Below are 144179 nucleotides of genomic sequence, written 5' to 3'. Positions count from 1 at the left end.
TGGTAATATGACAGATCTAGAGTTCAGAATGACGATTCTCAAGGTTCTAGCCGGGCTTGAAAAAGGCATAGAAGATATTAGAGAAACCCTCTCCGGAGAGATAAAAGCCCTTTCTGGAGAAATAAAAGAACTAAAGTCTAACCAAGTTGAAATCAAAAAAGCTATTAATGAGGTGCAATCAAAAATGGAAGCTCTCACTGCTAGGATAAATGAGGCAGAAGAAAGAATTAGTGACATAGAAGACCAAATGACAGAGAATAAAGAAGCTGAGCAAAAGAGAGACAAACAAATACTGGACCACGAGGAGAGAATTCGAGAGATAAGCGACACCATAAGACGACACAACATTAGAATAATTGGGATTCCAGAAGAAGAAGAAAGAGAGAGGGGAGCAGAAGGTATATTGGAGACAATTATTGGAGAGAATTTCCCTAATATGGCAAAGGGAACAAACATCAAAATCCAGGAGATGCTAAGAACTCCCCTCAAAATCAGTAAAAATAGGTCCACACCTCGTCACCTGATAGTAAAATTTACAAGTCTTAGCGACAAAGAGAAAATCCTGAAAGCAGCCCGGGAAAAGAAGTCTGTAACATACAAGGGTAAAAACATTAGATTGGCAGCGGACCTATCCACAGAGACCTGGCAGGCCAGAAGGAACTGGCATGATATATTCAGAACACTAAACGAGAAAAACATGCAGCCAAGAATACTATATCCAGCTAGGCTATCATTGAAAATAGAAGGAGAGATAAAGAGCTTCCAGGACAAACAAAAGCTGAAAGAATTTGCAAACACCAAACCAGCTCTACAGGAAATATTGAAAGGAGTCTCTAAGCAAAGAGAGACCCTAAAAGTAGTAGATCAGAAAGAAACAGAGACAATATACAGTAACAGTCACCTTACCGGCAATACAATGGCACTAAATTCATATCTCTCGATAGTTACCCTGAATGTTAATGGGCTAAATGCCCCAATCAAAAGACACAGGGTATCAGAATGGATAAAAAAACAAAACCCGTCAATATCCTGGCTACAAGAAACTCATTTTAGACCCGAAGACACCTCCAGATTTAAAGTGAGGGGGTGGAAAACAATGTACTATGCCAATGGACATCAGAAGAAAGCTGGGGTGGCAATCCTTATATCAGATCAGTTAGATTTTAAGCCAAAGACTATAATAAGAGATGAGGAAGGACACTATATCATACTCCAAGGGTCTGTCCAACAAGATCTAACAATTTTAAATATCTATGCCCCTAACGTGGGAGCAGCCAATTATATAAACCAATTAATAACAAAATCAAAGAAACACATCAACAATAATACAATAATAGTAGGGGACTTTAACACTCCCCTCACTGAAATGGACAGATCATCTAAGCAAAAGATCAACAAGGAAATAAAGGCCTTAAATGACACACTGGACCAGATGGACATCACAGATATATTCAGAACATTCCATCCCAAAGCAACAGAATATACATTCTTCTCTAGTGCACATGGAACATTCTCCAGAATAGACCACATCCTGGGTCATAAATCAGGTCTCAACCGGTATCAAAAGATTGAGATCATTCCCTGCATATTTTCAGACCACAGTGCTCTGAAGCTAGAACTCAATCACAAGAGGAAATTTGGAAAGAACGCAAATACATGGAGACTAAACATCATCCCTCTAAAAAATAAATGGGTCAACCAGGAAATTAAAGAAGAATTGAAAAAATTCATGGAAACAAATGAAAATACAACGGTTCAAAATACAACGGTTCAAAATCTGTGGGACACAACAAAGGCAGTCCTGAGAGGAAAATATATAGCCGTACAAGCCTTTCTCAAGAAACAAGAAAGGACTCAAATACACAACCTAACCCTACACCTGAAGGAGCTGGAGAAAGAACAACAAAGAAAGCCTAAACCCAGCAGGAGAAGAGAAATCATAAAGATCAGAGCAGAAATTAATGAAATAGAAACTTAAAAAACAATATAACAAATCAATGAAACTAGGAGCTGGTTCTTTGAAAGAATTAATAAGATTGACAAACCCCTGGCCAGACTTATCAAAAAGAAAAGAGAAAGGACCCAAATAAACAAAATCATGAATGAAAGAGGAGAGATCACAACCAACACCAAAGAAATACAAACAATTATAAGAACATACTAGGAGCAACTCCACGCCAACAAATTCAACAATCTGGAAGAAATGGATACATTTCTAGAGACATATAAACTACCACAACTGAACCAGGAAGAAATAGAAAACCTGAACAGACCCATAACCAATAAGGAGATTGAAACAGTCATCAAAAATCTCCAAACAAACAAAAGTCCAGGACCAGACGGCTTCCCAGGGGAATTCTACCAAACATTTAAAGAAGAATTAATTCCTATTCTCCTGAAACTGTTCCAAAAAATAGAAATGGAAGGAAAACTTCCAAACTCATTCTATGAGGCCAGCATCACCTTGATCCCAAAACCAGACAAGGATCCCACCAAAATAGAGAATTACAGACCAATATCCTTGATGAACACAGATGCGAAAATTCTCACCAAAATACTGGCCAATAGGATCCAACAGTACATTAAAAGGATTATTCACCACGGCCAAGTGGGATTTATTCCAGGGCTGCAAGGTTAGTTCAACATCCGCAATCCATCAATGTGATACAATACATTAATAAAAGAAAGAATAAGAACCATATGATACTCTCAATGGATGCTGAAAAAGCATTTGACAAAGTGCAGCATCCCTTCCTGATTAAAACTCTTCAAAGTGTAGGGATAGAGGGCACATACCTCAATATTATCAAAGCCATCTATGAAAAACACACTGCAAATAATCATCTCAATGGAGAAAAACTGAAAGCTTTTCCGCTAAGGTCAGGAACACGGCAAGGATGTCCGTTATCACCACTGCTGTTCAACATAGTACTAGAAGTCCTAGCCTCAGCAATCAGACAACAAAAAGAAATTAAAGGCATCCAAATGGGCAAAGAAGAAGTCAAACTATCACTCTTTGCAGATGATATGATACTATATGTGGAAAACCCAAAAGGCTCCACTCCAAAGCTGCTAGAACTTGTACAGGAATTCTGTAAAGTGTCGGGATATAAAGTCAATGCATAGAAATCAGTTGCATTTCTTTACACTGACAACAAGACATAAGAAAGAGAAATTGAGGAGTCAGTCCCATTTACAATTGCACCCAAAACCATAAGATACCTAGGAATAAAGCTAACCAAAGAGGCAAAGAATCTATACTCAGAAAACTATAAAGTACTCATGAAAGAAATTGAGGAAGACACAAAGAAATGGAAAAATGTTCCATGCTCATGGATTGGAAGAACAAATATTGTGAAAATGTCTATTCTACCTAAAGCAATCTACACATTTAATGCAATCCCTATCAAAATCCCATCCATTTTTTTCAAAGAAAGAGAACAAATAATCCTAAAATTTATATGGAACCAGAAAAGACCTCAAATAGCCAAAGGAATATTGAAAAAGAAAGCCAAAGTCGGTGGCATCACAATTCCAGACTTCAAGCTCTATTACAAAGCTGTCATCATCAAGACAGTATGGTACTGGCACAAAAACAGACATATAGATCAATGGAACAGAATAGAGAGCCCAGAAATAGACCCTCAACTCTATGGTCAACTAATCTTCAACAAAGGAGGAAGGAATGTCCAATGGAAAAAAGACAGCCTCTTCAACAAATGGTGCTGGGAAAATTGGACAGCCACATGCAGAAAAATGAAATTGGACCATTTCCTTACACCACACACGAAAATGGACTCAAAATGGATGAAGGACCTCAATGTGAGAACGGAATCCATCAAAATCCTTGAGGAGAATGCAGGCAGCAACCTCTTTGACCTCAACCGCAGCAACTTCTTCCTAGGAACATCGCCAAAGGCATTGGAAGCAAGGGCAAAAATGAACTATTGGGATTTCATCAAGATCAAAAGCTTTTGCACAGCAAAGGAAACAGTTAACAAAACCAAAAGACAACTGACAGAATGGGAGAAGATATTTGCAAATGACATATCAGATAAAGGGCTAGTATCCAAAATCTATAAAGAACTTATCAAACTCAACACCCAGAGAACAAACAATCCAATCAAGAAATGGGCAGAAGACATGAACAGACATTTCTGCAAAGAAGACATGCAGATGACCAACAGACACATGAAAAAGTGCTTAACATCACTCGGCATCAGGAAAATGCAAATCAAAACCACAATGAGATACCACCTCACACCAGTCAGAATGGCTAAAATTAACAAGTCAAGAAATGACAGATGCTGGCGAGGATGAGGAGAGAGGGGAACCCTCCTACACTGCTGGTGGGAATGCAAGCTGGTGCAACCACTCTGGAAAACAGTGTGGAGGTTCCTCAAAAAACTGAAAATAGAGCTACCCTATGACCCAGCGATTGCACTACTGGGTGTATATCCTAAAGATACAAACATGGTGCTCCGAAGGGGCACATGCACCTGAATGTTTATAGCAGCAATGTCCACAATAGCCAAACTGTGGAAAGAACCTAGATGTCCATCAACAGATGAATGGATAAAGAAGAAGTGGTATATATACACAATGGAATACTATGCAGCCATCAAAAGAAATGAAATCTTGCCATTTGCGACAACATGGATGGAACTGGAGGGTATTATGCGTAGCAAAATAAGTCAATCAGAGAAAGACAACTATCCTATGATCTCTTTGATATGAGGAAGTGGAGATGCAATGTGGGGGTTTGGGGGTAGGTAGGAAAAGAAAAAATGAAAGAAGATGGGATCAGGAGGGAGAAAAACCATAAAAGACTCAATCTCAAAAAAACAGACTGAGTGTTGCTGGGTGGAGGGGGGATGGGAGAGGGTGGTGGGGATATGGACATTGGGGAGAGTATGGGCTATGATGAGTGCTGTGAAAGGTGTAAACCTGGTCATTCACAGACCTGTACCCCTGGGGATAAAAATACATTTTATGTTTATTAAAATAAATAAATAAATTTTAAAAAAAGGGAGAAACAATATAGCAAGAGGCAGTGAGGGGCACCTGGGTGGCTCAGTAAGTTCAGAGTCTGACTCTTGGTTTTGGCTCAGGTCATGATCTCAGGGTCGTGGGATCAAGCCCCGAGTCAGGCTCCATGCCCTGCACAGACTGCTTGTCCCTCTCCTTCTGTTCCTTTCCCTGCTCACTCTCTCCCAAGAAAATAATAAAATAAAATAGAGTCAGGAAACTCAACTCAACCCAGCCCAAACTCCAAATAAATTCTTTCTAATTAAAGACAAATTCCAAAACCATCAGAAATCTATACCATCATTTCTAAATGCCATCCTTTATCTTATGTCAAACCAACTTTTCTAGGCAGTTTCTGTAGACATATTGGCTCTAATCAAATGGCTGAATCCAGAAAACAGAGATGGATGATGACTCCACCCAGACAAGGCACCATGCCTGGCACAGCCAACAGCCAGGGGCCGGGATGCTCTCCACTTTCTGACCAGCCCTTCATGGTAGCCCTGAGCCCTCCACAAGCCCACCCCCACTAACATTCCACAGACCAGCCCCCTGTTCCCTTGCCCCCCCAAGACACACCCACCCCAGGGCTGCTAGTTCCATCTTAAACCTACTAATGTTGACAACAGCTACAATTTACAAACGTCTCGTGGTAGCCAGAGCAGCCATGCAGATAAGTAGGGTCATCCCCATTAGATTGATGATGCATTGTCCACTCAGAAAGGTCAAGCAACTTGTAAGCAGCTTAACTAGGACTCAAACCCCAGACCTGACATCTGAGCCACCCTTCACCACTTTGCTAAACCTCCCACTGGGCCTCCTTGGCCATTCCTGGAAGTACTTCGCCTAAGTCAGCTATAGCCAGGGGAGTGGAGAATGGGCTGGCAGTACCCCGTCATGCAAGAAGAGTGAGAATGACAGTCCTTATCCTGCCCCCCATCTGATAGCAAGCCCCTGTTGTCCCTGGGCTGAAATGAGGAGTGGCACAACAGAGCTGTAAGTCAAGAGCCTGGGCACTGGGCAAGCTGAGGCTCCTGGAACACAGCTCTCAGAAAGGGATGACCTGACACCCCAAATCCAATGCTGGGGATGATGACCCCCAAAACACACCTGTCTCCAGAGCTGACAGCATTATCCCCCTGGGCCTTGGGTAGGGATATTGCCATTTCCTCTACGGTCCCCAGAACCAGTTGAGGTCCTGGAGGCAGACCACTAGGATTCCAACCTGGGAAGCTTGGGAAAATCACTTCCGCTTTCTGAGCCAGAATTTCCCCCATCTGCAAAATGGGAACGACAATAGTAACACTCACCAGGCGGGGCTGTTGCAAGAACACATGGGAAGCTGTGTTGACTGTCACCACCCCTTCTACCCTGGAAAAAGGTCCCTGCATCCGGCAAGAGCAGCACGGACCCTGTGGGCCCTGCTGAGACTTTCTGGATGTGGGTGGGTTCACATCTGCCTGCAGGAGAACAGGGTGAAGCACCAGCCCTCACAGTCAGGAACCTGTGGGAGCCTCACCAGACACGTCTGTAATCACCATCTCTGCCCCACTGATGGGGAAAGAGAGACTCAGGGGCAAAGTGACTTAGCCGAGGCTATACAGCCAGGAAGGGCCACCCTGTGAAGAAGTGAGCCCCTTTCCCGTGCGTGCTCCATTATTTCATACCCTCCTATTGTGCCTTCCTGTCTAAGGTGTGCCAGGAAGTATTTTACCATTTATTTATTGAGACCATATTCTGGGCCAGAAACTGTGCTAGGCTCTTCCCTCAAAGATGGACTTGCCGGTATAAACAGATGATTCCAGTTCCAGGGGAGGGTGCCCAAAGCGCCCGCCAAGTTCTTTCGGGGACACAAAAGAGGTTATCATCAACCCAGCCTGAGAAAGGAGAGCAGACAGCCCAGCCAGGTAGACAGGAAGGACTGGGGAAGGGGATCTGGACCCAGGCACCTGAGAGGTACTGCAAGGGCCTTTGGTGGGGAGTGGGGAGCACCGACACTTGTGTTCCTGTCTGCATGGTGCTTTAGTCCTCTCTCCCAGCATTCCCCCTGATTGATTCCCCAGAAGCTGCCCCAGCTCTTTCCTCAGGCCACTTAATACTTAGCCTACCCCTAGGCATGATATTCCCCAAGTGCTGTCCTCCAGGAGGCCACAGTGGTCTGGGCATGTACTTGGCTCCTGACCCTGGCTGGAGAAGCCAACGAGCCCTAGGCAGCCTCAGCTGTAGGTGCTCAGGGAAACCCTCACCTGTACCTTCCTCCAGGGCTGCTTCTGGGCCACAGCGCCCCATGAGCTGGTGAGGTCGGGCTGAGTCAGAGCCTCTTCCTGCTCCCAGCCCCATGGTCCTCCCCACCCCCTGCTTCACCGAGCCTGCTTATTCAGCTGCTTTGTTATTGTCCGAAACAGCTATTTTCTTAATGCCTACTCTATTTCACGCCAAAGAAATGTTTTTTACTAAAATGAGTATTCTGCCCAGGATCTACAATTCATGGTAACACATGCTACCCCAAGAAAGATACCTGAATCTATCTCTTCCAGAACCTTCCTTGACAGGAACCTTCAGCTCTTTGCTGCTAATATTTTCCTTTGGAGTAATAAAAAGAACCTGAGGTCTTCTACTCTGGAAATGAAAGATATTTTAGCTTTATTTCAGGGACCCAATGTCTCTGTGATAACAAGATCCTCTCTCCCCCTCCAAATGTGGGCCTGTGCAAATGATTAAAAAGAGAGGCCCGCTATTTTCCAGGAATCTGTAAAGACCGCAGCAATATACCCCAAAGCATCCCCAGAGATAGAAGAGTAAGATTAAATAATTTGAAGATAATTTCTTCCATGAAAAGAATAATGTTGCCATCAAAATGAAAACCCTTGTAATAAAACCAAATTATGCTGAAACCTTGGGAGCTCTCTGCCTCTCTCCTACCATTTCGGAACAGCACTCCTGCAAAAACCGGTGCTGGAATCATCAGCCCAGGGCTCATACCAGAGGCAGAGGCCGAGGGCCTGCGGGTGCCTACGCCATCTGGCCATGCCGTCAGTTTTCTCCAAGGAACAATGGAAACCGGGTCTAATCTTAAGTATCAAGCCATTGAGCATTCAACAGGAGAGCAGAGAGAGCACTGCTAGCACCAAGAAGTCTAAAGCAACCTCCATCAGGTCTCAAGGAAATCAGAACAACCAGCATCAGAACAATGAGTCACTGCTTTCATCTCTTGGGTGGGGTACAGTTGGGTGAGCTGAGGCTTCCCCATTTTGTTTTGGGGCTAAGCTGGGCGTGGGCTCAGAGCCAAATCTGTATATGACTGGACCCCAGAGGGCTAGGAGCAGTCGAAGGCGGGAGGTGTGGTTTGCAGGTGGGGGGGAAGAGGCAGCCCATTGGGTGCCTCTGGAATGGAGTTCTGCCAGGCCAGGGATTCAAGCAGACCACGTGCAAGGCCCCTCCAAAGGCCAGGACGAAAGGAACTGGGCAGAGAGCATCGGTAAGTATCTACAGAGAGAAAGGTAATTTTTAGGGGTGTTGTAGCACAGCACCCCTGAAAGACTGAAGGCATTTTTCCTTCTCTTTCAGAGTACATTTGAGGTGGTCTGACCTAAAACACAGGGACACACACGAGCCATTTTGGAAGCACCGAAAAGCGGAACCGTTTCCTCCCAACCAGCTGGGAAATGACGGGCAGTGATTCACATCCGAGGACCAGCCTCTCTCAGGTAAAATATTTAGACGCTACAGGCAGAGAAAACAAAGGCAAGTGTTTGGTGGGCCTCTGAAACCCCCAAAACTGATGCCTGGCCTGCAGAATCGGGTTCGTGAGAGAGCAGCTTCCTCCCAGGCAGTGAGGAACTCCAGGAAGGACTTAGTTCATGAGGTTTAATGATGTCAAGACCTGGTGTCAAGAGGTGTATTGGTCTTCACAACCAGCCCGAAAGCAGAAAGGAAAACTGCAGAGCATGGCCTGAAGCTCTGGGGTGATGATGGAATATTATGCAGCCATCAAAAAAAAATTACCCGAAATCTTGCCATTTGCAACCATGTTAATAGAACTAGAGGGCATTATGCTAAGTGAAATAAGTCAATCAAAGAAAGATGATCATCATATGATCTCACTGATATGAGGCATTTGAGAGGCATCGTGGGGGATTGTGGGGGAAAGGGAGGGAAAAATGAAACAAGATGGGATCGGGAGACACACCATAAGAGACTCAATCTCAGGAAACAAACTGAGGGTTGCTGAGGGTTGTAGGGGGAGGGATAGGGTGGCTGAGTTATGGACATTGGGGAGGTATATGGTGAGTGCTGTGAAATGTATAAGCTGTGAAATGTGTAAGCCTGATGATTCACAGACCTGTACCCCTGGGGCAAATAATACATTATATATAATACATTATATGTTTATATATATATATACACATTATATATAATACATTATATATAATATATTATATGTTAATTTATTATGTTATTATGTAACATAATTATGTTAATTATGTTAATTTAAAAAAGAAAGAAAAACAAATGCCCAACTATAACTTTTTCTTAAATTTGTCTGTAGGCCTAGGAATTGCTACCTTAATATTGTATATATATTCTGTCTTATACATAGCATAAGTGTATAATATTATTTGGTGCATTATTTGTAGCTTTCACACAGACTTTTAAGTTACATAATAAAGTACTTGGTCTTATTTCAAATAAATAAATAAATAAATCGGAAATCTAAGAAACTCTATAGTATAATTAAAAAAAGAAAGAAAGAAAGAAAGAAAACCAACCACCTGAAGCTCTGGGATGACCAGGGCTGAGAGAAGCCAGTTCCAAAGAGAGGGTCTTTCCTCCCCGCCCCCTCTCCACCCTTCCTCCCCTGAAAGCACCTCTCCAGGGCCAGCAGGCCCACAGGTGCACCTGTCCTGCTCCCTACTCTTGACTTCCCAGGGGTACGGTTTAGTTCTCCAAGGATGACCAGAGTCCAGCACAGAGCTTAGCCTATGATGGGTGCTCAGGGGAGGGTTTGGGAAAAGGATTAACAAAGAACTCTGGAGGGCTAAGGCCTAAGGTCTGTGAGGTTAAGAGCAACTTGACTTAGCAGCTCCACCTCCAGTCCTCCCGTACTTCCCCTCCCCTCCTGAGCTTCCTCCTGCCTCCCTCAATCCTGCTCTCCCAATGGGACCTGACAGGACTGCTTCCTTAGGTCTCAGGTGATTTTCTCTGTCCAGGGATTTGTGCATTTTAAGCAGATTCCCTGGGATGAAAGGTGTTCCTATTTGAGGAATGGCCAAGCCTCCCCAGACTAACAGGAGGGAGGGAGGAGAGGAAGAGGAGAGAGAGAGACTGAAAACTGTCTGACTTAGTGCAAGCTGAAGAAGGTAGGGGAAAGCAAGAAAAAGGGCAGAGAGGCCTGTAAGATCCCCCAAAGGAAGAGCTCTCTGACTCCGGAGAGAGAGGCGAGGAAGAGTATTACTTAAGGCTTTGATGCCACACAGACCTGGATTCGAATTCTAACCTGGCCACTTGTTGGCTGTGCAATTTTGGATGATTTCTTGACATCTTGGGGCCATTTCATCATCAGGAGAACAAAGCTGCCAGGACTAGGCTCCCAGGACTGTGTTGAGGAATAAAGGAGCTGAGGCAGACACATCATTTAGGGGAGTGTCCGGCACACAGAAGAAATTCAGGAGCTGATTGCTGGTACACTATTTGTATTTCTAAATCAAAGAGGGGCCTCTGGTGTGCAAATAAGGTATTTTCTGAAGTCCTGTGACAGCACTGGCTTGTCGAATCAACAGACCCTCTTCATTCACAAGGGGAAACGCTTCTAGGTTCCCTGGAAATATGGGCAGAAGACAGTTCTTTAAGAGAAAAATGCTTGAAGAAGAGCACAGACAGCCTGAGGTTAAGTCTCCCACACAGCAACAGCTTATGGTATTTAAAAATTTTTTATGATTTGAAAAACACCCTAAATTTTACACTCTTATAAGTGGGGGGGGGGTGCCATGCCTTGTTTCACTATTTTGTGTAGTCATTTTCCTGCACTTCTGACAATGATAGCATATTTCTAAGATATGTGTTTCTCCTTCCCTTCACGCCCATACCCAGAACATCAGAACAACTTATTAGGGTTACAGTGGGCAAAGGGACATGAGGGCAAGTACTTAAAATTGAGATGACGAATCAGGTTCATTTCTGGTGCCCACTCCATTTGATTGGCAGGGGCTGCCTGTGCCTTGCCTTCCAGAGGTCAGTGAGACAGTGTCATGACTGATTAGTAATGCCCACCCTTGGGCTCCAAATAGGGTACATAGGACTCTCAGGACAGGTTTTTGATATCAACAGATTCTATGCTAATCCTCCAGCTACTGAGGAAGAACAGTGAGAAGCACCAGATGTGGTTCCACAGTAGCTAAATCAGGGAGGGATTGCCTGATGAGAGGCTCCACTGGCAGGCAGGAAATGGTCCCGGGCTTAGTGCCTGATGAAAGTGCACCATTTTGGAGGACATGGAAGAACTGAACTTGGACAAGTGAGACATGAGAGGAATCTGCGATGGTTGATTTTATGTGCCAACTTGACTGGGCTAAGGGATGCCCAGAGAGCTGGGGGAATGTTATTTCTGGCGGTGTCTGGGAGGGTGTCTCTGGAAGTAATTAGCATTTGAATTGGTGAAATGAGGAAAGAAGATTACATTCACAGATGTGGGTAGGTGGCCTCCAAAGAGAACAAAAAAGGAGAATTTGCTCTCTTTGCTTAAACCTAGACATCTGTCCTCTGCACTTGGACTTTGGTGCTCTTGGTTTTCAGGCTTTCAGGTTCAGACTAGGGCTTAAGCCATTGGCCCCCAGGCTCACACCTTCAGATTAAAACTGAAAACCATTACTTTTCCTGGCTCTCCAGCTTGCAGATGGCAAATTGTGGGACCATTTGGCCTCCATAAACACATGAGCCAATTCCTATGAAATTATATATATATATATATATATATATATATATATATAAAATATATATATTATATATTCTTTTGGTTCTGCTTCTCTGGAAAATCCTAATACACCTTTTAACAAATTGTCACTTGACTCCCATAGTAATCCTTAGAACATTTGGGGGTAAAAATGAGCAAACACGGCAACAGGCTGTGCCCAAGAGAATTAAGAATCATTAGCTGACAGATATCCCAAACCTTTGCCATTCTTGTGAAAACAATTAGGACTAGAAAGGGATGAAGAAATTAAAGACAGATTCCTGTCAGCCTCCTCCAAACACGATAAGGACTGCGGTTTAATTTCTACGTATTCGGGGGGTCTCCCCTGATATCCTATTTTTACTGATTTCCAGTTTAATTTTATTGTGTCCAGAAAATGGACTTGGTATGATTTCAATCCTTTTAAATTTACTGAGACTTGTTTTATGGCTGCCATATGGTCTGTCTTGGTGTACATGTACATTGTGACAGGTGGCAAAAATGGCCATAAGATTCTACTCCTACGAACAGAAGGCGGAGTCTATTTCTCCATCCATTGATTCAGCGTTGGCCGTGGGGCTTATTTTGGCCAATGGGACATCAGTAGATGTGCCATAAGTGAAGACTGGAGAACTCTTGCCTCTTATGGCTTGATCGCTTGTGGAGCCTAAAACTTTCAAACTACCCAGTGAACAACCCTGAGCCAGCCTGCTGGAAAATGAGACCCCCTCCGGGAACCTACCAACCACCAGCTGGTGGAGTGAGGCCATTCTAGATCATCCAGCCACTAGATGACCTGTAACCCCAGCAAAGATCAGCCAAACCATATCAGATCACAACTTCTCAGCCAGGCCACAGAATGGTTACAAATAAATGGGATGGTTTCAAGCCAATAAGTGGAGAAGAGTCTTGTTGTGCAGTAAAACACTGATGTATATTTACATGCATGTTAAGTACATACAATATATACACATATACATGCGTATAAGCACACAGGCCCCAATCATCCCTTTCTTCACCTTTTCTCTCCTTTTATAGGCTCTAGTATATATCATGATTGTTCAGTATCTATTAAAGCTTCAGGTTATATGATATAAAGGCAGAATCATCGCCCAACTAGAAGAGGAATAATGTCACCTAGAGACGCAGTGACTGATGAAATTTGCGCCATCCTTTTGAGGGGATAAAGGTAAACACATTTAATTTTTGCAGAGGATAGTGATGTTAGGTTATAAATCTGTGGGGCACCTGGTTGGCTCAGTCTGTAAAGCATGTGACTCTTGATCTCAGGGTTGTGAGTTCAAGCTCTACATTGGGCATGGAGCCTACTTCGAAAAAGAAAAGGAGGGGGGAGCAACTTTGTTGCCACAGTTGTTTAGACATCGGGGAAAAGGACATGTATGGATGTGAAGCAGCCAGATGGAAGGAATGTAGACATTAATAAGGACTGAGAGCAGGAAAGGCATTCCACCTCCCTGGTATGGTGCAGAGGCTAGGAAGCCACAAACTACATTTCCCAGACTGACGTGCGGCTAGGGTTTCTGGATGTGATTTAGGTTCTGCTAATAAGATGCACTGAAGCAAAACAGAGATCGGGCTCTAAGGATGTGAGGAGAGAAGTGGGGCACCCACGTTCCTGGTGTGGACTGGGGTCCAGGCAACATGCATCCAGCCAGGAGCTGTGATGGCTCTTCCTGATTCTGTGGCTTCCCACCTGGGCCAGAGGCAGCACTGCCCGGGCAGCCCTGCTCTGCGGGGTCCCGTGGAGAGGGCCACAGTAGCCTCGAGTCTGTGTCTGTACCTCTTCCAACAATTTCACAAGCCATTAACTATCCTGTGGTATGTTCCTCACTTGCAACTGAACCCTGACCAGACCAGAAGCGATTCTCCTCCACTAGCACAAGGACCTAACCCTTCACGTTCATGGACTCCAGCGGAGGTCAGAGAAAAGGGAAGCAGACACCCGTGAGACGGGGAGAACTACTATAGGGACAGTTCATACTTTTGAATAAGACTAAATTTACCAGATTAGATTAAAATGGAAGGGTTTTCCCCTCCACACTAACCAGCAGGTGGAAGACTTGTGAGGAAAATCGGAGCACTGTGAGAGAAAAGGACAGTGCATTCTCCCTGTTCCTGTGACTCTATTTCCACTTATGTCTGCCATACATATTCTATCTCACTTTATCCCCCCAACCACCCTAGCTGTTGAGGACTATTATTACCCCGATTCAAAAATGAGGTAACAACCTGGAAAGAGTGTGTAATAGTACAGCCAGGAGGTTGAGTGACACAGCAGGTCCCGGGAGCCTCGCTTTTCACCACTATGCTATTCTACCCCCAGTTTTTCCCTCCCAGCCCTCTTGGCCCCCACGCTGGTGCCCAGAGCACTTTGTTTCTCCCCTTGCAAGTTTGCTTAGGCTTTCACGCTCAGACAGAAACAACTGTTGATGCTGTCAGCCTTGACCGACAGGGATGTTATCACTTTAATAGCATTGAGGCCCTCGTTGAGTCCTACAGATGAAACTTCACACAAAAGCAAAGTGACATGTGTGGTCCTCCCTGGGTTCTAGAGAATCATCCCACAGTCAGCAAGTCTGAAAAGTGCCTTTGCAGGTACTGTCTCCCAGCTAAGCAACCCCCACCCACGCACCTCCTTCCAGTCTCCCCCACAGGGAGAAAAATCTACCAAAGGTAACCCAGATGCACCCCATCCCTAGCCAGGATGCATCCAAGAGGCGGCAGCTTGGGGCCTTGGAAATAGCAGGTGTGACAGGGGAGTAGTTGGGATATACATTGAGGATAAAGTCCTTGATCCTCCGTGAGCCACAAAAAGCAGCTTCACGGGAAAGCCTAGGGGAAAACAGCAGCCAAATTGCACCTCCGTCAGCCCTGACTTCAATTTATTGAAATCCATAACTCTCCTCATGTCTTCAAGGAAATGTGTTTAGGTGTGGGAGCCTTTGACAGGAAACTGAAATATTGATGAAAAAAAGTCTACACATTTTTTGATAAATAAGATGCCTTCTGATATTAGATTTTAGTACGAACAAGCAAGAATTTGCAACCCCCTCCGAAAAAAATGGATTAAAAATGAGGAGAATCTGCTCATTCTGTTAATTTTTTCCTGCAACTTAGAGAAAATGACCTTTGCTGAGTTTTAGCAGTGGCGAGGTGTCTGCAGTCATTGGGAAGGGAACTCCTTCAGCTTAATGCACATTTTCATACTCTGTGGTGGGTGCTGAAGATGCACTCAGACACAGTCCCTTTCATTAATTGGCTTTCAAGCCAATTAATTTTTCAGGGGCAACAAATCTGTGACAAATCTGTGAACGACTGAGCACAGAATAGCATAGAAGCATCGTGAAGAGCCTAACTTTTGACCCCAGGTGGACACAAGTTCACCCTCCTGTTCAAATTTCCACTAGCTATGGAGATCCCGTGTAAGTTGTTCAAACTTTCTTTTTTTTTAAATATTTATTTATTTATTTATTTATTTATTTGACAGAGAGAGACAGCAAGAGAGGGAACACAAGCAGGGGGAGTAAGAGAAGGAGAAGCAGGCACCCCACTGAGCAGGGTGCCCGATGCAGGGTCTGATCCCAGGACCGCAGGATCATGACCTAAGCCAAAGGCAGACGCTTAACCAATTGAGCCACCTGGTTACCCCATTCCTTAACCTTTTGGAGCTTCAGTTTGCTCATCCCAGAAGAGAGAGAATAACACCTGCCTCTTAGAGTTGTCATGAAGGTTGTATGCTAAAGGAAAACACAGACTCCACCACTCCCCCCGGAAGCCTTCTGTACTGGATGCTACGGCAGGTAACTCAGACCCAGCGTTCCCTTGGCCTCTCTGTGGGACCTGCTAACTGCTCACAGCTGAGCCCCTCCCCAGACAAGGCTCTCTGCCTGAGGGAGCTGTCTCACTCAAGGTTACATGACCTGGAGGAGGTTGGGGATATGCATCCAAAATGACCATTTTTATGGAGCTCTAATTCACACACCCTAAAAAGTCAGCCTTGTAAAGTACAATTCGGTGGAGTTTAGTACATTCACAAAATTATAAAACCACCGTCAGTATCTGATATCAGAATATTTCATCACATACCCCCCCCAAAATACCTCAGATACCCAGGGCCATGAGCCGTCACTCCCTTTTCCCCCGCCCCTCATGCCTTTGCAACTGTTCATCTACCTTCCATCTCTGCTGATCTTGCCAAGTCTGCATATTTCATGTAAGTGGAACCATACAATAGATGGCCTTAGTCTCTGGCTTCTTGCACTTAACATAATGCCTTCGAGGTTCTCCCTGTCCTGAGCAAGCATCAGTTGATGACTATATAGGTTCTACGTTTTGGTTATTAAGAATAATGCTACAATGAACGTTTACATACAACTTTTTGTGTAGACATAAGTGTGTATCAAGGAGTGGAGTCAGCTAGGTCATACGGTAAACCTGTGTTAAGTCCTTGAGAAACTGCCAGACTGTTTTCCAAAGAGGCTGCACCACTTTACATTTCCCATCCTCTCCCCTTGCCCCCCGCCACCCCGTGAGGCATGAGTTCCAATTTTTCTACATCTTCCACAGTATTTGTTATTGTCTTTTTGATTGTATCCATCCTAGTGAGAATGAAAGGGTATCTCATTGTGGTTTTTGATCTACTTTTCCCTGATGGCTAATGCTGTTAAGCATCTTTTCATGTACTTACTGACCATATGTATATCTTTTGGAAGGACTGTCTATTCAACTCCTTTCCCATTTTTTTTAATTGGGTTATCTTCCTATTCTTGAGTTGTAAGAACTCTTTATATATTCTGTATCCTAAATCCTTATCAGATACAGAGTTTACAAATACTCTCTTCCATCTGTGGATTGTCTTTTTACTTTCTCAGTAGTATCATTTGAAGTGCAGAAGTTTTGAATTTTGATGAAGTCCAATTTACTTATTATTTGGTCAACAACTGATTTTTGCAGAGATACAAAAGTTCATCCCCCTTGGGTCAACTCAGGACAACACTGAGAGGCCATCCCAGCTCCAGAGTTTCCAGAGAGTGGCAGAGGCCTCTGTTACAGTGCGTGATAATCTAACTCGCCCCCACACACACACTTCATTCTGCATCCTGCTCTCCTTCACAGGCGTTCCAGCTAGGAACACTTATTGGGAAGATTCAGCATACTTATCTCAGAGCCCCCTCTTCCTTGGGAACCCAACTTGAGGCCCTTGTGATGTTTTCCCAATGATCTCAAGAAAAAGAATTACCTCCACTCCATGGTTTCAAGTCCTGTGACATGGCTCCCACCCAATACTCCAGCTTTATCCCTCTCTATGCCCCCCCTTGTGCTCTAGGATCCAGCCACACTGAAGGACTGGAGCTTTCTCCAGAAGGCCACGTTTCTAGCCTCTGGGCCTCTGCACTTGCTGTCCCTTCTTCCTCTCTCCCCAACACCTCCAACTATCTTTTCACCAGGCCAACACCCATCATCCATCCAAAGTAAGGTCTTAGCTTACCACCACTTCCACCAGAACACTTTTCCTGACCCTACTATATGTGTCCAAAGACCTCTTTACTTACCATGTGTATGGTGGTTCCTTCTTTACTACTTTGTCTGCACACCTCTACAGGAACCCTCCCAGGACAGGGACCCTCTCATGTGCACCATGTCTGTAGAGCTGGCTTGGAGCCCGACATCCAAGGAGAGCTGGACAAATACATAATGAATGAGTTAATATGTATGAAATACATGCAAAGTACAGAAGCAGTCAGAGAAGGCAGTAGCTAACTAGACTGCCTCAGGAAGGGGTGCACGCAGGCCCCCAGGCCAACAGTGGGGGCTCCAGCGAGGCAGCCCCGGGGTCTGTAGTCAGCACCACGGCAAAGCCCGGCTCTGATACTCCTCCCAGCCATGTCCACCTGGGCCTTCTTGAATACCCCCGGCCCTCCTGCTCTCACGGGATCCTGGAATCTAGCAGCCTCCCAAATCTAGGCAGGAAGTTTGTATTCGAAGCTGCTAAAAATCAAAACACCCTTTCTGGGACATACATAAAATCTCCTCTGGTGCTCAAAGATGATTTTATGGCTTTCCTTATCAGGGCTGTGCAGAAATCGCAGGCGCAGAGACGGACCATTCCTTAGTTAATCATTGAAATAGGAGGCCAGGTTACATTAAAATGATGGATCTGGGGCTGAAAAAATACATTCAGATGCCCTCAGATCCAGGCTGCTGTTTAATGGTGGAGGTGAGGTCTGGATCCAGAGGAAGGCCCTGGAGGAGGCTGTTAGCTCCCCAAAGTGTGGGCTCCCTCAGGGCTGGAGTGTGATGCCTGTGCTGACCTGTCTATCCTCAGAGGCTCTGGAGGAGGGCCTGGTCATGGATGGACAGGGGTTTAAATGCATGCTAAACAGGGTTTTAAATGCTTTGAACTCAGGTTCAAAGCTCTTAACCAGCACATTATGTGGTCAAATGATCCTTTGAGACAAGGTCTCTGGGCTCTCCCTCCACCGTCTCCATGCCACCCAGAGCCTCCTGGCCAGGTGCAGGGAGGGCCCAGGCTCTGCAGCTCAGACAGCACCTCCTCCTCCTCTGCGGTCAGGGCTTGGGCGGCAGCTGTCCCCAGCAGGGACAGACCTAGGACAGCCGCGTGGCAGCCAGACTGGACGCATAATTTTCCTGACCTCCTGCGGCTCCGCTAAGCCCTGGACACCACCCAGGCGGCCACCATTAAAAGTGAGGACATCCTTGAGGACAAGAGGACAAGGGAGCTGGGGAAATTGCCTCTAAGAGACCAACACCGAATCTCACCCAGCCCTGCCTCCCAGTTTGTGGCTCGGAAAGATTTATGGCGCTGCCTGCATGGGTCACTCTTGAGATAAAGGTCATAGATCTTGCAGCTGACAGGCCTCCTCAATCAGCGCTTCAGGGAAACCTCCACAGCTGATAAATGAGCTGTCTCTTAAGCCTCAGTGACAGGCTCCTAAAGGTCTGCATTGCTTAGGACTTCTCACTCATCCTTCAGGAGAGCCATCTGCCCCTGATGCCAATATAGCAAGGGAGACAGCTGAGGAAGTCTCCAAGAGGAGCCTTCCCAGCCCAGCTCTGCCCCGAGACCCCTACTCAAGCCCCTCAGCAGGTGCCCAGAGCAGAGGGAGCACCATTGGCCCTGGAGGATAAGGAGCCCTGCATAAGGTTAGTGCTCAGCCAAGGTAATTTCAGGGGCAGAAGTGGGAGGATGGACAAACTGACTGGTGGAGAGGGAACTGCATGGCATTTGGAGAGAGAGGGCTAATAGCTTTGAAGCCAACGTTGCTCATTGCCTACCCCGTGTCCATGGGCCCCTTCCTTCTCCCAGGTTCAACTCCTGAGTTCGTTTGGAACAGCAATGAGCCCAGTTAAAAGCCTTCACCTCCTCTGACTCCCCTGCAGCTGAGGGCCCTGCAGGAAACCTAAGTGGTATTCTACTAGGGATTTCTAGAAGGGGTTCTCTTTCCCATTACAGGCACTGTCCCTTGTACTGTCCTCTTCCCTCTTTTTCATGCCTTCATACAGATGCGGCAATAGCTAGAGAGCTTCTCTCTTGCAACCCTTAAGGGATGGAAGATCAGAAAGATAGAGGGACCTCGGATCCCAGTGACTGCTGTGCCAATCCTGGATTGCTTACCTGGGGACTCACGGCCCTGTGAGCACCATAACCCATTCTCTGGGTAAGCCACGGGTGTCATTCTGCGGTCTTGTGGAGCCAAACAATCTTGGGTGATGGAGTCCAAGCTCTGATTCTGGGAATCTGGGCAAGTTGTTTAACCTCTGTCTAGCTTGTTTCCCCATCTGTATAATGGGAATGATGAGAGTAAGAACCACTACCGCTAATACCTCACCCACGGAGTGTTCCACATGCACCGGCCCACATTGAGAAAGTGCCCATGGTATACCCCAGGTAGAGGCATACTGCTCAAAGTAACACCTGCCTTGGCTACCTCACTGGGCTTTTTTGAGAAACAAAAAATTCCATGAAATTCCTTAGTAATGTAGTAAAATGGTTATACCTGTTACTAATTCCCCATTCCCGAGACTTAACGGGGTCAAAGCTAGGAAGATTCTGTATTCCTGGAGCAGAAAGTCAACTCAGGAGACGTGCCCCCCATCCCACCCAGAGGGAAGGAGGAAACAAAGAAGCCCATTAATGGCCCCTTCTACATCGCTGCGCCTCACAGCCTCCTTCAGAAATTAAACCCCAGGTGTCCCTGAGCCCAGACGGGACACGAGGACAGAGAGCACGTCTCTCTTCTTGTGTCTTCCTTGCCTCCGCCCACACTCCTGGCTCAGGGAGGCCTGTGTGCAGTCAGGATTCTCCTAGCACTGTCACTGCAGGAGACTGGGGCTCTTATTTAAGAATCTGCTCTGTCCGGCCCAGCCTCCCCAGGGTCGAGAAGGTCTGCCTTCCATATTTTAGGGCCTCCTCAAGGAATCTTCTCCACAAACTCACAAATGTGGTGTTAGCATCCATATTTTACAGGTGGAGACAAGGACGCCAAGGGTTCGAGCGACTCAAGGCCACGGCATCAGCTTACCAGAGGTCAGGTGAGGACCTGCGTCTCTTGATGAATGCTTCTGGTCTGAGCCACTGGGCTGGCCTGTCTTATGTCCCTTTAAGAAGCAATGGCCTCTCTCTCCACCTCCCTCTGGGTCTCTGCATCTGTATTTCTGTAGGAGTGGTCTCTTGTCTGGCTGTGTGTATCTGTATGTGTGCACGTATGTGCATCTTTCTCATTATGTTTGTCTCCCTCTGTTTCTGTCTCATTCCCTGTCTCTGGGTCTCTTGCTTGGTGAAAAACTCACACCCCTTTCCCTAGGTCTCTGGAGTCTGTCCCCCACTCTCTGGATGCACATGTGTCTCTCCCCTCTCAAACCCCAGCCCCCACTAACACCCCAGACTGAACCTGCTGGTTTCCACCACTTGAACCCTCCTCACATGTCTTTCTTCTTCTCCTGTAAATACTCAGCGCCGACAGAGTGCTAGGCACAGGGCATACAGAGTCAAGCAGGCCTTGTCCCCTGGGATCCCAAAATACACTTTTCCAAATGTGGGGAGGGATGTGGCCAAGAGGCTCCCACTTGTCCCTTGGGTCTCTCTAGCCTGGAGAGGATCGTGACCTCTCTGAGCTGTCTGCCTGTCACCCGGAACAGGACAGAACCAATGACATCCTCAAGGATCCTGGGACAGTCCAGTTTGTTCACCAGAGGGGAAACCCTATCCCTGAGCATGTGGATTTGAGAATTGCCGCTGAGCCAAGTCCCAGTAGGAGGCTCACCTGCCATATGGTGAAGCCCAGCTGAACTGGTCATTTGACTCTTGGGATCAGACTCCTGGTGACCACAGTTACTCAAGAGGAGGAGCCAGGAAAGGGGCAAGGCAAAGCAGCCAATAGGAAACATCCAGCCTCCCAAAAAAAAAAAAAAAAAAAAAGTAATGCCACCTCCCACAGAGGTTGTCACAGGGATTAAAGATCAAGTTCTAAAGCACTTAGCAGGGTGTCTGGTACAAAATAAGTACCTACTCAAATGTGCCTCCTGCTGCTATCACCACAGCAACAAATAGGATTGTTTACCACTGTTAAGAAGGTGGGGACAGGGGGCGCCTGGGTGGCTCGGTGGGTTGGGCCGCTGCCTCCAGTCTGATCTCGGGGTCCTGGTGTCGGGCTCTCTGCTCGGCGGGGAGCCTGCTTCCTCCTCTCTCTCTCTCTCTCTCTCTGCCTGCCTCTCTGCCTGCTTGTGATCTCTCTCTGTCAAATAAATAAATAAAATCTTTAAAAAAAAAAAAAAAAGAAGGTGGGGACAGCATTGGTCCAAAGGGTCTGGCAAGTGGGGCTTCAGTATTTTTCCTGAGCCATTCTTGCACTTCCCAGGGACTCCTAGGTGCTTCTTAACACCCCCTCCTCCCCTCATGATCTCCTCAAGGATGCAGCAACAGATACCTAAAGACAGGACTCCAGAGTGCAGCCAATATCCTGGCTCCATCCCTTGGCAGCTCTGCTACCTTACACAAGTGATTTAACCTCTGTGCATTTCATATTTTCATCTATAAAAGATAACAGTAACTCAGAAGCCCATGATGAGCATTAAAGGCATTGACAGAGGTAAAGCACTTCAAAAAGTGCTTGGCACGTGGTACATACTCAGTAAATGTTACCTAGCATTATTTCATATATGTTGCTGTTTTATAAACAGACATTTAAAAGTTGTACATATTTAACAAAATAAAACTAATATTTGTATATGTAATAATAAAAACAACATCTGTAAAACCAATAGGTCTTATAAAAAAACTTCTAAAAATTGATGTTTATTTACAGGCAGATCTCTGTTTCCTCTTCTCTGTGTGTGAGACCAGCACACCCACCTGACAATCACTGGACAGATGCCCACACTACCAAACACCTACTGGACGGACGGGCCTCTCTGGGCCTCACTGATCGTCTTGGTGGGTCTGACACTGTGCTGAGGCCAGGGAACAGAGACCTTGGGATACAGACCCTGTCCAGCGGATCTTAAAGAAAAAAGAAATTTTATTTTATTTATATTTTTAGATGTTGGCTATTTTTATTATGAAAATAAGATGGGCATCCTCTGAGAAATCCTCTGGCTACCCGACTGAGAACATCACTACTGATTGTCATTTCTGATCCATCTAAGTAGGATAACCATTCTCTTCTCTCCCACTGTTTTTTTTTTTTAATTGTATTTTTTTCAGTGTTCCAGGATTCATTGTTTATGTACCACACCCAGTGCCCCATGAAATACGTGCCCTCCTTAATACCCACCACCAGGTTCACCCATCTCCCACCCCCTCCCCTCTAAAACCCTCAGTTTGTTTCTTGGAGTCCACAGTCTCTCATGGTTCATCTCCCCCTCCTATTTCCCCCACTTTACTTTTCCTTTCCTTCTTCTAATGTCCTCCGTGTTATTCCTTATGCTCTACAAGTAAGTGAAACCATATAATTGACCTTCTCTGCTTGACTTATTTCTCTCAGCATAATCTCCTCCAGTCCCATCCATGTTGATACAAAAGTTGGGTATTCATCCTTTCTGATGGAGGCATAATACTCCGTTGTATATATGGACCACATCTTCTTTATCCATTCATCTGTTGAAGGGCATCTCAGCTCTTTCTATGGTTTGGCCATAGTGGACATTGCTGCTATGAACATTGGGGTACATATGGCCCTTCTTTTCACTATATCTGTATCTTTGGGGTAAATACCCAGTAGTGCAATTGCAGGGCCATAGGGTAGCTTTATTTTTAAGAAAAAAAAATTTTAATCTGAAGATAACGTGGGAATAAGACAAAGTGGAGAGCCTAGACTATGGAAATAAAATACTGAGAAAGGTTTTCACAGTTCAGCTTTTATTAACATTAAGTATGGGAAACTAGAACTTGATTCCTGTTGAAATCATCCATTTGAGGAACGGTTTCTTCGCCTATCACTGTAACTGATGGAGCCTGGGACAAGTGTTCGTTTGCTGGATAGATGGGCTCTAACATCCAAGCAGAGAATAGGAGATCAAGGACCTTACCGAAGCAGTGTGTTCACAGGGCATCAGTGATCAAGTCAGGTCGCCTATGGGCAACCACATGGACAGAGCACCCACACAGACATACACATTCAGCGTCTTGAGTCTTCTTTCAAAGTATTTTATACATCATATACAAATTAAACAAAAAATCCAACAAAGGTCCTTTATTGCCACTGAAAAACAGGGGAGAATGGTTTTCAATCTCATAGCCATGGGCAAGAATATAGTACTAGGGCGATTTGTTTCTCCAGATGCCACCATCACATGCATTCCTGCCTTGGCTGATGCCATACCCATGAGTCACTCAGCCCCATGACAAAGGCTGTGCAGGGACTATGAGGCAGTGGTTATCCACTAGAGAAGTCTCTTCCCTTCCCAAATGTCAAAAATGCTGCCGGCTCACCTGCTCGGTCACACAGCACACACAGCACAGCTAAACACGAGGGGCTTAGGACTCTAAACAGTGCAAACACTTAAAAAAAAAACAAAACATTCTAACCTCTTTGCTTCTCCATGCAAACAAAGCCTTAAAAACTCCAGCTAACTGGAATATGAGTTTGCTCAACCTCCCAACCTGATTCAACAAGGTGCAAATGGGGAGCACGGAGGCAATTCAAATGGCACCTGTCCCAATAATAATAAAAATAAAAGACTGGTTTAATGAGGCTAATGGCAGATAAATACATAAAATAGAGCCTGGAGTGCAGACACAGCTCAAGAAGCAAGTTTTAGGTATACTGTGAGCATCTATAAAGCACACGTTAAACACATTCTTAATGATCATGAGGAGTAAGCCCTCTTCTAAAGTTCATAGAGAAGATGCTTCCAAAAGGGACATCCTCCAGCAACAAAGGCCTTTAGCTGGTGGAGGCTTTGGAAGAACGAGGGGCAGAAGAGAATGAGGACTGGTTTGCCAGATCTAGGAAATTCCTGGGAGTAGGCACTGCAGGGCAGCCCTTTCTCGAGCTCCTCCATGCCACCGCATGCCAGGCTCAGCACCAGGCCGTGAGAGCCACCAGGAGATGGGCCAACCAGCCTCCCCTCTGCAAAGAGCAGACTCCAAAAAAAAAAGTGGCCAGGCAACATAGTTGGGGAATTGCTGAGTCAGGCTAAACATTAGTCCCTAAGCAATTCCAGAAACACCAGGGATTGTGTTTTCCAGCAATCTCCCTTGAATATGGCATCAGAAAGAAGACTCAAAGTCGGAAAGATTCATCTATCTGGAAGTACTAAAAAAAAAAAAATCAGTTTTTGGAGGGTGACAAGCAGACAGAAAATAGCTACAGGCATGAACTAGGAGACGGAATGACTTACGGAACACAACACCTCATTATCATGGATAATAAAAATCAATTCAGATATCCTAAAAAATGATCTTATAAAAATATCTACATTAAAAGTTTAGCCTGAATGCTATAGCTTCAGTTTTATAAAAAGGCAATCTTTGAAAGACTCTGGCTCAGGAATATACAAATATTACACAACAGATATCAAAGTAACACCGCTCAAAAGCATGTTAGGGGATATTGCAACTGGTTTGTCGTGAAACAGAATTAAGTATTCTTATTGCATAGAAGAAAATGAGGTCAGTTTCATTTGCATAATACTGCAACTTTTTAGAAGGAGAGATGCCATTAGGTACTAAGGAGAAGGAACTTTGGAATTCAGAGTCTGACTTCTGTGATGTCCAAATCAGTATCCAAGCGGCGTCTAAGCAGCTTCTAACCTTGGGCCGTAATTCCATTTCATCACCGTGATCAGCTTTCAGATACACCTCCTCGCAAAGCTGCGTGCACAAGCAGCTGCGGCCACCAAATGGGGGGGGGGGCGGTGAGGGGTTCACCTACCACATGACCAGCACAGACTTGAAATCAAGTGGGCTGTGTTCACTGTGGAGAGAGAATCGTACCTAGTGATAGAGAGACAGCAGGTTTTAAATGGCATCTGTGGGCAGCAAGAGCCGAATGGCTTTTTGGTGGTGACGTACCAGTCAGTGTGAGAAAGGACACGTGAGGATGAGGTGACCATGGCTTCAGCAATACTACCAGCAGGGGGCAGTGCTTCCCGGCAGGCGTGAGGTGGAACCAACAGCAAAAACCCCAAGAGCAGAAACCATGGCCAGCGTGCTCTCAGGGAAGGGACTCTCTCTGGGCAGATTAAAAACAAGAACCTCCCCCACATGTGCATCAAAGTCCAGCTCCTAGGTGTTGGGAAAGGGGGTGGGAAGTTCACCTTTCATCTGAAATCAGGAGCTGTGCGAACAGCACATGAGGGACCCCATCCCCCAGCCTCATCCCCACCAGGAACCAAAACCACGTCCCAAACCCTCCTCAGGCCGGGAAGAAAAACGTTTGTGACAGAAAGCTCATTTTGTCAGCCTCCGAGCCCAGGCAGAGCTCTGAAGCCACAGTCATCTCCAGTGCCAAGTGAGAGCACAGCACCCAAATGAAGGCATGCCTTGATTCCTTTGGAGACATTTCCTCCAGGCCCAACAAAGCTGGATATTTCAGCCTCTTCCGGATGCCTTGATGCTGCCCTCCAAATGTCTCACTGACATAACATCTGCTCAACAACAGAAGTCATTTCTTCTTCAAGAGAGTTGAGTGTTTAGTGCACAAAAAATACACAGTTAAATACACAGAGAGGCCAGCTAGCTAGGGAGGCTACTGGCTTTCTAACTGCAGCCGGGAGCTGGAGGGGATGCCAGGCTCCTGCAGGATCTGCTTGGAAGTAGCCTAGTTAGATCAGAAGTCCCACATCAGGTTTCATAACACCCCTTGACTCCTGTAAGTGGACCCCAAAATCAGGGAGCATTAAAGCCCAGCCCTGATGATGTCAGAGTACTCTCCAGACACAAGACCTTCCCTCCTTATGCCACAAATTCTAACATAAGTGACTTGCAAGGTGAGGAACAGTTTCTCCTTCCTTCCTTCCTTCCTGCCTCCTTCCTCTCTTTCCTGCCTTCCTTCCTCTTTCTTTCTTTAATGAAAATCATTCCTCAAATACCCACCTCCCCCCCCCAGATGCTTGACGTTCTGTCATTAATAATTTTTACCCGTGAATTAGCAAAGCTCTCACCAAGCTCCTCTTTTAAAATGCAAGTATCCCTGAGAGAGATCACACAACCTGGGCATTAACCACCATCTCCTTCCTCTCGGGAGAAACAAGGAGGAAAGGAGTATTCTGAGGGTACAGGCCCTGGAACAGGGGGAGAGCACAAGGAAAGGAAGACAAGGACCTCAGACAGACTTGACCATCACCATCTAGTGCTGAGGCCCAGCCCCAGCTGGAATACTCCCTTGAAGTCATCCACAGCCATCTAGTTCATATAGGACCTCCAAGGCAGGGGCAAAAGTATCTCTGGGTTTGGAGGTAGGGTGACCTTTTATTTATTCTCCAAACCAGAACACTTCTGAGAGTAAAATGGGGTGCTAGGAAGAATTAAGCATGAATAATAAGTATAGATGGGGACTGTCCCATCCCAGGAAAACCCAGAAGTAGGATCCTCTCTGAGACCATTTTGGGCAGGAACTGCCGTCCCACTTTGGTTTGTTGTTTTGTTTTAGTTGTTCGTGTGTATGTGTGTGTGTATATATATATATATATATATATATATGTATTTTTTTTTTCTCCAGTGTGATACTCAGGACTTCTCCAAAGAGCTAGTTTTCCCAATTGAAGAGACACAAAATCTCCCAAGCCTGGAATCCACAACCTCAAAGACCAGTGGTCCAAGGACCAGATGGTTCTCATCTGCTTCCTGAAGGAAAGCCCAAGGAAGAGCACCCAGTGGAGGGGCTGGGGACCCCATCTGTTCCCAGTTCTCGCACACAGAAGACACGGCGCAGATTCAAGAATGCCCAGCTCTTCTGCAGACCATGCCAGGAGTCAAAGTCAGCCTGTGGGCATGGTCAAAGCAACGGCCCCATCACCAGTCATTTTCTGGACATTCCTGGCCTGTCCACCCAGACCTCCAGAGGTCAGCAGCTTTAGGAATCTCGGGGTTCCCACAGGGCAAATCCGGAAGAGAGGTTTCTGTGATTTGATTTTTAGCACAGAAGGATCAGTAGTAAAGAAATCCAGTAGATTGTCACACATCCCCCAACTTCGTGAAACACCATGTTCCACACACACACACACACACACACACACAATTGTCCCCAGGTTCTTGGGTGTTCATGTAGAAACACACAAAAAAGCCCCCAGGTGCTGCCTGGAGCTTTAGGAACCCACTGCTCAGGGGGGAGTCCCGAACACTTCAGGGGAGCAGGAGGCGATCACCAGTCTCCACGCCGGACGCCACTCGGCCACTTTGGAGGAGGGCGTGTCTTGCTCCGCTGCAGACTCTGGTGGCGAGTGGCACTGACAGTCACGGTGCTATTGTTCTGAACCACAGGCAGCACCCTTCCCCTGCCTCCACCTCCTGGCCGTGGGCCTGTGGGTCACAAGGGCTTGTGAATCACAGCAACACCTATAATGAAAGGGAGAGAAAGTGAGCACCTCAGCTTCTTCAAAGGTATTCAGAGAAGCAAGGGGTTCATGGGTCTGAGCCATCCTAAAGCCCCAGTCAAGGGGAAGGGGCATGTCTGTATCCAAGCCCCGCAGGGCCTGAGGACTCAGACTGCCCACAGTAGGCTCTTTCCCACTCTTATGGCCAAGGCCCAGCAAGACACCTGAACCCGCACGCACAGGCCTTCAGCACCACAGCTAGTGGGCTCCCCTAGCATCATCACATGAACATGGTTCCTATCTCAAGGAGTTCTTTTCCAAGACCAGAACTCAACCTCATGACTCTCCGCACTGTCACAGGGTCCCCAGAGGCAGTTCCTTGGCTCTACCTCTCCATCACTGTAAGACAAGTGACAAGGATTCATGCCTACTTTTACAAGATACTGAAATGAACTGGAAAGAACAGTGAACTGACTCAAGCAAGTAAGAAAAACTGCATGCCGGTCCTAGCTTGGCCACCAGTCCAGCTGCAGGGAGGCCTTAGGCAAGACCACTGACCTCTTGAGGCTCAGCTCCCACGCTGTGTGATGTCACCTGATGGAAAGACCCTTCCCATGCTAAACACTGTGCTCGGAACAACAGTCCAGACAACGTCTGTCTCCAAAATGACTTTAGCCAAAGTGAACTATACTCCACGGCTAACTTATGAATCCACAGATGATCCTAGAATGCCTCCGTGGCAAATACCATAGGTGGATTCAGCCAACCTCCCCTCTACTTGCTGTTCACGACGGCAGAGACAGCATATGACTGACTCAGCTTCCCAGACTGCCTGGCAGCTGGCAGGGCCACATGCCCCAGGCCTGGCCGAGACCGTTGCAAACACACGTTTGCCCGGGCTGCAGCTTTGGCTCTGTCCAGTGCCCCACCTGAAAGCTGGCTTACACACAGCCCACGGTGGTGGTGGCTACTGGTAAAGCCAGCAAAACAGAAAAGGGAGAACAAGCCTGGTTTTTTAACGACAGCCCGAGCCCTAGGCCAGCCCTGGACTTCTGGTCTTCCTTCTGCCTGAGATAGGTACACTCCCTCCTTGCTTAAGCAAGTACATGTCTGCTCTTCAGGTGCCTTCAACCGAACAAAATCCTAATTTACAGGTAAGGTCTGTTGGTCCGGTGTAAGTGACAGTTACTTTAACGAGGTCCCATGACTATAGAATCTTCTGGCTACAGAGGAGATTGAGAGAACACTCCTGAGAGAAATGCCAGGATACCCCAGGAGTGAGATTCTAAGACACCCACTGCATGTGAGTTTGGGATAAAGGTGCAGATAGAAAAGCTCAGAGGTGGGCAGCACTGCAGTCCCCAGACCCAGATGTGTTGCCTGACCTTGACAACATCTCGCCTGCACCTCAGAATTCTTTCATAAGGTAGCACTAAAAAAAAAAAAAAAAGAAAGAAAGAAAGAAAAGAAAAGAAAAGCTGGGTCCTGTATTGTTTTTTTTTATATTAACCTCCTCTTTGGATGTACCTTAGTAGCTCAGTCAGTTAAGCGTGTGCCTTCAGCTCAGGTCACGATCCCCACATCAGGCTCCTAGCTCGGCAGGGAGCCTGATTCTCCCTCTCCCTCTGCCTGCCACTCTCCCTGCCTGTGCTCTCTCTCTCTCTCAAATAAATATATAAAACCTATAAAATTTAAAAATTTAAAAAATAAACCTTCTCTTTTGATTATAAAAGTAAAATATTCTTGATACACCTGGGTAGCTCAGTCAGTTAAGCATCCAACTCCTCATTTCGGCTCAGGTCATGATCTCAGGATCCGGGGATTGAGGCACAGGTCAGGATCCACCCTCAGTGGGGATCCTGCTTGAGATTCTCTCTCTCCCTCTGTCTGTGCCCCTCCCCCCACTCACACACACTGTCTCTCTCAAAATAAATAAAATCTTTCCAAAAAAAAGTAAAATATTCTCATTTCAAGAAATTTGGAATACACAGAAGCAAACAAGGAAAAAAAGTTTTTTAAAACCCTACATACAAAGAGAATCAGCATTATCTTCTTGGACTATTTCCTGGCTTTTAAAAATAACCATGATCATCTACATGCCAGGGAGACACTATGCTAAGTGTTCTACTCTTACTGTATAACAACTGTGAGGAACTTGCTATGATTTCATTCTCATTTTACAAATGAGAAAACAAGAAGTTCAGTCAGACCGATCACCCTGCCCAGAGCCCCAGGCCAAGGCACTGAACTGGAACCCATGAGATCTGACTCCGATGTCCCCTTCTTTAAGCAGTTGCTACTCAAACGTCCGGGATGCAGGACTGTGTGACTAAGCTTGCAGGGCACATCCCTTGGGCATCCTTTCTTTTAAACCCACAGCCTGCCAGGAACATGTTCTTATGACATTAAAAACACTTGCACTGTACAAATATTTCACAGTTTGACTATTTCTCTGATGTCAGACATTAAGTAGTTCTCAGTTCTTTGCTATCATAAATAATACTCCAAATGAGTAACTATCCATCTACCTCTGCATTGCAGGCAATTTAGTGAGATTCTTAAAAAAAAAAAAAAAAAAAGAAGAAGGATAGACTCAGTCAATGGAGTTGAAGACAAATTGCATGTTTGCTTGTCTGTTTCGCAGCTACTTCTAGAGCGGACAGACAATGAAGAGGTAGACATGAAATATTCAGCACATATGTGAAATTCTAAGCACATACACCTAAATCTTCCCCTCTCCTTAAGATCCACTAGGAGCTGAGGGAGGACCCCTCACTGGCCTCACTGTCTCGTACTCGAGGCTGTCTGTACTCGTGCTCTTCCCACGACCGTATTGAAAAGAAAATGAAAGTACTCATTTTAATAATTAATCATGAGAAAAGAATCACTCAAAGACCAACATGCCTCTAAAAACTTTTCTATTTGGTTGAGAAAAATCCTAAACAAGGGAAAAAAAGTAAAATCAGTTACTGTAACTGACGGCCTGTGTTGACAATCTAGGATATGAGCCCCTTCAAGCCTGCACAACACAGCCCTTCTTTGCACTGAAATCCAAACAAGACTGATTGACCTTCTACCGCAAAGAGGGAATCAGAACACCATGGGAGTTGTGATGCACACTGAAGGAGATCATGGGTGTCAAATACTTGGGTTCATGCCTGGGATGTTGTTATGCTCTCTGTAAATCACTGTTAGCTCTAACTATTCCTGTTTCTGGAAGACAAGGTACAGGTTGCTGAGCTACATCATGGGTATGGGAGTCTGCTTGTCTCCCTACAGACCCCTGTCGTCAGCAGCAACGACCTCCCAGACCTCACCGAGCCCATCACACACGCTCGCCATGAATAAGCCTCCACAGCAGCGTGGTGCTTACTGCTGCCTCCACCTCTTGCCTGGAGTGCTTTCTCCCCCTCCACTGGAGTAGTACAGAGGGCATGGGCTCAGCAGTCAGACCTGAGTCTGAATTCTGACTTCACCATTTTTTAGCCATGTGGTCTTGGGCAGGTGACTTAGACTCCCCAAACCTCAGTTTCATCACATGTAAAATGGAAGGATACAGTCCCATTCACCCAGGGCGTTCTTGAAAGGATGACAGCAAATGGGTACGGTGCGCCTAACACACCACCTTCTGGCACAGGGAGGGAGCCCCTGGCAAAGGGCAGCTCCCACCTCCAGAGGTGATCCAGCCTCATTTCCTCCAGGAAGTTCTCACCTGTCATGTCTTAAAATACAGACCGCGTAGCACATTCTATTGAGACGTCATAGGTACACTGCCTTGCATGTGCTACTTCATGTAGACAGATCTTATCTTTCCAATTAAATTTCTGCAAGGCAAGAACTGTATCTTATTCTGTGTAGGAGCCCAGAAATGGCAATGAAATTCTAAACCCATAATCAGAGCAGTTGGAAGTGGCCCCTGCGAACACGGGTGTTAAAAAGAATTCTGGGTGGGACGCCTGGGTGGCTCAGTTGGTTAAGCGACTGCCTTCGGCTCAGGTCATGATCCCAGCATCCTGGGATCGAGTCCCACATCGGGCTCCTTGCTCGGCGGGGAGCCTGCTTCTTCTCCCTCTGCCTCTGCCTGCCACTCTGTCTGCCTGTGATCGCTCTCTCTCTCTCTAACAAATAAATAAATTTAAAAAAAAAAAAAAAAAAAAAAAGAATTCTGGGCCTACATTCCTGTTCACTGGGGAAACCCAGGCTCAGCAGGGGTATCTGTTGTGGGCACAGAATGACGGAGTGGTGGCATGTGACAATTATCTACTATCGCTGCAGGAGGCACAAAGACCCAAGTTAAGCAAACTCAGCTCCACAGGTGCAGGGGTGGGCGGGGGTGAAGGTGGAACTGGGGGCAGGACACTGACCTGCGTAGCTCCGCCCCGTACTCATGTTGGTCGGCAGCAGCGTCCATTTGTCAGTGATGGGATTGTAGTATTCCACTGAAGCCAAGTTGCAGGATCCGTCATCCCCGCCAACCACATACAGGAGCCCATTCACTGCGCAGACTCCTGGGAAGCAGAGGCCATAGGAGACATTATAGCAGGAGCCACAAGGGGATCGGAATGGATGGGAAACAAGCATGGAGAGCCCGGGAGGCACTCCTCCTCCCCTTCAAGGTGACCCAGTGAACCGGCTCATAGGTCTGATTTTGCTCAATGGGAGACCATGTCAACAATAACCACTGGGCCCTGAGGATCCTCCATTTCTAAGAAGGTCTCTTCTCTGACCGGGAGCTCTCACTGCTACCTGCTCCCAGGGACATTCCTGGCCCCTAACCCTATAAATATTTAATGCGTTATGGGTACAGGCCCCTCTACTGGAGCATGTGGACTTCCCACACACAGACTGAGCTATGCTCAGGGAATCTCACACACACTGCTCCAGCTCTGCTTGTAGGTTTGCTCTGGTAAACACTGGGATAGCTATCCTTTTGTGCCTAGTAGTTGTATCTGGGATGCCTCCACATGACTTAGATCTAAACACACACACAGCCCCCAGGGACAAGGCATTCCTCCTACCCTGATCTCATAGAGAGCTGGTGTAAGGGCAAAGTCTCATGCTGCAGGGGCCAAGAGTAGGAAAACGTTATTTTGCTCATCAAGAGTTTACAAGGCCTTGGTCTAATACGCTGTGTCTTCTTTCAAAATCACATGAGGGGGTTGATAGATATTCAAGAAGCAATAATTGTCAGTACTGATGAAGATCATCTCAGATCCTGATGAGAGGATAAAATATACTGCTTTCCTGGATAGTACTGGAAGCAAACATGCTCCCTCTGGCTTAAGAATTTCATTCCTGGACTTAAATTCTAAAGAAATAATTTGAGATGTGTGCACTGATTATCCATAAGACCATTTATAATAACAAAAGCATTACTGGTAGAAAAATGGAAATAATCTAAAAGCCCAATAGTAGATGAGATATTTAAATTGTGATACAGCCATTTAAAATATCATGTAAGTCTATTTCACGTTATAAAAAGATAGTTGTGAAAGATTGTAAAGTGGATTAGAAGAGCAGGCTGTAGAACAGCACTGAGTAGGATTCCACTTTTGCTATAAAAAATAGAAATATCTCTATATGAACATAGAAATATCTCTATGTGAACATATACATATATATTCATTCATCAAAACTTAGTTCTTGGATTTTTGATACACTAGCTGTCTTGGACGTTCTGTAATCCCTCACTCATGGGGCTTAAGGCCAAATGCCAAGTTATATCATAGCAGGCTCAGGCAGTGGGCAAATTAATAAACTCCCTTCTGTTTACACTTTCAACATGTGACCTACAAATGAGTTTAGCAAACAGGTAATTTGAGTATAAAGGGAAAAAATCTGCCTGAAAGTCACCTGTTTGCCTTTCCAGCCTGGGAAGCCAACACTTTCCTAGAGTAAAGAGGCATAAAATAAGATATACCAACATAGGACACAATCCACAAGATAAAGCTGTTAAAGCAAAGAGTTTAATAGGGAGGTCAGGCTCCCAAAATAAAAATCTAAACACTCTAAAATAGATCATTCCCACAGGAAGGCAAACAGGGAGGAGACAGAGAGACAGGAGGTACAGAGCAAGGAATATGGGAAGTGCTCCCACTGGACAATGAATTAGGGCCCTGGCAACCCGTAGGAAGAAGGAGATGGATTTCAGGTGGGAAATGAGAGGTTCTCAGAGCCAGGTACAGGCAAAGAACATAGAACCAAGTGTCACTGACTGGCCATGCCCACACAGCCCCGTGCCTAGCTACCCAACAGAGCCAGTGGGCCGGGGTCTTTGATGGAGTCTGTGTCCTAGCGTGTAGAGTAAAAGTCATCAGCTCCTTGCATCTAAGCAGGTGGCCCCTGTGACTAGTGGTTGTGTTTCCCAGCTCTCCCCTCTGCTAGCCCAGCACCGAACTGGCAAATGGATACTCCTGTTTGAGGTACAAGCTTGGGCCAGGTTCTGTCCCTCCACCTGTCTCTTACAGCTACTGTTTGCACCCACACCCCCAAGGACAGAAGGAGAGAGCAGTCTCATTACCTGCATTACGCCGGCACATATTCATATCTGCCACCTGCTTCCAGGTGTTTGTTCCAGGATCATAAACTTCAACGCTCTTCCTCACCAGGGGCCCGTCATGCCCTCCTGTGGCATACAGCTGGCCACTGAGCACCCCGACCCCTGAAAAGCAGAGCACAGCGTCCCAGCCGCCAGCTGGCAACCACAACCGGAAACCAGGAGGCCTGGCATCCAGTTCTGGGCCGCTATCATCAGCAGGGTGGCCTGGGGGAGTGCTGCTTTGTTCCCCCAGACCTCAGTGCCCTCATCTGTAAAATACACAGAATGACGCCCTGCCTGCCTAAGCCTGTCAACCTGAGAATCCCCAACAGATAAAGCAAAAATCACTCCATGGCTAATTTTAAGAAATGTAAATATACATATATACATAACATATATGTGTGTATGTATGTGGTATAAAATGGGGAGGGGAGAGTTCTTATGCAAAGAAAAATAGAAAAAAGGCAAAAAAGACTGAAAGACACCCTCCAAAACTTCAGGAGTAGTTATTTCCAGAGGGTCAAAGTTGGCCTCCCTTTGGGCTATCTGTGTGGCCACGTTTTCCTACAATGCTGTTTCACTCGGATTCCGCAGCCTTCTATTATACTGGTTGCGGAGAAAGACCGCAACACGGAAATGAGCTGCACAGCAGCTGCAGTGACATCATTACCACGCAGACCGCCCCTCCGGGAAGCAGGACCCATTCTTTCTGCCACGTGCTCTCCTCTGAGCTTGCAGAGAGGAGAGCGGCATTCCACACGCCCCATGCTGAGAAGCCAGAGCTGACTCCCAGAGTGGCATCACGGACAGGCTTTAGAATAACCATTTAAGGAGCACGTGGGTGGCTCAGTTGTTGGGCGTCTGCCTTTGGCTCGGGTCATGATCCTGGGGTCCTGGGATTGAGCCCCGCATTGGGATCCCTGCTCAGCGGGAAGCCTGCTTCTCCCTCTCCCACTCCCCCTGCCTGTGTTCCTGCTCTCGCTATCTCTCTCTGTCAAATAAATAAATAAAATCTTATTTTAAAAAAAAGACAAAAAAAGAATAACCTTTTAAAATCCTTCCATGCAAGGCACGGGAATAAAAACCAGCAGGCAGGAGGGTGGCACAGGATCCCCGAAAGAGCAACTGACCTGGAGGCCAGGACTCGTGCGGTATGGACCAGAGTCTCTAACTTGCCCTTTCTGGGCCTCAGTTCTCCCACCTGCAAAGCGAGGAAGCTGGACTGCACCGGGAGCTCCAGGGGCCCACAGACCACCCCGCCCCGCAACAGGCTGCATCTCGATCAGGTGGGGAGATATTAAAAAGAGCGATTCCGGGGCCTCCCTCCTGGAGACCCTGGCTGGGAATCGGAACAAGGACACTGGGTGACTGGGATGTGCAGCCGAGCGTGAGACCCGAGCCCTCGATTTCTAGGATGTAAGCTTCCCAGGGATAAGGACCCTATCTGTCTTATCACATCTGTTTCCCTGTACCTGGGGGTACTGGGTTTATTGTTTGAATGACGCAATACGTAAAATCCCACCTAGCAATGACACGGCTGTGCTAGCAGTTCCTCACAGTTGCCCAAAACTAACAGCAGATGGTGGTGTTGTATCAACAACTGCTAGCTAACAGACCTGGGTTTAAGACCGTTCAGTGTGCTCCAAAGCAGCCTCATCTGCCCCTCTTCCGTGCTCAGTGGGACCTAGCTCAGCCTGGCTCCCAGAGATGAACTCTTTACCCCCCAACCATCTGCTAGCATGGCTCATGCTCTACTGAAGAAGCAAGCAGCGTTCCAGGCCCTGGGGCCCCCTCCTGCCCTTCTGTAGCCTCTTGCACAAATGTTCACACAGAGGTCTCCCAGACCCCGAGCCACAGCAGCTCCTGGCCCTTCAAAGGCCCAGGGGCAGCCAGAGACCTCAGTCTTTGAGTCTTCAGCCACCAAAAAACACCCACCATCACAAGTATGTGGGTTCTCCACTCCAGAGGTGCGGCTTTCCCAAATCTTTAGGGACACAAGGCACAAAACGAAAGCTGATCCAGGAGCCTGACTCCAGGGCTGTCAGTTAGGTGAGTAGAGAGTCCACCTCTAGGAGAAAGAGCATCCCCTAAACTGAGTTCACTCAGGAACACAGGCAGGAGAGATGCCACTGTCGAGGGCCGCTAGCCCAGGTAAAAGTGCAGAGCAGCTCAAGAAAGTTCCACACAGCAATAACCCCTGGGCAGCCTGGAGAGACCGAGAGGTCCGCCTCCAGAAGCAGATCTAAGGCAGATGAGGGAGGTCGGAGGCTCCACATGGGGCTGCCCCTCCATGCTTTCTCCTTGAGATGTTTCTAGAAGCAGCCCCCTATCTCGGGGCTGCCCCACTCCTCCTGAGCTGTCCCTACATCCTTGAGCTTTGAACTTGATCTCACACCTAAAGTCACAGAGGATTCCTAGGAGGTACCAAGACAACTCTACCAAGTCTCTATACACCACAATTACCAAAAGAGTTCTATGAAGGGAGGGGAGGCATGAGATGTGTGAATTGCACTGGCCCCTAAGGAATGTCTACTCCAACCCACTCATTTCACATCTGAGGAAATGGAGGCCAGAAAGGGGGAAGGGACATGCCCAAGGTCACAAGGCAAGTTCGAGCAGAACCAGCACTAAAGCACAGGTGTCCTGACTTGCGGGCATTTGCTTCATGTTCTGCTCAGGAAGGGCCAACTGGTCAGAATCAGCAGAAACAAGCCCACTAAAAATAGCATTCCAAACACAAATGCTTCTTAAATGGAACCATTCACCTTTTTTTCTTCTCTAACCAGTAAGCACACAAAGATTTTTGAATATTAAAACGGCATAATTTCTAAGGACTGCTGACGAAATGGTCACATGTTTGGTACTATAAAGTGAGATCACAACTCAATCTTCAAAAATACAAAAGAGAAAAAACTATATAAAAAAGAAAGTCCTTGGGGCGCCTGGGTGGGTCCGTGGGTTAAGCCTCTGCCTTCAGCTCAGGTCATGATCTCAGGGTCCTGGGATCAAGCCCTGCATCAGGCTCTCTGCTCAATGGAGAGCCTGCTTCCCCCTCCCCCTCTGCCTTTCTCTCTGCCTACTTGTGATCTCTCTCTCTGTCAAATAACTAAATAAAATCTTAACAAAAAAAAAAAAGAAAGAAAGAAAAGAAAATGAAAGAAAGGCCTTGAAGGCATTATACTCAGTAAAGTAAGTCTGACAAAGAAAATATCATATGATCTTCATTTATGAGTGGTCTCAAAAAAACAAACAACAAAGCTCACAGTCTAGAGAACAGACTGGGAAGGGAACATAAAATAAGGTAGACTGTGCACCTGCTGGGGCCAAGGCGCGCGTGAGAGCGGACCAGACAAAGCCTGAGCCTCCCCATCCCACCCCTCCGTACCTGCGCCACTGCGGCGCGTGCTCATGTCCGCCACGTACGTCCACTCATTGGTTGCCGGGTTGTACTGCTCCACGGTACTCAGGCACTGGCGGGAAGCCCCATCGTAACCCCCAACAGCATACAGCTTCCCTGGAACAGAAGCAGTGGCTGAAACTCCATCTTTAACCCACGGGGGCCCCTCTACCTCCATCAGAATCCAGGGACCCTTTCCTCCGGACAGACCACAAACCAGACTAAGCCTGCTTCACATCTCTGCCTTTTACTTCCTCATGAGCTGTGAGGCTCCCTGAAGCAGTACTGAGCATCTTTCTAAATAAGCACCCTAAATAACCCCTGCAAAGCTATGCCTGGCTCCAAAGGGACTTGGTCTACTCTTGCTAGCACGATACATGAGACCTTCTCCAGAGTAAGGGGACAAAGACACAGAAAGCTAGAGGGCCCCAGCTCCAGGCAGGCAGCTTGACTTTCTGGCTGAAGGCTCACAACAACAGACAAAACAAAGATGGGAAAATATTCTTCAGTGAGAACTCAAAGCCTGTCTTCACTGACAGTTGTGTGCTCTGTCCACAATGCCGCAAATGGAGCATGTGGGTGGAGTGCTCTGTGTGCACTCCAGGCTGGGATGGCTGGAATTCATCTACTTCCTCCCTTGTGATCTTGGAGCCATGCACAAGATCCCTGAAGCACCACTACCCACTTTTAAAATAAACATACCATAAGCTGCTACCCAAAAGCATCATTTCTGCCTGGGGCTGGGCATGAGGCTGGACAAGGGGCAGGAAATTGGCATTAGAGTTCTCCCAGAGCAGAGATTGAAATATGGTAGGTCTCCTATCTCTCCCTCCCTCTCTCTCCCACTCCATGTGTTGGGGTGGGGGCAGGGGAAGTCCTATCACACCTGTGGGCACAGACCGATGGGGAATGAGAGAGTGAGGACAAAGATCTTAAACCCTAGCTGTAGTCTAAATAACTACCACCCAATGCAAATGCACTTAATAGTTACTAATTAAAAGGGGGTTTTTTTGTCACTATGTGCTTTACTAAGGGATAGATAACAAAAGTACAACTATTATTTGGAAGTCTGCAATTCTTTTAAGTTAGAAAGAGGCTCAAAACTGCTGTACATCACGACTATTTCTGTATCATATGTAAAATTATTTCTTCCTCTGTCATTGAAGCTGGTTTTGTTTTCTGCCCCTTTCCAGTGGACCTTCTAAAAGAAAGGGATACCTCCTCCCCAGTTCTGCCCTCACCTGAGCCAGAAGAAAAATGTCTGATCCAGAAGCTCTCCCGGGGTCCAGGCTATTTCTGCAACGTGCGCAGGCCAGGACACAACGCACAGCCCACCCAGCTGCCCACCGCTCACCAAAGCCCAAGTCACTCGGGGCCAGGGGGAGGAAGGCCTGGGGTATAGAGGAGATGAGAAGCTCCCGAGGACAACCCCAGAGTCACTGAGACCGGGCAGCCACGGCAGGAGACAGGGAGAGGGAGGACAGTACTGTGACAACATGGAGAGCTGTATCTACAAGGCCACAGGCAAGCAGAGGCCCCGTGAAACCCTCCTCATCAGAGCTGTGAGGACGACCCTCTGCTGCCCCAGGTAAACCCTTGCTAAAGAGCTTCAAAGTCAGGGTGGACAAGATCAACACATTGCCAGGCTGCCCTCTGTGTCAACAGGCACACAACAAAACAGTACTCCCTCCACATACACAATGTGCTCTGAGGAGCCCTTGTCAAGGGGAGTATTTCAAAGCACCATCATGGAAGCAACTTCTCAAACCCCCACTAACCATCTCAACCTTGCGTCAGCTGAAAAAATACCCACTCAAAGTTTCTCCTTGAGTCTATTAACAGGGACTTGCTATTTTTAACCCCTACTCTATTGTTTGATATTCCTGGCTAAGGAACAAGGGGGGAAATGGGAAGGTGGCTAGACAAAGCACTTACATTTGGCAGACAAATCAATTTCTGTTCCACCCGGAGGATGGATGAGATTGCAAAAAAACAATTTATCTTGAGAGGAGGACAAAATCCTTGTGCTCCCCAAGATGACTTATTTAGTATGTTAGGGTGGTGTACTTTTAAGTGGAAACTTATGTAATACTGGTACAAACCAAGATACGCAGTTAGAGAAAAGAGTATTTCTGCTAATGTCTAATCACTGCACATTACACTCTCCCCAAAGCAAGTACGTGTGCTCCTGGGGGCGAACATGAGAGAGAGAGGGAGACAGAGAGAGAGAGAGAGAATGTCTGCATACAAGTCTAAATGCACAGATATTCCAGCTAAATTCCCTCTTTCAGGACAAGCTAACGAATCAGTGTTGTCCTACAAAGGATAACATTTTAGTCCAAATCATGCTCTATGCTTGAATACACTAAATTCACATGTATTTATAAAACTCCCTATTAGCATTGGCTAATGGTCTGAAAGAGTGTAGCATAATGGAAAAAGCATTGAGTTGGGAGTCAGAAGACCCGGGCTCAAGGACTGGCTGTGCTCTCGACTAATGGGCCCATCACGTGCCCCGCTCTGACACTCCATTGTCCTATGTGGAGAATGGAGAACATCTAAGCTCCACCTACCTCCTTCAAAAGGATTTGGGGAACAAAATGTGCCTATGAAAGAGCGCATTATAGACTACAGAGCCCTAACTGTGCCCCAGAGCTCATCCCTCCCACCCGCCTCACCCACACAAGCTTCCTGATGATAGCAGGACTCCACCACCCACCTGACCTTCAGTGACAGTACTTAGACCTGGGAAGAAATGCCCACCCCACTCAAAGCTCTGTTAATGTGTTAACGGTCAATAGAGGCAGAGGAGGACAAAATTAAACAAAATGAACTCTTACTCCCACCCCAGTATACTCCTAGGTTATATGCTAACTCTAGATTCCTCAACCTATGACAGAACCATTGACAAGCGGCCAAAGGGACAGCCCCACGTTTCCCCTCAGGCTCCTCTTACTCTTCCCAGCACAGCTGACCACCTGCCAGCCTTGAGCCCATAACTGCAGCTCTCTGCACCTCAACCTTCCCCACCTGTTCATCAAGATGGTAGTACCTGCCTCAGAGCTCTGATGGGAGGAGCAGAGCCAGGGCACTGAGACCTGACCCAGGGGCTAGGGCATGGATGGGCCACCACCCCCTGCCATTCCTTACCCTCCACGACGCCCACACCCACGCTGCTCCGCCGTGTGTTCATTGGGGCCACGAAGAACCACTCGTTGGTCTTGTAACTGTAGGCTTCCACGGACGCTAGGCCTGGGAGACAAGAGACTCATGAGATTTCTACAGTGTGAGGCATCACCCAGTGTGCCAAAGCGAGGCTGGGGAAAGGGTGAGAAACCCGCCTGTGTGACTGAGCACCACGTCTCCTTCACCGGGCGGGCTGGGGCACCTCCCTGCAGCACATCTACAGTGAGTCTACCTGAGATGTCCACTGAGGTCTGACTCAGGGCGGGTCAAGAGAGGACACAGGGGTACGACACGACTGCCCTGTGAATCTAAACTGTTACACCTACAGAACAGAGGGGAAATCTGAGCTTGCCTCACTGAACACCTTCTTTTGCCTTCTCTTCCTCTACATTAGAAGCTAGAAAGCTCGGGGCACCTGGGTGGCTCAGTGGGTTAAAGCCTCTGCCTTCGGCTCAGGTCGTGATCCCAGAGTCCTGGGATCGAGCCCCGCATCGGGCTCTCTGCTCAGCCGGGAGCCTGCTTCCCTTCCTCTCTCTGACTGCCTCTCTGTCTACTTGTAATCTCTGTCTGTCAAATAAATAAATAAAATCTAAAAAAAAAAAAAAAAAAAAAAAAAAGAAGCTAGAAAGCTCAACACTTACCTTCCCAGAACCCCTAAAGGGATGACCCAGTCAATGAGGCCCAAGTAGAAGTCTCATGGGCATTTCTGAAATAGCCTTTGTTTTTCTGATATAGGTGCCAACACCAACCTGATTTCTGCTATGTGGAATACAAACATAGTTGGATGGAGCTGTAATGGACACCTTCTGATCAGGAGGTACAGCCAAGGGACGCTCAAAGAGCTTGGCCCCAATATTTTTGAGCAAGCGGATGAAGTGAGCAACTGCCAACTTCCAGACTCCCTGTCCCGTGGGTAAAACAGTATCTCTCAATTGTTTCAGCCACAGTTTAGTGAGGTTTCCTACTTGCGGCTGAGAGCAATTTTCAAAAGAAACAATCCACTCCCTTTTTTTGTCTTTATTACTCATGTCCTACCCACCAGAGGCAGCCCCTGGAGTTTTTCCAGCACACCCTGGAATTTTATGAGTGAGGCAAAGAGAAGACTGGGAAAGACTTTACCAAGTGGTAAAGACACAAATGAAAATTCACAGAAGTCAAAAAATATTGTTTTCGGGGTGCCTGGGTGGCTCAGTGGATTAAAGCCTCTGCCTTCAGCTCGGGTCATGGTCTCAGGGTCCTAGGATCGAGCCCCACATCGGGCTCTCTGCCTGGGAGAAGCAGCGAGCCTGCTTCCCCCTCTCTCTCTGCCTGCCTCTCTGCCTACTTGTGATCTCTGTCAAATAAATAAATAAAATCTTTAAAACAAACAAAAAAATTGTTTTCCACATCCCTGGGGGCGGATTTCAATGTACAGAGTTAGTGTCCACAGAGACTTTCACCTGGAGGTACAGGAGAGAAGAGATAATCTCTCCAAGTCCATGTCTATTTGTAGTTTCTGATTTGAACTCTAAAGCGATCTAGAAGCCAGGAGCAAGGAGTCATTCCTGTGGTGGCACAATCAGGCAAAGCTTTGTGGGGCAGTAAAAGGGCGATGGACAAAGAAGGAAGGGCCTGAGCCAGGTCTCTCCCATGGCTGAACCCCAGCTCCCTTGTGCGTCCAGCAGAGACTTCAGACAGTCCTGAGATGCCCTGAAGCTGAATATGTTCTCTTTCTAAGTCTTGTCTTGAAAAAATGGGTTCCCAAACAATAGAGAGGAGAGAAGGACCTCTTCTGAGTGCAGGATCCTTTCCAGAGTCCTAGAAATGATAGCATGTGGGCAGTTATGTATTCTGTGTGTAGGAAGGCCTGGTTCTGGCAGGCAAGGTAGATGAGGTAGAAGGAGTATGCTACAGAGGAAGGAGCTATGGATGGACAGAAGGTTGACCCAAGAACTGGCTGAGCAAACCAGGGTTGCACTGAGGGCATGTCCCAGGCTGGGAGGAGTGGGGGCCACATCCCAGACCTACCAGTACTGCCATCAAAGCCCCCCACGGCGTAGAGCAGGTCATTGAGCACGGCTGCACCCAGAGTGCTCCGGCGCTCCTGCATGCTGGCGATGGACGTCCACTGATCCTTCACGCCATCATACACATCCACTGTCCGCACGCGCAGTGAGCCGTTAAACCCGCCCACAGCATACACGTGACCAGCCATGAACACCACACCTGAGGCACAGGAAACCAAGAAAATGAGGTCATCTCAGGTGGCCGATCACTCATGCAGTGACGTTGAGTGACAATGGGGGAGCCAGACGGTCCCATGAATAAGTCACCACAGACAATGATCTCTAACTTCTCTAACACAGAACCGGAAGTCATCATGGGGCTCATTAGATTTCTATTCATATACATTTTTCCAATGTTGTGTGATTCAAGCAAATACTTGACCTGGCGTGAAGTCCCTACACACATAAGAACCAACCCCAGAAGGGGCAGCCAGAAATTGGGCAAGTGGAGAAGGAAGAGGAAGGGAGTCTGTAATGCACAGATGTTTGTGGAAACAAGAAGCAAGGGAGGATTTCCGGCAGTAAGCAGAGACAAGCTGGGGAAAGGCAGGCTTCGAGATGACAGATGGTGCCACTCACCTGCTCTGCATCTCCTGGAGGGAAGCTCAGCAATCTGGTCCCACCGGTCCTCTTCGAAGTCATAGCATTCCACACTGCGGATCGCCTTGGGGGCCTGGCCACCAACCACAATCATGACCTCCAGAAAGACAAACAGACATTAGCTGGGTCTCCCCAGCTAATGGATATTTGTGTGATCAATCCCTGGTCCTTGCACATGCCAACTGCCCGGGGTCCACGAGTGACCTGACATGCCACCTTACAGAGTTACATACATGGAGATGCTACCCCCAAATCATCAACAAACAGGACGATTCAAGAAAAGTCTGCAAGGACATCTTGCCACAGAAACACCATCATGAGGTCTACACTTCCTACGTACCTATGCTCTGGGCTATGCTGGTGGTACGTGTAGATACTCAGGGCATGATCTACAATCTTGCTGACCTCAAGGATTTGGGCTAGGGGTATGAAATTTTGTATCAAAACAAAATATTCCAAATATATATCAAAACTTGAATCTATTTGGAATACAATACAGAATTTGGGTATGTTTTTAAGAGAAAATTACTTCAGAAGTATTTCTAAATACACAGACTACAGGGAGCACTTATTCGTTAAAGTTTGGGGCAAAACTGTGAAAGACCGCTTTGGAGAAGTGACCCCAAAAATGTATGTAACTAATGATTTACTGAAAAATAGTGCTAGCAATACTGTTCCCACAAGTATGACAGTAGGTAACACTGCCGGTCACAGTGTGAGGTGTTATCACTTACGTGTCACCATAACCCTGTGAGGGAGAGATTATCCAAATTGACAGACGAGGAAATTAAAGCTCAGAGAACACAAGTAAATTGCCCAAGTTCACACAGCAGAGAGCGGCAGAATAGAGACCAAAAACCAAGTCTACCTGACTTGGAGGTGAAGGCAGCCCCATCCCTCTCCTGCTCTAGAAACAGGGTCCCCACAAAGACAACTCACTATACCCATGTTTTTCAAACTGCAGGTCACATTTCATGAATGGGTCATGAAATGAATTTTATGCCTTGCAACCAGCATACTTTTCACAGAGCAGCACAGAAAGTACAATAAGGGTGTTACTTCATGAAACATTTGTTGGGGTTATACACACATGTAGGTGTCTCCTGGATAACAATTTAAACATAATTCTTATTGTAGGGTATTGTCAGAAAAAGAAACAATGAAAACCACTGCTGCACCTATATAAAAGAACGATAGCATTTAACTGTGGTATCCCTGTTGCTGTGACTTTTGTCTCACGTTATTCGTCAATAAATAATAAAGTAGCCAAGTTAACAACAGTGTACACATTTTAATAAACTTGTGCAAATTCACGGTTGTCCCCATAAGGGCGTCCTACTCACTGGCATTCCAAGATGCCTTCTTATTGGACAAGAAAGGGGTGGAAATCACAGGCAGCCCATCAGTAGGAGCCTTAGGACGTTCTCATTACCTGTAGCTTGTATTATTTACTCCAGTGGTTCTCAGGCTTCAGTGTGCATCAGAATCACCTCGCGGGTGGTAACAAATTACCAGACCCCTGCCAGAGGTGCTGATTCAGCAGGTCTGGAGTGGAACAGAGAATGGGCAACCCTAACAAGTTCCTGGTTGAGGCTGATGCTGCGGTTCCAAGATTCATACTTTGATAACTACTGATTTCACCCTTGGACTGCAGGGATTTGCTGATGTTCCATTAATAATTTCTGCCATTATGGGACGCCTGGGTGGCTCAGTCGGTTAAGCGGCTGCCTTCGGCTCAGGTCATGATCCCAGCGTCCTGGGATCGAGTCCCACATCGGGCTCCTTGCTCCGCAGGGAGCCTGCTTCTCCCTCTGCCTCTGTCTGCCTGTGCTCACTCTCTCTCTCTGACAAATAAATAAAATCTTTAAAAAAATAATAATAATTTCTGCCATTATGAATGACCATGGTTCTTTTACTTCTCCACAACAAATGTTCGGGGAGAGCAATATCTATGTGAGTTCACAGGAGTACATGCCTCAGGTGACCAGCATCTACCCCAAGAGGCAGAACCAGGGCCAACAACTACTGCTCATCCATCATTTATGCCCCAGGATTCGAGAACCAGGCTCACCCACTGCCCACATGAGTGGTCACAGCCATCTGTGGTCAAATGTGGGTATCCAATGTTCAAAAACTGAGAAGTCAGTTCTGACTTCTGGAACATTCCAAAGGACCCCAGGACAAGCAGTCCAAGCTTAGAGCTACTGCAACTGTTTCTGGAAATAAACATTCCACATTTGGCTCCCCATGACACAGGTCAGAGGGTCTGCTGTCCTGTGCCAGGAGTGGCCTTTTCAGAAAAAAGCTGAATTCGACACTACTTCCTTTCTGTAATTCTTTGCTTAGACAAGCATCCATGAACAGTTTGAGGGGGATGTTAATAGACACAGCCCCTTGGCAAACTCAGACAATGCCCACCTTACTCCTCCGGGGCCCAGGGACTTGTCGCACATTTTTAAACATGACTCAAATGTGCACTGTCCTGGTTTTGAGTTGGTAAGGCTAAAATGAAGGCACAATACTGTAACGATTTTCTATGGTATCTGGTTTTGGGGACTAAGTAAGAACAAAACCAGGTTCTAGATTTTTCTGCAATGACCTCAGGCACTCCACAGCCTCTGTCCCCTCTCCATGAAACATCCTTCCCCCTGTCTAGATCCCTCTGTTCTAACACACGCTTGTCTTTCAAGTCTTAGTTGACCAAGTGTCACCTCCTCCAAGAGGACCTCTCTGCTCTCACATCTGAGTTACTGTCCCTTCTCTGAGACCACACATACCCTGGGTTCTCTCATTAAAACTGTCCCACACTGTGTTGTAACTGCCTGGCTACCTTGTCTCCCTGGCGAGATGGTGAACCTTGCCAGGACAGAAAGTGTATCTGCCCCAGTCACCAAGATAATCTTAGGGCCTAACGGTGCCAGGTAAAAGCAGGACTCAGATATTTGGAATAAGGAACAAATGAATGGTTAGTAGCATATGCAAAATGCCAAACAAAAAAATACAGAGTTAAATGGAAGAAAATATACAGTCCAGAATGTCACTTTCTGAGGTTAGGATATGTTGGACACCAGATTACAATTCTGGAGACAGAATTTGAGAGGAAAAAAATACATAAAATGAGAAAAAGAGAACTTTATCCATCTTTTCATTCAATCACCAGAAGAAAGATTGCTTATTCTTTATACAAGTTAACGGGCTTCTTCAGTAAGTAAAATTTAAAAAAATAAAGTTTTAAAAAATAAAATGAAATAAACAAAGCTTTCAAGGAACCTCACCATGCCCCAGAAACCATCTTATGATAGGAGTATGGAGGTATAGTCATACCAGAGAAAATCCAGTACTCATCTCTGAGAATTTTCAGTCACACAGAAACAGTATTATACAAATGCAAACACGTCAATGGTATGGTAAAACCTGAGTAGAAAGACAAAAGTAATACAGAGCAAGGTTTTGAAAATAAACTTGCTTTGGAGATCGTAAAGGCACTGTTGAGACATGGCTTTTAATGTTCAAAACGTGCACAATAATCTGGGAAGAGTAATTATGAGATTTTGTGGGGTAGGACCACTGGTTTCTGAGGATGTGGAGGTAGCTCAAGGTAGGGGGAGGAGAAGGTGTATTTTCTGCTTCTTTCACAGGCCTAAGAAATCCAATTTCCATGGCAGGCCTTGCCAGAAACCATCACACGTGGAACACTATACTCGTTGCGTAATTGTGCAGAGTAAAAGAAATAAATTTCCTATCTTGAATACTAACGGATGGCTGTTGCCATAGATACCTGATCTTAGCAACCAATTAGACAAAAAGGAATACTCCCTCAAGTCTACATGCATGACATCTCCGAAATTATAAACCTTTAGCTACTTCGGAAGACCATAAGATGTCAGGGCATGAAGACACTTAGACACATTCTCTCCTGCAAGCCCTCATTTTACATTTCCAGAAAAACTCAGGCCCACGATGTTTCACAGGCATATTTCTTTCTTTCCCCCACCCCCTGAAGTCCCAATTTACTAAAAACTTATAATGCCAATAATGGAAACTACTGAATCCAATCAGTTTAATGATTGCTACTTTTAACAGGTGTCCCTTCAGGTAACTCTGAGTAAGAACTACCAGGTGTCATACTGGTATCACAATAAAGAACTGGTTCTGGGCTAACAGTTATATTAGACCAAACATAATTTACTCCTGTTCAAGAACTGCAGTGTACTTGGCAGTCTGGCAGCACACCACAGAGTCCTAACCCCAAGTCTCAAGAGCTATGGTGTTGAAAGCTGCAGAAGCTCTGGTGGATGAAGAACTCCGGTTGACAGATCACAGGTGAGCCAGACTCAACTATGGGTGGCAAGGCTGTTGGACAAGCTCCAAGGGAAACACTCTCATTTTGGAAAGTCAAATGGCCATGAGTGAGACCATGGAAAGACTATCTGATTCCTTAGGAAGGAAATTTCACTCCCAGCCTAACAAGGTGGTTTTAAAATAAATATATAAGTCTATCTCCCTCCATGGAGGATTTAGACTCCAGCACTGTGCCTAGGGAAGCGAAGGCATGTGAGTCTCAGTACGATGACCGCTCTGTGTGAGAGCTATGAGGTCCCCGGCACCCGAGACCAGTCGGGGACAGATGCAATAGGGGAACAGAGCAGAGCTTTCTGGCTCACCTGTCAGTCATGACCCTAACCTCTGAGTCATTAGACTCTTCACTATGGTGAGAGGAATGACCTGGGCTCTGTAAACTTTTTTTCATCAGGCCAGAGTGGAGGGTGAGTCCAAACTCTCTTCCATGACCGGTGAGCTGGGCAGAAGGCAGGCCCAGCCAGTCGGTCCCTCGGGCCAGGGCAGGAAGCGAGAGTCTCTCTTACCCTGGTGCGTGGGGCCGCAGGGCTAACACCAATTCATCCGAAGGAGCATGTCGAGGTCGAGGCAGAAGACTTGTCCCAGCAGGTTCCTGAGCAACAGGTGCTCGAGGCAAGAACTGACAGCCAAAGTGCAGAGACAGTGGGAGGTGGAGAACCAGCAATGTGAGAGCCAGACCCAGGGAAGGAAGGAGGAGTCGGAATATGGACTTTGTCAGACACATCTGGGGTCAGCTATCAGCCCAGTCACCACACAGCTGTATGACCGTGGCCAAGACATTTAATCTTGCCAAACCCACTTTCATTACTTGTATTATCAGGATAATAGCATGTTTCTCTCATGGGTGTCAGGAGTCTTCAAGGACACCAAGCACATAGCACAGAGCTCACAGTAAATGTTAGCTTCTATTATTCAGTTGACACGAGCATCATGACTATTGTTTAAAGCAGTTGTTAAAATACAGACTCCCCATAAGTGGTAGAAAAAGACACTTATGACCTGTAACCAGCCGAGTGAGTACCACTAATTCCAGGGTGATCATGGGGCTTTTTCAGGACCCCAGGGTGTTTTCCTGGTGTGTCCTGGATCCATCTGAAGGATCACAATGGAAGAGGAGCAGTGCCCACCCAGGGGCCTGGCCCAACTAAGAAGTCACCCTACCCAGCCTGCCAGGAGCCTTGTTTCCAATGCCATCTATTGAAAGCAGGACAGCCCAGCTCAGGAGGAAGTCACCTACCTCTGGCCCAAATGGCTTTTCAGTGTCATTTTTAAAGAGTTGAATAGAGATGTCACTTGAACTGAAATGACAGTGAAAAGCGCCAGGCTCAGTACATCTCCAAAGGTTCATTTGCATCATGCTGGGACCTCATTTCTCTGCTGCCATCTGTGGAAGAGGGTAACGTAGGAGTGTTTTGAGAGACTGGGAGACAGCCTCTGGTTGTCCATGGCAACCCAGACTCAGGGAAGTGCTGCGTGGTGAATGTGTGGGAGCCCAGATGATGCTATTAGCTGTTCCGGCTTGAATGTGTCAGTATGATTTGTGCATATATGGCTCAGAAAAAACACTCTCATTAGCCCCTACAGCTATCTCCAGGCAGAGTCCTATTTCTTTCAGGGAGCGGGCTTGGCTGGCGAACAGGTTTGCTGCTGAGAATTGCTGAAGACAGTTCAAATCTCTCGCCACTCTGTGTTTTTCAAAGTGTGCTCTGTCAGAAAACCTATCTGGATGGAATTCATGAAAGCCCAAAATACTAGCCTGCCCTTCCAATTCCTGTGGCTGTTCCTTCAACTAGTCCAATTATCCCCCTACTTTTCTTCCTTTACTTATTTGGAGATATACATATTTATATTTATATTTATATTTATATTTATATTTATATTTATATTTTTTTAAAGTAAGCTCCACACCCAGCATGGAGCTTGAATTCATGGGACTTGAACTCATGCCCTGAGATCAAGACCTGACCTGAGATCAAAAGTCAGACCCGTAATCGATGAAGCTGCCCAGGTGCCCCACCCACCCATATTTCGACTTCACTTTCTCATGGGACTTCTTAAAAGTCCCCAGAGGGCAAGAATCGAGTTTCTTTCCACATAGTACCCAGCAAAAATGCTTTTGTGAAATATGGAGGCACTATAATAGAAAAGCTCAACCTACAGTGTCTGGAGTCAGTCCTTCTGGGTTCAAATGTCAGCTCAACTATTTACTAGCTGTGCTTCGAAGATATGTAACAAATTATCTGACACCCCTCCACTTGGGACATGGAACTTCTCCCTTCCCTTGAGGGTGGGCTGGACTTATGGACTTGCACCCAGCAGGCAAAATATAGCAGATACAATGTCCCATCACTTGGAGAACAGGTCTTAAAAGACTACAGATTCTGTCTTGGGCAGGCTCTCTGCCTGGCCTCCTGTAGAACCTCTCACCCTGAGGGAAACCAGTTTCCATGTTCTGAGCACACTCAGGCAGCTTATGGAGAGGCCCGGAGGGTAAGGAAAGGAGGCCTACAAGCAACTCCAACAGTGAACTCAAAATCAGGTCCCCCCACCTTACAATTCCAAACAAGCCTTGAGATGACTGCAGTCCTAGCTAAGAGCTCAACTCCCATTTCACAAGAGGCCCTGAGCCAGGATGACCCAACAGAGCCAATCTGGGACTCCTGCCCATGGAAACTGTGAGATAATAAACACTAAATGTGTTAAACCACCAAAGTTAGGGTAATTTGTAATGCAGATATACATAACTAATACATAATGAGTAGGTGACATAACCCAAGGTCCAATTTCCGCATGTGCAGAATGGGGATAATTATATTTATGTAAATCCTGAGATAATAAATGGACATCACTTAGCCCAGGGATTGACACATTCTGAGGGCTCACATTTGGGAGATTATCATTATTATCTGCTGTTATCATCATTGTGGAGTTAATATTGTGTAGTGGTCAAAAAGTACAGGCTTTGCAGACCTGGATCTGAGTCCTCACAGGGCCACTTAGTTGTGGAGCCCTGGGCAAGTCATTCCATCCCACTGAATCTCCAACATGGAATTTCTTCCAACATTAGAACTCCCAGAATTGTTATGAGGATAAAATAATGTATATAAAGTGCTTTGTCTAAAACGTAAGGAAATCCTATTTAAATGACCCTAAAATTATCCTTGGGTGATAAGGACAGTAACCCAAGGAAGGAACAGAGTACCAATTACAACTTACTCTATAAGTGGTCACCCAAGGTAGTCAGCTAGCCCTCCTCTCCTGCAGTCATGTAAACCAGTTTCTGGATGTTCACTCTTAGAGACATCTCTTTGACCTTGGAGACTGCTCAGGCGTCAGCTCCAGCAGAAAACTTTCTCTAAGCTCTTACCCCTCTACACGCTCCCTGAGTGTCCTGCCTGTACCTCCACTGTGGCACTTACAGGTCCACTCTAATTGTCCTCTGACATCTGTCTCTCTTCCCGAGTCTGGAGCACTGTGGGAAAGGGACCAGTTCTCATGAGGTTCTGTGGCTCTGGCACCAAGCCCAGCACCTGGCAATCAGTGACTTCTCAATGGAAGTATGGTGAATGAGTGAATTAATAAATGAATAAGTTAATGCATGCATGATGGTTTATTACTTTACTGAGGGTGGGTTTTTTTTTTTTTTCATCTAAATTCTTCCACCTAACTCCCCAGGAACAACAACCGGATTCATTTGATAGTGGACCTGTGGGCTGAGCCAAATGTCCTAGGGTCAGTCTACATTAGTGATCAAAGGAGAATATGAAGTAGGGGATAAATCCTCACTACATCCATGCAAAAACAAGTATGAATACTAACAGGATTAGAAAACAACTAGGGGTGATAGAAAAGGTCGGTAATCAATCTCTATGAGGTTATTTCTTCTTTAGAATTACATCTCTTGGGGCACCTGGTGGCTCAGTTGGTTAAACATCTAACTCTTGGTTTGGTCTCAGGTCATGATCTCAGGGTCATGGGATCAAGCCCTGAGTTGGGCTCTCTACTGAGCATGGAGTCTGCTTGAGATTCTTTCCCTCTCCCTCTGCTGCTCCCCCAGTCATTCTCTCTCTCTCTTTTTCCCTCTCTCTCTCTCAAATAAATAAACAAAATCTTAAAATAAAAAGAAAAAATAAATAAAAATTTAAAAATATCCCTTTCAGGGCTCCTGGCTAGATCAGCTGGTAGGGCATGCAACTTTTAATCTCAGGGTTGTAAGTCTGAGCCCCACATTGGGTGTAGAGTTTACTTCAAAATAAAATCTTTTAAAAAAAAAAGTTGTCATGCATGAAGGATATATATATGTATATACATCTCTTTTATTTATGAAAACTTTAACTAATGCCCACCCTGTGCCAGACTCCAGGCTATGTACCAAGGACAGAGATGAGTAACACCTGCCATCATGGAATGTATAGTTTAGTGAAGGAGGTAACACCCTAGAAGAGAACCCTGAATACCTCCCTGAAGTGTCAGCCCAGGGCATATGGTCACCTTCTGGAACTACTGCCCCTGCTTTTCAGAAAACAATGAAGCATCACCAACCTGACCTCCCCTCCATTAAATGTCTTTCTCATCAACTGTATTTCTACAGAGTAGCACTAAACTATTAGAAACTAGACTTTGAAAGAAAACTTTTATAAGAGCCTCAAAAACTGTGAAATACTTAGGAATAAATCTAACAAAAGACCTGCAAGATCCATGTACTGAGAACTAAAAATGTTGCTAAGAGAAATTAAAGAAGACAAAAATAAATAGAGATATACACTGTGATTGCAGATCAGAAGATTAGAACAGCAGATCTCCCCAGCTTACCCACGGCTTTGCTTTGTACCGTTTCAGTTACCCATGAACAACCTTGATCCAGAAGCAGATGATCCTCCTTCAGACACATGGTCAGAAGGTCAATAGCAGCCTATGTCATTCACCTCACTTCATCTCACCTAATAGGTATTTTATCATCTCTCATCATCACAAGAAAAAGGGTGAGTCAGTACAATAAGATATTTTCAGAGAAGGAAACCATGTATATATGTAACTTTTATTACAGTATATTGTTATTATTGCTCTATTTTATCCCTAATTATTGCTACTAATCTCTTACTGTGCTCAATTAATAAAGTTTATCTGAAGTATTCATGTATAGGAAGAAAATAATATGTATAGGGTTCAGTACTATCCATGGTTTCAGCCATCCACTGGGTGTCTTGGAATATATCCTCCCAGGACAAGAGGGGACTACTGTATTGTTAATATGTGAATTCCCCCCTCACTGATCCTAAAAATTTAACACAATCCCTATCCAAGCCTTTTTTATAGAAATAGGCAAGTTGATTCTAAAAGATAAATGAACATGCAAAGTACCTAGAACAGGAAAAACAACTCTGAAGAATAAAACTGGAGGACTCATACTACCTGATTTCAAGACTTACTATAAAGCTGGTAATCAAAGCAACATGGTATTGGTATAAAGACAGGCAAATAGATAATAGAAACAGAAGAGTATCCAGATATAGACCAACACATATGCAGTTGATTATTTACAACAAAGGTACCAAATCCACTCAATGGAGAAAGGAGAATCCTTCTAGTAAATGCTGTGGAAAAAACTGGACATTCAAATACAAAACCTTGACCCTTATATCACACACCATATTACAAAGAAATCTCAAAATGGATCATAGACCCAAATGTAAAACCTAAAACTTTAAAAAGTATAGTAGAAAAACCTTGTTGATCTTAGATTATGCCAAGATTTTCTTTAGATAAAACACAAAATACATCAATCATAACAGGAAAAAAAATTGACAAAATTTAAAACTTCTGCTCTCCCAAAGATACTTTTAAGAAAATAAAAAGACAAGATACAGGTTGGGAAAAAATATTTGCAAAATACAATTTTGCTAACAGACTTACATCCACAATATACAAAGGACTCTTAGAAATCAGTAAGAATAAAATAACCCAATTTTTTTTAAAGGGAAGAAAATTTGAACAGACTTCACCAGAGAAGATACAGAGATGGCAAATAAGCACATGAAAAGATGTTCAACATCATTAGTTATTAGAGAAATGTAAATTAAATCCAGAATGAGATACCACCACATCCCTACTGCAGTGGCAAAATTTTTTTAAAATAGGTAATACAAGTAGTGGTAAGGCTGTGGAGTAACTGGAACTTTTATACATTGCTAATGGGAATACATAAAGGTACAGCTGTCTCGAAAAACACTTTAGCAATTTCTTATAAAGTTAAACATATACTTACCATACAACCCAGCAATCCTATTCCTAGGTATTTACCCAAGAGAAATTAAAACATAAGTCCACACAGGGATCTGTAAGTGAATGTTCAAACAGCTTTATTTTTAATAGCCAAAAATGGACACCCAAATGTCCATCAACAGGTGAAATGGATAAACAAATTATGGTATGTCCATACAATGGAATATTACTCAGCAATGGAAAGGAATAAACTCTTTATACATGCAACAACACAGATGAATCTCAAAAGCATTATGCTAAAAGAACGAAGGCAAGCTCAAAAGGCTACATATGGCATGATTTCATTTATATAACAACCTATCAAAGACAAAGCTGTAAGGACAGAAATCGGATCAGTAGTTGCCAAGGCTTAGGGGTAGAAGAAGGGGCTTGACTATAGAGCAGTACAGGGAATTTTTTGTGCAGTACTTAAAATATTCTGTATTTTGATTAGGATGGTAATTAAATAATGATATACATTTGCCAAAATTCATTGTATGTATCCCTAAAAAGAGTGAATTTTATTGTGTATAAATTATACCTTAATAAAACTGAAATTACAAGAAAATAATCTGGGATACTGATAATGGGGAAAACTGTGCATGTGTAGGGGCAGAAGGTATATGGGAAATCTCTTGACCTGGCCCTCAATTTTGGTATGAACCTAAAACTGCTCTAAAAATATAAAGTCTTACTTTGAAAATAAAAGGTAGTAAATTTATTGGAAATGCATCTCTTCATGAGATGAATGGGATGTTACAGGGTTCAGTTAAAGGAGATTCTGATATTAAAAAAAAATAAAAGAAAAGGTTCTTTTTCATCTGCCACCAAAACCTGAAAACCTGTCCCTGGGAGGCAAACTGGTATAAGAGAAAAAGCACAGACTTTGGAGTGGAACAGATCTTGGCTTAAACCCCAGCTCTGCACTTACTAGCTATGTAACTGGGAAAGTCACTTAACCTGTCTGAGTAAATTTAGTAAAGTAGGGATATGAAGAGTAATGTCCTACTATTATAATGATTTAATGAGATAATGTACCACCTGATAATACTCAAAGTGATAGTTTCCCTCAGCATACCCCACTCCTCAAACCCACAGTGGGGATCCCCTCATAATTTAAGTGCCCCAACAATGGTGACAGAGTAGAGTTTGAGAAAGAGGCTGGACAACATAACCCTAAACCATTCAAGGATTAAAGTCAGGGGGACAATGAGGCAAAGAGTAGTGATGTCTTTTTTTAAAATCCTTTCAACAGATTCATTCACAAGAAGTCTTGGTTCTGGTTACCTGCAGAAGTCTATGTCCTAGAACCTAAACATTTTCATTCTGAAAAGAGTGGTTCCTAAGGAGCAGAGATGACAGAGGGACAACTGTGGCCTCCTGAAAGAGGGATGTGTGTTTCGCGACCACAGATTCATGACCTGGAAAGGGAGGGTGGTCTCAGCAGGCTGAGTGGGGACTCAGGCACAAACTTGGCTTTGATTTTTAAAACAGTCTTCTTATAATTATGTGTGGTAAAAGCTAGATGTGGAATCTAGAAAAGGAAAGGTCACTAGGTATGGTCTCCACACAGAGAAACCGGGCCAGCTCTGCACCATTTCCTTAGCTTCAGAACCCACTCCCCAGGAAAGGATGTCAGTAACCTGATAGAAGAGAAGAACCTCCTTTTCCAAAGAAAAAAGTCACAAAGACAGGCAACAATGCCAGCCGAGAACCTGGCACAGAAGAAGCCTCCTCCACAAAGAATAACACTGAACCTCAGAATCAGTATTCTCAAGATGCCAATATTCAAGCTCGTGGAAATTTAGGTCATAATAAAGGTGGTATTCAGACTAATGGGGGCGGGGGAGGGAGATTAGTCAATAAAATAACTTTGGGGCAAATGGCTCATCATTTGTCATACAAATAAAGCTGGATTCTTACCCTCACTCCTTATACTAAAATAAATTCTAAGTGCATCAAAGATTTAAATGTAAAACAGAAATCATTAAAGTACTTGTAGAAAACATGGGAGTCTTTTTTTTTTTTTTTAATCTCAGAGCAGAGAAAACATTTCTAAGCAGACTGTAAAACCACCTAAGCTCTAAAGAAAAAGACCAATTTGACTACTTAAAATTGGTTTTGGGAATTTAAAAAAAAATGTTTTAAGTAAGTTTAGAGGCAAAATACAAACTAAGAAAAAAATATTGGAAATATATACCAAAGGCCTAATCTCTCCAAAATAAAAAGAGCCCTTAAAGACCATTCATAAAATATAGTCCAATAGAAAAACAGGCAAAGGACATCATGAAAATTCCCCCAAAGAGAAATACAGGGGCCATAATCATAGGAAGCCTAGATCAGTCTCACTCACAATGAAAGAAATGTAAACTAAAACAAGATGCCATCTTTTAAAGGATATTTGACATAGAAATGTTTCTAAGATTTAAAAATGGAGATTTTTAGAAGGCCCATCCACAGAGGGCAGTTAAATAAATTATGGCACATAAATATAATTAAATATCATGTACCTATTTTAATTTAAATGCTGATTTCACTTATACTGATAACAATGAAAGCAGTCTGTTGAATAGGAGATAAACAATGATTTCAATTTATGGAGCAAGATTCCATTTACCTAAAAGGGTACATTTCTATCCATTTATGAATAGGCGCACAGAGATACGTCTGGAAGAAAACTCACTAAGGGAACAGCAGTGATTGCCCCTGGGTGGACGAGTTACAGGTGATTTTTACTGTACCTCAAAAATGCAGTACCTTTTTAATAGTCTACAATGAGCATATATTTCAATAATTGAAATTATTTTCATTTGGAAAATATGGAGTAGTTTCAATGCAATACTTCAGTAAAATAAAACCGAAGTGTCGACATGCAATAAGGCAAACGGCCAGCAGGACCCAGGCCCTTGCCCTGCGGCTGCCCCTTCTGACCTGCACGAGGCAGCGGGAAACAGACAGGTAGGTATGTATGTAGGTTCAGGTTTACAAAGATGAAGCCAGGTGCAGGATGGTATGGGTTCACAGAACAGGTTTGGAGGGGGGAAAAGACCCAGTTCAAACCCGGGTTCTACTACAGTGGCTGTGTGGACCTGGGGCAAGTCACTTCATCATCGCTCTGACCTCCAGTTTCCTCTGTGTAGAGCTAGGATCCCTGCCTCCCCCAGGCAGGGCTGTTGGGAGGATTACAAAAGATACACATGTGAGATCCTCAGCTTACTGCCTGACACAGAAACAGCCCTCAGGAAAGGTCAGCAGCCTGCCTTCTTACCTGGGATATGCATATAACCTTCATTCACATCGCACTCACTAAATTCTCCACGACCCAGAGTCACAGAGCAGAGTGGAGAGAGCAATGACAGATCTCAGAGAATCCAAACATCTGGTCTTGGACAGACCTCCTCTAGCACTTTGAAAACCTTTCTGGAAGCGGCCTGCAAGGAGTGTGCAGCCAGCCACAAAGAGGAGGAAGTGGAGGAGGAGGAGGACAAAGCAAAGGTCTAAACATTTCCCTGGGGCTGCCTGCTGTGCAGTCGTGAGTCGGCAGAACTCACTTCAATCTGTTCCCTTTTCCTCCTGGGGTGGCTGGGACCTGTCCTGAGAGGTCAGGACGTTAGGCTCCTAGACAGCCTACTGGAATGCCAAACTGGGAAGGCCTTAGAAACCAGCTAGTGCAGGGGCTTTCATGCTGCAGATGAAGGACAGGAGAACCAGAGAGGGGAAGGGCCTTGCAAGGAACAGAAGCAGCCAGTACACATCTGTCGGCCCTAAGTGTTCAGGGCTCAGCAGTGAAAGAAAAAACCAGACTAGAACTACTCTGATGCAAATAACCGCCCAGAAAGAGGACTGGTAGGACCATCACTAGGAGCCACCCAGCCACTCCTCTGCTTCCAAAAGAAACAAGAACCTAGACCAAAGAAAGAGGTGAGAGGAAAGAGCTCTAAGTTATTCTCAAAACTCCCTGGTGACTCTGGAGGTTACCTGGAAATTCTTAGGAAAGGAAGACCATGGAAAAGAGAGGTACCAGCGGATTCAAAAGGAACCAGCAGACTCCATCTCTTAAGTCATAAATGCAACCAAGAAGCAGGGCAGCCATGGGTGACGAAAGACTTGGAGGAAGGAGCAGAAGGCCACTTGCCCAGAACACAGTCCCGGCAGCTGGCACTGGCTGGGCTGGGGCTTACCTTGGGAAGGCTGACTGGAGTCCTGGGCTTGGTCCTGGGGTTCTTAATCAAGAGCCTCTGATCCTGAGGGAGCAGATGGTATTTCATGGCCTCGATGAGGAAGTCCTTACAGGTGTTGTTATTCTTTATCAAAGCTTCTTCTTCAACCGTCTGGAGGTAACAACCCACAGGTAAGCCAGGAGCAGAGCCCAGCCTCATTCCCCAATCTGACACCTCTCCCCTGGGCTGAGTCATTCCTGTATTCTCACGCTCTCTTATCCCCCACCACCTCATCTCAGACCCCAGAAGGAAGATCACAGACCTACAACTGAGTGCCTACCTCCTGTATTTCAAGAGCACAGTGGAGTAAGTGGTTAAGTTCTGGCATCAAACAGACAGGGATATAACCTCACTGGCTAGGTCTGTTTGGCATGTTAGTTTGTAGGCTTAAATGGAATTATGCAAAACAAAGACAATTAGCTGTCCTGAAGGCTTCATCCCACATTCCTCCTGGTTTAAGTGCTTTACAATGTTTAGGGCAAACGGTCAGACATCTGAGAGGAGAGGGAGGGAAAGAGGAAGAGGGCAGGATCCCTCAGACAACTTTTGGAGGCACGGAGTCAAACAAGGTGAGAGTCAAGAACAATAGTTCATATCCATTTTCTTACAGTGAAGCCTCAGGGACAAAACTGGCCAACGAGGTGCTCTATAACAGAGTGGTGATATCAGAGCAAAAAGAATGTCCTGCACAGAAGTCCCATCTACTGACTGCATCTTGGACCCTATCTACGCTGGAACTATGGCTTCTTCACATATCACAGAGCTGTTGGCCTAAGCAGATGCTCAGCAAGTATAAGCCAAAATATCTCATGACCAAGACCAAGGGTGAACCGATGCTGGTGCTCTGACCTTCAAACCTCTGTCCTTTGGCCTAGGTCAGATTGTCGTGTGGTGTATCTGTAAGGGGTAGTGTGGTCTTTGGAGGTCACCTCACAGTTTCTTTGCTGGAGTATTTAGGAGCTAACAGGAGAGATCAGTTTCTTTCAAGAGCTAACAAATATGGAATGTCTCCTGGTTGGACAGCCCAGTGCTACACTCTGGGAAAAAAAAGATAAGACAAGGGTTCTGACTCTGAGGCATTCAAGTCCAGCCAGAGAAGGAGAGGGGCCTCCCCACCTCAATCACCTCAGCCCTCAAGCTAGTCGTGCACAAGGCATGACTAGCCTCACTGGTAACTAGGAACCGAAATACGGCCAGGCCGTCACCTGCTGGGCAGCACTGGAGCTGGCAGGAAAAGAAGGACTGGCATGATAGAGCCTCTGTCAGCACTGGGCACCTCTTTCGCCAGAAGTGATCCTCAGGAACACTCCATTTTGGGGGAAGTTTTCCCCACTCACCCTACCCCCACTGAGGGACTGACCCAGATTGAGACAAATTATAAGCTTTTAGGGTCAGTTAAAACAAATTTAAAAGTGTGAAAGAGTATCTCTTTTCTTTTTTTTTTTTTAAGATTTTATTTATTTATTTGACAGACAGAGATCACAAGTAGGCAGAGAGGCAGACAGAGAGAGGAGGAAGCAGGCTCCCTGCTGAGCAGAGAGCCCGATGTGGGGCTCGATTCCAAGACCCTGAGATCATGACCTGAGCTGAAGGCAGAGGCTTTAACCCACTGAGCCACCCAGGTGCCCCAGTATCTTTTCTTTTTAAGATTTTATTTATTCGAGAGAGAGGGAGAGAGAAAAAGAGAGAGCATGAACAAGTAGAAGAGCAGAGGGGGTGGGAAAGGGACAAGCAGACTCCCCACTCAGTGTGGAGCCTAACACAGGGCTCAGTCCCACAACCCTGAGATCATGACCTGACCAGAAACCAAGAGTCGGAAACTCAACTGACTGAGCCACCCACGTGCCTCCGAGAGAAGATACCTTCCAAAGCTTGGATAGAAAGCGAAATGCATAAACAGTGGGGTGCCTGGGTGGCTCAGTGGGTTAAGCCTCTGTCTTCAGCTCAGGTCATGATCTCAGGGTCCTGGGATCGAGCCCCACATTGGGTTCTCTGCTCAGCAGGGAGCCTGCTTCCCCTCTCTGCCTGCTTCTCTGCCTACTTGCGATCTCTCTCTGTCAAATAAATAAATAAAATCTTAAAAAAAAAAAAAGAAATGCATAAACAGCTACTTCTCCCAAAGAATGCATTCAGCTTGAATGAAAAGATCCTCCAAAAAGTTAATGCTTTTAATTGAAACAGAGTTTCAATCTGGGGTGACAAGAAAGTTTTAAGAATGGATATAGTAATGGTTGTACAGCATGACAAATACAATTAGTACATTGAATTTATACTTTAAAATGGTCAAAATGATGAAACGTATATATATATATACACACATATACATATATCACAATTTTAAAAAGTTTTTAGATGTAATATGTTACACACTTCTACATATCTAAATATTTCAAAATATTTAGTAAAGCCTAGTGTTAGTGGATAAAAACAAACAAACAAAAACACCTTCCCCAGAAATCAATGTTGGTGCAGGTCTGCCCAGGACTCTCCCTGTGTCCTCCCCCATCAAGACTGACCACCCACAGCAGGTTATACTAGCCTGAAGTTTCAAGGTCAAATGAGTGTTAATGAAACATCCTTTTCCAGAGGTATTCTAAAAAGAGTACTTTGGAAAGGTGGGGGTGGGAGGAGGGTCCCATACAACAGTGCTCATGCCCATTGCTTCTGACCCTCTTCTTCTCCAGATCTAAATCCTACTTTGCCATCATAACCTAAGAACTATTTTCAGTATCTCTAAGTTTCAGTGATGGACAGATGGAGGCCATGACCAAGGGTTTCTAATGTCAGTTTCCCCTGGAACTCAGGTCCACATAAAACCCTTCCTGTGGAAGTGATGCTGTGCTGGAGGCCAGACGTCTACCTCTGCCTTTGGTCAGTTTCTCACAAGACAGGAGGTTTGATTCTGACCCAGGGAGCTCAGGCCAGCTCAGTCCCTCTGCTTAGGGAACCTTTCCTACAGGAAGGAGATGCTGCCACCAGGGGGCAGTGGTACCATCCAAAGTGTAAAACACAGGGCCCATAGAAGGACTGGGGGCTAGTGCATGCCTCAGCACCTGGAATAGGACAGAGGTTCAGAGATTCAGAGGACATCTCACTGACCCATTAGACTAACATTAATAATTAATAATTAATAATGTTGACCCATTAGGTCAATAGCGTCCCAAGATGATGATTTTACAAGCATTTGTGAGGATACCCTACTCTCCCACTACTCCCAATAGCATCTGTGGTCATCACGTTGGTAGACATATCAGCTAGCATTCACTCACAGTGTTGCAGTCTTTATGTGGATTATCTCATTCTATCCCCAAACAATCCTATAAGGGCAGGTGCTATTTTTACCAGATGAGAAGACTGAGATTGAGAAAGGTTGAGCGCTTGCCCAGTGTTAGATGCCTGGGAAGTGACAGAGCTAGGCCACTGGGTTGCTAAATTAGATCTCTCTTATCCTTGCTTCACACCTTCCATTCCTTCCAGAAACTTCCTGGAAACAGATGATGGTTGGCCTACTGCCTTGGTATTTTGTTTTGTTCATATACCTAAGTTTCACCCTCTGCCCACTTACAAGATTATCTAAAGCCAATCGATCAAAAGAACAGAGAGTATTAAAGGTGACAGTCTTCCTGGTGAAAGGCAGGGGCTTCTGGGTCAACAGATGTGAATTTGAATCCTGACCCTGCCTTCTTCTGCCAAATAATTCTCAGCCTCCATAAACCTCAAGGCCCAGACCTATAAAAAGAGGGTTATTTAACTTTGCCTCACAGGGTTATTACAAGGATTAAATATGTGACACCGCAGGCGCCCCCCCCCCCCAATAATTCTTCATTTTTCTTTCCTCCTCAGAGGAAGTAGAAGCAATATGTATCCCAGGCACCTGTGAGGAGCTGGTTTTTGCAGTCCCAAACTGGGCTCCAAGATGCCTACCGTGAAGGTAAAGAGAACACAGCAACATGGAAATGACCCTTCTTGCTTAGGTCCCCTACAGTAAAAGTGGCTGACTTCCAGAGAACATTTCTTATGCCCAGCTCCATGCTAAACACCTGACTTGCATATTTACAACTCCTCTGGTCCTCACAACAGTCCTGCAGGGTTCTCGTATAATATCCCTTCTATCAAAGAAGAAACTAAGGCTTGAAGAGTTAAATAAAAACTCAAAGCTAACAAGTAGTGGAGCAGGAACTAAATCCTAAGTGTCTTATTCTCAAACCTACATTCTTAAACCTCACTCTACCATCTAATAGAACGTTGCATGTCAACTATACTTCAATAATAAAAATTAAAAAAAAAAAAAAGACCCTCAGACTACCATGATTCCCCTTAGGCCAGTGGGTTGGTGCTCTCAACCTGTACAAAAGACCCATGAAACTCCTCAACAGCCCGATACAACCAGGGCTGCCCACTGCTATTCCGAGAAGCCTGGGGAAGCAGGAAAGCCCTTGGTTCTTCACACAGCACTCACCTGGACCAGGTAATCCCTTGGTAAGAGGGGAAGACGGACATGTTCCATCAGTTTTGCCATGTGCTCTAAACGGGTTTCTTTCTCATAATTGATCCATGAAATCACAGCTTCAAATACCTACAAAGAAAACCAACACAGGTAACTGTAACAGAGAGAAGACCTTCCAAACAATTTCCTCATTCTGGGGGGTGGGGGGGAAGTCCAATGTCCAAATCATGCACAAAGGTGGTTAACCTAAGGTTCAATGTTTACAATAAACGAAAAATGGAAAGAATTTGTCTTCTACCTGACATCACAGTGATATCACACACACACAGGTTATAATAAACCTGCGCCCCCAAACACAGAATCACCAAGGTTCGCAGCAAAATAAATATCAGGTCTCATGGTTATTTAAAGATAGAAATACAAAGCAGGGACTCTGAACCAAATTTTATAAAGACTACGCAGAAGACCAGAAGCCTTGGGAGCAAGCCTACCATGCCCCTCGCCCCCCACACCTCACCCCCCACATCCCTCTCCTCCTTCATGTCCCAGGTGCGGCTAATGCAGAATCAAGACAGTAAGAATATCATCTGCCCAAAAGCTGGCTGTGAAATGGTGAGTATGTCAGCAAATGACAGAGAATTTCTCTGTCAAAAACTTCACCTTGGCTTAACCTCTCCCTTGAGGAGAGATTTCATTTCTCTACAAATGCAAATCAGGCTTGGAACCAAAAAGTAGGCTCTCGGGTTTGGATCTCCACCATGCCTAAGAAGAAGCCCACTGTCTGCCACCATATACACACAGACAGATAAAATTCAATGTTGATGAGGCTGCAGGGAAGCCGGCACTATTTCTGGAAACTTAATTAACACAGCTTTTTAAGAGAGGAGGGAAGAATTTGGCAATATCAATCAAATATGTCAATGTGCACATTCTTTGACCTAGAAATACCACTTCTAGGATCTAGCCTACAAAAATACTCACAAAGGTGGTGCTCACAAAAGGATTTGCATGCCAGGATGTTTGCTGCAGCATTTTTGTAAAAAATAGAAAGGGAAACAACCTAATGCTGACTAGTGGAGAAATTATTTAACTACTGTGCATACTATGGGATATTTTCAGCTGGTGGAAAGAATAAAACAAATCAACTTCTTGTGCCAGAAACTAAGAAAGTACCCAAAGATTAAGATGGACACGTCAAATGGACACAGAGCCAGTAAGTGGGGGTTTTGTTGCCAATATCTGGGACAAAACTTCAAAGAGAATAATGACAAAATCAGGTTAGTGCTTCTTGGTGAAGTGGGTTGGGAGAATAGGGAGGTGACAAAGGAACCTTTTTGGGGGAATGGGTATGTTCTAGATCTTGACAAGGTGGAAGTTACATGTACATATGCATTTGTGAAACTGATTAGTCTGTACACACAGTATCTGTACGTTTCACGGTGCCCAACTCATAACTCAGTGTAAAACATTCTCAGAGGGGCGTCTGGCTGGCTCAGTTGGTAGAGCATGTGACTCTTGATCGTAGGATTGTGAGTTCCAGCCCCACATTGAACATGGAACCTACCTAAATAATTAAATAAAATGAAACATTCTCAGAATGAAAGAAAAACACAGTAATGGATCATAACACAATGAACAAAAAAGAATCCATGAATCCAGAGGATACATTTTAAAATGTGCGAAGGGCTCTTTTTCACAGACAAATACCAGCCAATAAAGGTAGAGGGAATGACAGCACAAAAATATCATTTTGCGACCATCAATATAATAACTCATTCAGAAAAATTCATCAGGGGATGCTCAAATCACTGCATGAAAATTGGCTGGGGAACAGGATAGTTTTCAAAGTATCACATCGCAGATAACTTACTAACTACATGGTGGCAGGGGCGGGGACAGCCACAAATGTGGAAATCTGACAGATACCACCTTGAGCAAGTGACCTAAGTTAGCACCACCAATAACAGGACAAACTAATCTTCCCAATCTTGACTTAATGGGAAAGGACACAGCATCCCCTAAAGTAGTTTCTTCCTAAAATGTTTAACCTGAATCTTATACTAAGGAAATAATCAGACAACTCCATCTTTGGAACATTCTGCAATTCTGCAAGATTGCTGGCCTGAATTCTTCAAGCCATTAATATTATAAGAGACAAAAAAAAAAAAAAAAGAGCAGAGAGATAGTTCGAGATTAAGGGGATTTAGAGACATGGGAACTAAATGCAATGTATGATCCTTCACTGGATCATGGATTTAAAAGAAACAGCCATAAAGGACTGTTTTGAGACTGTTAGGAATTTTGAATGCTGACTATGTATTAGCTAATATCATTTGTATTAGCATTAAATTTCTTTGCTATGATAATGGTTTTATGGCTTAAAAAAATAATTTCCTTGTTCTTAGGAGGTATATATTCAAATACTAGGGATGAAGTGTTACCATGTCTCCACTTTACTGTCAAATGGTTCAGCAAAATAAAAGTTCAAATACGTGGAGAGAGAAATAAGGCAAGTGAAGCAAATGTTAACTGGTGAATCTAGGTTAAGAGTATATGAATGTGCATGCTTTCAAACTTTAATGTAGGCTTGAAATTTTTCAAAATGAAAATCAGAGAGGAGATGAAAAGACATTCTAAAAAAAGGAAAATATGACAACAAAATTTACAATGTGGTGTAAAGTCAAAATGAAAGCTAACTCCCAGGGGTGGGGAAAAAACCTCTATAATTTTTCTAACCTTAAGAATAGTTTTGTGTGTATTGATATGTTAATGATGCTTTGGCCCTATTTCCTAAACATAAACTTAAGTCAGGCTGGGTGTACTCAAAATAGGAAAAGAATCAATCCAAAAGGGAAGAGAAGAGAAAAGAATGGAATGGAACAGAAAGAAAGGAGCACTACCCCTGGACAGTTCGCTCTCAGTTCTGTAAAAAATAACCTCTATATGCACAGACATAAACATACACATGCCATGGAAATCCTCGCTGTCCGGTTTTGTTTTGTTTTGTTTTGTTTTAATTATTTGCCCTCCTAGAGCTTTATTCCTCACCCTCACAGCAGCAGTTTGTGAATCATTACTGTTGCTTCCACCAGGCTTGCAGATCCGTGAGAACACGGACCTGGTCTTATTTAATGGCAAATAATACATACTCAAAGATTCTTTTAATGAATGAATGGACACATGAGTTCAGAATAAGCACATAGGGAGGCAGTGGAAGCTGTCCGGGCTAGGGAAAAGGGGACTGGAATCAAAGCAGGGACCAAAGGAAGAGGGAGAAGTCAGACCACGCTGGATTAGGTGGTGGGCAACCACAGTCCAGTTCTGCCTCGCGATCCAACTTTCTTCTGCTCGACTTTACTGGACTAGGAGCTCCTGCAAGCCACCTAGCACAATGCTGGACACAGAGCAGGCGGCCAGGTGACAAATCTCTGCTGAAGAATGAACTGCAGGTCCTCGAGGAGGTGAAATTTCCTGATGATGCCCTTCCCCGTCAACCAGCTTCATCTTCGTCTTTGTTAGAAAAGCTAAAAAGCAAGCTGAGTCTAATAAAGTCGATATTTAACCTTATCTTTATTTTTGGCCTGACTTGCCTAACTGGTTCCGCTCAGTTGCACCATCTACCTACTCAGCTGTGAAAGCCACAGTGCTCGCCAACCACGGTGACCTTCTCAGCAGCTAGAGAAGGCCACATGTTTTCTTGAGGTTCCATGCTTAGAAAATAAACAAGCCAATAAACTTTCAGCTAGCTCTAGCCTTTAGTGTGCCTAAAATGGTTCCCAAGAGTGCCTCCCGTGAAGGGGCTGGCCAATGCAAGGGGTGCAACGTGTAACAGCAGCAGAAGCCAGTGTTTACTGCACACCAAGCCCAGTGCCATGCTCTTCGCTCTTTGGGGACTCTGGCAGCCTGGACTCCCAGGATAGCCCAGGGAACAGATCCTCTGAACCCACACTAAATGACTCTCCCAAGCCCAAAGCCACAAAGTAGCAGGGATGGGGTCCCCCCCCAGACCCAACACCAGCCCTCACGCTCTTACCCATGGCTCTCGGCTGCCTGTCAGGGCCTACGGCAGTGGCTGGCCAACTACAGCTCACAGGCCACGTTCAGCCTGCCACCTGTTTTCATAAATAAAATTTTACTGGAACACAGCCACACTCACTCGTTTACATACTGTCTGGGGCTGCTTTCACATTCTAACAGCAGCACTGAATCGAGACTCTCTGGCCTGCAAAGGCTAAAATGTTTACTCTCTGGTGCTTTAGAGGAAAAGGGTATCAACTCCGGGTCTATGAAATCCAAGCAGAAACCCTGTGGCTCTGATCACAGGGCAGGGTGATGTCTACTCAGATGAAAACACCTTCTGTGGAGCCCATGAAGAAATCAGCTTCCATGAGGCACGCTGAGGGTTTTACTTTTCAACAAAGAAAGAGCATCATTTCCTCACTGCTTTATATTCCAAAACCAATCTCTTGAGTACTACAAGGTTACTAGGTGCGAAAAGGGTGGGGAAAACTGAACTTTACAGCTCCTGGTTCCCCGTGCTTCTGCTTCCAATGTAAGTAGAAGCCTTGGCCAGGACACCCGGATAAAGCTGACCCCCTCCACCCTCCCCACCTCCAGTGAGGTAGGTAGCCATGCCCCATTGTACGTGCACCCAGGGAGGGGAGTGCAGAGCACTGGGGCACTTACATCTGCTTTCAAAACATGTTCTGAAAATCAAGAAGCGGGGTCATATATTAAAAATAGGCAGGGTGATGTCTTGGCAAGGGAAAAGGTCCAGTTGAGGGTGATTCACAGCAAAGCACAGGATGGAGGAAAAGAAGCCAGTTTTGACAAGATCAGGAGAAAAACTAGGTTCCTGCACACGGACTTAATTTGTTACTCAAGATTTGAGAAAGGCTAATTTTACCAAGAGACACAATGCTATGCATTTTACATGCATGATCTCCTTTAATCCACACAAAATCCTGTGACGTAGATATAAGTGTTCACATTTTACAGATGAGGAAACAGCCCCAAAAGGTTAGTGTCCAAGGTCATGCTGCCAAGAAGAAGTGCATCTGAGATGTGAACTCACCCCTAATTCCGAAAACCCAAGTTCTAACATTATGCAATATTGTATCTCAGAGGCACAATTAGTTAGAAAAACTGCGCAGACCACTGAATTGGGGAACTATTTCCCTAAACCCGTAATCATAAGTATACCCACCATGTGGTCTTAGGACACCCCTCCACCCAGATACTCTTTTGTTTCCCAGAGATTGAGCCAATAGCTTTTGCTTAATTCACTGATATGATTTTCAATCAAGAAGACAGCACTACTAGGACACCTGGGTTGCTCATCACTTAAGCGTCTGCCTTTCCGTTCAGGTCAAGATCCCAGGGTCCTGGGATCAAGTCCTGAATCAGGCTCTCTGCTTAGTGGGGAGTCTGCTTCTCTCTCTCTCACTACTCCTCCCCGGCTGCTCGTGCTCTCTCTCACTCACACTCTCTCTCTTTCTCAAATAAATAAATAAAATCTTTTTAAAAATTAAAAAAAAAAAAAAGACAGCACTACTAGACACAAGAATGAGTCTGTCAGATTTGTGTTGTTTCTTCAACTGAGTTTAACAGGACTTCTATGCACCAGACCCCCACCTCACTGTCCCGCACCACACCAGGGACCATTGGGAGCAGTGGTATGCTGGAGCTGGAGCTCATCGTGCATGTTTCTTCCCATCTTGGTGTTTAGAGACATTGCACTGGTAGTGTGAAATCAGCTGTCGTGGAAATATTTACACCATGGAAATAAGCAAATGAACCAGCAAACAAATCAGGGCTTTCAGAATTTTTTTGCAGAGCCTGTTGTTAAACATTTACCAGCATTAACACTGGTTACACTTCCTGGTCTGAAGGCTCCCTAAACTCTAGAAAACCAACTCAGTTGCACTCATCTTTCTGACAGTCCCATCATTTTATAGGGCACTTAGCAGTTCCTTCTTGTAGTTCCTTCATCTCAGACCCACAAGGGCCCTGGGAACATCAAGAGTCACTCATGTGAGAGAAAAGCGAGGTAGACAGTGGGGAAGTCGTCTGCCCCAACATTACCCAGCTAATTGGGAATGAAGCAGCAATGAGAAGCCCTAGCTTTCAGTCCACACTTTGTCCATAGCACATTTCATAGTTTGTAGCTATATATTTATTTCTGTACATTTTTTTTAATCTATCTGCCTCCATGGAGCACCGGGTGTGGTGCATAAACAATGAATACTGGAACACTGACAAAATAAAAAATAATAATATTAAAAAACTAATGACATTAAAAAAAATCTATCTCCCTCATGTGATTTTAAGTTCCACAAAGGCAGGGGTCTTATGTTGATCTGTTCACCAATGTCTCTCATGTGAATAACACACTATCTGCCACATAGACAGCACTCAATAAATATTTACTGAGAGAATGAATAAGTTAGTCAAAGTGGAAATGATTGGGTGTATGGTTCTCTTCCTACGACAGCATATTGCCAAATACGTGACTTCATATAAACAATAAAAATGATGACAAACATAAAAGAGGGATATCGCCTTGCCTGGAAATTGTTCGGCTTTCCACTACTACCTATAGCCAAGATAAAGACATGCAGTCCAAAGGAGAAGGACTGGAGCACGGTGGTTTGAGAGGAATGCCTATAAGCTGGAAGACAATTTCACATGGCGCCAATCCTACAAAGGAATGGAGCATGACACAGGGATGGAGAATGCCTTGCAGTCAATATGGTGGGTGGAGCTGAGTTGAAAGGAATCTTCCCCTGCAGCTCCAAACACATGAAAGTGACTTCTCACCAACAAATAAAGTTTTGAGCCGTAGTCACAAGAAAGAGGGAAGTGCCTGAGTGTTTTAAACAAGGAATGCAAGTCTGGCAGTTGAATGGAAGCTGAGGCCAAAATGGGTCACAGGCCCGTACAATTTAGATATGGATTTGAATGGTTCCAAAGTAGTGTCTCATCAGGTAGAATGTCTATACCAGGGGTGCCTGGGTGGCTCAGTCGGTTAAGCCTCTGCCTTCAGCTCAGGTCATGATCTCAGGGTCCTAGGATCGAGTTCTGTATCGGGCTCTCTGGTTGGCAGGGAGCCTGCTTCCTCCCCTCTCTCTCTCTCTGCTTGTCTCTCTGCCTACTTGTGATCTCTCTCTGTCAAATAAATAAATAAAATCTTTAAAAAAAAAAAAAAAAAAGAATGTCTATACCATAGGCTCTATGTGGACAGTGTTACCTACCTGTGTCCCATGTACTGGGACTAGATGAACTCCATCCATCTGCTCTGGGAAGGGGGAAGGGAGCTCACCATCTCCTGGAGGCTGGGACGTTAAGAACCATGTATCTTCAAGAAATCAGAACCCCAGGCTCACACCACATACAGATATGGGGTCTGAAGTGGGATACTCAAGACAAAAAGGAGTACAAAAACTGTTTCTAAACCAGTAAACCTGCCTTTGAGGGGCACTTCCACAGCCCAAGGCAACCCAGACTCCCATGGACAAAACATCCTCTGAAGATGGTCTCATAATCAAAAATTATATATTCCTGATGAAAAGAACTGCAAAATCAATACATCATAGAATATTTGGGGCAACCAAAGAAAAGAGGCCTCAAGACTATTCTCCACAATGGCGTCCTCAGAATATTATGGGCAGGAGACATTCTGTTGTAAAGGATGTTCTGGGACCAAATGAGCCTGGAGAGCACATCATACACACCTCAAATCTCCCTCAGAGATTCACAGAGCTCATTAACATACAAAAGCTCTGGCAAGTCCTTTAGTTTCTTAACCTGGTTCCTGTGTTTGGCCAGGAATGTCTCCTGAATGTGTCAGACATGAGACCTTCTCACAAACATTGCAGTTTGACTGCACACTGTGGGATACATACTGACCTAGAGAAGAAAGTCCTCACCCCCTAACCTATTCTATTTCCAGCCCCATCTCCCATGACCCCCACCAAAGACCCTGGACTCTCATCACATCGGTTACCATTCCCCCAAGTAGAATAAGGTATTCCAAATTTCCATGTCTGGATTCCTACTATCCCTTTCAACCTGAATTGTTTTCCAAAATCCTACTCTTAGTCTCCACATTTTAGCTCAAATATTCCCTTTCTTAGGAGGTCTTCCCCACCTAACAATTTGGAATAAAACACTCCAGGGCCCTTTCCTTGTACTTTGACCATAAGCAACTACTTCGCTCAGTCACATAAGGTACATGTTTTGTACCCAGATTGCAAGTTCTAAGAGTGCTAAGTGTCACTCACCCCCGTCTCCCTGTCAGAGTGGGCATGTGTTCATAGCGAGCAGAGGCCCAGTAGGCAGACATGTCAGCTTCAAATCATAAAGCTACTTATTGTCAACAGGCCTTAGTTTCCTCCTCTGCAGAATGGGGACAATAATCTCTGACTTGGGAGTCTGTGTGAGAAGTAGAAATGATGCGCTGGGCCAAAGAAGTCACACGGAAGGTATACACACATCAGCATTCCATTTACATAAAGTTCAAAAAACAGCAAAACTGATCCATGAGAAGTCAGAATGGTAATTATGCTTCTTGGGGTGGTTGGCAGTGACAGAAAGGGACTTCCGGGGTTCTGTTACCGGATCTGTGATCTAGTTCAGTGGGTATTTCACTTTGTTCATGTCCCTGCGCACTGACCTCAATACAAATGTCACTTTGTGGGGGGGGAAAAATGCTGTGTGAAATGCAGGTGGGGAATGGTGGGCCGTCAAGGTTGATTTTTGGTCCTAGTGCTGTGGTGTTCTGCTCATAGGTGCCTATACTAAATCCTACTTTCCAAAGGCGAATGGTAAGAGGAGTAATGCTGTGCCCAGGGACCAGGCCAGATGGTTGTTTGCAAGCTGAGAAGCTGGCAACTCTAACTACTGACCTCACAGGAAGATGGGGCTTCCAACAGCTCAAGCGAGGCAGCAGGGTGCACCGTTCAATCACCGGGTAATACCTGGGCGGCAAGCACTCAAGTCTAGCCTAGTGGTCAAGGAGCTCCAGGCGGCATTCTCCACCCACCACGGGCTGGAGAGCCTAGCGCGGTCAGACAGGAGAGCGCGCAACACCAACGATCCTGGGAGACAAGGGCCCGATCCAATTCAGAAGACACCAGAATCTGGCTTCTGATTACAGGTGTAGGAGACAACAGTACATTAAATAGGTGATCTCACAAAGAGAAACTAAGTGTAGTTCTCGATATAATACATACCTGACTCTGATTTTTTAAAGGACCTAAACTAGTCTTTCTGACCTGTATCTAAACTGTGGGCCATTTCCCCGTTAGCACTCACTCTGAAAACTTCAAGAGTGTCTCATAAGAAGGCAGAGAATTCCTGAAAAGTAGAGACATATATACCGGCTAAGAAAGCAAAGATTCAGAACCTGCAATTCGGTGGCAAACCTGCACTAAAATTGGAGAGTCATCACTTTTCTCCTTAGAATGGGTCTGCCCTGGAGGACTGCTTACCCTGCCTGCACCTGGGTCCCAGAAGCTGTCCACGGTGAGGGACATACTCTGGGTCTCAAAGGCAAATACAATAAACAGACTACCTGCCCACAGGTTGAGCTGTGAGCCCAGACACCTCCCTGTGGAAGGAACAAGTGACTGTGAAGGGCATATTCCGTTGTGCTTTTGCTCTGCACTGGGGGAGGGGAGGGGTAGGTAGGGCAGCAGCAGGGAGGGGTCCCACCCAAAGAAATCATGATTTTGTAACTCCTACCAGGTCCTTTTGTCTTCCCTCAAATAACAGCAATTTTAAAACCAAAACTACATGAAGGAAAAACAGGAGAAAAAATGGCAGGGATCCATGCCTCCTCTGACCTCTAGTTCCCACATTTGTCCTTATTCTCTGGAAAAATGTGAAAATTATTCCCATAACCTCAGCTGGCTCAGGGCGGTGTCCGGCCCCAGCCTGCCCCTCACTACCTCAGGGCATTTCTGCTTAGCAGCTCCACAGAGGTGGCCAGGGTCTCTATATCAGGCACTACTGTGACTCAAAGATGGCTGAGGCACCCTCGAAGCCCTCAAGGAGCTTGAGGCTACTGGAGGACAGAGGCATGGGTACGGCAAGTGATGCTGGAGGAAGAACAGTATCTGAGCCCTGGGAGAAGCCCAGACAGGGCCAAGGGAGCTGGGAATGTTGGGGAACAAGAGCTACTCCCACTGTCCATGCTAGGCACCAAGCCCCGGGTCGCACAACCACCTAGACTAACATGGGCTCTGGGAAGAGCTTCCCCTTGAGAAATGCCCCCAGTCAACAGTGAGCAGGAAGAGGAGGAGGAGGAGGAGGAGGAGGATAGTGGTAGTAATAATAGCAGCAGTAATCATGAAGCAGAAAGTAGTGAACATTCTCTTTGGGCTAAGAACTTTACCCATGTTATCTGATTTCATCTTCAGAACAATTCTGTAAGATGGGTACTCTACTATCATTGCCCCCCCTTTTACAGATGAGAAGACTGAGATATAGAGAAGTTCTCTTACTCATTCATTCAACAAATGGTGTTTGTTTTGTGTCTACCATGACCCTGATACCAGTAACACCCTGGCAGTGACCATGAGATGGAGAAAATCCTTGACTGTATAAGGTGCACCCATTCTGGTGGGAGACAAACAACTTGCTCAAAGTCATTCCCCCTGTTAGAACAGTGGAGGCAGGATTGGAACTCAGCCACTTCAACCACAGAACCTCTACTTTTTCAAACTCCCGACCAGCAAACTGCCTGGGGCCTAGCCACAGCCACTTAGAATCCTCATTACTAAAATGCCACATTTCCTCTATTCGAAGATGCATAGTTTTTTCACATTTTAATATCTGAAATCTGGCTGCAGAAAGAAATCTGTGGGCTGCAGGCAAAGAAGTAAATCATAATACAGCTGATTGACTGTTCAAATATGGATTTAGCTCAATACAGGTTATTTGATTACCAGTGCAGTTGTTTTCTGCCAACTGTTTTTGAAGCATTTTTTTTTTACTTTGTTTTTTGTCTTGTTTTGTTTTTAGGGTAGTCTCCACTCCCAGCAGGGAGCCTGAGGTGGGATTTGAATGGGGTCTGAGATCGAGACCCAAGCGGAGATCAGGAGTTGGACATTTAACCGACTGAGCCATGCGGGCATGCCCCAGCAAATGCTAACATCAAATGCAGTTGAATTTTAGCTTAAATTAAGATCCCTTACATTTCTTCAAACTCCATTAAGTTCACTACAATGCAATAGTGAAAGAAAAGGCTATTGTATATGCAAGAGATTACCTATTATGAAATGTAACTAAAGGAAGTAGAAATCATGAAATCTCCTGGAACACCTCAAAGAATTTTCAAAGCCTCAAGAGCTAGCATTCAAACAACAAACATCCAATTGTCAAAAGCTTCCAGCTATTTAACTTCTAGCAATATGTAATCAATTAAGGGGATATAAAACTAGAAATAGAAAACATGGGCCAAACTCCACTGTTCTTTGATAAGCCTCCAAATTATACTGTCAACCTTAGAGGTGCCTGGCTGACTCCATCGGTAGAGCACGTGTCTCTTGATCTCGGGGTTGTGAGTTCAAGTGTGGGTACAGAGATCACTGAAAAATAAAACTTTTAAAATAAAAAAAGAACTATACTGCCAACCTTAAAGGTACCAAAGGGATCAAGATCATCAGTAATCTACTTTATGAAAAGCACCACATAACTCTGAAGTTACAAATAACTTCTGAGAACCAAATATACAACTTCATTGACGTGGAAAATACCTCTACTCTTGGGGCGCCTGGGTGGCTCAGTTGGTTAAGCGTCTGCCTTCAGCTCAGGTCAGGATCCCGGGATCCTGGGATCGAGCTCCGCATCGGGCTCTCTGCTCAGTGGGGTGCCTGCCTCTCCCTCTGCCTTCCCCCCCTACACCCCGCTTGTACTCTCTCTCTCAAATAAATAAATAAAATCTTAAACAAACATACCTCTACTCCAAACTCTAATTACACAGAACAAGCAACTCCTATGTAAGCAATATGGACGAAAGAGAGCACTACAGACTATGTTCGAAGCACGTAGATTCAATGCCATGCTTCTTGGTTTCTGGAAAGATGGAGTTAACTCCACGGCTTCTTTTACCACTATTCAGTGGCAACACTGATACAACTGTCAATGGTGCCTCAAAACAGAGGACTATGGTAATTACAATGATAGCTGCCTTTTATTAGCACCTGCTGAATACCATATCTGATTTTTTAAAACCAGTATCTGTGATCCTCCTAACTCCATAAGGGAGGTACTCTTAGTCGTCCCACTTCACATTTAAGAGAATCGAGGTTCAAAGAGACCACTGACTTCTGAAAATCAAGGAGTCAGTGAGCATCAAGTGGAGCATGGAAACAGGTCTTCCTGAGTCCAAAGCCCAAATAGTTTCCAGGCCACTAAAATGCCTGTCCCTCTTAACAACCTGTCTCTTCCACCACCCCAACACAGCAAGCCCAGATAAGCCCTCACCTGAGGAAAGCTTGCTGTGATCTCACAGCAGGATGGGCCTACAGGACTTAAAGGTAGCAAGGGTCCCCCCCTCAACCCAAATACCTCCAAGGTGATCCAAATCCTGTTGCTTATATGGCTGTTGACATTTTCTCAGACTACACCTGAAGGACACACTCAAGCAGGCCCCAAACTGGCCAAGTGCACCGACTACCACATGGTCGATCAACTAACTAGTTCATTCCTTCAAGCTGTGCCCATTTAGTAGCACGATCCAGAGAAGACATTAAACAGGCTTGGCAAGAAGTGAGGGAGTCTTTGCTGCTGGGGCTGGGGCAGGAAGATGCCGTGGCCTGGCTAGAGGCATCCTTTATCCTGCAGGCAATATCTCACATCAGTTAATGGAAGTAAAAGCCTCACTGAGCCTAAGGGACAGTCCAGCTGGGTGTGCCAGCCACCTTCTGGAAATCTCTCTGAAGTCTTGGGGCAGCCCAGGATTCCAATCCACAAATGTTTTTCTTCTGGATCAAAATTTTGCAGGACAACAGATGGGGGCTCGTGACGCCACCCTATTCTCTGGACATGTGACTTTGGACACTCATTGGTAATGCAAGATCTCTTTTAAGAGCTTTTCCTTAAATTATTTCCTCAGAAAAGGACCTCAAGCTTGGACATAATGAGTGGACTAAGACAATCCACGACACATGTATTGAGCATCTCTGAGGATGCGGGGAAGAGTAAGATGTGGTTGCTACCATCAGGGAACTCATGGTCGAGTGGAGGAGGTAAGATGGGCTCAGAACTGACTGCAGTAAAAAGCAGAACAAGGTGAGTATTATCCTGGAACACAGAGGAGAAAGGAATAAATTCCAGATGCACGGTCAATCATAAACTCAGCTACCATCCAATGAGCCCCTACCAAGTACGACCTACCAGGTACGACACCAGGCATTTGACACACCTTATGCTATTACCCCCATAACCACCCCAGGAAGTATGTCCTATTACCCTTCTCACTTTATACATGAGAAGCAGATGAAGAAGCAGACTATCTCACCCAAGGTCACCAATTAATTTGTAAAGACTAGAGATAAGATTTGGACCCTACTGGCCAACACCAAAGTGTATGTTACTTTCAATATAGAAGACTACATCTCCTAGAGTAAAGAAGTTCTTCCTGGTAGAAGTGGAACAGGAACTGGTTTGGAATTCAACCAGGTGGCAGTGCAAGGGGAGAATGATCCAAGCAGAGGGTCAGTGAGAAGGAAGACCTAGAGGTAGGACAGATGAGCCCTCAAAGCAGTGGGCAGAAATCAAGCCTGTTGCACCAAGGAAGTGGTGTGTGGTCAGTGAGTTAGGCCACTAGGTGTCAATATACCCAGGTTCTAGTTTTGCCTCAGTCACTCACACTGGGACCTTCAATAGATCCTATCCTTTCTCTGGGCCTCAGTTTCCTCAACAGTAAAAGTTCCAATCCCCCATTATACTAGATGTTTCCCAAAGGTCAGCTCTGGCTGAAATGCCCAATGATGCTCCCAAGAGGCCATGTGGGGCCATGGCTAAGACCAGGGGACAAGAAGACTGCAACTCTACAGTGACCAGCTGAGTGACCACAGACAAGCTAATTAACTCTTCCAAGTTAGTTTTCATCTCATCTGCAATGTGGGGACAAGGCCAATGCCTGCTTCACAGGGCTGTGGTGAAGGCTGAGGGAACTGAAGAGAACAAGGCTCTTAGCAGAGCGCTTGGTAAACTATAAATGTCCGGTTAATGGAGGCAGCTTTGTCACCATAAAAATCACCAGCGTTATTCCCTCCTCAAAGTGTCCAAACAGTAAATGTAGTGATCACGAGCCAGAAGGTCCTTTCCTAATTATTTAAAGGGCCAAGAAATAAGTTCCTTTTTTTTCCTGCTGAGAAAGAGAAAAGGTTTCACTGTCCCTCCCATGACCGCCTCATGCGTGAGGATCCTGGTTCACTGAGGTATCGTGCCATACCTTCTCTTCTGAAGAAACGGTCAGCTTGTCACTGGATATCAAGCTGCACACCTGGTCCAGACTTAGGCTAAGAAATTCTTCCCCCAGCATCACCTCTGGAAAGTGCTGCTCTGTTTAAAAAAAAAAAAAAAAAAAAAAAAGCAGAAGTTACAATATGCTCCTGCCCTTCCACAGCCCTGGCAATCTGTGAAGTTCACAGTCGAGTCCTGGGCACTCTGGGGGTGGGCATGAGGGAAAGGGACAGACAGAGAGGCAGAGAGAAAGACAGCACATCCTGGCTGAAGGGAAACTAGCCTCTTAATTTGGCAGCAAAGGCATCCCTCTGTGTGATACTCCAGCCTGAACATCGACACAGATGAAAATGGGGCAGAGAGATGTGAGGTTCTATTTTTTTTCCATGCTCCATGTGATTATTAATGGCATTGCAGAAAAGCCTCACTGGGACCTGCCTACTTAATTGAGCTCATTTCCCCTCAAGGTGCAAGCTGGCAGATTTGCAGATGAAGCCCCCTGCAGCTCAGCTAAACAAAAGTGGGTCAGAACTGCTATGTGGCTGGAAGTCTCTGGGAGTTCTGGTACGCAGTCAACATTTCAAGGCTGGCAGAAGGCATCATCCTTTTGTGCCCAAAGTCAAGCCTATCATGGTCTCTGATTCACAAGAAGGCCCAACTAAGCCTCTGTCCAGACTGGCCAGACACAGCTGGCCCCACCACTGCAAGCAACAGTCCATGACAGGCAGCCTAGTGGGAACCATTAAAATAGAGGGGAATTTGGGGACACCTAAACCGAGACAAAACACACAGGCCGGATGTCCATGCAAGGGAAATGCCAAGTGCAATTCCTACCCCGACATTAGCCCAGGCCACCATTCTGCTCCCACAGAGACAGTGAAACGTCAGTGAAGGAGTGTACTCTTCAGAAAGAAGGCCACTAGATTCAAGTTCTGGCTTTGCCATTTGCAAGATGTGTCGCTAAGCCAATGGCCTCTCCTTCCTAGGCCCCACTATCTCTCTGTATAATGAGGATACAAGGGCTTATTTGCTTCACTCCAATGCTGTGATGGGAAAGGAAGGATGAAAGTAGTTTCACAAGCTAGGCCGAGGTAAAGTGGCCCAAGAGCCGACAATTCCTGGTGCAGCAGGTTCTGGAGATCATAGGGCCCTTTGTCATGTGCCCCAGAAAGGGCTCCTTTCTTAGCACTCTCGTGGTTCTGCCCCACCACCCCCAGGAGCATCCATGCTCCTTGCCCTCCAGGCTCCAGGGCCTCCCTCTTCTTTCTTTGGCGGACCCTCTCTGGCCTTGTAATTCTAGCAGTGACACCTCCCAGTTTCCAGCAAGGGCTACACCGACACGGTCTGGCCAGGCCCTCGGGGACACTGAAGGGTCTCTCCGTGCCCAGGAAGCTGCATGGAAAGGGAAATCAGCAAGCTCAGCTCTGCTCTCACATTCATCGGCTTCTCAAAAGCCATACAAAGAAGACTTAAATCATTTCTTATAAAACTGATTCTAAACTTTATGTTGAAATAATTTCAAAAGAATTCCCATATACCCTTCATCCAGAGCCTCCAAATGTCAGTATTTTACTCTCAGAGATCTGGTTATAAACAACTTTCTCCATCTTTCAATAGAAAGGGCTCCCCACCTGCTCCCCAGTGGCCCACTGGTATCACTGAGCCCACAATTAAGCCCTGCCCATCACAAAGCTCAGGAATGTTTGAACATAACAAAAAACAAATTTAAAAGGCAGATCCTTTACAATGGGAAGCAAAGGTCATAAAGTAAAAAGCTGGTCTTATTTCTCCATATGTGAACAGGAAAATGCCTTTGGTTAAAGCTTGGATTTTCGGTTAGACATTCAAAAGACTTCTCTAACTAAGGGAATATTTAAGAATATTTACTATTTCTAAAGCATCCATTCCTAAAAAAAATTTTAAATAAAAGCAAGTGAACAATCTCCTTTGGGTGATGGGAATGCATTCTTGGCTTGGAGGCCTGAGAAAGCAACAGGATTCTCCCTCCATGCCCTTTCTGCTCCAAAAAAGTCTCTGGACCAGAGACTTCCATCTGTTGGCAACACAAAGAAATAGCGGAGGGAAAATCTGGTGTGGAGTCACCACTCCAAGACAAAATGCAGGACACCAATACTCTGTGGACCTGCCAAAGCTGAGCTCAGCAGGAGAGTCAGGCAAACCAGCTCCAACATCCCTGGGGCTCAGAGCCACATGGAGCCTTCCTGCCTTTTTTTTTGGCTGACCAATAACCTGACATTTGGAGGAGGAAAAAGAATGAAGAGAACAGGAGGAGGTAAGAAGTTAAAATCCGGGGTGTGAAAAGTCCTTCCACAAAGCTCATAAAGCCAAACGTAGATGGGTGTGGATTTTGCAAAGGAAGAAAAAGTGTAGTGGTATGTATTCTAGGTGGCCTGGTGAACAAACCAGAAATTCTCAAAGATCAGTCAAGGCAAGAAACAGTCAGCACCCACACTTCCCCATCTCTCAACCTCTGGGGCACTAAAGAATTTCCATCTAGGTCCCTTCTTTCTAAAGCAGGCTGCTGCTCTGCCCATCTGGGACCTCCCACTGAAATCCCTCCAGAAATCCTCCCAGGAAGCACAGGCTGGTAGGGAGAGGCAGCCACTTCCCAGCCAGGACTAGCACTCTGGGACGGAGGAGATTTGCAGGGCATGAGCAGGGAAACACAGAGAAAGAGAACAAAAAGGGAAACTCCTTCTTCCCTTCCCCTGCTGTCTGAACAGCTCAACCCCCCAGAGCCCCCTTTCTATTAGCAACACTCAACAAGATAGAAAAGCAGGAACAGGATGCTCTGGCCAACTTGATTTCCTGGGAGACACAAGTTCCCCAGAAGACTTTATATTCAAGTCAGCCCTCTCCCCAGCCGCTTCCCAGAAAGGAACACCTCTGCTCCCAGAAGACACCTCCCTGAGAATCCGCTAGCTTTAACACTTGTTTGTTTGTGGATTCTCTGTTTGTTTTGCTGCACTAGAGGAGAATGGAGTCAATACCCTTGGCTAAGCGTGAGAATGCCTGGGTTTGTGTCCTAACTCCACCTCTTAATAGTCCCTTCTTTCCAGCCTTTGGCTTCATCGTCCATAAAGTAGGACTGTAATAACTGACCTAGGTCTCAAGCTTGTTTTGAAGCTCAGAGATATATACTGAGTCCATTATGTATACTGATGAGTCCATTTTGAGATCTTTAAGAAACTTTAGAAAGGAAGGATGAGTGTTATATCAGCCCAGGCTCCTGCTTCACAAAGTCCAGTTCTATGGGCAGCACTGCTCTCCAACAGAGAAGCGTTTCCACTCCATCAGGGACATTCCTTGGGACTGCAGGTCCTGTGGGTAAGGCTGTGGACCCCAAAGGTCTTAGAGACCCACTTTAATTCCATCAAGTTCAACAAACTGTCTAGGGATATGATATTTAATTTCCTAAGACCACAGTTTTCTCATCTGTTAAATGGGGCTAATAAGAGTTCCTGTTTCATAAAGGTGTGTGGGCATTAAATAAGCAAATAGAAGTAACTCACATCTACTGAGATGACTGCAAATGTTGGATAACCATTAATGTAAAATGTGCCAGATGCAGTGTTTCTTCAAAAATGAAGAAAGCAGAACTGATGCCTACAAGTAGCCTACTGGCTTGTAAGAGGCATAAGACAAGGCGCCAACAACTCCAACACCAAGTCCATAGGGCCACGACTGGGAGAGGCACTCCAGGTATAAACGACAGCATGAAAGCAGGAAAATGCAGAGCATGTCTAGAAAACAACAACAGCCCAGTCTAGCTACAGACTAGGCTGTATCTTCATTCCTCTAACACATGTTTACTGAAAAACTGTGCCAGGCTCCAGGAGATACAATGGAGAGGTAGGCAAGCTAGATTTTGGCAGACTGGTGGGATGTACGGGGAGCAGAGTATCTTCCAACCATGAAGGAGCCCCTTGAAGGGGAGCTCTCCAATAATAAACTCTAACTCTTCTAGTCTTTCAGCTTCTTTTTTCTTAAAGAGGAATGGGAGCAGGGGCGGGGGGAAAAGTCACTTAAGACTTCCTGTTAAGAGTCCTAATTAACCAACCTTTACCGTAAGTATCAAACACTAAGTTCCAAGTTTTGTATGCCCGTTCCTGTCCATTTGGATGAGAAATTATGGGGGCTGAGGGGACCACCAGATAACCTGACGTCCTTTCTGCACCAGGCAATACACACACACCTTCCCAAAGCTGCAAGAATGAGAACAGGCCTGCTCTGGGGGCACAGCTGGATCTTTTCAAGGATGCAGGCCTGGAGAACGTGGAGGGCATTTCCTAACAGTAGCTAACATTGTGCTAGGCACTTATTTCTCCCCAAAGTCCTACCGAAGTATCAATAGCCCCACTGTACAAATCAAGAAATGGAAGCTCAGAAAGATATTTAGCCATGTGCTTAGGATCACAGAGCAGTTAAGTGGTATAGCCAAATTTTGAAACCAAGACTGTATGATGACAACAAACATTCTTAGTCCCCAAGATGACAGTAATTTGTCCTAAGCAGGCCACTGTAGTAAAATCCAATGTAGGTGCCAGAGCACCCTAAGAATCCCTCTTAGGGTTATGACTGCAGAGAGACAAAAAAAAAAAAAAAAAAGCATGAGTCTAAAAACCTTTCTTTACAAACAAAACAAAACGTGAGGAGAGTAGTGTTCTAAACCCTTTGGCATCAGTCCAAGGTTCAAATCTTAGACCTAACCCCCGGATTGAGATGTTTCCCTAATCCCCCTGCCCACCAGACTACAGGAAGTGCTATTCATGTGTTTTCAAAGCACCCAAAACAAAAAATAAAAATTATCATGGCCCCAATCAGGCTGTGTTATCATGTGAGGTCTTTCTTTCCTAAGGCGGGGGGGGGGGGAGGAGGGTTTGAACATGTCTTGCTCAAAGCTGAACTCTCAGTGTCCACACATCTGCATGTCCTAAGCCTCCCTGCCCATTCTCCAGGATTGCCTAGGGCTTGGGCAACCTCCCAAGTTAATCCCCAACCCATTTGTCCCTGATGGGATAAAATAAACTAGCCTTTAATCAAGTTCATCTAAACTACAAGCCCAGAACAAATGGAACTAAACCCATCTACGACTTCTCTGACCCACACAGATGAAATAAACCCCATTATTCCAGAGCCAACAGCCCCAGGGAATAGGAATGAGTAGTTCTGACTTGAACTACTAGTCACTGCCCTCCCTTCAACCACCAAGGAAAGACAGGCTGACTCAGGTAGACACACAAACAGAATCAAAACATTTTAGTAGGATAAAGTGATAAAATGGAACCGCTTTAAATCTCTCTGTCCCCTACTGCCCTATTTTTGGAGGGCAGAAGTAAGCTTTCCTGAATCAGGATTTGGCTTTCAAGGCCCATCATTTCCCTGTTCCAGGAAAAAGTCTCATAGAAAGTAACAGAGCTCTTACCTTGACCATTTCCCACAAGGGTCATGACCACCAGCCCTCAGACCCCAAATATTACTAGCTCTCCATTCCCTGGGGATGGTGGGATATGAACTCTCTTTCCCAGGTGACTGAATTCTCCCTTTCTAACACACATGCATGTGGGTGCACACCTATGTGCACGCGCACACACACACACACACACTAAGCAGCTACATCAAAACTGCAGAGTTCACAGCGTTATTGCTTTGACAGCAGGGTTCTCTGTTACCCAGGGAATAGCAGGATAAGGGAAGCTTCCTAAAAGAAACTTGCTCTCCAAAAACTAGCTATATCTTGCTCTCCTTCAATGGCCATCTTTGAGTCAGAAGCAGAAAATCAGGGGGAGGCAAGAAGGAGGCAAGCGCCGCACACAGAGAAGCTGTCCTGTCCTGTGCTCTGAGCTCTGGTATCACAGGCTCCCTGTGAAAGCTTGCACTTCCACTCACGAACGACATGATCTTGGGCAAGTTACTCAAGCTTCCTGGTGTTTCCGTTTATTCATCTATAAATTGGAGAAATAATAACCACATCTCACAGTCACATGGCCAAAATGAAGTAATGCCTACGGGATGTGCAGCACCAGGCCTGGCACCTAGCAAGTGTTCAGAAAAGGGTAAAAAACTCCTACAATCATCATTACCCGTCATCGTCATCATTTCATGATGCCAAGCCGGAGGAAGCAATTTCACAAGACAACCCTCACTGAGTCAGAGGCTCATGTTTTTTAAATGATTTGTCAACGTTTTTTGTTGCCCTTAATTTAATCACTTCATTCCACGATCTCAAGTGACTCAGTCAAAAAAAGGCTATTTCTCTCCATGTGCACATGAAATCCGATGGCTTTTCCATCCCATGGCTGAAAGGTTTCAGCTCAGCTTTGGCAGACTGATGTAAACAACATGGCCAAAGAATTTTAATTGCCATTTCATTAATAGGGTCCCATTAACATCTCTCCCAACCAACTCTGCTGATGGCCCAGTACAGGGCTGCCCAATTATCAAGCAACAGAGTCCCCATAAACCTGGGCCCTGCCGATGCAGTTAAAGATTAAGCAATCTTGGAAACAATAATGAGGTATAAGAAACGGGCTGCATAAAAGGCCAGGGTCCTTCTCCCAGCTGCTCGCAACCCATCAGCCGGTGGCGAGGGTCTAAGCAGTCAGCTTCTAAACATGGGACAACCTTCCCCCACCCCAGAATAAAATACCACAGCAAAAAAATCTGGAGGCATAGCCTTGAGAGGGAAGGACCCAGAGGAAGCAAAGGGGACTGCCACAGCAGGAAGAGACGGGCCGTTCCAAACAGGAAAGCAAACAGGCAGCGGGGTGGAGAGGCGGTGCTCCAGTCCTTCCAGAGCTCCACTGTGTCTACCTCTTAGCACCTTCACCAGAGGGCTGATGACTTAACAGAAGGCAAGAGGTCACCTTAAGAATAGTTTCATTAAAAAAAAAAAAAGTTTCATTTTTTGGAGAACAATTTGGCAAAATCATTTTTTTTTTTAAATGCACACTCTCTTTGAGCTGCTTTATGCTGCTAAGCTAGTACTCTACAGGTACAATTGTACTACTACTTACACACCGGCAAGTGTTCTCCAAAATAGCACGTATAACAATTCTCACTCAAGCATTTTCTATAAAGGAAAAAACTGGTAACATTAACGTCCATCAGTTGAGGACTGGTTAAGTAAACTATATAGTTCATCCATATGATGCAGAAGAGAAAAAAGAATGAGATTTAGCCATGCACAAGGGCCTGGAAAGAACTCCAAGATTTTGTATTAAGTCAAGAAAAAGTACAATGAATACAGAATGCTTCTTTTTAGGTATGTTACAAAACTATATATATATATATATATATATATATATATCGATATATATATATATCGATATATATACATATTCCATAGGGCTACCCCAGCCCCTTCAGAGAGAAGGCCTAGGAGAAGATTAGTTTGCATTTTATAACTCTGTGTACTGTTTGAATTTTTTTTATTATGAGTAGACACTGAATTTTATTGAATAAATTTGTTTCAATAAAAACGGTATATAGCAATGTATCTGCTAACATGGAAGGGTGTTTCAATTATTTTGCAAGTTTTTTTTAAGATTTATTTATTAATTAAGAGAGAGAGAGTGCACATGAGCCGGGGGTGCAGGAGGGGGAAAGGGAGAGAATCTCAAGCAGACCTCCCACTGAGCACTGAGCCCAACACAGAGCTCCTCCATCCCACAACCCTGAGATCATGGCCTAAGCCAAAATCAAGAACTGGACACTTAACTGACTGAGCCACCCAGGCACCCCATGTGATGATTTTTGCTTAAACTGGAAAACATACACAGGCCATGATAAGGATGGGCATGGCTCTGTATCAAGGTGCTGACTGTGGTTCTGAGTAGGACTGTGGTGCTTTTCTTGCTCTTTCTGCCTGTCTGCTTTTTTTATAACCATCAAGGGTGATTTTTACTATGAAGATAGCAGTAACAAAAGCAATAACAAGAGCAAAAGAAAGTTTGTGTTAGAGAAGAAAAACATAATAGAATTCGTAGGTAGAGCTCTGGGTCATGGACAAGTGCAGGCAGAGGCCAGCTAACCAGAGGCCAGAGAGGGTCTGGAAATGGTCCTCTCCCCATAAGTAGCAGCAGTGGTGGTGTCCCAGGGAGCCTCATTTTACTTCAGATCATGAGACCCGCAGGGAGGCTCTGGAACACAGCTGCTGGGGACATCTACATCTGCAGGGGGCCTTCCTCACCATCCTCCCATGCCCCAAGCCACCCTAGAAACACAGCATGATGCATATACTACCCCATCACAGAGAGGAAAAAAGGCCTAGGTCGTTCAGCTCCAAGTGTTGGCTGGTCTAATCCCTGGTTCTGAAGTGGAAGGTCTCCTTGTAGTTTCTTGGTTTAAAACACCTCCTAACGTGAGGCATGGGGCAGGGAAGCCTGTGACCACAAGGGCTGACACTGTCTGCCCCTTGTATGTGACCCCTGTCAGTGCCCACATCCTCACACTTACAATGGGACTGAGACAAGACATCAGCTCTGTCTCAAGAGGCAGTGATGGCAAGGAATGCCAGGTTCCACCTAAAGTCAGGAGGTACAAGACCAAAAACAAACAAACAAACAAACAAAGCCAACTCATATCCATGGGTAGGTATGAGGGATTAAGTGTGGGTAATCATTTTACATATCCTTCTCTAAACACTTCACAATCTCACCTTCACCCTGTTTCTCCTAAAATCTTTCTGTCAAGATCTTACCAACCTCCGCATTACCATGACTTCTCTGCTGTCACGGCTGAGGGCTACAGAGAAAGCTCCACACAGGAGATGGTCATGGGCTCCACAGAAGGCCTGCACCACAGGGAGGAGACTCTCAGTCTGCAATCACACTAGCCGTGCCAGGGACAGTGGGAGGACTCACATGTGCCATCAGAGGGCAGTCTGCCAATAGGGAAGGGAAGACATGTACATCTCACTTCCCCACCCAAAGATGACTAAACACTCCAAGTCTAGCAGAGAAGCTGGTCATCTGTCTACATGGTCTGGCTGCTGGGATTTGGTGACTACATAGTACTGTCTTCCAGGCTCACACTTCCAGTGAAAAATGTCAACTCTAGGCACCAACACTCATTGGTTACTAATCCACAGGGCCTCTTTATGTCCAAATGTTAGCCTCAATGTCAATGAATATAGTAGTTATCAACATTGGCTCTGGAGTCACAATTATCTGGGTTTGAACCCTGTCTCTGTCTCTACCAGCTGTGTGACCCCAACTCTGTGCCTTAGTTTCCGTAGCTGCTGCATGCATTAAATGAAATGATGTGTATACAATGTTTAGCCAGGGGTGACCCATAGTGACGGCTCAGTAAATGCCAACTAAAAATAATTTACCAGCATATCTGCATATATACCCACGTGCAAACACACCCACAACACTGACAGGACCGAATCCCTGTGACAGCACCAGGACCAGGGAGTACACAGCCCACAGTGTGTTCCAACTGCTTCTTCCCCACTCTCCCACTGGTGTCTGTCACCATCAGACAGTGAAGGCCAAAGGGAGAAAAGACAGATTGTAAAAGTGTGGGAAAGCCAGGCCAGAAGGAGGAGGGAGCCTTGTCAAAGTTGGGGTTTCAGGACACAGCCCAAACCTCGGAAAATTGCATCAGCCAACTACAAAACACAAAACCCTACATGCGTGCACAGGCTAAACAGAAGGAGAAGGCTGGGGGCGGGACAGGGAAGAGAGAAAGAGAATTCCTGGCATGTAAGTACTCTCCCTTTGCCCCCGCACCAGCAGATGTTCGCAAGCTGACCTGGGCCTTGGCCAAGCTCTTGGCTCCTGCTGAAGCAAAGCCTGAGCATGTCCCTCAAAAAAGTGACCTCTTCAAATGCTGAGCTAGGGAGCCCAAACCCCTTTGAGGAAAAAGTAGAAAAAAAGTGAGAGACAGGAACATGAAAGAAGGCAGAGAAGGGACAGTGGAGAATCAAGAGAGTCAAGGTTCAGAGTCTGAAGAGTCATCAGAACTCAGAATTGGGCCAACTGGGGAATGTCCTTCACAAAAATCATCATCTTAACAACTGGCCCCATTTGGATCCAAAACAGAATTCAGGGCAAAATGAGAGTCTATGCAGGCTCCTGGGGTTTGGGGGTTGATAAAGGAACACAAGGATTCTAAGAAATACAGCATATGCTCAGTGCCTTGTGGACTAAGGGGCCAACACAGCACCGGGAGCTGGCAGGTGGACGCCCGGCAGGCCTTCGGCTCATATCCAGACGTGGGCTTGACAGGAGACACAAAACAGAAGATTGACGGTATTTGTATGGCCAGGGAGAAGAATGAGATGCTTTACTGGAAGGGAAGGATGGGGTCAAGCCTGAACTTACTGTTTAAAATTACCTGAACCACTCATGGTCCTTCTTTGTCCTCAAGTCGAAATAAATATCAGTGAAGATTTCTGGGGTACCTGGGTGGCTCAGTTGGTTAAGCATCGGACTCTTGGTTTTGGCTCAGGTCCGATCTCAGGGATGTGGGATCAAGACCTGCATTGGGGGGCACCTGGGTGGCTGAATGGGTTAAGCCACTGCCTTCAGCTCAGGTCAGGGTCTCAGGGTTCTGGGATTGAGCCTCATATTGGGCTCTTTGCTCGGCGGGGAGCCTGCTTCTCTCTCTCTGCCTGCCTCTCTGCCTATTTGTGATCTTTCTCTGCAAATAAATAAAATCTTTAAAAATTTTAAAAAATAAAAAATAAAAAAAAAGACCTGCATTGGGCTCTGCACTCCATGTGGAGTCTACCAGAGATTCTCTCCCTCCCCACCCCAACTCATGCTGTAAAATAAATAAAATCTTTTTGAAAAATGAAGATTTCTTTCCAGCTAAACATGGTGGACTGAGCATTCATGTCCATCTCTACACTCCCTCCCAAAACCCCATTAAAACAAGAAGATGACATCAGGGAAATCCAAATCAAAACCACAATCAGATACCACCTTACACCAGTCAGAACGGCTAAAATTAACAACACAGGGAACAACAAGTGTTGGCAAGGATGTGGAGAATGGGGAACCCTCTTACACTGTTGGTGGGAATGCAAGATGGTGCAGCCACTCTGGAAAACAGTATGGAGGGAGAGGGTGGTTGGGTTATGGACATTGGGGAAGGTATATGCTATGGTGAGTGCTGTGAAGTGTGTAAACCTGGTGATTCACAGACCTGTACCCCTGGGGCTAATAATACATTATATGTTAATTTAAAAAAAAAAGAAAGAAAGAAAAGAAAACAGTATGGAGGTTCCTCAGTAAGTTAAAAATAGAGCTTCCCTATGACCCAGCAATTTCACTAATGGGTATTTACCCTAAAAATACAGATGTAGTGCAAAGAAGGGAAACATGCACCCCAATGTTCATAGAAGCACAAACAGCCACAACAGTCAAACTATGGAAGGAGCCGAGATGTCCTTTAACAGATGAGTGGATAAAGAAGATGCATTCATTTATACAACAGAATATTACTCAGCCATCGCAAAGGATGAATACCCAACTTTTGTATCAACATGGATGGGACTGTAGGAGACTACACTGAGTGAAATAAGTCAAGCATAGAAAGACAATTACCATATGGTTTCACTCATATGTGGAACATAAGGAATAGTGCAGAGGACCATAAGGGATGGGAGGGGAAATTGAATGGGAAGAAATCAGTGAGGGAGCCAAACCGTGAGAGACTCTTGACTCCAGGAAACAAACTGAGGGTTGCGGAGAAGGAGATGGGTGGGGGATGGGGCAGCTGAGTGACAGGCACTAAGAAGGGCACACGATGTGATGAGCACTGGGTGTTATACACAACTAATGAATCATTGAACACTACACCAAAAACTAATGATGTATTTTATGTTGGCTAATTGAATTTAAACTTAAAAAAACAAGAGGATGACAAGCTTTAGCAGAGAAACAAACTGGAGTCAGCACATTATCTGATGAACAGTTACTGTTCAATTCTTACAAACATCTGCCTTTTAAAAATTAGTGGTAGGAATGTTCACTATAAAAAAGAAAAGGGCAATTTCTTTTTCATGAGAGCAGACATTTCAATTGTTTAGTTTTCCAAGATTTGTCCAGCACCTAAAAGTGGTCTAGCAGTAGGCATCCAAGCCACTGTTGAATAAATGTACTCCCCAAATAAGGAGCACAATGCGATCTCATAGCCTATGCCTAGTACCAACTCTGCTACCCTTAATTTCCTATGAACCAGCACTCTTTAGATGTTCTCTAATGTCTGTGAGATTACAAATTGAATAAAATTCCGGACTGAATAAAATTCAAGCCTAAAAAAGGGCACCAATTAACTGCCTTTCTGATTAAAAAAACTAATTATAATCTATAACTCAGGTCAGCTGTAGAAATGGTACTACGAGAATAAAGTGGGGAAAAGCATGTATCCATGAGGGAAAGTCTGTGAAGGTTCAATCTTGTACTTCTGTGAAAAGTCAACAGATCTGTTTCTAATGAATACGTCCGAAATAGTGATACAAACATTTTATTTAGATAAAAAGAGGGAAAGAGTAGACGAAGGAGCTTTTTATGGAATCAGAACCTGCACTTTAATTCCTTCAGAACTGGAGGAGGGTGAGTACACCTCCAGAAGAAGACCTGCTGTGGAAAGGCAGAGCCGGAGCCTCTGGCTTCCCTTTAGAAGACGTGCAGTAGTATTTGACTTCTAAAATCATACCCATAGAACATTTGGATCAAAAAAGAAATTTTCTTAAACAACAACAACAAAGATTTATTTCAAGACCTAGCTCAAATGACTCCTCCCTCCCCAAAGTCTTCTCAGATGTCTTTCCTCTTCTCCCATGAAAATGACTGTCTGTACCATCTGGCAGTTAATCCCATTCCACTTGGCAAGCAGCGCGACGCTTCTCTCTTCTATCTTTCCACATGTCTTGACTCCCTGACTCAGTTACAACTGCTTCCCAGGAGAGTGCACTTCTCACCACAACTGAGGAGTCCACTGCAGACCAGGTGCTTAAATCCACAAATTGGTGGGGGGGAGAGGGGCACCCGGCTCGCCATTACCTGCGTAAGCATTGGCCTGCTGCAGAAGGTCAGTGCAGGTGTGCACATCTGCAAACGCGCGGATGCCCAAGCAGTTGGTGGGATGCAGCTGAGACTGCAGGAAGTCACAGCAGTTCTGCCGAACGTCCATGAGCTGCAGCAAGCTGGCTGCTGGGAGCAGCACCTGCAGGAGAAGGTGACATGCTGAGACACCAGAACCCCTCTAGCAGTCCCTCATCTCCCCAAAGCACTGTTCTGATCACAGCAGCCCCTGGCTCAAGGTCCTTGCATGGCCCTCCCCTGCCTGTCCAATGAAGTCCAAACCTCCTCCGGGGCAGCCGACCTTTATTTCCCACAACTCTCCACTTCACAGCCCTAAGCACCAGCAGAGTCTCTGTATCCCTACATTCCACAGCAGTGCCTCCCCATCATTCATGTATATATGAAATCTCTGGGGATCTTATTAAAATTCTGATTCAAGACATCTAGGGTGTGGCCTGGGAGCCTGCATTTCTAACGAACAGCCAGGCGCTGCTTGCAGCTGCTGGCCCAAGAACCAAACTTTGAGTAACAAGCCCCTATGGACGGATTGCTTGTGCCCTCCTCCCCCAGGTGTGTATGTTGAAACCTGAACCCCAACATGACTGTATCTGGAGATAGGACCTATGGAGAGGTGATAAAGGTTAAAGGAGGTCCTCAAGATGGGGTCCTCACAAGAAGAGAAAGAGACACCAGAGCTCTCTCTTCTACAGTATAAGGACACAGGGAGACGGCAACCTTCTGAAAGCCAGGAGGAGTCTCACCAGCAACTGAATCAACTAGAACTTTGATCTCAGACTTCAAATGTTCAAAACGAGGAGAAAAAAAATTTCTGTTGTTTAAGCCACCCATTCTGTTATGGCAGCCCAAGCCGACCAAGATAGATTGGCTCTCCTACTTGGCTACACACTGAATCACCTGGAGCATTTTTAAACTATGAGGGGCGCCAGGGTGGCTCAGTCGGTTCAGCATCTGCTTTCACCTCAGGGCATGATCCCAGGGTCCTGGGATCGAGTCCTGCATCGGGCTCCCTGCTCTGCAGGGAATCTGCTTCTCCATCTGCACCCCTACCCCACTCGTTCTCTCAAGATCTCTCTCTCACTTTCCCAAATAAATAAATAAAATCTTTGAAATAAGATATTGATGCCTGAGTCTCAGCCCAAGATTCATACTTCAGAGGTATGAGGTGCGGCCTGGCAGTGAGACGTTTCTAAAACTCCCCAGGTGTTTTTAACGTACATCCAAGTTTGAGAAGCACTTCCCTACAGACTTTAGCGTACCATTTTCCCTCGGGTGCTTAGTAAATTGTTCACTACTGCCTCCACCACTTAATTACTAAGCATTTGTATGCCAGGTACTGATCTAGGCTCTGGGGTTTAGTAGTAAGTGTGGTAAGCCAGACACCGGTTCTTATGGAGCTTACAATCTACTGGATAAAAAGAGTGACCCTCAAATCCTTTGAGACTCACACAATCACACTGTATACTCCCATTCAACAGATACATGGTAAAGAACATCTCTGGGTACATTCTCACAGAAAGCAGAGAGAAGTTTCCTTTAAAAGGTCATAGAACACATGGGTATTTACACTGTATCTTAGAAAACAGAAATAGTTCCTGAGCAGGTGTTTTTCCTAAAAGCCAGGGAAGACTGGCTTGAGCAGGTCAGAGGGGTGCTCAGACCGCCAACTGCAATCTAGTTTCCTGAGGACTTTCCCACAGCTGCCAAAGCCTGCCCCTTGGATCAAAAATCCAGAAGAAATGGCACAGTCTACTAGACCCCCAGCTCTGCTTGCCATCACCCTTGTCCTAGGGAAAGGGCAGACAGTCTGAGAGTGATTTTCCAAAAAGAAAAAAAAAAAAAAATCACCGAGCATTATAGTTTCATTTGAGGCCGCTTATCTCAGGAGCCCCAGCATCCATTTCACCCCCAAAATAACACCCGCATCCCAGGCCTTTGCTCCCAGCCGCTCCCCTGGCTCTCAGAGAGAGTGTCTGAGCCAACTAGACTTCAGCTGTTCTCATCCACAAGGACTTGCCCAGGAAGACATGGGCTAATGATGCATTTGTTTTCTTAATCCAGGGCACTATTCTTTTTTTTTTTTTTAAGCAATTTAAATCCTAGACCCTGACTTTCTCCCAAAACATATTTGAATTCCTCCATGCAAAAAAGTTAAAAACCCTGGCCCACTGCTGATTCTTGGGCTTTGTCCTTCAACTATGGTAAGCAGCCAAGTTTTCTTGGGACCTAGGAGACAGGGCTTTCGGTGCTAAAACATAGGCAGCTGGTCACCTTTCCTCATCCCTGCCCACCTACAGAAACCACCAAGAGCCTCCACCACCCATGGTCCTACTCCCAAGCTCAGTACCTACTCTCCACTAGGCAAGGTTTTCCTTCCTATGAGCTTAACTTCCTCCCTCACATAGCTGAGTTCCAGGAAGTTAAAGAAAGCAAGCTCCTCTCCTTTCTCTTCTACTCTCTTAAGTCCCCAACAGTAAATTAACATCATATCCTTAGTATTTTTTGAGCCACTGGTTCATTCTGGAGGAGAAAGATAAAAGCACCACTCTTGGGAGTTTTAGGCCGTAAGGTAGCTCCACATCTGACCACCTGAGCTCCATCCCCACTAAGCAGCCATAAACTGGGAACCTCAATTAACCTGGGAGCTTGCTCAACCTAGCCAAACAGATTCTAAGACCAGATTAGTCTCGGCCTGCTAGTTAAGTAGACAACCATTAACCATCCTTGCTGAATACATAGCAGGAATGGAAAGCTATGCTTCAAATCCCCAAATGACCTCTATGATACCCCCTGGACCAGCACTAGCTACAAACTCTACAGTTGGGGCCACAGGTTGACCAATCATCCTGGTCTGCTGAAACTTTGCCAGTTTCAGCACTGAAGTCCTCTGTCCCAGGAGACCCCACAGTCCTAGGCAAACTGGGGCAGCTGATCACACTCGGGGCCAGGAACTTCTAACCAGTTACCCTAGGAACCCAAGGTGGAGAGGAATAATCAAATACTGTCCAGCACAACCATACTCAGTGGTGGGACAAGCCCCAAAAGGGTCAGGCTGAGAAGAAGCAGGAAGGGGACAGCAGCCCTTTGAGCCCCAAAGGGAAGGATTTCCACAAGTCCAATCCGCCCCCACATTGCATTCCCAGGCAAGCCACCATGATAGCCTGCCTGGGACACATGCCTCTCCCCACTGCCCCCAAAGGCAGTGGCAGGGTTTGGTGCTTAAATTCTCAAGCTCATGACAATCGTCCAAAGAAATTAAATAATAAATACTTCCTGAACATATTCCTCAGGTTATCCTTTCAGTTTTTAAAACCTCCCTGGATACAGCTACCCACATGGCTTTCCCCTACTGTTCACAAAACACACTAAGTGGGCAAAAATTATAAGGTTTTCCACCTTTCCACAACATCCTCCCCCCCACCATCCTGTTTAGGTCCACTCCTGCCCAAAAGCATTCCCAAGATGACTTCCTCAAGTGAACGGGGGCTTGTGGTTTCTCTAATTGCTCCTTCCCTCTCTTTGATCTTACACTGTGATTAGCTATGACTCAAAGGGCCTTTTCTTCCCACTACTTGCTTCATACAGGAAGGCATGAAGAAAAGTAAAGTAAGTCAGAAAGCTGAGGGCAAGGTTTGGAGGCTGGAAGATTTATCACTGCTCCAACTCTGCGTCTCAGGGATAAACTGGGGCCCCATCCGCTGGGGTTCTGGGGGCTGCACACGATGCCAACAGACACAAATCCCCAGAGACTGTGAAAGAAAAGATAGCAAAACATCCATAAGGTGGCTGTCCTCGCTTCCCTCTCCCACATCAACAAGGGCTTTCAGAGGATTTCCTCTTCTCTTATCTCGAGTGCACCTCCACTCCCTCGAGGGGCAGCAACAACGGGCGGTGAGCAAGAGGCCAAGCTCAGGTCCTCAGCTTGGTGGGCTCACGGGGGTAGTACAGCTTGGTCCCTGGAAGGAGGGGCCAACATCGGATGAGCTGCTGGCTGGAACCACCATGGAGACACAAGAAGACTCGAGGTCCAAAAGCCTTCGGGTTGCCTCTTGCCACCCCAGCATTTTAGTTCTGGGAAAACAGGCTCTAGAATGACCCTCAGCAGGAGCTGACTGGTTTCCCTCTAGCTTGCAAATGGCCTCCCCTCCATTTTCCACCAGCAGGCCGTTTTGTTTTTTTCTCTCCCTCGGATAACATGAAAACACAGCAAAGGATATCCCGTCACTGAATTTGTTTCCTCTAACAAAAACAAAAGGAAATGCCCTGCCTCAGACTCCTGGAATTTCAGGGAGGCAGGGCCAGGCCTAAAAGGAGGGAGACCACCTAGCAGAGGGCCAGGTGACAGGCCAAAGGTCTCAGCCACACAGTGGGTCCATTTCTGCCAACCTAAGGCATAAGGCCTGGCACAAAAACATTGTTAAATAAAAATATTTTTTTTTAATGTTAAAAAAAAAGGAGAAAGAAAGTGGGGAGGGAAAAGAGGAAGAGGCTAAGAGAGAGGAGGAGGGAAGAAAGGAGGGAGGGGGAGAGCAGTACGCAGATGAGCAGGAAAGTTAGGAAACTAGCACTACTGGGGTAAAAAGTGTCCCTTAGAATCTTGACTTCTCCACTTACCAGCCATGTGACTAAAGGCAAATTAACCTCTCTGTGCTCTGCCTCCTGGACAGTAAAATAAAAACCCTAATGGTACTGCCTTTAAGCCTTGTTCCAAGAATCAAACGAAGTAATACATTGAAAGCAGGCAACAGAGTACCTGGTGCACGGGGAGGGCTCAGTGAAATCAGTGTTTATTACTATTGATTTTCATGAGCTGGAGTCAAGATGCTGATCCTTCATTTAACCAGAAACTCAAGGCCACCACGTCAACAGAGCACAGTAAGGCAGAGAGAGCAGGGTTCAAACCCCAATGCCACTACCTATTTAACCACCCCGGAGCGTTAGCTTCTTCAGCTATCAAAGAAGGACCGTATTAGAGTACTCGTTTGGTGGTGATGAAATTGGGTGAAATAAAACACATGAAGTGACCCGAGCAGGCTTGGCTTACAACCAGTTTCGCTAAGCGCCAGTTCTGACGGTAGTTACCGCCACCACGGAAAGGCAATGCAGTCTCTCCAGGGAAAGGGTGTGCTGGGAAGGGATTAAGGGTGGAGCTCTGCAAGCCATTTAACCAAGCCCCAAATCTCTGACGGTTGTTTCTCAGGCTTTCAGGGGAGCCCAGGTGGCCCCATGCCCACCTCCATGGTGCAAATGCCTCAGCAGATACAGCACAGCATGAAGAAGCAGCCACGATCTCATCCCAACTGGCTCCTCTCAACCTTTTAAGTTTTGTACGCAGCCAGCCCCTCAGGGACTCACAACACCAAGGGCCGCACAGACATGGGAGCAGAGGAGGAAAGCCTGACCTCACGGTCTTCCTCCAAGATGGGGTCCACACACCTCCTCAGGGAGGCTGGCCCCCTGACGAGCCTCATCAAGGCAGTGAGGGCCATGCCCTGCGTCCTGGGTACCTCCAAACTGGCCCTACCACAGCAGGGAGGACCCAGGTGCTTAGCCATCTGTCTCCAGGCTTAGATCATGTGCTCCTTGGTGACAGGGTCTGTGTGCTCACAGTATCCGTACCTCTGCTGGCACAGGGGAGCAATGTTCTAAGGCTTTTACCTATATTAATGCATTTAATCCTCACACCAACCCTCTGAGATTGTGTGCTAGTATTATGCCCATATTATAGATGAAGACACTGAGGCACAGAAAGGTTAAGTAACTTGCTTGGTGTCTCGCAGCTAGAAAATGCTGGAGCCAGGATTTGAAGGCAGAGAGTCTGACTCGTGACCACCCCACAGAATGGGTACAATTAAGAAAACTGATCCTTGAGGCAAGCTATTGGTAAGGGTGTCAGAGAGGCTGCGGAAAAAGGGAGGGAACACAAATCAGAGGCTGACACAGTAAGAGTCTCCCCTGGCCAGAGCTCGTGGAAACCCATGGCCTCACTTTGCTGGGGAAACAACACCCTGCAGGGAGATGGGGCTAGAGTAAGAGCACTCTGTGCATCAGTGGGGAGGCTAAGGCATGGGGTCAGGCCTCCATCTGCACTCAACTCCTGCCTCCCACTACTTCTACTTCCTCCTTTGAACCTGCACATCTTCACGCTGGCCCCCTGCCCTCCCCCTGTAAAGTAGCTTTACAGGAAGCAATGGTGAAGCCAGATTCTACGCAGTCCTCTGGGGAGTCTATCTGCTGCTCCTCCCTTACAAACACAGTGTACACACTACCATCGTGTTAGACCAAAGCTGCAAAGATCAACACCCAGCCAGGCAATGAGGATCCAGAGTGGAACATCTTCTAATTATTCAAGTTTGTAAACACTTTGCACTTTATAGGGGCGGGGTGGGGGTAGGTACTACTCAGCAAATAGGCAAATACATGCTAAAAAGGGAAGAAAAAGCCGGTTCCAGTCATAGAATCTACAACCACACCTACAGTATTGTGGGGTTTTTTTGCAGGGGAGGAGAGGGTGGATATTGGTTTTGTCTTAGTGGCTAAATTCATTTTCTGGCATTTCTGGAAGTCGTAAGTCCCAAACGGGTCTCCCTGGACTGAAATAAAGGCATCAACAGGGCTGCGTTCCTTTGGAAGGCTCTAAGGGAGAATATGTTTCCTCGCTTTTCCTGCTTCTAGAGGCCACCTACATTCCTTGGTTCATGGCTCCCCTGTCTTCAGAGATGGAAACATCAAATTGAGCCTGTGCTGGGTCACATCTCTGGTTCTCCTTATTCCCCTCCCCCTTCCACTTTAGCAAGCCACTGTGACTACACACCCCCCACCCCGATAATCTGAGGTAATCTCCCCATCACACGTTCTGCTGATCAGCAACATTAATTCCATCTGCAAGGTTAACTCCTCTTTGACAGTTAACCTAACATATTCACAGGTTCCAGAAATTAAGACATGAACATTGTTGGGGGGGGGGGTCATTACTCTGCCTACCATACTATAGGATTAATAGTTACTGATTAGCGGCGCCTGGGTGGTGCAGCTGGTTGAGCACCAGGCTCTTGGTTTTGGCTCAGGTTGTGATCTCAGGGTCGTGAGCTCAAGCTGCACATCGGGCTCTGTACTCAGTGCAAAGTCTGCTTAAAACACTCTCTCCCTCTGCCCTTCTCCCCTGCTCTCTAAAATAAATAAATTTCTGTTTAAAGTTATAGATTAGAACCTAACGCAAGATTTTTTAAAAATTATCTACCCTCTGCATATTTTTAGGTTGACATCTAGCATTTTTCATAGTTGCAAAAGATGTAATTTTTCTGGATCTTGTAAATCTCGATATTTACATCACTTTTTTAAAGTATCCAAGTGAACATGAATGTGACGGCAATGGTATAACCATCATCTATTTAACATGTTTCTTCAACACACGTACTATACTCATGTCATACCAAATTACTCTGCACTCACTGTTAGTGCCCCAAAGTTATCCCACTGTTTCAATTCTGCTACTAGACCTGAGATGTGAGTGCTCTGCTGCCCACTCCATTCTGGATGAAAAAGACCAGAAACAAAAGGGGCTGGCTATGTGTTTTACAGTGTATAAAATATAACTCCGTTTTTAAAAGAGCAAGGGATTATTAGATCAGATCACTGAATAATCCAAGGCCAGAGGCCAGAGACAAAGGCAGGCTCTATAGAGAGGCAGGCTCTGCAGGACGGAATGCAGGGCACCTCCCAACCCCCGACCTGCCTGCACCATGTACCCTTCGCCCTCACCGGTACTCTGCAGCACACCAAGGTAACTCCCCTGCCTGTGCTGGCCACAGCTTAAATCTTATCTCCCAAAAGAGCCCTTTCCAGATCCTCTCATCCATCCAGACTGAGTCCCCTCGATATCAAATATCCTGTTTCCTTCCTTCAAAGGACTTATGACAATTTGTGCAGACACTTCCTGTGTGCTTATGTGACGAGCATGTGTCTTCACCCCTAGACCACAAACTGCATAACAGCAGGAGATGGAGTCGCCACAGCTCCTGTCACAATCACTGTGCTCCACAAAGTAGCTGGCATATAACTGGCACTCAAACACTTGGGTTGAATTGGATGAGTGAATGAATGAATGAGGACCAACTTAGCCACCCAAATACCTTATCCTGGTAAAGGAAGTGGTGTTCTGGAGAAGGGGAAGAGGTATTTTGGTCACTGGAGAGGTATCTGCCTCACAATAAATCAGGTGGAATTTTTAAAAGAAGATAAAAGAAAAATCCTTTGTATCACCTGCAACTTCCAGCACTTCATTGAAATAGTAAGGCCCTAACTGACAAGAAATGGTCTGTCCTGGGTCTGGGTTTAGCACAGGGCTTTGGAGGCCTCCAGAGCAGATCACACCCTCAACCATCTCCCCTACTAAAGCAGGTCCATGCTGTGTCATGTCCCCATGGTAAAGAGGCACGCCTTTCGGTGAAGCCTTGTCTTCCCTGGCTCCTCTTTTCAAGGCTCTAGATGGCCAAGGATGAGGGCAAGGCCACAAATGGAGGAAAAGGCACATGCTTCACAGCCACACACCCCTGCTGAAGCTCAGACTTGGGGGCTTGGCACCTCCACCGCTGAGCCTGAGTGCTCAGAGAAACTCGGCTGACTCATGTTGAAACAGGAAAAATGTTGAATAACCTCACCATCCATACTGAAAATCCCTGCAATGAGATGACGACTGGGGAGAAGTGGGGTCACCCAGGCTGTGAGTTCTTCCTTCACCCAGAGTTGGAACCAACATGATATAAAGACTTTGTGCTCAAGGCCCAAGCTCCTTCAGAGGTATCGTGGCTTTGCAGTTAAGGACATGGGTGCCACAGTCAGGCAGGTGTGACTTCGAGGGTCGGTCACCCACCCACATGCCATATGACACAGGGCAAGTCACCTAACCACTCTGGAGATTTAGTGTCCTCTCCAGCTACCCAGTGAGTTGTTGTGAGGGTTCAGTGAAATGTGGCTATAAGACAGTGACCCCGAGTGCGTGATGAGCTGTGAGCTGGGGCTGAGTTTGAGTTTACCTGGACGTTCTCTTCAGTCACCTCAATTTCTGCCGTATAGATGTAGTCAATCAGCTTATTCAGTGTCCTTCCATCCACGTCCTTGATTTCTATCTTCTTGGCTTTACTCTCAGACATGTCACCTACAGTCCAAAACAAAACCAAACAGACACAAACTTGGCGCTTAACTTTCACAGGGAAAGTTGCCCTGTCTTAGCAACATTAAAGCACCAGGAGGCCGCAGAAGGGATTCGGGGAATGGAAGAGTATTCAAACAGCTGACATCTGGGTCACACCAACTTTGGGTCTATAATCATCTGCAAACCAGTCTGAAGCATTCCCCACTCGATCTGCCACACATTTCCATTTGAAGCACATCTGTGTGCAGTTACTCAACCAACATCTCCTGTAAGCTTATATACACAGGGCCAGGAAAAGTAAAATAAGAGATGTTCCTGTCCTCAAGGAGCACATGGTCTAGCACTGCAGATACATAAAAATATATGAGATGATAGGAACTTAATAGAGATATATACAAAGTACTAGTATAACAATACAAAGTAACATTTACTGAGTGCTGTGACTAAGCACTATACTAAGCACTTGAAAGTGGTGTCTTTTTCAATCTTCACGACCACCACTTGTGAGTTTCATTAATATTATCTCCCATTTTATAGATGAAGAAACTGAGGCACAGGAGGGTATTCATTTTGCCCACAGTCACACATCTAGGAGGGGGTCAGGCTGGGACTGAAACCAGGGAGTAGGACCGTAGAGCCCACACTCATTCTCACTACTGTCTACTAAATCCCACAAAGGCAGAAGATGGAGCAGCCAACCCTGGGAAGCCACCCTAGTAGGAGGTCACAGTGAAGCTGGGTATTTCCACAGGCAGCAAAGATGAGGGAGCGTGAGCTGGAGGCAGGAAACATTAGGTATAAAAGCAAGAAAGTGCCAAAGGATAAAATTGGGGAACAGTGAGAGGGTGGTCCAGGGTGACAGTGAGAGGAAGCTGGAGAGGTAGCCAGGGGCCAGGCCTTGCAGATCCTGTAAGCCATGCAAATGAGGTTGGACTTTATCTTCAGTGTAGCACCACTGAAAGGTGATAAATAGGGGAATGATATCAACAAATGGCTATTTCTGAATGAAATTTTGGATATATGGTGGAAGTTGGATCAGAGGCAGGGAAAACAGTTGGGAGGCCCTGATAATAATCCAACAAAGGAAGGACACAGCCTGTAAACTGGGGCAGCCGTGGAACATGTGCAGTCCTGAGGGCCCTTAGCTCAGCCTGTGCTCTCTAGACAGCACATGGATTTATCTCTAGCCAGGCTCATTCAACAAACACTGCTGATTTCAGAAGGAAGAGACAGGCTCGACATGTGTCTTTGCAGACTGAAATAAAGGGCAACTTGACAGCAAGAAACAGGAATTCAGAAGCCCTTGTATGAGTATGAAAACAGAGCCTGGGTAGTTGTTTTCTCTCTGTGGAATTTGTGCAATGGAGCCAAGAAAATAAAGTACAGTACAGTGTGTGGGCTGCAGACGCCCACCTCCAAGCTGCACAGGCGCACCATGATTCTTCCACCAATCCATAATTCCCACCCTGACACAGTTAGAGATTTGAATGAGTCTGCAACAGGGAGGAAAGGGAGAAAAACCTACTCTGACTCCTGTTCACTCCCTCCACTGCCAGATCAGGTAGACCAGAATCCCTCCTCTCTTCTCTGTCTTCTGATTGCTGGTAGAAGCCAGTGAAAAGGTCTCAGGACAAAGGGCCCTGAGGCAGCACAAAGAGGAAACAGGAAAGGACAGTGGATTTCTACTGCACCCATTAGACAGGAGCTCACAATCCCCCTCTTGAGTTTACTCCAAGACACAAAAACACACACCCAAGGAAATCAGAAGTTCAACTCATCTCTCTAAACAGCTATTAAGAAGTTTATCCATAAGAATCCAGTTGAAAATTTTAATGCAAGCGATAATTATAGTAAGTCAATTCTTTGGTTAAGAACTTGGGCCTTAGAAAAAAAGACCGAAAAAAGAACCACCTGAACACGAGAACCAAGAGATTCAGAAGCTCTTATGTGAGTGTGAAAACGGAGCCCTGCTTGATTGTTTTCTCTCTGTGGATCTGTACTTGGGAGTCATATTAGCTAATTAATTTTGTGACTTTGGCATAAACAGTGGAAACTCCCGAAATTATATGAAAATATTAGTATATATGGGCAAAAGTTTTATTTTTCTGGGGGATGAAAGATCATTCCTATTAGTCAAATGTACAGCAAACATTAAGACACAGTCTTACAGAGGATGGAACTTCGAGGCATTTTTTTTCCTGCTTCTTTAACATGTCTTTGAAGTTTCTAGTTTTCTATATTAAATACTTAAGACTTCAATAAGCAAGGGGGAAAATACATGTGAAAGAAAGACCATGGCCTCAAAAACAAAAATCTGTTTTAAGAAAGTTCCCTTATAGGAAAGTGGAAACCTGTTTAAGTCACGCAGACCTGTCAAATCCAATCTTAAGTATTTCTTATAGACCAGCAGAAGTTACTGCACCAAACTAAGGCTTCAGCTTAAACAGACTCTGAAAATGGTAGCATTAATAGCTACTACGGTGTGCCGGGACCTCTGCAAAGGGTTTACACACATTATTTCACTTGATCCTTGTAACAACTCCAGGAGGTAGACATTATTTCCATTTTACAAATTAAAGAACTGGCATTTCAAAAGGTATCTGCATATAGCTTGTGAGAGAAAGGGCTGGGATTTGCATCTTGGCCTAACTATAGACCGCATTTCATTTCTCCTAAATCCCTATGTAATATAAACCTCACCCTAACTAATGACCTTGATAAAAGTATTCCCAAACAAGGCTTTGGTCCAAATTCTGAGGACAACTTAGTACATAAGGTCTAGGCAAGCAAGAACCAAGAGGGATGAGATCTTGTCAAGCTTATTTGCCAAAATATCCTCGACACCTAACAAAGTGCTTGGCGTATAACAGACACTTAAAAAATACTTGTTGGAGAAAAAAAAAAAAAAAAAAAGAAGGAAGAAAATGGGCTTTCTCTTGTTATTTCATAATTCCCTGGACTCCAGCAATTCCTGAGGGGCAGAAGTCAACAAAGTCTTGGTCATTCTTGTTCCTTTCCTCGCTTCCAGTATACTGACAAAATATTTCTAGAAAACAAAACATGAATCCTACAAGTCCTTCCATCTTCAAGGTCAATCCAAAAGCTTTCCTCCTGTCTTTCCCAGGAGGCCCCACCCAGAAAGTTCAGTTTCTGAACTTTGAGAAAATGGCTGCTAGTTGCACAACTTTTTAGCCCCCTTACGTCGGTTTGTCATCTGTACCTTGCGTGTACTGTTCTTCCAAAATAAGCACGATCAAGGGCAGATATTTGTTCATTCTTTTGTTTGTTTGTTCATTCATTCATTCATTTACCCACTCATTCATTCATTCAACAAACATGTATCAAACAGTCCCTGTGTGCTAAGCACTGTGCTAGGCCAGAGAACACCACGATGAATAAGTTACAGCCCTACCTTCATGGAGCTCAGTCCAGTGGAGAGAAACAAATAAACCAACAAGAACAAAGTACGTTAAATACTAGAAAAGAGGGCTAAGCTTAAAGGGTTCTTAAGCAGGGATTCCTGGACCTTGAACTATATGCAAAATGATGAGCACAAAAGGGCCCATATTTGCTTTTTGTGGGGGGGCAGAGTCCATTGTTTTCATCAGATTGATTCATAATGTTTAAGAACCGCTGGCCTAAAATGAGATCTGGAGAAGAAGTCATAGCTGTTCAGAAGAGAGGTAAGTATAAAGGAAGAATACATATTCCAGGCAAAGAGAGGTAAGGAAGAACATGACCTGTTCTAGGCCCCTAGGAAGATGAGTCTGGCAGAAACACAGCGTGCAAAGGGAGGAATGGGGAGACAAGGCTGGAGGTATAAGCAGGGTCTAGACCACTGGAGGGCCTTGTGGGCCTTGTCAAGGAGTTCAGACTTCATGCTGAGAGAAAGCCCCTGACAGATTTGAAGAAGCTAAGGGATACATCAACCGATATTTTGGATGTGATAGTTATAGCGTAGAGAACAGGCTGGAGGTGAGGGAACAAAATAGGAAGCAGGGCAACTAGTTCAAAGGCTGCTGGTAGGAAATTAGGTGAAAGATGATGGTGGCCTGGACTTAAGGACTAGCTTTTAAACTTCTTGAAATCCTCAGGATGTACCTTAGGTCCTTGTACCTAGACATGTCTGAGAAGCACAAAGAGCCCAGGACAGCAAACAATTCCACACTTCCATCAGGTCAAGTGATGATGGGTGCTCATACCCTGAGCCCATGTATTCTTTAAAACTTGGCTCCTTTAACACTATAAGATGGTGGTGTTTTTCATATACTTGGACAACATGTAGGGACTCCCATGAAATAAAAAATACTCTAGTACACAGAACACATAGTAAAAGGCATAATAAAGACGACAAAACTGACTCAGCTATTTGGGTAAAATTAGCTTCCCTGGGGATGGAGGTGTTCCATAGGGTGGAAGCAGGGATGTCTAAAGTATTTCCCATTGACAGGACAAAGATGGGCAGAGCCCAGCATTGCTGGCCTCTCCAATGACTGTGCTGAAGGAGTGCTGGACTGTTTGAGTGACGGCCCACCCCAGATCTTCTCACAAGCCCGTTGCCTCTCCACACCCTCCTGTGAGCACTCAGACCTGTTTCACATTTATTCCAAGTTACCCTGGGCAGGACATGGTCAAGGAGCAGGGCTAATATCTGGAACACTTGGTCAATATGAACTGAGAGGACAAAAAAAATAAAAACACGTTAAGCCTGAGTAAAAAGATCGTAATCACACCACTCAAGTCAGAAGAATGTCACGAGTATTTCCTTTTCATTTTGGCCTTAAACACACTGATAGAAATGGGCTTAACGAGAGTCAGCTGGGCCTTTTCATGACTAAATTTATGGATTTTGAAAATGAACCGGATCATCAGAACAAAATTTTACAATGTTACTTTTTTTTTGTACCTGTTTATCAAGGTTTAAGCAAAATCAAGGGGCCTGAAAAAATACATAAATCTCATATATTGTCAATGGAAGTACAAGCTAGTACAACTGTTCTAAGAACTGGATTTCTGGCAAGTGTTTCACAAGTCTTCAAAATGTGTACACCCTTATTCTTGTGATCTATGCTAGGATATAATCATAAGGTAAATAAGATTAAGAGGCAAAGATACCCATTATAGTATCACTTAAAATAGCAAAATATGAGAAAGAATTATCTTTTCTAACCAAAGAGGAAATGGATTTTCAATTAGGACATATATGATGGAATCTTATGAAGCCATTAAAATGATGATGTATATGTGATTTCACTGACATGAAGATGTATTGCTGGTTCAATTAAGCCAATTTCATTGAGCACCTACTACATGGAAGATCAAGCCAGGCAGTGAGGACACAGCACTGACTTCAGGTACAGTTCTTAACTAACTGACCAGAGCAATCAGATATTGAGGAAGTAATGAGACAAGCGCTAATACTAAAGACAAGCATGAAGTACCATAAGAGTAAATAGCAAAAGAATTTAACCTAATCTAAGGGGATCATGGGAAAGCCGACCTGAGGAAGTGCTGCTTCAGTGGTAATGAAAGATGAATAGGAGTTAGACAGGCAAAGAGGTTGGGGTGGGGAGAACATTCCAGGGCAATGAACAGCAATTTTTTTTTAAGTATACACATTACATCAACTGTGTATATACAAGATGAATTTATATTAAAAATTTATTCTGGGGGCACCCAGGTGGCTCAGCTGTTTAGGCATCTGCCTTCAGCTCAGGTCATGATCTCAGGGTTCTGGGATCAAGCCCCATGTCGGGCTCCCTTGCTCAGTGGGGGTCCCACTTCTCCCTCTCCCCCCCTGCTCGTGCTCTCTCTCTCACAACCTCTCTCTCTCTCTCTCAAATAAACTTAAAAAAATTATTTTATATCTGTATATATTTACAAATATAAATTCTGAAAGGATATAAACTATAATATTATATATATGTTGTATTATATGTAACTTTATTTTTATTTTTTGGCTTGTCCACGGTTTTCTCTCTCTCTCTCTCTTTTTTTTTTCCTGCATTAAACATATGTGAGTAGTATTTAGATGGGTAGATAGATGGGTGGGTGGAGAGACAGGCAGATGGCTGGCTGGCTGGCTGGCTAGATATCTGGAAGGATTCAAGGATGGACAGTAACCAGATTCAAGGAAGATGTGAGCTGGGGATCACATTAGACTGTTTTATTCTTGATTTTTTTCCTCCCTTTAATTACCAGAATCCAAGATCTGCTCCAGAAGCATCTTTTCTATCTGTTGATAGAATCACCTTGTTTTTGGGTAGGCACTTCCACTACCCTAGAGGCAAGTTTATTAACAACAAGTGGGGCCAATATTACAATTCCAAATAGATTTCCTCTCTCAACACTGGACCTTCCAAACCACACAGGCAAGAGAAAAAGGACTGGCAGAGGTACTTAGTGAAGGTGCAGCTAAATAACTATTGCAAACAAAATGAATTATTTTAAATATAGAGAGATGCATGAGGGAGCAGAGCAAACAAAGAAATAAAAACCTTACTACTAGAGTATGAAACTACACCAAAGAGAATCCAGCTCAAAACTTCCAGATAGTAAAATTAGCTGGTTTTCTAAGCCACCTCTTTTGCACTACTAATTCCCAGCCCAAGGCTCACAGTGAGGTAAGTGTCTTGGTCCACTCGGTAGAGGCACAGGTCCTTTACAAGATGAGCCACAGGGAGCCCCAGGGGAGGAACTCTTAATACACAAGGGCTAAGTCAACCCCAACTAGAACAACTCTTGCCCAGGAAAGGCCACAAACTATGTATTAGGAAGAGAGTAAGAGCCTATTCAGCAAAAATTGGGTGCCTGCACTCACCCATTCTTAGCAAGCTCACATTTTTCAAACTTTACTTATTTACTGTCTCCTAAACACCATGCCCTGTGTGGTTGGCTCTGAGGATTCGACTGTGACAAGACATGGTCCTCAGATACTCAAAGCTCACCATCAACTGTGGAGGCATTTCATTCACTCACTTAAAAAACATCTGGCTCCTAAACTATGGAAAGAGCCTAGATGTCCATCAACAGATGAATGGATAAAGAAGATATCGTATATATATACAATGGAATATTATGCAGCCATCAAAAAAATCTTGCCATTTGCAACAACATGAATGGAACTAGAGGGTATTATGCTATGTGAAATAAGTCAATCAGAGAAAGAAACTATCATATGATCTCTCTGATATGAGGAATTTGAGAAACAAGACAGAGGATCATAGGAGAAGGGAAGAAAAAATAAAACAAGATGAAACCAGAGAGGGAGACAAACCGTAAGAGACCCTTAATCTCAGGAAACAAACTGAGGGTTGCTGGGGGGGTGGAGGGGGAGGGAGAGGGTGGCTGGGTTATGGACAGACATTGGGGAGGGTATGTGCTATGGTGAGTGCTGTGAATTGTGTAAGACTGATGAATCACAGACCTGTACCCCTGGGGAAAATAATACGTTGTAAGTTAATAAAAAAAAGTCTGGCTCCTACTGTGTACCAGATGTTTAGGATGTGGTAGTAAACAAATCCAACAACACCTCTGTCTTCACGGAGCTTACAATCTAGTGAGGAGAGAAAGATAAAGAACACATCGACAACCAACAACAGGATTTTTAGACAGGGATAAACGTTATGAAAAAATACATAGCAAGGAACTATAGCGAGAGTCATCAGAGGAGGCCTCTCAGAGGAGACACCTGAGCTGTAAAAAGCAGGATGAGGAACGCCTGGGTGGCTCAGTCAGTTAAGCCTCTGCCTTCAGCTCAGGCCATGATTGCAAGGTCCTGGGATCGAGCCCCGCATTGGTCTCCCTGCTCCGCAAGGAGTCTGCTTCTCCCTCTGCCCCTCCCCCTGCTTGTGTGTGCTTTCTCTTTCCATCTCTCTCTCTGACAAATAAATAAAATCTCCTAAAAATTTTAAATTAAAAAACAAAAAACCTAGTCCCATTTACAATCGCACCCAAAACCATAAGATACCTAGGAATAAATCTAACCAAAGAGGCAAAGAATCTATACTAAGAAAACTATAAAGTACTCACGAAAGAAATTGAGGAAGACACAAAGAAATGGAAAAATATTCCATGCTCATGGATTGGAAGAACAAATATTGTGAAAATGTCTATTCTACCTAAAGCAATCTACACATTTAATGCAATCCCTATCAAAATCCCATCCATTTTTTTCAAAGAAAGAGAACAAATAATCCTAAAATTTATATGGAACCAGAAAAGACCTCGAATAGCCAAAGGAATATTGAAAAAGAAAGTCAAAGTCGGTGGCATCACAATTTCAGACTTCAAGCTCTATTACAAAGCTGTCATCATCAAGACAGTATGGTACTGGCACAAAAACAGACATATAGACCAATGGAACAGAATAGAGAGCCCAGAAATAGACCCTCAACTCTATGGTCAACTAATCTTCGACAAAGCAGGAAAGAATATCCAATGGAAAAAAGACAGCCTCTTCAACAAGTGGTGCTGGGAAAATTGGACAGCCACATGCAGAAAAATGAAATTGGACCATTTCCTTACACCACACACGAAAATAGACTCAAAATGGATGAAGGACCTCAATGTGAGAAAGGAATCTATCAAAATCCTTGAGGAGAATTCAGGCAGCAACCTCTTTGACCTCAACCGCAGCAACTTCTTCCTAGGAATATCGCCAAAGGCAATGGAAGCAAGGGCAAAAATGAACTATTGGGATTTCATCAAGATCAAAAGCTTTTGCACAGCAAAGGAAACAGTTAACAAAACCAAAAGACAACTGACAGAATGGGAGAAGATATTTGCAAACGACATATCAGATAAAGGGCTAGTATCCAAAATCTATAAAGAGCTTATCAAACTCAATACCCAAAGAACAAATAATCCAGTCAAGAAATGGGCAGAGGACATGAACAGACATTTCTGCAAAGAAGACATCCAGATGGCCAACAGACACATGAAAAAATGCTCCACATCACTCGGCATCAGGGAAATACAAATCAAAACCACAATGAGATACCACCTCACACCAGTCAGAATGGCTAAAATTAACAAGTCAAGAAATGACAGATGCTGGCGAGGATGCAGAGAGAGGGGAACCCTCCTACACTGCTAGTGGGAATGCAAGCTGGTGCAACCACTCTGGAAAACAGTGTGGAGGTTCCTCAAAAAACTGAAAATAGAGCTACCCTACCGACCCAGCAATTGCACTACTGGGTATATATCCTAAAGATACAAACGTGGTGCTCCGAAGGGGCACGTGCACCCGAATGTTTATAGCAGCAATGTCCACAATAGCCAAACTGTGGAAAGAGCCTAGATGTCCATCAACAGATGAATGGATAAAGAAGATGTGGTATATAGACACAATGGAATACTATGCAGCCATCAAAAGACATGAAATCTTGCCATTTGCGACGATGTGGATGGAACTAGAGGGTATCATGCTTAGCGAAATAAGTCAATCAGAGAAAGACAACTATCATATGATCTCTTTGATATGAGGAAGTGGAGATGCAAGGCGGGGGGGGTTGGGGGGAGGTAGGAAAAGAAAAAATGAAAAGATGGGATTGGGAGGGAGACAAACCATAAAAGACTTAATCTCAAGAAACAGACTGAGGGTTGCTGGGGGGAGGGGGGACGGGAGAGGGTGGTGGGGAAATGGACATTGGGGAGGGTATGTGCTATGATGAGTGCTGTGAAATGTGTAAACGTGGCGATTCACAGACCTGTACCCCTGGGGATAAAAATACATTATATGTTTATTTAAATAAAAAAATAAAAATAAAAATAAAAACCTGCAGCATGAGAAGAGCTGATACACCAGACCCCAGGAAACAGACAAGAACACAGAGGAATAGTGACCACGCTCAAAAGCAGCACTGGGTACTTGGCAAACGTGGAGAAGGGACACCTGACCCAGTCCAGGGGTCTCACCCAGCCCAGCTGGCCCTCGGACAGCAGTGATTTGTAGAGCAGGGGAGGTGCTATGAGGTGCTACAGACAGGAAGCTCCACCCATGGGTTTCGAGGAATTCAGTCTCACATGTGAACTAGTTGGACAGGGCTATTTGGCATGCACAAGAAGCATGGCTTCTCTAGAAAGTTGGCAAAGCTGCTGAAACTGAACACCAGATGGTGAAAATTCCTGTCTTATTCTCCCCTCCAAGCCCCACCATCACTTCTTCCAAATGTCTTCTACACCCCTGTGAAGGCTCAAGGAGGTTGGCAGACCTTGCCTGGGAGGAATGGCTAGGGAAGGACAAACTAGTCCAGCATGGGGCAAGGTATCAAGAAGCCAAGTTCCACCCATATCCTGGGTGATCTGGGGCAAGTTCCTTCCCCTTTCTCAGCCTCAGTGTTTCCCATCTGCAAAATGAAAGATCAGAGGCATGGGGATGAGCCCAAGAACCTACATGTCTAAAAGCTCCCCTGCACGATTCTGATCCACGCTGAAGTCTGAGAACTACTAAGCTCCGATTCCACCTCTTCTTTCCTCAGAGCGGGCAAGGGGTTGCACGCCAGGCTGGTTGCATTAAGTCCTCCATGGTGCAAAACATAGTCTCTGACACACAGAAGCTCTTCCCAGTTCGTGTCATGGCATCCTCCTTCCTCCCTCCCCTCATGCCACCCCCCAAAACGTTCCCTCAGCGGGGCTGTGGGCCCGTAACTGTGGGTCATTGTTTGCCCCTCACCATACCTGTGAACATCGCACAGAAGTAGGGGCTGCAGGCTGCCAGGACCACACGGTGGGCTTCTATCTCGACATCTTCCGCCACAATCATCACGTCACACAACAGCTGTTTACTGTAAAACACCAGCAAGGGGACAGCATGGGTCATAGCACCAACCACAGCCACACAAGAGCATTTTTTTTCCCTTCCACCCAGATTCCATACTGCCACCATACAAGGCTGTCAGGGACATTTGCCATACTGAGTTAGGCATAGGGATAAGCTAATTGACTTTCCAAGTCCCTGATGAGCCTGGCGTTCGTGCTTTCCTAAGGCACACAGAGAGATCCAACCATCCAGGAGCTGCCACTTCAAGTCTCCTTCCTTCGTCTGCCCATCTCTGCTTCTCAACTCTATCTGCTCTGAGACCCTGGGACAGCAGCTCAGAGAGCAACGGGGAAAGTCTGGGGCTATGTGTTGGGTGACTGGCTGAATGCCAAGGAGCATAAGCGTGCCGCTGAGGTGTGCCACCAGCGAGAACATTATCAATCCCCCAAGGGATCCAATGCCTATGTAATACTCGTAAGAGGCCAGCCGGGTCTGGAGGTCTCAAGTATTCATCTTCCCACCCAGATTTAACATTATCGCCAAGAAGGTTACTCCTGAACAGCTTGACTACCCTGGAGTTACTCCTGAAACTCTAATCTCTGCAATTATTAAGGCTACTGTAACTACCTTTTTACTTGTCATCCCCACTACACTGTGCGCTCTGAAATGGACTTGTTTACTGTTAGATCCTAGACACCTGGGTGCAAGCCCAGCATATAGAAAGCCCTAAATTTTTGGTAAATAAATGAATAAACTTTGAAAAGGGATCAATACACACTCATAGAATGGATATCAGACAACTTTGAAGGACTGAAAGGGTGCCACAAGACCGTTTTGACCCAAGAATTTTTCTTCCATCAGCCTTCCAAGAGTTTACATTAAGTTCTATGTGCTAGGCACTGTTCTAAGCACTTTCTTATACCTAATATTTCATTTATTCCTCTCTAAAACCCCATGAGGTAGCGTTATTATTATGTTCCATATTTCAAAAAAGGAAACTGTGGCCCAGAGAAGTAATTTTCTCAAGGTCATACAAAAAGGGAGTAGTAGAAACAAGATTCAAATGCAGATAGCTAAACCCCAGATCCCATGTTCCTAACATCTATGGTAACCTGGTTACCACTAATCCTTCCTTCAGAGTGAAGCACTAAATGTGGGAGGGAAGACAGGACAAACACATGTCAGCTGTGATCTAGTGGCAGTGGTTACCTAGGGCACTACTGGACTCAGAAGTCTGAGTCATGGCCGGGTTCCATGTGACAGCAATGAAATGACTATAAAGAGCCTGCCAGGACCAAATGATGGAAAAGAAGCTACCTATTTGTCATCCCTGTGTCGCATATTAAGCGTTTGCCAACTATTCAGACGTTAGCCCAAGATTGCTTATCATAGAATCATAAGGCTTGAAAAGGCTAGAGCTGTAAATGCCAGATGATCTATGAAGTTCAGAGAGATGGCCCAAAGCCACAGAAGGCTGAGTTCTGCATCTAGTTCTGACTCTGGATATACTACCATAGTGACTCATGATGGGCTGATACTTTGAAAGGGAAAGATAATTAGGCCCAATAGGGAAAGGTGAATAGAATAAAGTCCCCAGGAGAGGGTTCTGGGAAAGATGAGATCTCTGGGAAGCAAGAGGCAAAACCTGGGGATGAGACTTCACCCCACAGTGGACGGCAGACCCTACATACAAACTTTATCAGAATAAACCAGCTCAACTGGGAAGAGAACTGGCTCTGCCCCAAACCGGCTATGAGAACTTGGACAAACAATCTCACCACGGTATTCTCATCTTTCTTAAAGGGATATCCACCATGGGTACCAAATAAATTGCAAATGCCACCTGAGAATAGGCTAGTTTTTAATCTGGCCTAAATTTATTGTAAAAATGTATTCCCAACATTTGCACTTAACTTTCATTAAAGATTCTAGGGAGACAATGGAGTTCTCTCATTATTTAAAAGTACAAGTAACTTGTCAACTATACTTCAATTAAAAAAAAGAGAAAAAAAAGAACTAACCCCTCCCAAAAAAGTACAACTTGTTGTTGTTGTTCTTGTAATCAGTATTTTAATAAGGAAAAGTAAAACAGATGGGTCAGAAATGCTGAGCAAAAGCTGAGCCAGGTGCTGAAAAGGGAAATGTCGGAGTGGCAAGTCTTGCAAAAGCCAGAGGAGCTGATAGTTCATGAACAAATGGGAAAGAGACAAGAAGGAATGAGGAATAAAGATGGAGACTCCAGTTAAGCAGATGAATGAGAACGGTTCTGTGGGACTGGAAGTGTATCTGAAGGCCAGAAAAAATGCAACCTAGAAAAGTGAACAAGACGAACTCACCAGAAACTCAATGTAGGCTCTGCCTGCAAATGGTAAAGCCCATCTGCATATTGAAGTGTAACCACTCTGTACAAAAAAGGGAAGCCACAGCTCCAAAGCACTGTATGGCTCAGAAGCATTTCTAATTCCATTGACTCAAAACCCTATAGGATTTTTTTTTTCTGAGCTGTCACACCCTACTCCAAAGGACAATCTCAAGAAACAAAAAGTAGGGCTATACACTTTGGGATAGCTGTTAGGAAGGAAGCTCAGGCCCTGGAATCAAAGTGACCAGGGTTGGGGCACCTGGGTGGCTCAGTGGGTTAAGCCTCTGCCTTCGGCTCAGGTCATGATCCCAGAGTCTTGGGATCAAGCCCCGCATCTGGCTCTCTGCTCAGCAGGGAGCCTGCTTCCCCCACCCCCTTCTGCCTGCCTCTCTGCCTACTTCTGATTTCTGTCAAATAAATAAATAAAATCTTTAAAAAAAAAAAAGAAGAAGAAGAAGTTACAAAGTGACCAGGGTTCATGTCCGCTGGGTATCAGAATTCAGATGTGTTGTAAACAAGATAATGAATAGTGCTAATAGTAAACATTCAGTAAACGTTAACATTTCTTTCTCTTTTTTTCCCACAAAACACTTCATTTAAGGTTAAATTAGAGCTGCATGTTAGACATCTAAGTGGGGTTTATCAAATAGGGAAATGGATACATGAGTCTTAATTTCAAAGGTGGGAGATGGTTAAGAGTTCAGAAGGAAGAGAAAGAACCAGCTAAAGAAATGAGAAAGTAACCACTGAGACAGGAGGGAAACCAAAAAATTATGGTGTCCATTAAGTCAAGTGAAGAGACGGCTACAAAAAAGCAAGGAATAATCAACTATACCAAATACTGCTGATAAGTAAGAGAAGATTAGGGTGGCAAGCCAGGGCAATGAAGCAACAAAATGAAATAGAACGTGAAAATGAAAAACATATAAATTTAAAAGGAAGAAATAAAACTATCTCTACTCATAGAGACATGATTTCATATATAGAAAATCCTATAAGGAATCCACCAAAAAAAATTAATACAAATGAGTTTAAGGAGGTTGCAGAATATAATATCAATATACAAAATCAACTGTATTTCTATACACATGCAATGAACAAAAAATGATATTAAGAAAAATTCCATTTATAATAGCATCAAATAGAATAAATACTCAAGAATAAACTTAAGGAGGGCAAAACCTATTCTCTAAAATTATTGAACACAGTTGAAAGAAATTAAAGAAGAGGGCAACCCTCTCAGGTCCCCTCCCTCTCTGGGAGCTTTGTACTATCACTCAATAAACTTCACTTTGCTGCCCACCAAAAAATTTTTTAAAAAGAAAAAGTGAAAGAAATTAAAGAAGACTTAGACCTCCAGTGTTCATGGATTGAAACACTTAAAATTGTTAAGATGGCAATACTCCCCCAAATTGTTCTACAGATTCAACACAATTTCTATCAAACTCCCAGCTGGCTTCTTTGCAGAAACTGACAAGTTGACCCTAAAACTTATGTGGAAATGCAAGAGATCTGGCATGGCCAAACAATCTTGAAAAAGAACAGAGGTGAAACTCATGTTTCCCAATTTCAAAACTTACTACAAAGCTAAAGATAGTGTGTAATAATAGAAGGATAAATATAAATATCAATAGAATAGAATTGAGAATCCAGAAATAAACCCTCATATTTACAGTCAATTCATTTTTAAAATATTTTATCATTTATTTTTTAAATGTTTATTATTGATGTATAACAGATATACAATGTCGTATTAGTCTCAGGAATACAACATAGTGATTCAACAATTCTACACATTACACAGTGCTCACCATGGTAACTGTAGCTACCATCTATCACCATACCATGTTATTACTGACTTTATTCCCTATGCTGTACCTTCCATCTCCATGACTTCTGTACTTCAGAAATGGAACTCTGTACCTCTTAATTCCATTCACCTATTTTGTCCATTCCCCACTCCCCTCTACTCTGGTAACCACCAGTTTATTCCCTGTATTTACAAGCCTGTGTCTGTTTGGGTTTTTTTTTAATTCATGTTTCTTTTAGATTCCACATATAAGTAAAATTATATGGTATGTGGCTTTCTCTGTCTGACTTATTTCCCTTGGTGTAATACCTTCTAGTTTTATCCATGTTGTCACAAATGGTATCTCTTTTTTATGGCTGAGTAATGTTCTAGTCTATATACATATACATAATGGAATGCACACGTGCGTGCGCACACACACACACGTCTTCTTCATCCATTCATCTATCAGTCGGCACTTAAGTTGTTTCCATATCTTGGCTATTATAAATAATGTTGGCATAAACACAGGGGTGCATATATCTTTTCAAATTAAGTGTTTTCATTTTCTATAGGTAAATACCCAGTAATGGAATTCCTGGATTATATGGTATTTCTATTTTTAATGTTTTGAGAAACTTCCACACTGCTTTCCACAGTAGCTGTACTAATTTCTATTCTCACCATTGGTGCACGAGGGTTCCTTTTCTCTATATCCTCACCAACATTTGATATTTCTTCTCTTTTTGGTATTAGTCATTCTGACTGCTATAAGGTGGTATCTCATTGTGGTTTTGATTTGTGCTTCCTGAAGATTAGTGCTGTTGAGCATCTTTTCATGTGTCTGTTGGCCTTATGTATGTCTTCCTTGGCAAAATACATATTCAGATCTTCTGCCCCTTTTTAATCAGATCATTTGTTCTTCTGGTGTTGGTTTTTTTAAAAATTCTAATATTTTATTTATTTGTTAGAGAGAGAGCACAAGCAAGGGGAGTGGCAGGCAAAGCAGGCAGAGCAGGTAGAGGGAGAAGCAGGCTCCTCACTGAGCAAAGAGCCCAGCACAGGACTTGATCCCAGGACCAAGTATCTGCCTGATCCCAGGACCAAGTATCTGCCTTCAGCTCAGGTCCTGAGCTGAAGGCAGATACTTAACCGAGTGAGTGACCCAGGCATCCCGCTCTTCTGGTGTTAAGCTGTAGAAGTTCTCTATGTCTTTTGGATAAAAACCTCAGGTTTATCATGCGCAAGTAGCTTCTCCCATTCTAGGGTGCCTTTTCATTTTGTTGATGATTTCCATTGCTGCACAAAACTGTCAATGGATTTTTAAAAAATTATTTATTTTTTTGGAACTAGAGGGTATTATGCTTAGCGAAATAAGTCAATCGGAGAAAGACAACTATCATATGATCTCTTTGATATGAGGAAGTGGAGATGCAATGTGGGGGGGTTGGGGGGAGGTAGGAAAAGAAAAAATGAAAAGATGGGATTGGGAAGGAGACAAACCATAAAAGACTCAATCTCAAAAAACAGACTGAGGGTTGCTGGGGGGAGGGGGGACGGGAGAGGGTGGAGGGGATATGGACATTGGGGAGGGTATGTGCTATGATGAGTGCTGTGAAATGTGTAAACGTGGCGATTCACAGACCTGTACCCCTGGGGATAAAAATACATTATATGTTTATTAAAATAAATTTTAAAAAATTTTTTAAAATTATTTATTTTTGAGAGAGAGAGCGAGTGAGCGAGAGCGCGCAAGATCATGAACAGGGGAGGGGAAGGGGCAGCGGGGGAGGGAAAGTCAGACTCCCCACTGAGAGGGAGCCCAACTCAGACTCAATCCCTGGACCCTGAGATCATGACCTGACCCAAAGGCAAACGCTTAACTGCCTGAGCCACCCAGGCGCCCCCAGTCAATGGATTTTTGACAAGGGTGCCAAGACTATTCAATTCAGGGGAAAAAACAGTCTTTTCAACAAATGGTCCTGGGACAACTGGATATCATACACACAAAAACAGGATACCTACTTCACATGATATACAAATACTAACTCAGAATAGATCAAAGACCTAAATATAAGAGCTAAAACTATAAAACACTTAGAAGAAAACAGGGATAGAACTGCATGACTTCTGATTAGACAATGGTTTTTTATACAGGACACCAAAACCACAAACAACAAAAGAAAAAAATAGACACCAAGCACTTGGTGCCTCCAAAGACACCATCAGGGTATCAAAAAAGTGAAAAGGCAACCCAAAGAACAAAACAAAAACTTTGCATATCATATATCTGATAAGATGCTTATATCTGGAAAAGACTTGAACCCTTTTAACTCAAAAATGGACATACAACCCAATTTAAAAATGGGCAAAGGATCTAAGTAGGCATTTCTCCAAATAAAATATAGAAATGGCCAATGAGCATACAAAAAGATGCTCAACACCATTAATGATCACAGAAAAATACAAATCAAAACCACAATGAGATACTACCTCAGACACTAGGATGACTATAATCAAAAACACAAAAAATAACAAGTATTGGCAAGGATATGAAGAAACTGAAACCTTCATACACTGCTGGCAGAAATGTAAAGTGATGCAGTGCTTTGGGAAAATAGTCTGGCAGTTCCTCCAAAAGTTAAACATGTAGTTGTCATATGACCCAGCCACCAAAAGGTATATAACCAAGAGAAATGAAAACAGGCATCCACACAAAAATGTGTATGTGAATGTTCACAGCAGCATTATCCATAACAGCCAGATGGCTGGCCTCAAATGTGATATACCCATAGAGTGCAACATTATGCAGCAATAAAAAGAAATGAAATATTGAGACATGATACAACATGGATAGGCCTTGAAAACATTATCCTGAGAAATAAGTCATAAAACTTTTTCACAGTGGGTTTGCCACCAGAACACAGGTGTCATGAAAACCACCACTAAACCTAAACCAAAATGGGAAAGGAAAAGACTCCCACCAACATCATTGTTACTGGACACGCAGTCAAGCTAACCTACCACTACCGGTCATCTGATGTACAGATGTGGTGGAATTGACAAAACAACTATCAAAACACTTGAGAAGGAGGCGGCAAGACAGGAAAGGGCTCCTTCAAGTATGCATGGGTCTAGGATAAATGGAAAGCTAAACATGAACATGGTATCACCAGTGGTATCTCCCTGCAGAAATTAGAGACCACCAAGTATTACGTGACCATCACTGATGCCCCAGGCCACAGAGACTCTATGAAAAACATGATTAGAGGTGTATTTCAGGCTGACTGCTGTCTTGATTGTTGCTACTGCTGGTGGTGAATCTGAAGCAGGTTTTTCCAAGAATGGGCAGACCCATGAGCATGCCCTTCTTCTGGCTTACACACTACGTGTAGAAGAACTAATTGCTGGTGTTAACAAAATGGATTCCATTGAGCCACCCTACCATCAGATGAGATATGAGGAAATCGTTAGTGAAGCCAGCGCCTACAGTAAGAAAACTGGCTACAACCCCAACACAGTAGTAGCATTTGTGCCAATTTCTGGTTGGCATGGTAACAATATGCTGGAGCCAAGAGCTAACCTGCCTTGGTTCAAAGGATGGAAAGTCACCAGGAAAGATGGGAATGCCAATGTAGAACCACACTGCTCAAAGCTCTGGATTGCATTCTGCCATCAACACATCCAACTGACAAGCCCTTGCATCTGCCTCTCTGGGACATCTACAAAATTGGTGGTATTGGTACTGTTCCTGTGGACTGAGTGGAGACTGGTGTTCTTAAACCTGGCATGGTGGTCACCTTAGCTCCAGCCAATGTTACAAATGAAGTAACGTCTGTTGAAAAGCACCATGAAGCTCTGAGTGAGGCTCTTCCTGGGGACAATGTGGGTTTCAACATCAAGAACATATCTTTCAAAGATGTTCATCGTGGCAACATGGCTGGTGACAGCAAAAATTACCTACCCATGGAAGCAGCTGGCCTCACAGCTCAGGTGATTATCCTGAACCATCCAGCCTAAATCAGTGTTGGATACATATCTGTGTGGGATTGTCACAAAGCTCACATTGCTTACAAGTTTGCTGAGCTGAAGAAATAGACCATCGCTCTGGGGAAAAGCTGGAAGATGGTCCAAAGTACTTGAAATCTGGTGATGCTATCATCATTGATATGGTTCCTGGCAAGCCTATGTGTGTTGAGACCTTCTTTGACTATCCTCCTCTGGACTATCCTGCTGTTTGTGCATGAGACAGAGAGTTGCTGTGTCATCAAGGCAGTGGATAAGAAGGCAGCTAGAGCTGGCAAGGTCACCACATCTGCCCAGAAAGCTCAGAAGGCTAAGTAAATATTATCCCCAGTACCTGCCAGGCCAGTCTTAATCAGTGGTGGGAGAAGAGTCTCAGACTGTTGTGGTTTTTCAACTGTACCTTTAAGTACTTGTGATAACAATGCATCATAAAACCTTCAGAAGGAAAGGAGAATATTCTGTAGACCATTTATAGTGTGTGTGTGTGTGTGTGTGTGTGTGTGTGTGTGTGGCAGTTTTAAGTTATACGCAACTAATGAATCATTCAACACTACAACAAAAAGTTAGAATGTACTATATGCTGGCTAACTGAACATAATAAAAAAAATTAAGTTAATAGTTTTTAAAATCAGCACTTTTTAATGGGAACAGCCTGACCAAGAATCTGTCACAGAATTTTGAGAATCATCAAAAAAAAAAAAAAAGTTGAATGGGGAAAAAGAAGAAAGAAAGAAAGATCACAAAAAACATATTACATCATTCTAAAATAAGCAAACCCATAGTGACAGAACGTAGATTAATGGTGGGGGGAATAGGGAGAGTAGTGGGATTACTGCTAAAATATATAGGATTTTTTTTTTGGAGGGAATGATAAAAATATTCTAAAATCAATTGTGAATTGCACAATTCTGTAAATATACTAAAAGTCATTAAATTGATACTACAAATGGGTCATATTATATGGCATATGAATTACATATTAATAAAGCCATAACCAAAAAAAGAAAAACAAAAAGCAATGTGCTAAGATGGTTCATTACTAATAATACAGGCACAGCGGCAGACCATCTTTAAAAAAAAAAAAAGGATGAGGGCAGAGAATTGTTTGTGATGGTTAAAACTGTCAAAATGGGATAGAAGAGATTGTCTCCCTTTTCAGGGTGCTATTCCAAAAAGAACCATATCCCCACTTGCTGGCTGGATGGCAAATCAGGAACCAAAGTCCATTAGGACGCTGTTGCCCAGAGGCAGCTATTGGTCTGACGAGAGCAAAGCGATAAAATGCAAAAGGAAGAGGAAGACTAGGTGGTTACCATGCCAACAGCCCATTCTCTACCATGGCAGTAAAAAGAATAGGAAACTCGTGAATTGTGTGATTCATAAATTGCATAGAACATGCGTGCGTGAACTAAAATAGCTTAAAATTGCGGGAGGAAGATGTGAAAACAGTGCAAGAAATAACCCCCAGTCCCTGGAATATCATGGAACATTTCATTAGCTTGGTCCCTGGACAGCAAGATGCTTTACCAGGCCTTCACTCAAACAAAGTATGCCTCCCTCCAGGTCACATTAAGCTCACCCAAATGAATGAAGTATCTTCTCAGGCTCCCTTTCTCTCCCTCCCCCACCCATTCCACTCTAGTTTTTAAAACTAGCCATATCTTTAATACTTTAGAAATTAAAAGAATTTAAAGCTATGAAGTACCTTAGAACTTCATAAAATCTTTAAACACCGCTAGAATGCAAGCTTCATTGAGAACAAAACTTTCACTCTCTAATCTACTGCCACCTTCATACAACTGAGCCCAGTGCTTAGTACATCATTGTCATCAGAATAATAGCTAACAGTTACATAACGTTCTCTACACGCCAGGGCTTCGTGACAATATCTAAGGAATTGGTATTACGATTACGAGGCTACAGGTTGTTGAAGTCAGCAACTCTACTTCTAAGGAATTAATTCCATAGAAATAACTGTGAACATGCACCAGTATTTAACAACAGTAATATACGTGCTATCAGTGTTCTAAGCACTTGACTTACTAATCCTCTTAACAAGCCAGCAACCCTGGAACTATTATTAGCTTCATTTTATGGTTGACAAAAGTGAGGTCAGGGACATTAATTAACTTGTACAGGGTCATAGAACTGGACTGCTGGAGCCAAGATCTGAAACCAGGCTGCCTGCCTCCAGGGTCTATGCTTGTGACCACTATGCTATATTGCTCCCAACAAAATTCCTATAGGTGCTATTTACACGAGGGACTGGAATACCTAGACATCTACCAACAAGGAACTGTTTTTCAAAAATTAACCAAAAATTTAGAAAATCATTCATCCACTTAAAATAACACTGCAGAATAGTCAGTGACATAGAAAAACTTGTTCAATATTGGGGTGCCTTGCTGGCTCAGTTGGTAGCACATGTGACTCTTGATCACAAGGTTGTGAGTTGGAGCCCTACATGTGGCAAAGAATTTACTGAAAATAAGTAAAAAGAAATTTAAGGAAAAAAACAACTTGTTCAATATAGGGTTAAGTGAAAAAATTCTGGTTGAGACATGTTTTAAAGGAAAAATACTCTCCCAAGTGTTAACAATGGTAACCACTGGGTATTAAAATTACAGATGATTGTTTGTTTGCTCATCCGTATTTTCTAAATGTTCTACATTCCTTTTCCCAAAAAAAGAAAACAGAAAAATGGAAATTTTTTCAATTAAAAGAAAAATAAAAGGGAAATCTATGCCTAAACCTGCATTAGAGATTTCCTGGCAAAACATATACAGATTGTGCTCCATTTGCCAAAAAAAAAAAAAAGGAAAAAGGGAAGAACAAGATTGTAATGGTTATTCTATGTGTCAAATAAACTGAGCTCAGGGATGCCCAAATCACTGGGAAAACACTACTTCTGTGGATTCTGTGATTTTTACAAATGCTATCTCTCTAATGCTTTCATGTATAAAATGGGATTTTCCTGTTTTCTTCTAGGAGTGGTACAGTCTTAGGTCTTACATTTAAGTCTTTAATCCACCTCAAGTTAACTTCTGTGAACAGGGTAAGATACAGGTCCAATTTTATTATTTTTCATGTGCCTGTCTAGTTTTTTTTTTTAACACCATTAATTGAAAAGACTACCTTTCTCCATGAAGTATTCTAGCTTCTTGTCAAATATTAGTTGACATAAACGTGTGGGTTTATTTCTGGGCTCTCAATTATGTTCCTGGATCGATGTTTGTACCATACTGTTTTGATTGCTACACTCCATGATACAGTTTGAAATCAGAAAATGTATCTCAGCTTTGCTCTGCCTTCACAAGACTGCTTTGGCTATTCAGGGTCATCTCTGGTTTCATACAATTTTAGAATTTTTTTCTATTTCTGCAAAAAAACAGCATTTGAATTTTGATAGAGGTTGCATCTATAGATGACTTTGGGTATTATGAACATTTTAACAATATTAATTCTTCTAATCCATAAAAGTGGAATATTATCCATTTCTTTTTGTCTTCAATATCTTTCAACAATGTCTGATAGCTTTCAGTGTACAGATCTCTCACCTCCTCAGTTAAATTCCTGAATATGTTACTGTTTTTGATGCTACTGTCAGTGGAACTGTTTTCTTTCTTTTTCAGATTGCTCATTATTCATATATAGAAATGCAGGTGATTTTTATATATTGATTTTGTATCCTACAGCTTTACCAAATTTGTTTATCAGTTCTAAGAGTTTTCTGGTGGCATCTTCAGGGTTCTTTATAAATAGGATCATGTTATCTGCAAACAGAGACAATCTTATTCTTCCTTTTGATATGAATGACTTTTCTTTCTTTTTCTTGCTCTGTGTAGGACTTCCAGCCCTTATTCAATAGGAATGATGAGAGTAAGCAACCTTGCCTTGTTCCTGACCTCCAAAGGAAAGTTCTCAACCTTTTACCATTGAGTATGATGACAACTATAGCTTTGTCATACATGGCCTTTATTATGTTAAAGTATGTTCCTTCTCTATCCAATTTGTTGGAATATTTCATCATAAAAGGGTACTGAATTTTGTCAAACATTTTCTGCATCTATTGAGAGAATCATATGATTTTTAGCCTTCACTCTATTAACATGGTATATCACATTAATTGATTTGCATATGTTGAACCGTCCTTGTACCATGGAGATATATTCTCCTCGACCACGGCATATGATCCTTTTAATGTACTGTTGAATCCATTTTCCTAGTACTTTGTTGAGAATTTTTACATCAATATCCATCGGGAATACTGAGCTGTAGTTTTCTCATCTTGTAGTGCCGTTATCGAGTTTTGGTATCAGGGTAATGCTGGCCTTGTTAAAATGAGTTTGAGAGTGTTCCCTTGTCTTCAGTTTTTTGGAAGAATTGAGAAGGACTGGCATTAATTCTTCTTTGACTCTCTGATAGAATTCACCAGTGAAACCATCTGGTCATGGGCTTTTTTTTTTTTTTTTTTTACTAGAAGATTTATATTACTGATTCAATCTCCTTAATCATTACTGGTCTGTTCAGATTTTCTTATTTCTTAATGATTCAGTCTTGGCAGGCTGTACATGTCAAGGATATTATCCATTTCCTCTAGATTATCCAATCTGTTACATACAATTGCTTATAATGGCATCTTATGATCATTTGTATTTCCATGGTATCAACTGTAATGTCTCCTCTCTCATTTTGAGTCCTCTCTATTTTCCTTGGTTAGTCTAGCTAAAGTTATATTTAATTTTTCAAAAAAACCAATTCTTACTTTCATTGATTTTGTTTCTATTGTCTTTCCAGTCTCATTTCATTCACCTCTGCTCTATTCTTCAATAGTTCCTTCCTTTTGGTAACTTTGGGCTTAAGTTGTTCTTCTTTTTCTAGTTCCTTGAAATGTAAATTTAGGTTGTTTATGTGGAGACCTGGAGTCTCAAATCAGGCAAAAGACACAAGCCATACTGAAGGGAACTAAATGAGGAATATCACTAGTATCTATGGAACACAACAAAAATTCTTCAATGACCAGACAACTGTACCCATAAGCATGAACATAAGCATGGACACTGTCCACTGCTTCAGACAACTACAGATAGAGCTTCCAGGAAATCTGGCAGGAGGCCTAATAAAAACTGAGCAGTGGTGCATAAGACAAATTTAATTTAACTTGGTTTTTAATGCCAAAGACTGGGCCCTGCAGAAAGGGGAAATGAGGAAACAAATATAGAACCAGATAGAATTTTTGTTTAAAAGTAGTTCAACCCCCTACTCAACAAACACATTTTTAGCTCTATGACCTTTTACTTATGCCATTTTCTCTGCCTGGAAGACTTCCCCCTAATCCCACCACTTGTCATTTCTTTAACTCTCACTTGTCTTTCATGATTTAGCTTAAACATCATCCCCTTAAGAAAGTGTTCTCCAAAGCTGCAGTGTGACATACTTGCTTTCACAGTAGCCTTTCAGAAACAAATAATTATTGCACATCTGTCATCTGACAGGCACCTGATGCATTTCTCCTTTATAACACCTATTTTGTACTATAAGAGGATTATTTTCACTGAACTATTTACATTTTTTACTCATATCCATCCCAGAACCTCATTAGTGCCTCTGGGCATCCTTAGTAAATGCCTTGAGGCTCCCACAAAGTATCAGGTGCTAGAGATCAGAGTGATTCAGAAGTTGCCCCTGCCTTTAGGGAGCTCATAAACAAGAGAGAAAAGAGGAGATTTACAAGTATAGCTCACAATAGGGTGAAGAAAGCTGTAAATAATACCATGGGCAAAGGAAGCTTCTGGGTTCTCTGGTGAGGAGGAGATTGGCTATACAGCCTTTGTACAGAAAAACTTGTTCAGTGTCCTGAATCTGCCTTGCAATAAGCTCACCAAATGTACTTATCGGCCTTATAAATAGCCTGCACACCACTCACCATTAGCTCATGGAAGATGAGTCCATTTGCATTACATTTCTTTCTCTGCAGAGTTAAACTGCATTGAAGAAGCTAGGTATTCATCCACTTACAGAGCTGTTGTAACAAGCTAAGTTCAGACCAAGGAATGAGAGAAGGAGGCCAAAAGAAAATGTGTAGCATCCACAATCTTTCATCTGCAACTACGTATCAGTATTGCAATCATTCTATTATTGGTCTCTAAGCAGCTGGTTCGGTTGGAAACCAAGTTTATGCAGAGCTGCTACAACCATTAAAAAATATATATATATTCCCCTGTGATTAAGAAGTAAAATGAAAGGTGTTAAATAAATACACAGAAAAGACAGCACTTTCTGAAAGCCCTTCTGTCTTGCCTGGAGCGTAAAGCGGAAGCCAAGTGACTGAGAGTAGGTGGGGAAGAGTGAGAATTCACGAGGTGGTGGTGTCCTAACTTCTGCTCTCAGTCCCTGATGACGCTCACCCAACAAGCTCTTTCCAAAATGGCACAGGCAAAAGAGGAAAAGTACCTCCGCAGTTCATTCATAACCTTGAACGCCTTCCCCATGTGGGCAGAGTTGACAGTGATCGTCCTCTGGTTCTTCTCATCACCCCCGGCCTGAACCGGGGGCTGGGAGCTCAGCTTGATGCTGTGAACAGGAAGGGAGTGGGAGGGTGAAGAAAGGATCACATGTTGGTAAACCCATTCACCCAGCTGCCACAACTCAGTGCAACTGCCCACCCACCAGAAGCATCTTTGTCAGCTTGTTTTCTTCATCACAGACTCAGCAGGGGAAGAAATGCCCTGGGTCAGCCATTTCTGCAGGATCTTCCAATGCAACGTAGGTTCCTCTGGTGGAAGCCAAGCCCTTAGTCAGCTTCTACCAGCACTTGTGTGACTTTATGGGAAGACCTTAACTTCCACCCACCATGCACTAAAGGGGTGGGGACATGGGAGGAAAGTAAGTGCTATACCACTCACTTCACAGGGAAACTTTTTCATTCAATAAACATTTAAAGGAGACTACCATGTGCCAGGCACTGTATTTAAATTTAAGGGAAACACAACAACAAACAAGGTATAGACAGCTGCTCTTCCAAAGCTTAGAGCTCACTGTAGGAAGAAGCCTAGTAAACACCTAAACATTTTATATTGATTTTTTAAATTTAAATTCAATTAATTAACATATACTGTATTACTTGTTTCAGCGATACAGGTCTGTGATTCATCAGTCCTATATAACCTAAACATCCTATCTTAAGTATGATGATTGGACAGGAGGTAGAGAAGCACAGAGGACAGGTAACTACTAAAGTGCTAGCAGGATGAGGGGAAACTTGCCAGAAGCTAAGTGACAGCAGAAATCTCAAGGAAGAGCAAAAATAAGATGGTTAAAAAGGAGGATGGAGAGCATCCTGGCAGAGGAAAGAGGAGATACACAGAGACCTGAAGAAAGAGAGTCAAGGGAGTTCAGTAAAACCAGGAGTATCTCAAAAGCAAAGGTTAGAAGACGGAGCAGTCCTATAAGTGTCATATTAGCAAAGCTAAGGAGTTTGGATTTCTGAGCAGCTTCTGAGACAATGAGAAGCCACCAAAAGGAGAGAGAAGTGGGAGAGGAAGCAGGTGAACACATCTGTGCTTGAGAAAGACCATACACTGGCTGTGGTATGGAGCATGAAAGCTTCTGGAAAACCATAATCCCATGGAATCACAAGGGACTGTCACTGTTATGAAAAGAAGGTTTAGCTGTGTGGGCGAAGTGAGCAGGTGGGGACTAACAAGTCATTCATAACCTCAAAGTCCTCTGTACTGAAGACAAAACGCTCAAATCCCTATGGGATGCCAACTAGATGCCCAACTACTCCTGAGCAGTAAGTCTCAGCTTTATGGGAGGTGGGGTGGGGTATAAAAAATTAGCTAAAAAAAGTACTTTAAAAAAATAGCAGAAAAAAGGACTTTTTTTCCCCTAAACCAATGAAACTATTCAGCTCCAAGATCAAGTCCAGGACCTTGGAGATGTGTCTGTTCTAAGAGGAAAACAGAACCTTCTCCACTTGTGTAGATTTAGGGACTCACAGTTCACTCAAACTCTAGTTTAAAGATAGTTTGCTTTGCCTTTGCCTGGTGTGCCTCCTTCTAGGCGACCACCTAGACTTGCAAACTGGCTCAAGAAAGGGGCTTTTGTGGTTAAGAGAATGTTCCAGAGACCTGGTAATCTCTACAGATCTTACAGTGAAATTTGTAATTATTAGAACATTCAAATACAACCAGCAGGGATGCCTGGGTGGCTCAGTCAGTTAAGTGTCTGCCTTTGGCTCAAGTCATAATCCCAGGGTCCTGAGATCAAGTCCTGTATTGGGCTCCCTCCTCAGCAGACAGCCTGCTTCTCCCTCTGCCTGCTACTCCCCCTGCTTGTGCTCTTTCTCTCTCTGTCTCTCTCTCTCTCTCTCTCTGACAAAAAAAAAAAAAACAAAAAAAAAATCTTTAACAACAAAAAAACAAAAATCAAAAACAACCAGCACGCAAGACCTACAGTTTGTCTGACCACGACAGACTCTTCCTTTGGCTTCCTTCCCTCACTTCAGTTCAGTATGCAAATGTAAGACCACAGTCATCTGAACTTTGGGACTATTCAAATTCTGAGGGCAAGGAAGTTATCTGAGCACAGAAAGATAAATAGCAAGACATGCACAAAGGCAGATGATTAGAATGATATCCTTAAGGAGGTAAAAAAAAAAAAAAATTGATCTCAAAAACATTAGAAGAGGGGCGCCTGGGTGGCTCCGTGGGTTAAAGCCTCTGCCTTCGGCTCAGGTCGTGGTCTCAGGGTCCTGGGATCGAGCCCCGCATCGGGCTCTCTGCTCAGCGGGGAGCCTGCTTCCTCCTCTCTCTCTGCCTGCCTCTCTGCCTACCTGTGATCTCTCTCTCTGTCAAATAAATAAATAAAATATTAAAAAAAAAAAAAACATTAGAAGAGGGATGCCTGGGTGGCTCAGTTGGTTAAGCAGCTGCCTTCGGCTCAGGTCATGATCCCAGCGTCTTGGGATCGAGTCCCACATCGGGCTCCTTGCTCGGCAGGGAGCCTGCTTCTCCCTCTGCTCCCTCTGCCTCCCTCTGCCTCCCTCTGCCTCCCTCTGCCAGTGCTCACTCTCTCTCTCTCTTTCTGACAAATAAATAAATAAAATCTTTAAAAAAAAAACAAAAAAAAACCAAAAACAAAACATTAGAAGATATGGTCAAGGTGAAGTAGCACTCAGTAAAGTAAAATAATATTTCATGTGAGAAATTTTACAAGCTTTCTTTCTTTTATAGTCAGTGTCTTTCAGAACAAAGGAACATATGGGGAGGAGGAATAGAAAAAAACAAGAGAGAGGAAATCAAGTCATAGAAGACTATTAGAGAACAAATTGAGGATTGACAGAGAGAGGTAGGTGGAGAATGGGCTAGAAGGGAGATGGGCATTAAGAAGGGCACTTGTTGTGATGAGCACTGGGTGTTGTATGTAAGTGATGAACCACTGAATTCTACTCCTGAAACCAATATTGTACTATCCGTTCTCTACCTAAAATCTAAAAAAAAAAAAAAAAAAAGGCAGTGTCTTTCCTTATGTCAAGGCCAGAAAGATACTTTCTATTTTCTACTAAAAGTTTAACATTTTTGCTTTTGATTAATGGCTCTTATTTTATCTGATGTTGATTTTTATGTCACGATGTGAAATACAGTTCTAATTTTTTCCCATACGTTCCACTTACAGAATACTTATTTTTCCCACTTACCTGTCATGCCACCTTAGGTCACATGTCAAAGTTCCAAATACAGGGATCTATTTCCAGACTCTCTAAGTTATTCCATTTGGTCAGTTTATCTGTCTACATTATTTCTGTAACTTCATTATAAGGCTCGATATCTGACAGGGCAAGTCCTCAATCCTATTATTATGCTTCAAATGTGTCCTCACTATTGCAGTTTCTTTACTCTTTCACCCAAATTTTAGTATCAGTTTGTTAAGTTCTATGAACGACTCATAGGATTTTGATGGGAAACCACACTGAATTTATAGGTCAATTAGGACAGAACTGATACTTTCTGATATTATGTCTTCCAATCCATGAATACGTAATATCTCTCTCCATTTATTTAATCTTCTTTAATGTCAAACTTTTATATTTTTCTGTGACGACCTTACACATTTTTGATTAAAGTTATTAAGTACTCTAAGATTTTTGTTGTTTTTTAACAATAGCAATGGTGCTTTTTTGAACTGTATTTTCTGACTGCTACAGTTTATAAAATGCAATTGATTTTTGCAAATTACTATCCAGCCGCCTTACCAAATGTTCTTATTTCTTTATTTGTCCGAAGAGTCAATAAGGTGTTCTATGTAAGCAATCCTATCAACCTGCATATATTGCCAGAGGGGGTTTTTTCCCCTCTTTTCCAATGCTTAGGCCTCTACTTTTTTTTTTTCTTAAGAAATTCTGCGCTGCTAGGATGGCCACACAATGTTGAACAGAAAGTGTGCTAACAAATACTCTTATCATCTTCCTGATTTTAAAGATGATGATTCTAATGTTTCCCCATTGTGCATGTTTGTTGTAGGATTTTTACAGATAACCTTAATCAAATTAAGAAAATTCCCTTGTATTTTATTGCTTTTTAATCATAAAGTTATACTGAATTTTATCAAATATTTTTGTGAATATAATGACCTGATCACATGGATTTTTCTCTTCAATCTTTTTTTTTTTTTTTAAAGATTTTACTTATTTGTCAGAGAGAGAGAGAGGACACGCTCAAGCAGGGGGAGCAGCAGGCAGATGGAGAAGGTGGCTCCCCACTGAGCAAGGAACCCAATGTGGAACTCAATCCCAGGACCCTGGGATCACAACCTGAGCTGAAGACAAACACTTAACTGACTGGGCCATCCAGTCATCCTTTCCACTTTAATCTTTTAATGGGGTAAATGATACTAATATATTTTCTAAAACTAAACCATACTTGCATTCCTGGGATGAATCTAGAAATTGCAAAAAGACTTCACAAATATTCATTATAAATGCTGTTTTCAAATTGTAAAGCGACTTAAAAGCCAACAGAAAAAAATATGTAATTTGGTACTGATTAAAGAATGACTGAAGGTTTTTGACCAGGAACTAATTTGAGTTCCTAAAAGCCCAGTGGACAGACATTATTAGTTCTACTTCACATATACGGAATAGGGCCATCTTGGAAGCACTGACAACAAGCTCCAGCCTGACCAGTGAACAGGAAGGCTTGCTCTTCCTGTTGCGTTGCTCTTTGCACTTTCTGGCCTGTCAAAATGGTCTAATAATGATGTAGCCTGGTTAATGGTGTTGTGTTTACCAAAAAGTCTCAAACACAGAATGCCTATTCAAAGTATTAAAGTGCAACAAAAAGCAATTCATACCAAAGCCAGCCTGACCACTGGGATGGTTAGGGAACGAACATCTGGTCTCCTCGCTCTATCCAGAGCTCTTTCTACCTTTGATACAGGGGCAAGGGTTGACATCAGAAAGATCCTAAGGTCTCTTTCTTCCCCTGCTCTGCAGCTCTGTGATAACATGGCAAGTCTGGAGTAGACTCTGGATCCCTGGTTTCTGGAAGGTACAAGCTTCTTGGCAACTCACTGACCTTCCAAGGAGCAGGAAAGTGAGGAAAGAAAGGGGCTGACTGCTCAGAGAAGTTAAGAATCTTGTACAAGATGACACAGATAATAAATTGCAAGGCTGGAAGCTAAGCTCAGGTGTCTGACTTGAATCTGCCCAAGCTATTCACCACAGCCTACACTCTCCAGCATGTACATATATGCACAGGCACACATATGCCTCACTCTAGGGTCACATGCTCAGGAAGAGTTACTAGATACCACCATTCCCTCCCCTAAATTTTTCTTCTTCCATCTGTACCAGATCTTCATTAGTTAGCCCCCGTAGATAGCCCATTCCCATTCTCTCAAGGCACCAGTGTGCTCAGTTCATGATTCTAGAGATGGCTGGTATAGGTATAGGTCTCCCTCCCACAGAAGGCCCTCATTACATATTTGTCATCAATGAATTCTGACCTGAAAACCCTGCACTTGTCCTTACAAGTGATGGACGGCAGAGCAGAGTGGAAGAATTTGCCCCAACCAATGGCTCCAAGGCTAATGATTTTTAAAAGTCCAAGTGGGGGGGCGCCTGGGTGGCTCAGTGGGTTAAAGCCTCTGCTTTCGGCTCCGGTCATGATCCCAGGGTCCTGGGATTGAGCCCTGCATCGGGCTCTCTGCTCAGCAGGGAGCCTGCTTCCCCTTCTCTCTCTGCCTGCCTCTCTGCCTACTTCTGTCAAATAAACAAATAAAATCTTAAAAAAAAAAAAGTCCAAGTGGGGTTGGTTTTCAGAGTTAAACTATAAGTCAATACACATAAAATATTAATTACAAAAAAATTAATTACCGAAGTTATAAAAATATCTAAGTTCTAAATGTTAGGCCCTCTCACCACACCACCTCCTACAGCCTTTTCTCCAGCCCACCCTTGTCCTCTACCATCCAAATCCACATATCCAATGTCTGCCTTAAATCCCTCACATTTTGCACAGTAACTCATACTCACCCTATCCAAAATGAGGCTCTCTACCCTCCCTACTCTTCCTCAAGGCTACTCTTCTTTTCGTACTCAGAGGTAAAACGAACCACCCACTCACCTATTCAAGGCAGAAACTGGGATGTCATCCTTGATAACCTCTTCCCTCTCTCTCACACACCCCTCACATACAGTCCCAAGTGCTCCTTTAATCTATCTCCACTCCATTACCTTCTCAGAGTCACTGCTACCACAATGTCAGCCAGGCCATCATGATCCCTTGCCTGCCTCACTAAGATAACCTGCTCCCTGACTCCAGAGTGACCTTTACAGAATGTCAGTGTGAGCAAGGGATGTTCTATGTGAAACCTCCCACTGGCTCTTCACTGGGTTCAGAATAAATCTCAGAGACCTTGCCTGGCCCTTCAGAACTCTACCATTGCCCTGAAGACTTCTTGCTACCATACTCCTAAAATATTTGCACCTGTCTAAATATACCAGGCTCCTTTGCCCTACCCTACTCATTCTTAGCCTCTCGCTGGAAGTCTTCCCTATCACCCTCCACTACCCACTATATTAATTTCCCTTCTGTGTTCCCACAGTACTCAGTGCTTTCCTCCATGTAATGCTGTAATTACCTCTCACTTTTCTGTCTCTCCCACATAGCACGTTGCTGGGACGTGTTTAACAGTTAGTTGCCAGGAAGAGAGCCCTGGTTTGTAACATTTGCCAATTTCTATGGTGTCAATACTCCCTCCATGGCAGATTTCAAGCTACCAACATGATCTTACTGAACATGTGAAAGAGATGGGTAACACCACACCATTATACCACAATGCAGTATTTCCACCACAGAGACATGAGAGACATAATCTAAAAGGCATAGACCATAGTAAAATAACTAGGAAGAGATGAGTTTGGGGTATTCATTATACTTGTTTATAATTTATTCTTAAGTTATAGAATTTATTTTTAATAAAGGCTATACTTCTTAGAATGACTCACAAAATTCCTGAGAATTTAATAAGCAGCCCTTATAAATGGTGAGTGCTGGCTCCAGCATACCACCGCCAACCCTAGACTTTGAGCTCCATGACAACCAGGATGGTGTCTTATTTTCCTCTGTATTCTGAGCCTCTGGCACATGGCAAGTGATCAATAAACAATCACTGAGTAAATGATTGGATAGGTAAGTAAATAAGATGTAACTACCAACTATTCCAATCTTTCCTCACTTCACCTGATTAAAATAATTATGGCTTTGTCCCTCTCAACTTTCCCTCTTTGTAACCCCATGGAAGGGGGTGGGGTTCTTTCTTAGCTGGTCTAGTCCCCTGCATTAGTGATATGGAATAAAGAGGATGCAGGGTGAGAGAAAGGCATCATCAATTAGAGTGGAAGAAGGAAGGAAGGAAGGAAGGAAGATAGGTGGTTACTCAAAGTTTAAGTTCTTAGGCTCTTCCATTGCTGAGGAAAACTCATGCAAGGAATAGAAAAGAGAGGACACTGCTACAGGAAGCATGTTAGCAGGGCAGGAGATGGAAAAGCCTCTAAGCCACCGACTGTGCAGGGAATTTGGGGGATCTGCCAAATGAGGAGCTCCAGAGGATCCAGGGTATGAGAGAGTGTGCAGGAAAGAGGAGACCGAGAAATGCTGCTGAGCTGAGCATTAGGAACTGCATTCACTCTAAGTCTTCAAGAGACGCAAAGGAAGGTCAGAGAGTGTGGGCGGACACTGGGCCACATAAAAAGAGTCCAAGCACATTATGTTCAAGCTACAGAAGAGAGAGAATAAAGAGAGGCAAAGTCACCTAAAGAAGGCAGAACAGCTCTGAGTCAGAGTAAGACTATGTCAAAGTGCTAACCCCCAACAAAGAAAGTGTCATTTAGAAAGGGAAACTGAAAAACAAGAACCAGACGGAGGAAGCCCCCCATCCAGCTCATCACACACTATCTAGGAAAGAAATGATTTAATCATCATGGTCTGACCTGGTTCAGCCTCAGGTCCGATGCATGTTTTAAAGCTTGAAGGCTGTAAACATTTGAATGCCACAACTCAGTCCCTAGCTCACTATGCAGCCTTTGATCAATTTGGTCCTCCTTCCTTCAGGAAGGAAGCAAGGAAGCAGTAGCAGGTGCTCAGGAACATCCTTACAATAGCCATCTTCACTGCAAATTATTCAGGGGCCATTCTGACTGCTGTACTTTCAGTTCTCATGGAGAGTTCATCAGCATGACTTTGCGTCTCCAAGTCTGGGCAGCAGTGAGACAGTGATGAAATGGGGTTTCTGTACCAACAGGGCTCTGGGCCAACTACAGATCTAGCAGTTACCCCAGTCCTAAAGTTCAAGGCCAAAATGACCAAATCTGAATTTCCACCTCTGGGCTAGTAAAGGACCTGTCACTTGAAGACATCCAGGCAGCAGGATTCAGGACTTGATGGTGCAGTCCTGTCATCAAGAACCACCACCTACACATGGGCTGCTATAAAGCCCTATTATTCTCCATACTCTTTCAGTGGTGCTGCCTCTGTTCACAGCATCAGGCTGAGCCTCTGCAACAGCCCACACAGATGCACAGAAGATGTATATTGTAAGCTGTAGCTCCTGGCTAACAATTAATAACAGCATTAACTGAAAGTGGATAATATGGTAAAGCACTTTGCCTCCATGATCTCGTTTTATCTTCAGAACAGCCCTTGGGGCGCCTGGGTGGCTTGGTTGGTTAAGTGTCTGCCTTTGCTCAGGCCAGGGTCCTGGGATTGACCCCCACATTGGGCTCCCTGCTCTGCGGGGAGCCTGCTTCTCCCTTTCCTCTGCTTGCTGCTCTCCCTGCTTGTGTTCTCTCTCTCTCAAATAAATTAATAGAATATCTATTTTTTTAAAAAAGCCCTATAATCTCCTTAAGCACTGAGATAAAACTTGTCTCAAAATCCTACATAATTACTAAGTGGAGAATTAACACTCAAACCCAGGTCTATGCAACTCCAAGGCCTATGTCCTTAACAGCAATGTTCATTGACTTGGGACAATGTCCACAGCCTATCTGGCTGAGCGAGCTCAATCTTTACGCCCCACTCTCTGAGGTTCTTCACTATGCAGCCCAACCAGCCAAATGAAAAGGACTAAACCCTGCAGGACCTGTGACATGGCACTACTTCCCTCCACTGACTGCAGGGAAACTGCAGTCTGTATTAGAGTTGGTATCATTAATGGTAGTGAACTTGGAATCCTCACATAAGTCCATCCTGATTCGTCAAACTGGTGAGCAGCTGCTGCCCTTCCTACTATGTGGTCCTTGCTAAACCAGCTAAAGAATATCTATATGTTGCTGATCACATTCCTAAGAGCCCAATTCATAGGCAGTTTCCTTCAAAACCCAGGGCGGGGGTGGCAGTTCAGGCGGGGAGGGTGATGTCTCTCACATGGGCTGTGTAAAAATGCAAAACATAACAGAAACACTTGTCAGAATGAGACAAAGAGAGAGGAAGACTAAGAGAAAAACACCCCTTGTTATGTGGCATTTTGGGATCCAAGCTTCTACTCAGATTGAACAGGAGAGCTGAGCTCTTCCAACACGTGTGGTTTTGATAGAGGCTATGACAGACTTTCATAAGTTAAAAAGAAAAGTCCAGGGGAATTGTGCTGAGAGTTTGAAAATCCTCAAAGATAATAAAAAGTTACAGATTTCTAGCTTAAGAACAACTGAACTTATTTAACAGGAAAAAGTCAAAGAATAAAGTATGTTCAGGTTATTTTTTATTATCACTTATTAATGCTCTTTTCAGTCTAACCTAGTTTTAGGGTTCATCCAGCAACTGAAAAGAATTAGGTCACTTCTACAATGGCAAATTTCATCAACTAAAGCACTCGCTTTAGAAAATTTACCCCAAAATGTTCTTGCCTGCCTCTGTCTGAACAATCTAAAACTTAGCAAGCAAAATCCTAAAAACCCAAATCTGGGTATGGGGAAATCAAGCGGCTTCACTGACTTTGTTTTTTGCAGTTAAAAACAAAAACAAAAACAAAAACAAAACTTACTTCACCAATAAATATTTCCAAAATGGAAAATTTGGTTTCAATTATCATGGTTGAAATGTACATCTGCTTCAGGCAGCAGTGATGTCCAAAAACGTCTACAAAAGTTTCTAACCATGACTACTAGGGATGGGAGAGGACTTAAGGACATACCATGGAAGAGAGAAAAGGCGAGAGTGCTCAATATTGGCTCTTCTTGCTAGCATTTTACCTGGAGTGCAAACCTCAGCATTTAGAGAGTATCAGCTAAGTCATGTCTTCTCAAGAAATATGATCTTTCTCTCCATCGATCAAGGGTGAAAAAAAATCTCTTCTGGCTCTGAAGCTCCTGAAGTCCAGAACAAGTTCTCCTTAGTAAGAATGAGCCATTCTCCTGAGAATTGCTCCCACCAAATCATATGACAGTGCTGGACACATGGTGATCCTCTCAAGCAGGTGCACCCCATTGCTTCTGATGAAGGAAACTGTAATTTTAAGGAAAATGGACAACTAACTTCCCCTTTTTATGATGCTTCTTCCTAAAATTGTTGCTCTCTGCAAATCTTGCAGATATGCCCGACACTGTGCCTGGAAAAAAAAATTTTTTTTTAAGATTTTATTTTTAGGGGCGCCTGGGTGGCTCAGTCAATTAATAAGCATCTGCCTTCACCTCAGGTCATGATCCCAGGGTCCTGGGATCAAGCCCCACATTGGGCTCCCTGCTCAGCAGGGAGTCTGCTTCTCCCTCCTCCAATCCTGTTCCCCCTACTTGTGTTTTCTTTCTGCCAAATAAATAAATAAAATCTTTAAAAAAAAAAAGATTTTATTTTTAAGTTATTTCTACATGCCACGTGGGGCTCAAACTCACAACCTCAAGATCGAGATGCATGCTCTACCGACTGAGCCAGCCAGGCGCCCTTAGAAAAAAAAATTTTTAAATTGTCGTAATATACTTAACATGACATTTTCCACTTTAGCCACTTTTGAGTGTGTGGTTCAGCAGCATTAAGTACATTCACACTGTTGTGCAACTATCACCACCATCCATGTCTGGAGTATAAATAAGGCTGCTTAGCCCACAAGGCTGATTTCCAGAACTGAAATACAATCTTAATTGCAAGAGCAATTGCCATTTTCACTGTCTATCTGCTCTACAAACACGCAGGCCGATACACACACACACAATTTATCAGTGGAGTGGCTGAGAGCCACAAAACAGAAAGCAGAGCCATCTTCCGTTGATTTTTCACAAAGGCTGATGGCAATCTTAGCATCAGCAGGTTCTTTAGAGAGCAGGACAGCTTGGGGGACACGGCAAAGGTGAGCGCAAATTCATAGGTTCTTCTTGATACTCTGGCTGAACAAAAGTGTATCCGGTTCGTGATTCCGAACCACCAAGGGATCCAGATGCCTCAGGATGTCTGTAAAAAGGAGGATTAAGGTAGGTGTCCAGGAACCCTGGCAGAGGAAATGCCAAGCCCTGTGTGGTATCTCACTATGAGGAGATGGATGGCTCAGGTAGAAGCAAGAGAATGGGCCTGACAAGCCCTCCCCAATTCTCTCATGGGAAAAGTCCCACATAGTCTGCTTCAGATGGTAAATATAGAAAGTCCTTAAAATAAGCCTCAGTTAGAATCCCAGCACGAGTCATGGGGTACAACAGGGCAATAGATGAACACAAGGGGTAACAAGTACCGTTTACCTAGAACTCAGTCTGTGCCACAAAAATTTTACTAGGTGCCTTCTGTGCATTACCTCATTTGATCATGACACCAACTCGGTGAGGTACAGATACTGTTATTACTCCCTTTATACCAGAGAGAAGAATTATTTGTGAAAAAAAAAAAAGTGACACACTCAAGGTCACACGGTTTATGAAGCAGATCCACAGCAAAGTCTATGTTACTCTAAATCGCATGCTTTCGATTAAGAGCCATTTAAGGGAGAAGTTATTTTCATACCCTCGTGGCAAAGAAAGAAACTGTTCGTTAAAAATCCCTTGGCTGAAAAAATGTTAATGCTTAAAAACAGCCCCAATTAAGCTGCAGCAGGTTAAGCGTGGACCAAGCACAGATTCAGGATTCCTCCAGTTGCTGGAGGTTTGACATGTGATCCTAGGCCAGTCACTCGGCTTCTTGGGCCTTGGGTTTCCCAGGGAACTTGTAAAACAAGGCCGCGTTCCCTGTTCTCTGCCTACAAAGCATTCCACCAGGTCAGTGACCCGTACTGAGATAATAAGGCCAATAGCCAGAGACGAACCTACTGGCTGAAGGTTTCAATCTCCTCTCTGACCAACTTTCTTCTTAGTTATCAGACTTTCCAGCAAAAGTTATCAGCTAATTGCCAAATAATTATGCAGCACCTACTCTGCATGCAGCACACAGCAAAGAGTAAGGAGTATGCAGAGATACAGGCATGCTCCTTACCCTTCAGGACCCGTCTCTGAGTTTGGGGACTTGAAAGATACATAAAACAAAATCAGAAAAACATCGGGGGGTGGGAGGGGGCATGATTCAGTATCCAACTATGGCTACAAACTGGAGAGACTAGAATTCAGAAGAACATCACCTCGAACTAGAAAAGCTGAGGTTATCAACACAAAGTAGGGTTTCAAAACAGCCTTGTTAGTCGGATAACTTTCAGAAAAGAAGAAGGGAAAGGCATTCAAGGTGAAAGGAACTCTGGGAACGAAGGATCTGGGACTGGATGGAGCAGTATACAGGACGTATGGTCATAAAAGAGACCAAAAACATTGCCCAGCGGGGGTATGGGTGAGCAGAGGGAATGCAGACGGGGCCAGATTTCAGAAGATGTGAATGTCTGACGTGGTGAGCTGGGAACAAAAGGTACTGAGATGGGTGACGTGGTGAACACTGGACGCTGCTCAGTTTGGATTTCTTGCCTATTCTCTGTCTCCGGAAGGGGAAAAACAAAATTCAGGGGTCATAAAGGCCAGGACATCAGCCATCCCAGCAGAAAGGCACCAAAGTGTCGAAGAACAAGAGATTTCCTAGAGGGCAAAGGATCATTACATTTCTGAAAAGAGGACAGGAACACAGCAGATGCCCCAAATGCTCAGGAAGCAGTACTTTGATCTGCTGCGGCTCAACTCACAAGAACCTTTCAGGCCCGACATGCCACCAGTCAAGCAAATTGGCCTGATCCAGAATTCCTAAAGCGCCATTCACATCACCCCTGCCCTTCTGCTAGGTATCAGACCAACAGAAGGTGAGGACACCACCCACCTCTGCACTCAGCCTAGGAGATAGGCCCCCAGATGCTCTGTTGCCCAGTAGGCCCCATGGAGTGGACCTAAGCTCCTGTTGCAGACAGCACAGAAGCAGAAGCTGCATCAGCAGCACACTCACACTAAAAGTCCCAGACTCATCCTGTGGGAATCACAGCAAGTAACGCAGTGTCTGGGGCCTCTTCAGACTGGAAGACACCCCACCAATACGCCAATTCTAACAGGGTCTAGAGAGGTTAATGGCATCACCCTGCCGCATGAGATGAAGACGTCAAGCCAGTATGAGCAAAGGAAATTGTTTACTGACGTCCTCTCCAGTGCTGAGTTAGGCGAACCGGTTATCATTTCACCTGCCAGTTATCATCTGTATCAAACCGACAACTCAGAGCAGCAGCCCTCCCCTCAGTGGTGCAGGGCCATACCTCACCCCTCCCTGCCTAAGGCCTCCTGCCGTCACCCCCCCTCAAGGAAAATGGCAAGCCTCACGCTCTTCACCAGCCACAGACCCACAGAACGAAGAGGCTGACACGGCAGGAGGAGACGTTTTAGCACAGAGGAATGACCCGCCCCCTCACTGCATTGAGCACATCCGAAATGAAAGAATCAGGTCCTCGGATAATAGTTGAAAACGTACATGCATGTGCCTGCCAGAAAATAACTCTTGCTAGTTAGATCCAGCTCAACAGAAGTACTTCAATTCCCTTCAGTGGATTTCCTATGTCATAAACAATTCCTGATAGAAAGAGCAAGAGTTCCTCTAGAGCATACATTCCAGTATCATTCATAAACTTTTCAATGAAAATGAGAGTCAGTTCAGAGCAAGTGTCATCTGAATGGGTTTCTCTCCTTCTTATTTGAACTTGTGTGTGTATACAGGCACACACACATGCACGCACACACATACATCCTTTTAGGATAGACAAGAGCATGGCATGCTTAAGATTTGAGCACTTTGGTGTGAAAATGTAAGCAGTCCCTGCCAGGCCAGCCCTGCTGTGACATCAGAAACCCCTCACCAAAGAAAAACCACCCCCGGGAAAGTACCCAAGAAAGGGAAACGCCTCCTTGAAACAGCCTGAGAAAGGCAATCCTGATTCAGCTCATGCTAAAACTATCCCCAAACACCAGCCAGGAAGTCCCTTCTTTCAGGGGGCTCTACTGCCCAGCACACCCAGACCTGCCTTTGCAGAAGCCAGATCTCTGGAAAAGGGGGCTCCCTCCTCTGACTCTGCTGCCCACTGGGATCCAGCAGTGTCCAGGTCTTCTGACCCTGCCTTGCCAATGCAGATATAAAAGCTGGTAGCTGTACCACAAGCACACGTTCACACACACGCACACACACATACCACAACACACACTTATTCCATACATACCTTTCACCGTCCATTGTGCGAGGCCCAGCTGGGGTGGCAGCCGCTGAACTGTGCATGCACCCGGAGATCCTAGCTCTATTCTCCGTTCTCCCGGCCAACCAACAGGAGATCTGATCAGCAACAGTGATTCAGCATGGCTGCAAACGAAGCCTCCTCCCTCTCGATCCTCCTTCCTCTGACTTACTCCCAGCAGCTTCTACCGCAGAAGCAGCGGCAGCAGCAGAAAATGTCTTACCCAGAGCTCCCTGCAGCCCTTTCAGCTGCTAAAAGCAGCAACCCACTTGCTCCCCCTCCCCCGCAGGCTTGCTGCTCCTCCGTCTCCTAGGAACAGCGCGGCTCCAGCGATCCAAGTGCGGTGCCACCTTTCCAGCTGCCTCCACATCTGCCCAGGCATCCCCAGCACAGGCTGACTAGCCCACCCCAGGGGCTCCCGCCTCCTGTGCCTGCACTGCGAAGGTTCAGGCAGTTCCTCAGCGGCCCAAGAAATACTGGCCCCCGCCCCCTCCCCAGCCCCCACAGGCTACAAGTCCGTCAGCCTGGCCAGATTGCTGGAATGAGGAGGCCCCTCTGTGGCCTATAGTGGAGTTTATCCACCTGGGGAAATTGGCTTTTGGTCACAGCTCACATTCCAATTCCTCCTCACAAAATCTACAGTAGCTCTGAGAGTCTGACAGATGGAGAGAAGTTAGGGGAGAAGAGCCTGATATAACTGAGAATGCTGAGAGAAATTTCATAAAGAGAACAGGAGACAGAGGTGAAACTGAAACAAACTGTCTTTTGCCTCAAGGGGCCAAAGACTATCGCAGCAAAGCCATGACAATGAACACCGCACACAGTGATTTCCCTACGCCGTACTGAAAGACCACAAATTTCATAGCACAACCTTAAAATACCTTCCTAAAGCACTGAAATTTAACTTCAGCTGTGGCTCCAACTAGTAAGTCTCCCAATGAACCCTCATCTCCAGCCAAAGATCTCTCATACCCTGTAATCTCCAGCTGCTGAGCCTCGATTTAGACTTACTTAACTCTAAAATACCATCTTGGGAAGGCACAAGGCCAGTCTGTGTCTCCTAGCCATAGCCAAGAGGCTTAGAGGAAACTGAAGCCATCAGTCCCTGGTGATCGATTAGTTAGCCATAGAAATGGGTTCAGAAGCTTGCTTAATGCCTCAAAAATCATACATGAGCATCTCTATTCTCAAACCATCCATGTCACACCTAGGATTTTCAGGATGTGTACTACCCCTGGCTAGCTGAGTGACTTGCAGCAAGTATTCTTCCTACTCAGAACCTCAGCCCTTCATCCCTAACACAGGATCGGTCCAGAGTCCCTTTCAGCTCCAAAAATCACATGATTCTAAAAATGTCTTAAATGCTCCGTTTTTCTTATTCATCTGTAAGAATGCTTACGAAGTAGTTTTTACTGGCCTCTAATGTTTTGTAGGGGGTTTCAGGGAGGATAACATAATGTGAAAGTAGAAGAGATGATCATGAAATCTATGATTTTTAGAATTTGGACCTGTTAAATTTCTTCACTGCTACAAAGCCTTGAAACAGTGGAACAGGGGGTGGGGGAACACTGAGGAACCAGAAACTAGGAGTCACTGAATCTTTATAGCCTCCTGAACTCAAAACGCTAAGATGTTATGCTCAAAGATCACCTCCTACAGACAACTCAAGGTCCTCTGAGATGGGGGCAGTCCCCAAACTCTCAAACGAGAAGAGGTCTGGGTTATTTTATTTACACCCTCTGGCCCCAGATCACCACTTCTTCTCCACAACAATACCGCTCCTATCTTCCTCCATCTGTCCCTTCCTCCTCTAATCAGCCTTGTGGCTCTGCTCCAGATATTTCCTCTTTGTTGGAGGTGAATCACAGGGATCAGGAGAAGCTGAACACCACAAATAAGGAAACTGAATCCCAGAATCCGTGCCAGAGTACAGGCATCCACCAGGAAGACGACTAGGTGAAGGGACATGAGAATAGCGTTAAGTCTCTCTTTTATGACTTTATACCTTCATTCACCACTTCACCATACAGGAAAGGGGGAAAATGTCACATCTAACAAACCAGAAAGAAAAGAAAAAGGAGGTCAGAAAAGGAAATACTTGAGGCCGAGGATATACAGATTTTATTTGACAGCCAGTATAAAAATTTTATAGCATTTCCTTCGCAACCTACTTTTGCTGTGCTAACCGATGTCACTACAGTGTCTGTGCTGAAAACATACCGCTACCACCTACACATTTTATTAACCACTCACTCTATCCATGGAGGCACACAGAACAGAGAACACTTAGAGAAGGTCACCTACCAAAACCAGAGGCATAGCTGAGTCAAGAACCAAAGTCTGCGGACTCCTCAGGAAAAGTTCCCACCCTCATCCTAATTTCAGAGCTATATTTTACATTTTCTACTTTATTATCCAAATGTTCTCTGGGCCACAGCCTGAACTCGTTTGCTTTGGGCTAATTTGTCTGACTGAACTTCAGATGAAGAGATGCTATTGGATTCTTGCGGCAGAAGAAAATCAACGGAAGCAGAGTGGGGTCTGCGGAGGAAGAGGCCCCACCCTTGGACTGACAGCAGTGGTGTCTAACCCCCACTTCCCAGCCCTCCTTCCCACACCCAAGGCTTCTTCCACAGCTTACCAATAGTACCTAGTGGCCCCAACTCTCCATCCCAAAGCAATCAACCAGCCATGCACACCAAGCTGGTACAGAATTCTTCAGCTTTTTGTGGCTCAGGAAGAAACCATGTTAGGAAAAGAAACTGGTTTTTGCTTTTGTTTTTGCTTTTAACTGGTCTATCAAGTTCTTTTCTCCACACTCCATCTCTCCCCAAGGAGCCAGAAGAGCATAGCTTATCTAGAGACAGTAAAGCCAACTCTCCCTTTTTTTTTTTAATTTAAATTCAATTAATTAACATATAATGTACTGGTTTTAGAGGTAGAGGTCATTGATTCATCAGCTGCATATAACACCCAATGCTCATTCCATCACCCAGTTACTCCATCCCCCACTCCCCTCCCCTCCATCAACCCTCAGTTTGCTTCCTAAAATCAAGAGTCTCTGGGGGCGCCTGGGTGGCTCAGTGAGTTAAAACCTCTCCTTTCGGCTCAGGTCATAGTCCCAGGGTCCTGGGATTGAGCCCCACGTTGGGCTCTCTGCTCAGCAGGGAGCCTGTTTCCCTCTCTCTCTGCGGGCCTCTCTGCCTACGTGTGATCTCTGTCAAATAAATAAAATATTAAAAAAAAAAAAAAGAGTCTCTTAGGGTTTGTCTCCTTAATTTTATCTTGTTTTATTTTTTCTGATCTTCCCCCATGATCCTCTGTTTTGTTTCTTAAATTCCACATATGAGTGAGATCATATGACCGTTGGCTTTCTCTGACTGACTTATTTTGCTTAGCATAATACCCTCTAGTTTCATCTACATTGTTGCAAATGGCAAGATTTCATTCTTTTTGATAAGCCAGCCATTCTTTTAAGTAACTTTTTTGTCACTTTCATCCTCCCTCTCAGGCATTCGGTTTCTCACATTTGCAGGCACTATAACACAGTACAGTGGTCCCTACACCTCCCTGCACATCAGAACCATCTGCCTAGACATCTAAAACTGTACACATCAGAAGGTCAAAAAGGGCAGTGAAACGTCTTAGGGTTATGGAAATGTTCCACATCTTGACCACAAGGATACTTAGATGACTGTATACAACCATTGCTTCATCAAACCAGACACTTAAAATGGGTGTATTTTATCTTACATCAATTATATCTCAATAAATCTGGGGAAACAAGAACACTACAGAAAACAAAACAAAACAAAAAACCCTCAAACCTACAGAACTGGGGCCCAAGAAGCAAGAATTTCAATGAACTTCACAGGTGACCCTTACGCACTTAGAACAATGAATAGAGCTCAAACCTTCAGAATGAGAAAGATCAGGATCCAAATGTACTTACCAGAAACATGACTCTGGGCAAAACACTTTTTAAGTCTCAATTTCCTCAAGTGCAAAAAGAAGACAATAATAGTACTGACCCCCAAGTGTCCTGAGGTCTCAATAAGAAAAGTATATAGAGGACTCAGCAGACAGCGCTGCCTGCTATGAAGGCCCAGGAACAATTAGCAGCAGTTCATTTCATGGTCTATGCTGATGTTACCAAACTACAGCTCCATGAGTCTTTGGCTCTCAGGTCAAGAAGAAAGTCTTCCAAGGTACCTTGTGCCAGAAACATGGACCCAGGCCTCCCCTGGAGCCATGTCCACATCGCCAATGATCCCCAATACCAACAGGCCACCAAGAATTAAGGAAAACCAGAACTAAATTAAGGTTCACCCA

The 144179-nt window shown here is 44.5% G+C and overlaps 1 protein-coding gene and 1 pseudogene across 3 annotated transcripts; one reads left to right on the top strand and one right to left on the bottom strand.

The window, feature by feature from the left end:
* Positions 1–27174: 27174 nt before the first annotated feature.
* KLHL3 (kelch like family member 3) lies at positions 27175–140315 on the bottom strand. 2 transcript variants are annotated; one of them, XM_080804505.1, is made up of 15 exons: positions 139836–140315; positions 125148–125267; positions 110436–110542; positions 99637–99758; positions 90563–90725; positions 77512–77621; positions 63060–63176; positions 58562–58711; positions 43740–43857; positions 43123–43320; positions 41080–41181; positions 37918–38046; positions 34515–34655; positions 32359–32502; positions 27175–28016 (listed from the first exon to the last, which is right to left on the bottom strand). In XM_080804505.1, exons 1-15 carry the CDS (start codon positions 139889–139891, stop codon positions 27988–27990), a joined length of 1806 nt encoding a protein of 601 aa, XP_080660631.1. In that variant the 5' UTR covers positions 139892–140315; the 3' UTR covers positions 27175–27987. The 2 variants fall into 2 exon arrangements, with proteins under 2 accessions (XP_080660631.1, XP_080660632.1); XM_080804506.1 differs by lacking the exon at positions 139836–140315 and adding an exon at positions 135448–135517.
* On the top strand, positions 117630–119012 carry LOC308343659 (elongation factor 1-alpha 1-like; annotated as a pseudogene). The gene has a single exon. The product of its transcript is annotated as an elongation factor 1-alpha 1-like (transcript).
* Positions 140316–144179: the final 3864 nt, after the last annotated feature.

Source organism: Martes martes, assembly GCF_963455335.1.
Source record: "Martes martes genome assembly, chromosome: 5".
NCBI lineage: Eukaryota > Metazoa > Chordata > Mammalia > Carnivora > Mustelidae > Martes > Martes martes.
Note: the sequence above shows the minus strand (reverse complement) of the source record. Positions and strands in the feature narration are given on the sequence as shown.

Coding starts and splice junctions, on each gene's coding strand:
- KLHL3 (XM_080804505.1), bottom strand. CDS start 139,891: ATGCACAGTTCAGCGGCTGCCACCCCAGCTGGGCCTCGCACAATGGAC. Junction 77,622..90,562: donor GCAGGCCAATGCTTACGCAG/GTAATGGCGAGC, acceptor TTTTTTAAACAG/AGCAGCACTTTCCAGAGGTG. Junction 63,177..77,511: donor CCGTTTCTTCAGAAGAGAAG/GTATGGCACGAT, acceptor TTTTCTTTGTAG/GTATTTGAAGCTGTGATTTC.